This window comes from Salvelinus namaycush, chromosome 8 (assembly GCF_016432855.1).
Source record: "Salvelinus namaycush isolate Seneca chromosome 8, SaNama_1.0, whole genome shotgun sequence".
NCBI classification, from domain to species: Eukaryota; Metazoa; Chordata; class Actinopteri; order Salmoniformes; family Salmonidae; genus Salvelinus; species Salvelinus namaycush.
This window is the reverse complement of record NC_052314.1, coordinates 38,585,144-38,713,305: the sequence shown is the minus strand read 5'-3', so window position 1 is coordinate 38,713,305 and position 128,162 is coordinate 38,585,144. Positions and strand designations below refer to the sequence as shown.

At 43.1% G+C, this 128,162-nt stretch overlaps 1 protein-coding gene and 1 pseudogene across 1 annotated transcript; both read left to right on the top strand.

Annotated features, from left to right (window-relative positions):
- The first annotated feature begins 23,404 nt into the window (after window positions 1–23,404).
- Window positions 23,405–43,922, top strand: LOC120052119 (annotated as a pseudogene).
- Window positions 43,923–45,261: 1,339 nt separating this feature from the next.
- LOC120052659 (phosphoglucomutase-1-like) lies at window positions 45,262–56,181 on the top strand. Its single transcript, XM_038999705.1, has 11 exons — window positions 45,262–45,574; window positions 48,038–48,200; window positions 48,741–48,884; window positions 49,153–49,278; window positions 51,337–51,527; window positions 51,746–51,900; window positions 52,635–52,750; window positions 52,956–53,091; window positions 53,410–53,593; window positions 53,908–54,042; window positions 55,921–56,181. The coding sequence occupies exons 1-11, from the start codon at window positions 45,329–45,331 to the stop codon at window positions 56,008–56,010; spliced, it is 1,686 nt and encodes a 561-aa protein (XP_038855633.1). The 5' UTR covers window positions 45,262–45,328; the 3' UTR covers window positions 56,011–56,181.
- The last annotated feature ends 71,981 nt before the right edge of the window (window positions 56,182–128,162 follow it).

Below are 128,162 nucleotides of genomic sequence, written 5' to 3'. Positions count from 1 at the left end.
ACACTTGAGTAAACAATGGATTCAATGTTATGTGGTGGGGTGCATTTTCCTGGCATGGTTTAGGTCCACTTGAATAATCTATGCCAAGGTGCATTGAAGCTGTTCTGGCAGCTCATGGTGGCCCAACACTCTTTTAACACATTTTATGTTGGTGTTTCCTTTATTTTGGCAGATACCTGTATGCGCTTGCGATAAAACTTAGTCCACAGTTATTTTTTTATAAACTATTGATCCTCTGTGGCTAAATTATGTTCTCTGGTGTATTTTGAACATTGGAAGCAGGCTCCTATTGTTAGATAAACAATTATAATGAATAAAAAACGTTATTTATTTATTTAACATTTTGCCTCAAGAGCCCACCCCCTGACTAACAGAATTGACCAGTCACATTTATTTATTTTGCTTTTTTTTTTTTTATGAATCAGTTCCCCAATCAAGACAGGGCCCCCCCAGTTACCCATGTGGGCCCTCTACCTCCTCTCCTCCCCCCATCTGATGATTAGCAGAGTGGCAGCAGGCAGCAGCAGGCTGTCTACACTCATTGAGAGAGGGCTCCTGAGTAAAAAAAATATATATATATACTACATATACTGATATATTGTATATATAATATATACCGTATATATTTAATTAATTTTGCATTTTTTAACATTTATTATATTTTATTACACTGAACAAAAATATAAAAGCAACATGTAAAGTGTTTCATGAGCTGAGATAAAAAATCCCAGAAATGTTCCATATGCACAAAAAGCTTATTTTTTTATAATTTTGTGCACAAATGTGTTTACATCCCTGTTAGTAAACATTTCTCCTTTGCCAAGATAATCCATCCACCTGACAGGTGTGGTATATCAAGAAGCTGACTAAACAGCACGATTATTACACAGGTGCTCAATGTGCTGGGGACAGTAAAAAGCCCCTCTAAAATGTGCAGTTTTGTCACATAACACCATGCCAAACATGTCAAGAGTGTGCAATTGGCATGCTGACTGCAGGAATATCCACCAGAGTCCACCATAAGCTGCCTCCAAAGTCGTTTTAGATAATTTGGCAGTACGTCCAACCTTTACATTTTTATTCAGTATGTTATTTTTTTTGTATATACACTGCTCAAAAAAATAAAGGGAACACTTAAACAGCACAATGTAACTCCAAGTCAATCACACTTCTGTGAAATCAAACTGTCCACTTAGGAAGCAACACTGATTGACAATAAATTTCACATACTGTTGTGCAAATGGAATAGACAACAGGTGGAAATTATAGGCAATTAGCAAGACACCCCCAATAAAGGAGTGGTTCTGCAGGTGCTGACCACAGACCACTTCTCAGTTCCTATGCTTCCTGGCTGATGTTTTGGTCACTTTTGAATGCTGGCGGTGCTTTCACTCTAGTGGTAGCATGAGACGGAGTCTACAACCCACACAAGTGGCTCAGGTAGTGCAGCTCATCCAGGATGGCACATCAATGCGAGCTGTGGCAAGAAGGTTTGCTGTGTCTGTCAGCGTAGTGTCCAGAGCATGGAGGCGCTACCAGGAGACAGGCCAGTACATCAGGAGACGTGGAGGAGGCCGTAGGAGGGCAACAACCCAGCAGCAGGACCGCTACCTCCGCCTTTGTGCAAGGAGGAGCAGGAGGAGCACTGCCAGAGCCATGCAAAATGACCTCCAGCAGGCCACAAATGTGCATGTGTCTGCTCAAACGGTCAGAAACAGACTCCATGAGGGTGGTATGAGGGCCCGACGTCCACAGGTGGGGATTGTGCTTACAGCCCAACACCGTGCAGGACGTTTGGCATTTGCCAGAGAACACCAAGATTGGCAAATTCGCCACTGGCGCCCTGTGCTCTTCACAGATGAAAGCAAGTTCACACTGAGCACATGTGACAGACGTGACAGAGTCTGGAGACGCCGTGGAGAACATTCTGCTGCCTGCAACATCCTCCAGCATGACCGGTTTGGCGGTGGGTCAGTCATGGTGTGGGGTGGCATTTCTTTGGGGGGCCGCACAGCCCTCCATGTGCTCGCCAGAGGTAGCCTGACTGCCATTAGGTACCGAGATGAGATCCTCAGACCCCTTGTGAGACCATATGCTGGTGCGGTTGGCCCTGGGTTCCTCCTAATGCAAGACAATGCTAGACCTCATGTGGCTGGAGTGTGTCAGCAGTTCCTGCAAGAGGAAGGCATTGATGCTATGGACTGGCCCGCCCGTTCCCCAGACCTGAATCCAATTGAGCACATCTGGGACATCATGTCTCGCTCCATCCACCAACGCCACGTTGCACCACAGACTGTCCAGGAGTTGGCGGATGCTTTAGTCCAGGTCTGGGAGGAGATCCCTCAGGAGACCATCCGCCACCTCATCAGGAGCATGCCCAGGCGTTGTAGGGAGGTCATACAGGCACGTGGAGGCCACACACACTACTGAGCCTCATTTTGACTTGTTTTAATTTGATTTCCATTGATCATTTTTGTGTGATTTTGTTGTCAGCACATTCAACTATGTAAAGAAAAAAGTATTTAATAAGAATATTTCATTCATTCAGATCTAGGATGTGTTATTTTAGTGTTCCCTTTATTTTTTTGAGCAGTGTATATTTTTTGCTTCCTTTTGGGCCCAGGCCCAGGGGCTTCAGGCCCAGTAAGGCCCTGCATTAATGCGGCCCTGGGACCGACATTTTACATGTTGTATTTATATTTCTGTTCAGTGTAATATGCCGTGATGACAGAATGTCTAGTCTATCAAATACATCATGACCATGTTTAAAGGGTAATATTTATATAGATCCCTCTTAAATGACTGCACCATAAAATACAAAACTAATGCTTTTCTTGATTGATATAATTGACTCAAAAGGGGTATGCTTTGGGGAAGGAAATGGCTCTCGTCTGAAACTACCCTTATCCAAGTATTTTTAGTGCTATGTAAATCACTGATAATTCGGCCAGTGATGAATCCACTTCATTGCATGTCTCCTATCATTAAATTCAGATTTTTCATAATGACCATCAGCCAAGTGTGGCAATTGAAATATCCACGGATAATAAAGGGAGACCTCCCCTTCTTTCCCAGTATCAGAATAAATAGGTTTATTTTTTGGTTCACACAGACTCAGTTGAAATATTCAACAATTAGGACGTAAATTCTATTATACTATATATCGCTTCACCTACAGTAGGGGACCCCCAGACATTTCACCATTTTGTTTAAGCCCTGAACTAGCACACCTGATTCACCTAATCGAGGGCATGATGATTAGTTGACAAGTTGAAACACGTTCATGTGTTTGATACCATTCGTTTGATACCATTCCAGCCATTCTACTCCATTCTAGACATTACTACCATTTTCTCAACTGCCCCACCGTTAAGCGCTCATTTAACAACACACGCAACAACTGTAGTTTAGCTATTTTCAGTCAAATGAGAGTTAGGTTTTAGAGAACTCCTTGGTTCTAGTGGGTGGCAAGCCCAGAAACACACAACAGCGCCATCAGCTGGATGGGGGTTTACTATTGTGCAACACAGCCTACACAGGCCAGTAGTAAAGGGAAACGCAATAACTACATGTACAGTCGTGGCCAAAAGTTTTGAGAATGACACAAATATAAATTTTCACCAAGTTTGCTGCTTCAGTGTCTTTAGATATTTTTGTGAGATGTTACTATGGAATACTGAAGTATAATTACAAGCATTTCATAAGTGTCAAAGGCTTTTATTGACAATTACATGAAGTTGATGCAAAGAGTCAATATTTGCAGTGTTGACCCTTCTTTTTCAAGACCTCCCTGGCATGCTGTCAATTAACTTCTGGGCCACATCCTGACTGATGGCAGCCCATTCTTGCATAATCAATGCTTGGACTTTGTCAGAATTTGTGGGGTTTTGTTTGTCCACCTGGCTCTTGAGGATTGACCACAAGTTCACAATGGGATTAAGGTCTGGGGAGTTTCCTGGCTATGGACCCAAAATATCGATGTTAGTTATCACTTTTGCCTTATGGCAAGGTGCTCCATCATGCTTGAAAAGGCATTGTTCGTCACCCAACTGTTCCTGGATGGTTTGGAGAAGTTGCTCTCGGAGGATGTGTTGGTACCATTCTTTATTCATGGCTGTGTTCTTAGGCAAAATTGTGAGTTAGCACACTCCCTTGACTGAGAAGCAACCCCACACATGAATGGTCTCAGGATGCTTTACTGTTGGCATGACACAGGACTGATTGGTAGCGCTCACCTTGTCTTCTCCGGACAAGCTTTTTTCCGGATGCCCCAAACAATCAGAAAGGGGATTCATCAGAGAAAAAATGACTTTACCCCAGTCCTCAGCAGCCCAATCCCTGTACCTTTTGCAGAATATCAGTCTGTCCCTGATGTTTTTCCTGGAGAGAAGTGGCTTCTTTGCTGCCCTTCTTGACACCAGGCCATCCTCCAAAAGTCTTTGCCTCACTGTGCAGATGCACTCATACCTGCCTGCTGCCAATCCTGAGCAAGCTCTGTACTGGTGGTGCCCCGATCCCGCAGCTGAATTAACTTTAGGAGACGGTCCTGGCGCTTGCTGGACTTTCTTGGGCGCCCTGAAGCCTTCTTCACAACAATTGAGCCGCTCTCCTTGAAGTTCTTGATGATCCGATAAATGGTTGATTTAGGTGCAATCTTACTGGCAGCAATATCCTTGCCTGTGAAGCCCTTTTTGTGCAAAGCAATGATGACAGCACGTGTTTCCTTGCAGGTAACCATGGTTGACAGAGGAAGAACAATGATTCCAAGCACCACCCTCCTTTTGAAGCTTCCAGTCTGTTATTCAAACTCAATCAGCATGACTGAGTGATCTCCAGCCTTGTCCTCGTCAACACTCACACCTGTGTTAACGAGAGAATCATTTACATGATGTCAGCTGGTCCTTTTGTGGCAGGGCTGAAATGCAGTGGAAATGTTTTTGGGGGATTCAGTTCATTTGCATGGCAAAGAGGGACTTTGCAATTCATCTGATCACTCTTCATAACATTCTGGAGTATATGCAAATTGCCATCATACAAACTGAGGCAGCAGACTTTGTGAAAATGTATATTTGTGTCATTCTCAACTTTTGGCCACAACTAGATAAACAGTGGTTATCTTAAGTATAGGATGATCTGGGAGAATCAATTCTCAGGAGTTGACTGTATATCGTTACTCTATACAAATTTAAAACTAGAATCCTTAATTCCTACATCCATTTTTGGACTTAGAAATTAATAATATATACCAATTGATTCTTGAAGAATAACAACTTGTTTTACGCCAATAGCCTCAAAACATGGTTAAAACTATACATTTCGAAAATATGTATGGTCAGTCTTTGCATCCATTGCTCTGTCTATGAATTTAAGAGTGGTTACATTTCTCCGGGCCCATTCCTCAGCTTTTTAGCAAAACAGAGGCGGGGTGCCCGCTTTGTTATTGTTTCAATTAAGGATTATTGCTTTAAATTAATAACACGAATGAGCAGCATTATGTTAAAACTAATTTTAAAAACCCTTGGACATATGCAAGATTTTGTCTGGATTGTATATTATTAATGTATAAATAACATCAGTCTGACCATTCTCTCATCACCATGAGAGACATTTCAAAACAAACGACCACATATTCATGTTTGTAATGAGTGTAAACATCACCAGACTTTGAACCGCAAACCTGGGAGATTCCCATTATAATGTTTGACCATTACATCATCAATTGAAACGAGTCAAACTTTGTTTACATATTTTTTTTAATTAAACATAACTTGATCCAGAGTTGCTTTTCATTTCCTAAGAGTGTTGTCCACATGCTGCATTTGTATTCCAATCATCTGACTGTAGATCCTCTTTGTCCAAATGTAATTTCTTCTATCAGCTTTTTTCCTGATATCTTTCTTTATGGATTTTATCCACATGCCTCAGCAGATTAGTCTTATGAGTGAAACTTTTACCACAGACTGAGCAGTCATGTTGTTTACCTCCTGTGTGAGTCAGTATATGCTCGGTCAGAGTCTGCTTGCGACTGAAACTTTTCCCACAGTCCCTACAGCTAAATGGTTTCTCTCCTGTGTGAGTCCTTATATGTTCAGTTAGGTTCCATTTTTGAATGAAGCTTTTTCCACAGTCACCACAGTTAAATAGTTTCTCTCCTGTGTGAGTCCGTATATGTTCGGTTAGGGTACCCTTGTATCTGAAGGTTTTATCGCAAACATTACAGCTAAATGGTTTCTCTCCGGTGTGAGCCAGTATATGCAAGTTCAGGTGCACCTTCTGCTTGAAACCTTTCCCGCAGTCACCACAACTAAATGGTTTCTCTCCTGTGTGAGTCAGTACGTGCACGTTCAGATGCCCCTTCTGATTGAAACTTTTCCCACAGTCACCACAGCTAAATGATTTCTCTCCTGTGTGAGTGACTTTATGTTTGATTAGGTTATTCTTGAGACTGAAGCTTTTGCCACAGTCACCACAGCTGAAAGGTTTCTCTCCGGTGTGGGTCAATGTATGCCTGGTTAGCGTCTCCTTGCGATTAAAGCTTTTCCTACAGTCACCACAGCTAAATAGTTTCTCTCTGGTGTGAGTCTGTGTATGTTCAGTTAGGGTCTTCTTGTGTCTGAAGCTTTTATCGCAAAGATTACAAGTAAATGGTTTATCCTTTGTGTGAGTCAGTTTATGCATGGTTAGGTTATTCTTAAGACTGAAGCTTTTCGCTCAGTCACCAAAGCTAAATGATTTCTCTCCTGTGTGAGTCAATTTATGCCTGATTAGGTTACCTTTGAGACTGAAGCTTTTCCCACAGTCACCACAGCTAAATGGTTTCTCACCTTTGTGAATCCTCATATGCCTGGACAGATCTCCTTTGTATTTGATGATCTTGCCACAAACAGGGCAGGTGCAGGGTTTCCCACCGTGACAGAGTTGGACATGGGCCTTCAGTTTACAGTTGGAGTTACAGCGATTTTTGCAGAAGCAGCATTCACTGAGTCTCTTTTTGGCCTGAGTCACATGCCTCTGATGATCAGCTTTCAGAGGAAAAGTTTCACCACAGTCACAGCAGCGGTGAGTCTTTCTAGACATGATGCTGGGTTTGGAACCGTGTTTCCCCATTGATCGGTTGAGATCTGATGTTGGGTTGGGATCCAGTGGTGGCCTGCTGTCAAGTCCTACTGGGTGGCTGCTCATGGCTGAGCTGTGGCTGTAGGCATTGGTTTGATTATCTGGAGGGACACAGGGAATGTCAAAACCCTTGAGCTGGGTCACAGTGCCAAAAGGTGTGAGATCCATTGGTTTAGGGTCCTTTTCTCTGTGCTCCACAGTCTGAGTTTGGGGAAGAGTCAAGGACCGAAGTGGGTCTTCCTGATCACATTCACTTTTCACACATAAAGGAGTGAGCCCTTGAAGCTGCTCTTCCACCTGACTGGTCCTGAGTTCCTCCTGTTCCTCTTTAATCTGTGTGGGCTCTGGGTCCTCTTGCCCCAGCCTGGGGCTCCACTCCTGCTCACAGTGCTGCTGCTCAGGGGAAACCTCATCTTCAAAGACAGTGAGAGAGAGCTGCAGAGAGTCTGGAGGGGATGAGAGAGGAGTTGTATAGAGTTATCTATACAGCCTTAATACATAGGTTACCTATAGAGCCTTGAAACAGAGGTTATCTATACAGCCTTTATACACAAGTTATCAATACAGCCTTGACACAGAGGTTATCTACTGTATACAGCCTTGAAAAGCATCAGGGTTGGGGTCAACTCGACTGATTTAAGTCATTCAATTAACCCTTCGCTAAGCCACGCCCCCTGGTTACTGTTGCAACCTTGGAGAACATTTGCCCGGGAAGCCCAATTCCCCCTTCCAACCACTGGCGAAATCCCCTCACAATGTTCTTAAACTGTGTTTTTAATACACAATGATATGAAACCCAGACTACCCCTTGCTAATCAGGAAACTCTTGGGTATGTTGTGATGGACTGTCATTACACTTTCTTCCCGTGAACCTGGTAAAATTATGTTTGTAGTGTGGCTAGCCACTTTAATGGTTCTGAATTCACTGTCAGCATGCAGTCAAAGCTACTAACCACTTTTGGAGTTAAAGATGCAGTCCGGGACCTTAAAGAGCAACTGAACATGCCGATTAGCATGTGTGTTTTTCTGTTGCTCATTACAAAAATGAGATTTCCGTCTGGGAGGTGCGTTTCCTGATCAATTCCGCGTCTGGTTAATGATTGTCCCCAATGAGACACTGTAGACACGGAAGCCTATTTCACTTCCTCAAAATTCCCAGAATAAAGAAATCTATAATACGAGGATGTTTTAGTTAAGCAATTTTACATCTAACTAAGGTGTTTGGTGCAGTATTTCTCAAGTACAAAAATGCACAACGTGTTGTCATATGTAAACAAAGTCGGAACTGTTGGGCAGGTCTGTCTCACTGAGTATGGTTACATGCACACAATAATGTGATTATTGTGGATAATCAGATTGATATAGTTTGATTAAAACATTCACATGCTTTGAAAGAAAAACGATTTCCCTAATAATCCTCTTTACATGGACACATCTGAAATCAGGCTACCTGATGGCACTCTGATAAATGCAGAATATCGGCAATAAAAATGACCGTTCTACCACAGCGACCATGTTATTTTTGGTTACATGGTCGCTGTAGTAGAATGTTAATTTTAATTTATTTAGATTTCTTTTATTATGAGTTCGGACTTGTAAAGTTTGTATGTGAACACTAGACCCATACATTGTTGTTCCGGACTCACTTCACTCGCGCTAAAGAGGGAGGCTCGCTCGGCTGGTGCTAGCACATGCACAGATCAAATGCAGATTTTTATTTATTTAACCTTTATTTAACTAGGCAAGTCAGTTAAGAACAAATTCTTATTTACAATGACACCTTGTTCAGAGGCAGAACGTGTCACGTTCTGACCTTAGTTCCTTTGTTATGTCTTTATTTTAGTTTGGTCAGGGCGTGAGTTGGGGTGGGCATTCTATGTTTTGTTCTGTGTGTTATATTTCTATGTGTTTGCCCTAGTATGGTTCTCAATCAGAGGCATGTATCGATCGTTGTCTCTGATTGAGAATCATACTTAGGTAGCCTGTTTTCCCACTATGGGTTGTGGGTAGTTATTTTCTGTGTCTGTGTTTCACCATACAGAACTGTTTCAGTTGTTTGTGGGGTTTTTTGTTCCGTGTTCATGTTGATTTAATAAATATCTAATTATGGACACTTACAACGCTGCACATTGGTCCGACTTTTCCTACTCCTCCTCAGACGAAGAGGAGAATCGTTACAGAACGACAGATTTTTACCTTGTCAGCTCGGGGATTCGATCTAACAACCTTTCGGTTACTGGCCCAACGCTCTAACCACTAGGCCACCTGCCGCCCCAATTAAGGTCTTTTACATGTCCTAAAGATTCGAAAAATTGCTCAGAAAACCAGATGTTTTAATCGGCGTATGCTTACTTGGATATTGACATTACTTTAACGTCTGCTTCCAACTCACACCCTCAAACACGTAGATCCCCTGAACGCAGCTGACTTTCCAGCCCACTTTCTAGCTCACACTCTCAAACACCTAGATCCCCTGAACGCAGCTCACACTCCAGATTCCAATCACCTGAATTCGAATCACCTGTTCACACACCTGTATGTCATTATCACACACTATTTAGTTCAGTTCAGTCCTTTGCACCCCATCACTGTGAGGTTTTGTGACACACGGCTTTCAGAGCGCTGGGTTTCCCGTGATTTACTCATCCCGTGTATAATAGTTTTTGCCTATTCCTTGCCTGTACTTTAGCCTATCGGATTTCCTGTTATCTACCCATTGCCTGATCTCCCAGACTACGTTACTAGCCTTTTCCCTGCCTGTACTGTTGCCCTTTTGGACCCCCTGTGTATGACCTTGTGCCTGCCCCTGTGGTCCTTTGCAATAAACACCTGCTGCGCCCTGCGCTTGAAACCAGCTCTCTGTCTCCCCTTGTGTCCATTACAATTACGCCGCTTAAGATAAGCAGAGTAAGGCATTTACATGACTATTACATAATCTGCCTACTGCCATAATCAGTTTAATATCAAATTATTACTGTGCATGTAAACATACACACTGTCTTTGCTATTGGATAGAGAGCAATCACCATAGCTGTAAGGATGGACTGTCATCTCTCTTTGCTTATTTGAGCTGTTCTTGCCATAATAGAGACTTGGTCTTTTACCAAATAGGGCTAACGTCTGTACACCACCCCTACCTTGTCACAACACAACTGATTGGCTCAAACGCAATAAGGAAAGAAATTCCACAAATTAACTTTTAACAAGGCACACCTGTTAATTGAAATGCATTCCAGATGACTACCTCATGAAGCTGGTTAAGAGAATACCAAGAGTGTGCAAAGCTGTCATCAAGGCAAAGGTTGGCTACTTTGAAGAATCTGAAATCTATTTTGATTTGTTTAATACTTTTTTGGTTACTACATGATTCCATGTGTTATTTCATCATTTTGATGTCTTCACTATTATTCTACAATGTAGAAAATAGTAAAAATAAATAAAAACCCTTGAATGAGTAGGTATGTCCAAACTTTTGAACAGTACTGTATATATAACATTTTGGGGGGCAGGATGTAAACATATCATACGAAATGGATGACATAGTACACAATTGGATGATGTAGTACACAAAAACTGGGTCCAATTTTGACTGGTGAGCACCACTTTCAAAACTACTGGCTGAAATTATACAAAAGTTCCCAGAGCATTTAACTAGCGCTCTTAAATCAGATCTTGATGTCAATAGCAGATGGGAGTTGTATTAATAACATGGCTTAGCTAGCTAACATACATTTAGAGAAAACAAGTTATATTAAGTGGCTAGCTCCTAGTTAGCGTTAGCATCATTGGCGGTCAATAAGATTGAGAGGTTGCTAACCAGCTGAGCTAGCAAACAATGTATCAATAGTATAATTTCAGATTTGAAAATAATACTCCAACAGGTTCTGCATTTCAGGAATCACAGTAGCAAGTACCCCTCCCTGGTGCATAGTTCAAATATTTTGTCATTTAGACAATATATTTTTCTAAGAAAACTGTGTTTTTCCCACTGGCTTTCATGTGTTTCAAACGTGAGCTTTTCCAAGGTCGGACTCGATGACAGTTGCTATCCATTGGAGCGCTGAGATTGGTTGCACTAAATTCTGGGGCGGGACTTAGGGTCAATGCAAGAAGTCAATAGGAATTTTAGTATAATAATTGAATAGTTTTTCAATTATTAAACTCAAATTTCTGTTGGCTTCTTGAATTGACCCTTCGCTAAGCCCCGCCCCAGATTTTTGTGCAACCTATCGCAGTGCTTCAATGGATAGCAACTGTGGTCGAGTCCAACACCTCGGACAAGCTCAAGTTTGAAACAAGAAAGCCAGTGGGAAAAACTAAATGGCTAAATGGGCACATGCTACTGTGATTCCTGAAATGCAGAGCCTGTTGATGGATTTCATTTACAAAATCCCAAACTATCCTTTACAAACCTATTCTACATAGTTTTATCTCAGATGTGATCTGCAGCAGTCTCCGTAGCCAATCATTCTCCGTCTGGTACTCTGCTACTGTTTTCTCAAATGCCCCAGATATCTCCACAGCAGCAGATGCCGTTAAACGCTCATTTAAAAATGTACGAAACAAATGTAGTTTACACATTTTCAGTTGACTGAGAGTTGGGTATTCAGCTAGTATGGCTTCTTGAAGTGGGTCCTCCAGATCACATTCATTTTTCACACAAAGAGGAGTGAATATGAACTTTATGATATCAGCCTCCAGCCCTTGAAGCTGTTCTGCCTGACTGGTCCTGAGTTCCGCCTGTTCCTCTTTGATCTGTGTGGGCTCTGGGTCCTCCTGCCCCAGACTGGGGCTCCACTCCTGCTCACATTGAAACTACTGATGGGGGACCTCCTCTTTAGAGACAGCGAGAGAGAGCTGCAGGGAGTCTGGAGGGAAGGAGAGGAGGTGCAGAGGTTACCTATACAGACTGTAGACATCAGGGTAGAGGTTTAAAAACAACATCTTAAAATGGATGACATGGTGATCAGTTAACAGTTTATCAATAAAGAAGAACTATAGCTTGCTCTCAGTAGACCTACCAATGACTGTATACATGAACAGACAAAGCCATCGATCACATGACACCATTCATTCCTATGTGAAGACTCAAAAGAGCTCGCCAGCTTGTAGTTCTAAAAACTGGAAATTAGTTACCTCTGCTTTGTTCAGCCCTTCCTATGGGGAACATTTCAGAATAAAAGCTGAAAATAAGGTCTGAAGTTAACCGAGGCTTAGGAGATCTTATACGTTTTGTTCTATGAGATATCAGTCAGTTAACATGACCTCAATGAATTATGAACCCTTATGGGCTTTTTTTAATTACATAAATGCTTCAATATTCACAAAAAGTGTCGTTAGCTGATGAAGATTATATCATAGAACAAAACGTATGAGATCTCCTAAGCCTGAGTTTAACGCTGACCTTATTTTCTGCATTTATCCAAAAACCCTACAAAAACTTTCCCCATAGGCTTTGTCCAACGAACCATGGCGGAGTTAGTGCCTACAAAAAGACGCCATTACTATAGACAGGTTTGCTGACAACGTCACGAAAATGATGCGCATTCATCGATGGCAGCGGAAGCCGTGCTTTGTTCAATTCTGAATGGTCAGATATCTAGCAACAATGACAAGAAACTATGTGGGGAATTACAGGTGGCTCGTTTCAGCAAGTTTTATCTTGTTCTTGATACCATGTCTTGTTTTGAGGTGTTTTGACTGATTTAATGTCAAATCTAATATGGCAAAATTTCTCTAGCTACCCAACCAACAACTGTAACAATGTATTTGAGAGACAAGTGCTTAATGTGCAAATGTATTTGTTTCAATAAACATTGAGACGAAATATAGTTTACATGTTGTCAACAATCTAAGCCAACCCTGTCTATTTTGCCCCATAGTTGCACACGCGTTAGTTTTGCTGCTAAACAACCAACCCGTCTATTGCGCAATAAAGCCGGTTAAAATGGCATCATAACATGTTTGAGCTACTCCAGGAAGTGACCTTAGAGGCTAGCTCAGTGCTGCCATCTCTCATTAGAACCCCACACAGGCATGCATTTTAAGCCCATGCCCTCGCGATGTTCAGGCCCAATTGCTTCTGCCAAATTTAATTAAGGCCGGCCCGAAAACAGAAATAACTCCCTCTGTTAGTAAATCTAGTAGCTGCTCCTCTCTGTCTGTCACTCGCTCCCTGCAGCAGCTCGCCTGCTCATATCTGAGTCCGAGTATCCATAGCAACGGCACAGCTTGGGCTGCTCTGTTATGGTGTCAAATCTGATTTAAAAAAATCGAACATGCACAAGATTGCGCAAGCAAACACAAATTCGAGAAAGAAGAAATGTGGTCGAGCGAGCAGAACACCATTGTCACAGATCAAAAACTTTCTTAAACAGTACATATAGAACTATAAGCAAAGAAACGTGATTCTAACGTGTACAAAAATGTTTTAACGCATTAAGTTGCCCACCAACTTGCCATTGTCAAGTTTTCGCTCTCAATTTCTCAAATTGCTCTCAAGTCTTGGCACCTTTAGGTTTGGATTTCAGGCTGATGGGGGGCAGGTTTAAAAGAGTCAGGAAATCTTAGATTGGTCACTTTTTTAAATGGATAAACTAATACATTTTTGCCATTGGACAGTTCATTGTTGTAATTGGCTATTACGAGCCTTCTGTTTAGCTAGCTAGCTTTAGCAGTAAACACCGAACGACTTGGGAAACCAAGCAGATTGATAACCAAATTAACTGGGAAATAAATTCTAATAGGTATACTATACTTTGAGTTAAGTGGAATGTACTTGCTAAAATTAGTTAGCTAATTACTTGTGGCCAGAAATGTCCGTCTAAAATGAAAAGCAGTCATCTCTAGCAAACACCATTAAACGAGTCCACTAATTGCAGGCAGGGTCCAATATTTAGGGTATTAAACCCAAGGGGACACACACAGCACATTGCGATTTTGAATTATTGTATATGAAGACACAAAGGGGTGAATCTGCTACAGTTCATAACCAGTCCCAAATAATAGAATGGAAACTGATGTATGATAAACCAGCTAAACTCAGATTAACATGTGCATGTACAGGAATTTGACTCTGAAATGGTGCTGCCACAAACAGAATATACAGACAAAAATATATATATAGATACAGAATTTCCACAGATCCACATACAGTATGAACAATATAAGCTACATTATAAATGATGCATGTAAGAGATGTGCAGAGTGCAAAGAGCAATGTGCCATTCTGGGATGATGGTGCATAGTCTGGATGTGCTGTACATTTTTTGGGGGTGGGGGCTGGACAAATATTTTTGCTTGTGCTGCAGACAGATATAGCCGCTAATATAGGATTATTATTATTTTTAAATTTTACCCCCTTTTCTCCCCAATTTCGTGGTATCCAATTGCTAGTAATTACTATCTTGTCTCATCGCTACAACTCGCGTACGGGCTCGGGAGAGACGAAGATCGAAAGCCATGCGTCCTCCGAAGCACAACCCAACCAAGCCGCACTGCTTCTTAACACAGCGCGCCTCCAACCCGGAAGCCAGCCGCACCAATGTGTCGGAGGAAACACCATGCACCTGGCCCCCTTGGTTAGCGCGCACTGCGCCCGGCCCGCCACAGGAGTCGCTGGTGCGCGATGAGACAAGGATATCCCTGCCCTAGACCACTGCGCCACCCGGGAGGCCAATATAGGATTATTAAAAGGCCCAGGGCACTAATTTATTTATTTATTTATTTTTATTTATTTATTTATTTTCTTCTTTTTTTTTCTTTCAGGGGGTGCTGGAGCACCCTCAGCACACCTACTTCCCACAGCTATGACCGTTTGCCAAAGGGGAGTCTTTGGAGGAGGGGTTGGAAAGGGTCACGATGATCTATCATGCATGCTTTCTTGACCTGGAATCGTGTAGGACCTCGATGGAGGGCAGGTGGCAGCCAATGACCCTCTCAGCAGACCGGACAATCAGTTGCAGTGATGGAGGAAATGAGGATGGACTTGATGATGGTCGTTTAGAACTACACAGTACACACAGCATTCAAAGGAGGATTGAGGACAACAACAACACCATGCATTCACCAAATATTACACTCAAGAAATTGTTTTGATTGTCTGATTGGGAACTACCATTGTCTATCAATTACAGAATCTCAAATTATTTCAATTTGGCATTGGAAGTTTTATTGAATACAGTCAGTAATACAGCAGTCAAATCGCATAGGGAGTCTCATCAGATCAGATGCTGTCAGCAAGCCAGAGTAATCTGTGGAAAGAGCACAAGTAGAACAAAGATATTAATGCAATGATATTAATGCAAAAATAATAAATGTATCTTTCAACATAAGATTCCACCTAAAACAATGACATGTGCTCTGTCCCAATTAATCTCTGATCAACTCCTCACTTCCTCTCTACTCGCATCCTTGTCAAAACCCATTGGAGGAGGTCTGAGGTGAGGAACCTTCGGTCATCTCCTCCAATGGGGTTTTAGAAGGAGGCTTGATGGTCAGTCCTTGCATCCATAGCTCTATGAATTTGAGAGTGGTTACATTTCTCCAGCCCCATCCCTCAACTTTTTACCGAAACAGGGGTGGCGAGTTCGCTTTGTTATTGTTTAAACTGCTGATTGCCACTTTAAGAAACACATAAATGAGCATATGAGTACAGTATGTTTAAGCATACATGACTGTTGGGAGTGCGGTGCCATACCTTTAGCTCCCAGGTGCAGCAGAGCTGACACACTAAAAATGAAGTTGCAGCAGATGTCTTGACCACCCTCTGGCTGTTCTCCAGACAGCGGTAGCACTGGAAGGTGGCCCAGGCACTGTTTGTGGCCACATCACCTCCCTCAGAACTAGTGACGAGCTCCAGGTTCTGAATGTGGGGAATCAGCATAATCTATAGAGGGCAGAACAATACAAGAGATGGAATTAGATTTAGCATGGAGTTGAAGTCCAAATTTAAAATCCTTGTACAATCCAGACATTGGTAAAAAATATTTTTTTTCAAAAAGGTAGGGCAATGAAGTTAGAGGTGGAGCGAGACATTTGCTGAGTTTTGTAAGGCATAAGATGAGTTGGTGACCCACTGTTCTAAACTTGGCATCCTCTGCCTCGTTGGTGTAGTGTTCCAGGGCGATGAAGTAGAAGCCTGACCCCAGCTGGTCACACGTGTTCGCTCTACAAAACACTGACCGGTCTCCTGAGAACAACTGGAGTGAGAGAGAAAGGAAAATAATATGTCAGGAAATGTTACAGACAGAGTTAATTTGGAGTTTAAATGTTTTAACATCTTAATATTGCATTCAAGGTAACAGTCCATTTTAAGACTGCTGAGGTTATCAAAACAGTCAAATATGGATCACAATTTTGTCAAATAAGCGATAACACATGATGTGGGACTGGACTGAGCTGAGCTGTAGGGCAAATCCATGGTACAGGGTGATGATGACACTGTAAAATGTATGTCAAACTAAAAACAAAGATATCAAAGTGAAACAAGCCATACAACTCTATGCAGGATTACTTTTAACAATTTTCAATCATTGGTTTGCTTGACATACATTTTTTTGTCAACAAGCCAGCATGGTGCATCGTTCAGAAACATCGTTCTCTTTTTCATAAAATATATGTTTGAATTTTCAAACTAGTTTTCAATTGGAAGGCAGATTAAGTGTTTTTTTTATCAAAAGCAATCCCTTTTGCATGTGAAAACCCAGAATTCTACTCATAAAGGCGTCCCACACACATACACACATACATACATAAACTCAGCAAAAAAAGAAACGTCCTCTCACTGTCAAGTGCGTTTATTTTCAGCAAAATTAACATCTGTAAATATTTGTATGAACATAACAAGATTCAAAAACTGAAACATAAACTGAACAAGTTCCACAGACATGTGACTAACAGAAATTGAATAATGTGTCCCTGAACAAAGGGGGGGTTGTCATACTGGAGGGTCATGTCAGGATGAGCCTGCGGGAAGGGTACCACATGAGGGAGGAGGATGTCGTCCCTGTAACGCACAGCGTTGAGATTGCCTGCAATGACGACAAGCTCAGTCCGATGATGCTGTGACACACCGCCCCAGACCATGACGAACCCTCCAACTCCAAATCGATCCCGCTCCAGAGTACAGGCCTCGGTGTAACGCTCATTCCTTCGACGATAAACGTGAATCTGACCATCACCCCTGGTGAGACAAAACCGCAACTCGTCAGTGAAGAGCACTTTTTGCCTGTCCTGTCTGGTCCAGCGACGGTGGGTTTGTGCCCATAGACGACGTTGTTGCCGGTGATGTCTGGTGAGGACCTGCCTTATAGGTCTACAAGCCCTCAGTCCAGCCTCTCTCAGCCTATTACGGACAGTCTGAGCACTGATGAAGGGATTGTGCGTTCCTGGTGTAACTTGGACAGTTGTCCTGTACCTGTCCCGCAGGTGTGATGTTCGGATGTACCGATCCTGGGCAGGTGTTGTTACACGTGGTCTGCCACTGCGAGGACGATCAGCTGTCCGTCCTGTCTCCCTGTAGCTCTATCTTAGGCGTTTCACAGTACGGACATTGCAATTTATTGCCCTGGCCACATCTGCAGTCTTCATGCCTCCTTGCAGCATGCATAAGGCACGTTCACGCAGATGAGGAGGGACCCTTGGCATCTTTCTTTTGGTGTTTTTCAGAGTCCGTAGAAAGGCCTCTTTAGTGTCCTAAGTTTTCATAACTGTGACCTTAATTGCCTACCGTCTGTAAGCTGTTAGTGTCTTAACGACCGTTCCACAGGTGCCTATTCATTAATTGTTTATTGTTCATTGAACAAGCATGGGAAACCGTGTTTAAACCCTTTACAATGAAGATCTGTGAAGTTATTTGGATTTTTACGAATGATCTTTGATAGACAGGGTCCTGAAAAAGAGATGTTTATTTTTTTGCTGAGTTTACATACATACATACATACATACATACATACATACATACATACATACATACATACATACATACATACATACATACCATACATACATACAGGGCATTCGGAAAAATGTCAGACCCCTTGAGTTTTTCCACATTTTGTTACAGCCTTGTTCTAAAATTATTTAAATAGTTTTTCCCAGTCATCAATCTGCACACTACCCCATAATGACAAAGCAAAAACAGGTTTTTAGATGTCTTTGCAAATGTATTCAAAATAAAAAACATATACCTTATTTACATAAGTATTCAGACCCTTTGCTATGAGACTCGAAATTGAGCTCAGGTGCATCCTGTTTCCATTGATCATCCTTTAGATGTTTCTACAACTTGATTGAACTCCACCTGTGGTAAATTCAATTGATTGGACATGATTTGGAAAGGCACACACCTGTCTATATAAAGTCTCACAATTAACAGTGCATGTCAGCGCAAAAACCAAGCAATGAGGTTGAAGGAATTGGTGGTAGAACCCCGAGATAGGATTGTGTCGAGGCACAGATCTGGGGAAGGGTACAAAAAAATTCTGCAGCATTGAAGGTCCCCAAGAACACAGTGGCCTCCATCATTCTTAAATGGAAGAAGTTTGGAACTACCAAGACTCTTCCTAGAGCTGAGCAAACTGAGCAATCGGAGAAGGGCCTTGGTCAGAGAGGTGACCAAGAACCCGATGGTCACTCTGCCAGAGCTCTAAAGTACCTCTGTGGAGATGGGAGAACCTTCCATAAGGACATCCATCTCTGCAGCACTCCACCAATCAGACCTTTATGGTAGAGTGGCCAGACGGAAGCCACTCTTCAGTGAAAGGCACATGACAGCCCACTTGGAGTTTGCCAAAAGGCACCTAAAGACTCTCAGACCATGAGAAACAAGATTCTCTGGTCTGATGAAACCAAGATTGAACTCTTTGCCCTGAATGCCAAGCGCCACGTCTGGAGGAAACCAGGCACCATCCCTATGGTGAAGCATGGTAGTGGTGGCAGCATCATGCTGTGGGGATGTTTTCCAGCGGCAGGGACTGAGAGATATACAGAGAGATCCTTGATGAAAACCTGCTCCAGAGCGCTCAGGATTTGGCGAAGGTTCACCTTCCAACAGGACAATGACCCTAACGGTACAACCAAGGCAACGCAGGAGTGGCTTCGGGACAAATCTCTGAATGTCCTTGAGTGCCGAGCCGGAGCCCAGACTTGAACCTGATCAAACATCTCTGGAGAGACCTGAGAATAGCTGTGCAGCAATGTTCCCCATCCAACCTGATAGAGCTTGAAAGGATCTACAGAGAAGAATGGGATAAACTCACCTAACACAGATGTGCCAAGCTTGTAGCATCATACCCAAGAAGACTCGAGGCTGTAATCGCTGCCAAAGGTGATGCAACAAAGTACTGAGTAAAGGGTCTGAGTACCTATGTAAATGTGATATTTCAGTTTTTCATTTTTACTAGATTTGCAAAAATGTCTAAAACAGTTTTTGCTTTGTCATTATGGGGTACTGTGTGTAGATTGATGGGGACATTTTTTTAAATCCATTTTAGAATAAGGCTGTAATGTGAAAAAAACTCAAGGGGTCTGAATACTTTGCGAATGCAAATTAGCTTCGGCTTGCTCCTAGCAGAGCTCGGCTAGGCAAAGTGAACGTCTGCACAAAGATTTTTATAACTAACCCAAGATAGACTGTGGTCTATCACAAGCATTTCGCTACACCCGCAATAACATCTGCTAAACACGTATGTGACCAATAAAATTTGAGTCTGTCTTTTCGAATGGAAAAAAAATAGTCATAGTGGGCAGAACAAGCAAGCAGGGGTGCAAAACCAGGCACGAGCTAGCGAGATCCTATTGGCGCGTTCTAGCATGTATTTGCATATTTCCGTTAGGGAACGCCTAATCTGAAGTGTGCAATAACTCAGTTTGCTCTTACACTCCTTCTAAACAACATATAATTTTTTTCTTCTAAGGTAAAGTGTAAAATCTAGTTTTAGGAACAGAAAACTGTACTGAGATCAAATGTTTCATCAATGAGAAAATTTGCATAATGTCGACCAAAACCCATCTTCTTGCACTGTCAGCCACTGGGCTTCCTCTCATCACCATATTTGGTAGTGGAAACGCCAAACGAATGCTTCACACATCTGGGGAAATATGTGGTTCATTGTTCTATCTGTGGTCGGCACTCGCATACCTTTGCTTGAAAAAATTGTAAAATATTACTGTCTGTCCCTCTTGAGTAGCCAGTACACATCCTCAAATTTTTCCAAACTAATAACTCAAGAAATCTGTAATTAATTTGGACGACTGCGAAGGTCTTAGTCGCGCAAATTTACATCGAACTAAGATGTTAGGTGCAGTATTTCTCAAGTAAAAAAATGTACATGAAAACTAGTTGTCTGTCTAATTGAAGAATCCCTACTGTTTACACAGTGCCCTGTCATCAATACACATTAGATCCTTGACAAATACCTTGATAGTGGAACCATTTAACTTGTATGTTAGCCATCGTATCACATACAGTGAGGGAAAAAAGTATTTGATCCCCTGCCTGATTTTGTACGTTTGCCCACTGACAAAGAAATGATCAGTCTATAATTTTAATGGTAGGTTTATTTGAACAGTGAGAGACAGAATAACAACAACAAAAAATCCAGAAAACCGCATGTCAAAAATGTTATAAATTGATTTGCATTTTAATATTGAGGGAAATGAGTATTTAACCCCCTCTCAATCAGAAAGATTTCTGGCTCCCAGGTGTCTTTTATACAGGTAATGAGCTGAGATTAGGAGCCCACTCTTAAAGGGGGTGCTCCTAATCTCAGTTTGTTACCTGTATAAAAGACACCTGCCCACAGAAGCAATCAATCAATCAGATTCCAAACTCTACACCATGGCCAAGACCAAAGAGCTCTCCAAGGATGTCAGGGACAAGATTGTAGACCTACACAAGGCTGGAATGGGCTAGAAGACCATTGCCAAACAGCGAGAAGGTGACAACAGTTGGTGCGATTATTGGCAAATGGAAGAAACACAAAAGAACTGTCAATCTCCCTCGGCCTGGGGCTCCATGCAAGATCTCACCTCGTGGAGTTGCAATGATCATGAGAACGGTGAGGAATCAGCCCAGAACTGCACGGGAGGATCTTGTCAATGATCTCAAGGCAGCTGGGACCATAGTCACCAAGAAAACAATTGGTAACACACTACGCCGTGAAGGACTGAAATCCTGCAGCGCCCCCAAGGTCCCCCTGCTCAAGAAAGCACATATACATGCCCGTCTGAAGTTTGCCAATGAACATCTGAATGATTCAGAGGACAACTGGGTGAAAGTGTTGTGGTCAGATGAGACCAAAATGGAGCTCTTTGGCATCAACTCAACTCGCCGTGTTTGGAGGAGGAGGAATGCTGCCTATGACCCCAAGAACACCATCCCCACCGTCAAACATGGAGGTGGAAACATTATGCTTAGGGGGTGTTTTTCTGCTAAGGGGACAGGACAACTTCACTGCATCAAAGGGACGATGGATGGGGCCATGTACCGTCAAATCTTGGGTGAGAACCTCCTTCCCTCAACCAGGGCATTGAAAATGGATCGTGGTTGGGTATTCCAGCATGACAATGACACTAAACACACGGCCAAGGCAACAAAGGAGTGGCTCAAGAAGAAGCACATTAAGGTCCTGGAGTGGCCTAGCCAGTCTCCAGACCTTAATCCCATAGAAAATCTGTGGAGGGAGCTGAAGGTTCGAGTTGCCAAACGTCAGCCTCGAAACCTTAATGACTTGGAGAAGATCTGCAAAGAGGAGTGGGACAAAATCGCTCCTGAGATGTGTGCAAACCTGGTGGCCAACTACAAGAAACGTCTGACCTCTGTGATTGCCAACAAGGGTTTTGCCACCAAGTACTAAGTCATGTTTTGCAGAGGGGTCAAATACTTATTTCCCTCATTAAAATGCAAATCAATTTATAACATTTTTGACAAGCGTTTTTCCGGATTTTTTTGTTATTCTGTCTCTCTCTGTTCAAATAAACCTACCATTAAAATTATAGACTGATCATTTCTTTGTCAGTGGGCAAATGTACAAAATCAGCAGGGGATCAAATACTTTTTTCCCTCACTGTATCTTTGCATCTCTCTTCTGTGGTCTGAAAAACAATCAAGCCCTTCATTATTGAATTGATATTTTTTGGTTGCAATTAGCAGTCCAGGGAAAGTTGTACAAGATAATGGATTAGAAGGAGATTGCGCCACTTGTAATTTAGAATGCCTCGACAAATTAATTAAAGCGTTTGAACCTGAGATCACACATTTTAATAATGGTGCATATCTAGGCCCATCTCCTTTGTTTTGGAGGGGTATCCTGTTTCTTCTGTCTTTGTTTTGTGCAGATGTTGTTTTTTTGGTGCTGGTTTTAACTGATGTTCCCCTGTGTGTGCGAGTGTGTGCGTCTCTCTCTCTCTCTCTCTGACAGCATATCGTCGTCCCCTCCTCCTAAGCTCGTAGTAGACGGTCGTCACTGTCTAACACCATCCCCATGGCAGCCAGCAACACCAAGAGACTTCGAGCTGGCAGAGCCCACATCTATACAGGTACTAAAGAACTGGAACATTCTGGACTCACATGTACATCATACATTACACACTGGTGTTTGGTTAACCTGTCCATTCTCTCTGACAGAAATAATATGGCTTAATGGTTAAATGTCCACAGCACGGTTGGGACAATGTATGTATGTATGTAACTGCAACTAGACGAAGAGCAGGGTCTTTTGTCTTTGAGTTCTACTCCTGAGTTCCTCCTTGTGCACCCATTAGGCCTACCCACTCCTAATATCACAGCAGAGCAAGGCTCCACCATAAGTCCCTTCATTAACAGCACTGAAGTCTGTTAATGTGTGCTACCATGGTAAACTAGAAGATATCAGGGCCTGGGGGCCATGCAGCACTGTTAGTTAGTTGTTGTTGCAGGGAGGCCTTTTGGGGGCAAATTTACTCTGGGTCAGTCGATAATCATAGTGTTGTTATCGATCCCATTCTCTTTGTTTGTACTCTTTTTGACTTCACCTCGCCTCGTTTTCTTTACTGCAACAATACAAAAGAGAGAAAAAACAATAGCTGTGTGCTCCCTCTCTGGTCAGAGCAGTGTGATTGGAAAGAGCCAGACGGAGGAGGAGGGTAAACAATGTGTGTCTGGAGATTATCTGCTGGAAGGTCCTTACTGTATGTTGCTGTAGTGCCGGGGCCTTGGCCCGGTTGGGAATGGGTAAGGCTTTGCCCTGAGACATGTCTGTAGAGTCCTAGGATGTGTCTAGAGCCAAGTCCATAGGAGTCTAGAGCCATGTCTCAGGGCAAGGTAAAGCTGTGTTTTGAAGGGAGCCAAGGAGCCTTGTGGCCCTCAACATCAGCCAGAGATCTGTTAAGTCTACCTCACCATCAGACCCCTCAGGCTTGATACTCTATAGTCTAGTCTGAGCTTGATTGAGAGTGATTTTATTTCCTCATGGCGATAAAGTTGTTTGTGCTAATGCATTGACATTTTATAAATGGGGATTGCACAGGGAGATTGGCATGTGACCCATTAGGTTGATATATTTGTTTTAACATGTTTTTCTATTATAATTTTTTTATTTAAAAAAACCTCATGGACGTCGGTGGACGCATTTGTGTTTGCTGTGTCAGGAAAATAAACTAAAGAGGACTCCACCCAGATGTGTTTCACTAAGTCAAGAGACAAAGAGGTCAGTCAGTCCTGTCACATTTAATTTAGACTCATTTACCTTAGCTGCTGTATGTGTCATTCATGAACAAGGAGTTTAAGCAACCCTCTCTAACCCTCAAACTCAACTCTGGACCTCGAAACCAGTTCCACTGCATTGTTTTCATTGTTCCCCTCTAATCAGGGACTGCTTTAGACCTGGGACACCAGGTGTGTGCAATTAATTATTAGGTAGAACAGAAAGCCAGCAGGCTCCGGACCTCGTAGGGTAAGACTTGAGTACCCCTGCTCTATAGCATGCTACAGAGAGATGGAGGTTATTTTCATTGTCAATAGCCTCTCATAGAGAACTAGCTTGCTATACCTGAGTGATGTTTTCTGACCCCTAGTGGCCAGCTGTGTCAGTGCTCCTCTCCTATGTGACTGCATTTGTAAAATTCCTAATAAGCAGATTCTTCCAAAAACAGATAGTGTTGCTGGAAGGGGGAGCTGAGTGCTGGTATCTACTACCTCCTGCCCTTCACCATGGGCTGTAGGCTGAGGAAGAGGACGAGCTGTCTAAACCGGTCACGCTGGTCAACAGGACAGACACTGGGTAGCTGGACCTCATCAGGGAGTTCAATTGAGTTATACACCTGGTAGAAACAGTGGCGCAAAGTACTTAAGTAAAAATACTTTAAAGTACTACTTAAGTAGTTTTTTTTACTATTTATATTTTTACTATTTATATTTTTACTTTACTTCACTACATTCCTAAAGAAAATAATGTACTTTTTACTCCATACATTTTCTTTGACACCCAAAAGTAGTCGTTACATTTTGAATGCTTAGCAGAACAGGATAATTGTCAAATTCACGCACTTTGCAAAAGAACATCCCTGGTCATCCCTACTTTCTCTGATCTGGCGAACTCACTAAACAGAAATGCTAAATTTGTAAAGATGTCTGAGTGTTGGAGTGTACCCGTGGCTATCCATAAATAAATAAATAAATGGTTTGCTTAATATAAGGAAATTTAAATGATTTATACATTCACTTTAGATATATATATATTTTTCCTCCCCAATTTCAATCTTGTCTCATCGCTGCAACACCCCAACGGGCTCGGGAGAGGCGAAGGTAGAGTCATGCGTCCTGACGCATCAGTACAGATTACTAACGTGAGCAGCAGCTACGTTTGGCTACATACGGGCCGTTAGTGGAATTCCCGCGAGAGAGTAACGGTTAATGTGATTGGATGTTAATTATTTGACTTGGCTTCCTGTATTTGACATTGTGTTGTTATTTCGCTGAACACTAAATGGTTTCGTTTTATTTTTGGCAGTGAAACGAGGCTACTCAGGCGAGAAAAAAACCTCACCCAAATGTATAGCCCCGTTGGAAAATATACATGGACTGTTTGAAAATGCGAATGCCCATTTTTATTTGGCGTTCCCGGACGGTTTGGGAATACCTGCTCTATAACAATGGGGATTTGAGTTCCAACCCCACCGTTGTCTAATTAAGCAATAAGACCCGAGGGGGTTTGGTACAGTATATGACCAATATACCACAGCTAAGGGCTGTTCTTATGCTGCGGAGTGCCTGGATACAGCCACTAGCTGTGGTATATTGGCCGTACACCACAAACCCCCTAGGTGCCTTATTGGGATTATAAACTGGTTACCAACATAATTAGGGCAGTAAAAATAAATGTTTTGTCATAACTGTGGTGTATACAGGTCTGAGTAACCACAGCTGCCAGCCAATCAGCATTTAGAGCTTGAACCACCCAGTTTAAACATTAGTATTTTTACATCTCAATAAGTAAGGCTGTTGGCCGGCCGCCCATGGAAATCAAATGCTGCCCAACTGATTTGTTCTGGCGCCGGGCCTGATGTCACTGTTTTTAGTTCTTGCAGTAATAAAGGCTTTAAATGTTTTAGTTAGAACAGATTCTCTGGTACACATAATTTATTTAGTGTTGTTTACACTGTTCCAAACTGTCAGAATTTGTTTTATATTGTAAGCTTCCACAACTAACTCAAATGTCTTCCACACATCGGACTTGCTTGAAATGCACTCAGAAGCAACATGTAAATAGAGGCTTTTTTTTGCTGTCGTTCTATAAGAACTCCCCATTGTTCTGCCACCAACTTGAGAGCATCACCCTAGTGCGGCAATGTTTGCAAACACAGAATGGGGTCTATAGGCTTAGATGTCCACTGTATGATATAAATATATAGCCTATATAAAGGAGAAGAAGCTTAGGCCTAAACTTTTGAATGAAACATTCAAATTACAAGGCTTTTGCGCCGTTATTCAAATTACATTTTCACTGCAACCTAGAGTAGAACTTTGTAGTTGCTTGAAAACTATAATGAAGTATTCTATGCATTGTGATGTTGTAGGCTAGGATAATTGTATTGTCCTTAAACAAGATCAGTAGTGGAGCTTTTTGACACACAGAGTGTCATGTCTTCACTGTTCTTTCATGCACCTGGCCTTTCCGCTGCCTATCAGCTATTCCTATTTGTTCTTGTGGATTCATATTGGAATGCTTTTATGTGTGGTTTGATTCCTAGTTAGCCTATTATAGATCTGGACAAACGATCCACCCAGCACTATTGTCACTATGAATGGTGGATAGAGAGCAGGATAGAACACTAGACAGGTAGACTATATGGACTGTGGCATAGTAAAAGTTAGCACCTAGAAAAGCATAGTGCATAATGGAAGTACCAAAACACCTTGATATAAGGGAGGCGCATGCAAGCAGATTATGAAATGTGTCTAGGATGGAAGAAATTATACAGTAAAACCTGCAACTAGCTAATGTAAAGTAGGGGAAAAAATGCACTACCCTCCCCTGTGCCCAATAAAAAAATCACACAACCCTCCCAAAAGCAATTTTGTTGTTGAAACCAAAGATAAATTGAGCAGAGGAGGCTCTGGCAGCGTGGTAAAAAAAACACCATACAGCACATATTCTGCTTTTCTATCTTGCATGCAATGATGTCAAAGAAAAAAATGACTGTGTTTGTTGTTTGCAGTATCTTCTTTGTTGTTGTAATATCCTTACGGACATGTTTCACCAATGAAGGATTCCAGCTTGAAGATGAATGCACTAGCTGTAAGCCACTCTGGATAAGAGCGTCTGCTAAATGACTCAAATGTAAATAAAAAATGGCTCCTGTGCTGACTGCTGTGCTCCTGTTGCACCACCAGGGTGCGCTGTCATATCTTTGAGGTGATAGACCTAGGGAACGGCCTGCTCAGTCTGGAGGAATACAACTTCTTTGGGGAGAAGTGTGACAGGGATGCCTGGGCTGCAGTGTTGTAGTCCGGTCTCGAGACCACATCGAGTGGTCTTGTCTCAGTGTCGGATACATTTTTACTTGGTCTTAACTCGATCTTGGACAATGAGGACTTGTAATTTCTTCCCGGGACCAGCGGAGTAAAAAACTAATAATTATCAGCTCCCATTAAGTAAGGGCACAAAACCGCTTCGCCAGGCCAAATATCCACACTCCTTTCATGACACGTGAATATCGTATCCCTATTGACACCTGGACGTCCTACTTCACTTGCAGTAGCGGTGCATGGGTAAAATCACAGAAAAAACACACCTTTGTTTCATCACAAAACCGGAGAGTAACCTCTGTCCGGTAAAGTCCACAAAGCATATTGCATGTTTCAAACCGTTACGTGACCTACAGCATCAATCAAGTTAATGTTTCCGACATTTTCAGACTACTAAACAACTATTGATTTGGAGCCACAGAGAGTTACAGCAAGTCACAAAGAAAACAGGAGCTGCCTCTATTATTCCTACACCATTTCAACTTCAACATTTCAACATCGAATCATCTATGCTTAGTCTAATACAGTGACAACTAAAACCCCAAATAATTTAGTCTATTCAACTTAAACTAAATGATGTGGCTGTCCATGTTTCTGATTTCTATGTGTGTGTGTGTAAGTAGAAAAAACATGTTACATCACCATCGCCATCATTGTAGAGAAACGCCAATGACATCCTTCTCTCTTTAATGTTGACGAAACGGTCTATAACTCTGTCATACAGTACACGCTTTTATTTTTTGTTGTCCTAGGCTACCTGGCTAAAATGCTTACTCGCTAGCCTAATTTCCCTTCATGGGCAACGATGAGCCAGCAAGTTAACATTAGCATACTACATCTAGCTACATATTGAACTTCCATCCTCTCAGGCCAGGGGCACAATATATTAATTCATGGTTGGATCAGAATCACCGTTATAATCATTGGCCAGTACGGAGAATTAAGTAAAACCACAAGCCAAAATCCCTATCTCCATCCATGGCTCATTTAGGAAAGGGCCTATTTTAGCTAGCTACCAGAAGACAACACAACGAGATGCAACAATTCAAATTGTTTCAGTCAATGATGTATTCTCTCGATGCGATTTGAGAGGAGTGACGCCAAATCCAAACTGGGTTACCTTGACACTTTTTTTTCACAGTTGAGCTCACTCAGTTTAGCTCAATGCTGATTAGCTATTATTTTATACTTTTTTTATCAAGGGAGGCCAAATGCTCGCTGGCTTCATTTGCATTCAATGCTACGGGCGAGAACAATGTCATACTCTTTTGGATCAGAAAGCATCAGATAGATGGCCTGAACATAGAGACAGAGGGGCGCTGTTTCGCTTGCTCGGATGCTTTCTCCAGTGAGATACATTCAGCCTCTTGCGAACTGAAGGAAAATTATGTAACGAAAGATCATTATTATTATTTATTTTTTCTTGGGTCAATTTTTTGGGGAAGCCTGGCTTCCCTTGGCATCCATGAATACACACCACTATTTACTTGTAACATTATTTTCCTTTACTTTCGTTGAAAAATATCCTCAAACTTTGCTCGTCTTTGATTCGCTGTTAGGGAAGAGTGGGGGAAATTGTTCAGTAGGGTCTGGTTCCAGTAGATACCTTCTCACGTCACAAATGCTGTGAAACAATGAGACAGGATGTCAAATGGTACCAGATAGGATGGTACGTTACTGCCACCAACAGCACATTTAAAATTTGAAGCTAGCTAGTGTGTACTCTACAGACTATCAGTAACATTTCAACTAACTATCTAATAACCATAGCCCTAACCTTAACCATTATCCTAACCCTGAGCTTAACCCTAGCCCAAGCCCTAACTCTAACCTTAACCCTAATTCTATACATAATTGTAACCTTAGCAAGCAGTTGCTTATAGTTTGTTGATAGTATGACCATCTGTAGAGCGTCTATAGATGGACTATCCAAGTAAAGTGTGACTTTAGTGTGTACTAGTTAGCTAGCCTAGCTATTGTCTTCTAGCTAGAAGCACACCCAACAGTGGTTAACATAATCCCCTAGACCAGAGCTAGCAGTGTGCCGACTGGTATGAGGGTAGCTTACTTACGCCCTGGAACAAAGCTACTGACTCACACTGATACACGAGACCAATAAACGTCTACAGGTTGCACTCAAAAATACCATCTGAGAAGCACCTGCATGCACGTTGTGGTTCGCAGACCACATAGTGTCAGTGCACGTAATCTGCAGCTGGATGCTTCTCAAATTGTTTGAAGCTTGAGCATTCACTATTAGTAAGGAGAGATCGGGGGAAATTGTAACAACATTATTTTGTTGTTACAGTGATCTCAAAGACGGTACCATATGAAGATAGGCAGAAACTGCTTCTCCAATAGAAACCCTCGATCACATTTGTAGGCAATGTCATGGCGACGTTGTCTAGATAAGCTCATGCGTAGAAACATGTCATCGGGTTTAACGGTTTTCTCGAGCCAAATCCGCATGTGCAGGCTCAAATCAAAGACACACTGATCACACTTAAAGTAATTTTTGACAAATGAAAATGTGTCAGTTTGTCACTTTTTCACAAGGTTGGAGGTAATAACATGTAAGACATTGCCTCCAATCTAGGTTGTGCCTTTAGATTGATAAAATTAACAACTAAGGAATTATTTTTTGCTTCTCTCATTGACTTCTCAAAACCCGGCCTGGTCTGTTTTGCAAGCGTTCCCAGAAGTCTCACAATGTTGCGCCTCTGGGTTTAGAAACTCTGTGGTGATACTTTGTAGAGCGGCTCACTATTTGCCCTCAGAATGCATTTTTTCACCATTCTGAATGTGTTATTATGGTGGGGATTGGACAATATTGCAATCCTGGTCTGGAATTGGATTTGCATTTTTTCTGGTCTTGTGTTGACTCAGTCTCGGATCCCTCGCCCCCCTCCCGGTCTCGGCCTTGACTCGGTCTCGCCCCCCCCCCCCCCTCTGGCCTTGGTCCTGACTCGGACTTGATTTTCTCTGGTCTTGGTCTCAAACACTGCTGGGCAGTCTGCAAAGGTGAGATATACTGAATGCATTTAATGTAATTTATCAAAAATGCAAATATGAGTCTGAACTTACCTAATTCAGAACACCTGGTTTATGAGATATGGTTAGATTGATTCTTCAAGTGGTTCATGACTCTTTACGTGGTTCATGATTCCTCAGTGTGACTACCTTCCAGAGAACTTTGACACCAGGAAGAACCAGCTGTCATCAGGGCTTCATGGAGCTCAACCTGATGGAGGCCAGTGAGAGGGAGGGAGAACCCACAGACCTCTGGGTAACGCTGGAGGCCTTGGGATACAACTGCAACCACACACACACACACTGCTCCTTTGTGTGTGTGTCACTGGTAGTAGCACACACTACACTCTAGGCAAAAGTACACACAGAGTAGTATCCCACAGCAGTATCATAGCACATGATATATCAGACTAATACAAACTGAAATTGAATCATCACAAATTGCTAATTGCCTTACATGTACCGTATACATTCACAAATCCTTCTCCTACACCTCTAGACGTGTCCATTCCTGATAGATGTGTACTGTCAGGATGGCCGGTGTACTTTGGAGCCGGTCAGTCTGGAGTCAAGCCACAGGATGCTGAACACGGCCCTGCAGAGGCCCATCACGGCCAGGTCATAGGTCAAAACTCTCAGGGATCAGGAGAACGTCCTGGTCTACACCTACAGAGGAGAACACAGGATCTCAACGGTCAATTCCAACTAGGTGAAGGACTAGAATCAATACTATTTAGAGGTTTATTGAACCAACAAGATGATCTTCCACTAGAGCAGGGTTTCCCAAACTCGGTCCTGGGGCCCTCCTTTGGTGCACGTTTTGGTTTTTGCCCAAGTACTACACAGCTGATTCAAATAATAAAGGCTTGATGAAGAGTTGGTTATTTGAATCAGCTGTGTAGTGCTAGGGAAAAAAACTAAACGTGCACCAAAGGGGGGCACCAGGAAAGAGTATGGAAAACTCTAGAGACCTCAAACTTAACTCTGGACCTCAAAGCCAGTTCCACTGCTTTGTTTCATTGTTCCCCTCTAATCAAGGACTGATTTAGACCTGTGACACCAGGTGGGTGCAATTAATTATCAGCTAGAACAGAAAACCAGCAGGCTACGGATCTCATAGGGCAAGAGTTGAATACCCCTGCACTAATGAGTGTAATACCTTCTAAGTATTTTTGATACACACTAGCTGCTGTTGAGAAACAAACATGGATGTTTCTTCATGTATCTGATCCACGTTAAACCAACTCTGTTTTCACATATTTTTTATGTGTGTGTGTATGTTAGACCTCCAAAGTAACACATTACTGCACGTTTAGAACTAGTGAGTGTCTATCACATGATGCTGTCATTGATATGCAGCTATCGCCTCCATTCACATGGCAACAGGATCCCCCTGTGAGAATGCCCTGGTCACATGACAGTGGGCATAATAGTACATTGTGGTGCATCAAGATCACAAGTGTGCTGCAGTTTCTTTCCTATTTAGTACACAGTTTTTCTCCATGCCCCTGGTAACACTGTACTGTAGGCGTGTGAGTTATACTTTTTCAACTGATCAAAATAGTGGAAGTAGCTAACAGTGAAATGGCCTGGGGCAGGTTTTAGTGAAGGAATACGGCAAGATTAGCAAGCTTTGCACCATGAAGCTCGTAAAGGAAATGTAGCAACCCTGCAGCATGGTGAAATGAACTGTTTTGAGTTGTCCACCCATATAGGTTACCACCAGTACAACTTCCCTAATAACTGGGCCATAGTGTTTCGTACTGTACACACAAGTTACTATAACATAGCACTGTAACATAACCTACTGTATGTAGCATTTGATGTATTATTTCTCTCCTTCCTACTGTTTTAGACCAACCAAAAGGTGACAGTGTACATGAACTATGAACAGAGTAGGAACTGCAGCAAAGGTATGAGTGTGTTTGCTGTGGAGGTCCTTGTTGGACCAAGATGGTGAGATACTATACTCATACAACACACTGTCACATTGGAATGATGTTCTTTCTTTGGTTCATCAAAATGTTGAAAAAACGTTTTAAAAAAAAGTTGTTAAATAGTCAGATTTGACCTCAATTGAGCTAGTTTTGACCTGACTCGTTTCATGCTCTACTTCTCCCATTGTGAAGATCTGATGATGAGACTGAATGAGAGTAAATCAACCAGACTTCCTCTCTCTCAAGAGGCAACAAAAGTAACGCATTGCTTCAAGAAGCATTCAAGTTTCTCCATGGGGCAAGTGTTGTTATTCACTTTGTATGATACAGTTGAAGTCAGAAGTTTACATACACCTCAGCCAAATACATTTAAAATCAGTTTTTCACAACTCCTGACATTTAATCCTAGTAAAAATTCACTGTCTTAGGTCAGGTAGGATCACCACTTCATTTTAAGAATGTGAAATGTCAGAATAATAGAGAGAATTATTTATTTCAGCTTTTATTTCTTTCATCACATTCCCAGTGGGTCAGAAGTTTACATACACTCAATTAGTATTTGGTAGTATTGCCTTTAAATTGTTTAACCTGGGTCAAATGTTCCGGGTAGCCTTTCACGAGCTTCCCATAATAAGTTTGGTGAATTTTGGCCCATTCCTCCTGCAGGTCTCCCCGACCTTGCTACGAATGTTGGTAAGAAAAAACATCAGCACTCATTTTAGAAAATATACAGTGCATTCGGAAAGTATTCAGACCCTTTGACTTTTTCCACATTTTGTTACATTACAGCTGATGGATTCTGGGTATTAACTCCTAAACTTGGGATAGGGTTAATTATCAGGTATCCTATTGAAATATGGAGTGCTTAGGTTTAGAGGGTCTACACCAGAAGTTAATGGTTATCTGTAAGAGGAAGGTATATAGTGTGTGCAATTAAGCTTGGAATGTACTGAGTGTAGGGAAAGTGATCACATGTAACAGGCATTGATAAGAGGAGTGAGCACTTTGGGGCAGAGGTCAGGTCAGATGAAGTAAGGAAGAACAGATATCACTAAGGTTCTATCTAGCAACAGAGATGCATTGGCTCTTCAGATGTGTAGGAGGAGACTCAGCCTAGGAGGAAGGGTTAAATATCAGTGCTTGTGTGAAATGTCGTTGTCTAATGCTGCTGTATTGATCCTCTGGGAAGAATCAAATTGGTTTAAACGTTCATAGTGTCCGTTGAGTTTCTACTCTAAGAATTAGAACCTAACACAGCCTTATTCTAAAATGGATCAAATTAATTATTTTCCTCAATCTACAGACAATAACCCATAATGGCAAAGTGAAAACAGTTTTTTAGAAATTTTTGCTAATTTATAATTTAAAAAAAGGTGAAATATCACATTTGCATAAATATTCAGACCCTTTACTCAGAACTTTGTTGAAGCACCTTTGGCAGCTATTACAGCATCGAGTCCTGTTGGGTATGACGCTATAAGCTTGGCACACAAGTATTTAGGGAGTTTCTCCCATTCTTCTCTGCAGATCCTCTCAAGCTCTGTCAAGTTGAATGGGGAGCGTTGCTGCACAGCTATTTTCAGGTCTTTCCAGAGATGTTCGATCGGGTTCAAGTCTGTGCTCTGGCTGGACCACTTAAGCACATTCAGAGACTTGTCCCGAAGCCACTCCTGCGTTGTCTCGACTGTGTGGTTAGGGTTGTTGTCCTGTTGGAAGGTTAACCTTCATCCCAGTCTGAGGTCCTGAGCGCTCTGGAGCAGGTTTTCATCAAGGATCTCTCTGTACTTTGCTCCGTTCATCTTTGCCTCGATCCTGACTAGTCTCACAGTCCCTGCCACTGAAAAACTTCCCCACAGCATGATACTGCCACCACCATGCTTTACCGTCATGGCCTGAGAGTCTTTAGGTGCCTTTTGGCAAACTCCAAGCAGGCTGTCACGGAAGGAGTGGCTTCCGTCTGGCCACTGCCATAAAGGCCTGATTGGTGGAGTGCTGCAGAGATGGTTGTCCTTCTGGAAGGTTCTCCCATTTCCACGGAGGAACTCTGGAGCCCTGTCAGAGTGACCCTCAGGTTCTTGGTCTCCTCCCTGACTAAGGCCCTTCTCCACCAAATTCTCAGTTTGGCCGGGCGGCCAGCTCTAGGAAGAGTCTTGGTGGTTCCAAACATCTTCCATTTAAGAATGATGGAGGCCACTGTGTTATTGGGGACCTTCAATGCTGCAGGAATGTTTTGGTACCCTTCCCCAGATCTGTGCCTCGACACAATTCTGTCTCGGCGCTCTACCCACAGTTCCTTCAAAGCCCTCATGGCTTGGTTTTTGCTCCCCCGACATGCACTGTCAACTGTGGGTCCTTTATATAGATAGGTGTGTGCCTTTCCAAATCATGTCCAATCAATTGAATTTACCACAGCTGGACTCCAATCAAGTTGTAGAAACATCTCAAGGATGATCAATGGAAACAGGATACACCTCAGCTCAATTTCGGGTCTCATAGCAAAGGGGCTGAATACTTGTGTAAATAAGGTATTTCGGTTTTTTTATTTGTAAAGAATTTGCAAAATTTCAAAAAATCTGTTTTTGTTTTGTCATTATGGGGTATTGTGTGTAGATTGCTGAGGAAAACATGTTTAATACATTTTAGAATAAGGCTGTAACGTAACAAAATGTGGAAAAAGTCAAGGGGCTGAATACTTTCCGAAGGCACTGTATATAACCCATTGGCGATATACCCTTTAGTCTCTCCAGGATTTGGGACTTTCTTTGGGACCTTCGTTCACAGACAGGGTTTAGCAGCTTTCATAGGTTTCTGTATTTGAGATTAGGAAATATAGAAATTAGACCAGGACTTGCTTCATTATTCTTACGTGATATAACATTTGATATTTCGTTGTTATTGAGTTTTTGTGTTGTCATAGTTCTCTCTTTGGGACTGGAAATATGTTCATTACCTAGTTAGCTTAAATAGCTAGGTAGCTAAATTGTCATTTTTACCAAATCAAGCTAAGGTCTCTGCCATTAAAAACTATTATTGGATGGCTGTCTATCCTATTTTATGTAGATAGCTAGGTACCTGCCATTACCTAGAATACTGTTAACTTGATAAACAACTTAGCCACATGTGCTACATATCATCCTAGCGGCGCCACCTCCTGCTGCTGCTAACGCTACTATTCATGCAGGCAATGCATCTTTGAGAAATCTAGCTATAAACGTACATTTTCCCAGGACCATCCCACCCATGAATACTATGATCCAAAATGTTAATTTTGAACTTGAGAAAACAACTAGACTAAGTTAGCTTAGCTAGCTAGCTGTTCACAGCTGCCAAAGAACAGCTGTTTACAAATGCACCAGAAGTTATTTGGGGTTCCAGGGTTCACAAACCGCTCCTCCTAAAAATATGTTAAAATGGTCTATAGGGAATTATAAACCGGGTGGTTCGAGCCCTGAATGCTGATTGGGTATGACAAATTACTTTTACTATTCTAATTATGTTGGTAACCAGTTTATAATATAAATAAGGCACCTCTGGGGTTTGTGGTATATGGCTGTTTCCAGGCACTCCGCGTTGCATTGTGCATAAGAACAGCCCTTAGCCGTGGTATATCGGCCATATACCACACCCCCCCGGGCCTTGTTGCTTAATTATAAAATGGGTTCAGAGAAATCTGCAATCATATTGACTTAAATTGGGTTCTAAACCTTTGACAATTCCCTGTTATCAACACTATCTGCAGTAGCCTTATCACTCACTGAAATACTACAGTATGTAATGAGTGCGCTGAGAGTCCAGAAGCAAGTTCAGGGAGTGAACTTTAATAAATGTTTTAATAAATAATAGAAACAATGAACACGAAACACAAACAACGCGCCGACATGAAAACAGAGTCAATAACAAGGAAAATAACAGGGAAGATAAGATAATCAAGGAGGTGATGGAGTCCAGGTGTGTGTCATGAGGCGCAGGTGCGCGAGACAACTGTGACAGTTGTGCGGGATAATCAGCAGCCTGATGACCTAGAGGCCGGAAAGGGAGTATACGTGACAGTATGTGACGTCAAAGTATCAATACGCCAACTCCAAGCCTTGACCAAAACAAAAAATATGGCGGACAATTTAATCTCACCTCAGATCCGTAACCAGTAGTAACCGCAAACTTCAATGAAGGTTATCTTAAAAGTAAAATACTATTCTAACATTCCCACACCCCAATAACGAGGTGGACTTGCTAGCCAGCTACAGGATTTGAGTTCACAGGTTTTTTCTAATAAAACAACTCAGGTAGCGAAATAATTTGCGACGCTAACTTACGTAGCATCTCAACGCAAGAGGCATCACTATAGTACCTGGTTCGAATCCAGGCTGTATCACATCTGGCTGTGATTGGTAGTCCCATAGGGCGGCGCACAATTGGCCCAGCGTCATCTGGGTTTGGCCGTAGTAGGCCGTCATTGTAAATAAGAATTTGTTCTTAACTGACTTGCCTAGTTATAAAAAAAAAATGAAATACAGTTACCTAACTCAGTTGCCAGAGAGGAAGGAAACCACTGAGGGATTTCACCAGAGTTAAATGGCTGTGTACTTTAAAAAAAAATGTGTCAAAGAAATGTATGTCCTGAATACAAAACATTATATTTGGTGCAAATCCAACACATCACTGAGTGCAACTCTTCATATTTTCAAACATGGTGGTGGCTGTATCATGTTATTGGTATGTTTGTCATGGGCAAGGCCTAAGGAGTTTTCCAGCAGGACAATAACCTAAAACATAATTCCAAATATACACATGAGTTGCTTACCAAGATGACATTTAATGTTCCTGAGTGGCCTAGTTACAGTTTGGATTTAAATCAGCTTGAAAATCTACAGCAAGACTTGAAAATGGCTGTTTAGCAATGATCAACAACCAACTTGAAAGAGATTGAATAATATAAAAAATAATAATGTGGAAATATTGTACATTCCATGTGTGCAAAACTCTTAGAGAAAGACTCACAGCTGTAATCTCTGCCAAAGGTGATTCTAACATGTATTAACTCAGGGGTGTTAATACTTATGTAAATGAGATATTTCTGTATTTCATTTTCAATATGGGGTATTGTTTGTAGATGAGTGAGGAAAATATATATTTAATCCATTTTGAATTCAGGCTGTAACACAAAAAAATGTGGAATAAGCCAAGGGGAATGAACATGTTCTGAAGGCACTGTATACGAGGCTTCGCGTCTTCCCCTATGCTGAAATGTAGCTAGCTAGCTATCATGCTAGTCCACTGTTCAATAGAAGTCCAACATGAATGGATACTTTTTTTCCGGGAGCTTTATGGGCAAGTAAGGTGCTACAGGAACCAGAGCGCAGCTGTTTATGAATCTTTGAACATGTTCAGTAATATTATCAATTTTGCCAAATGTGTATCTAAAACTTGATGCTTTGGATTTCCCTTGTTTTCAATGTCTGTCTAAGCGTGAATGTAACTAGGTGTACATTCCATGTTTTCAACTTGTTCTAGAACCCAGGATAAAAAAAGTAGCATATCAGAAAGACTTTACTAACTACCTACTAACTTATTCTCGTGAATTGAACACATATTTAAATCAGATGACGGTAATTAGTATAACTAACTGACATTCAATAGCAACACATCAAAGAGACAGAAACATTTAGGATTTTGTGATAAATGTTGATTCATATGGGGGCCTCACCCCCATAAGCAACAGTTGTTGAGGAAAGACCAAAGATAAAGAACAGGCATGTCCAGCTATCAGCATGTCAACTGGACCAGATTGAGAGCGAAAAGGTTACTAGTTGGTCCTTGACCGTTTTCACCGATAGGGCTGTGCACGCAGGGGTGACTTAAATTGGGAGACTGATGGAGAAGAAGATGAACAAAACCTGCACCGGTTCTACGCTGAGGTGAGGACGTCTACAGATGACAAGTACCCCATCAGCAGCTACGTGGGGCTGGGAGCCGGCCTAAACAGGCATCTTAACTCACCTGCAGCGGGACGAACACACCATCAGTATCATAACAAACAGGAGATTTAAATCGTCAAACAATGTTTTCACATCGGTGCCTTAAACTTACAGACGCAATCAGGAGGACAGGTCACAACATCATCCTGCCATTTCCCCAGCTGACATGCAGAAGCTGAAGGCATCACCTGTCCTCTCTCCGATGATAACAACAGGTCTGGTGCACTAAGTGTGGCTAGACATCCAGCTCACTATGGCAAGGCGGGGTAGAGAGGGCCTGAGGGACCTGAAACCCAACTCCTTTGTGGTCAGGGAGGATGAGAACGGTTTGGAGTATGTGTCCCTGTTCTTCAATGAGGCAACAAAAAATCCTAACTCCAAAACAGAGGCAGACAAGAAGCAGCTGAAGTGTTTTATGTATGCCACACCTAGAGATCCTAATTGTCCTGTGGCATCATTTAAGAGCTACAGTACATAGACAGACTACGCCCCGGAGCCCCTGTATTCTACAAGAACCCAAAGCACAGGACTGGAACTGAGCCTGAAAAATACCTGGTACTCCATGGAGCCAATGGGGGTCCAGCATGATGGCCAGGATCAGCAAAGAGGCTGGTACGGAGCCAAACATTTCTGTTGGTGTGTTGACAATTTGTGAACAATTATGCATCATGTCATTTCAAGTCTCTCCCAGAAATACACAAACCACTCGGTGATGTCAACAGCAGCACAATTACTCACTAATCACTCCAGCACCATCATCATGTTTGCTGACGACACGACGGTGGTAGGTCTGATCACCGGCAACAATGAGACAGCCTACATGGAGGAGGTCAGTGACCTGGCAGTGTGGTGCCGAGACAACAACCTTTGCCTCGACGTCAGGAGCTGATCGTGAACTAAAGGAAACGTGTGGCGAGCATGCCCCCATTCACATTGATGGGGCTGCAGTGGAGCGGGTCGAGAGCTTCAAGTTCCTCGGTGTCCAAATCACTAAGGACTTAAAAATGGTCCACACACTCAGAGTCGTGAAGAAGGCACAACAGCCCTTTTTCCCCCTTAGGAGATTGAAAAGGTTTGGCATGGCCCCTCAAATCCTCAAAACATTCTACAGCTGCACCATTGAGAGCATCTTGACTGGCTGCTTCACTGCTTGGTAGGCAACAGCACCGCCCTCGATCGCATGGCGCTACAGAGGGTGGTGCACAGAGGGTGGTGCGGACAGCTCAGTACATCACTGGGGCCGAGCTCCCTGCCATCCAGAACCTCTATATCAGGCGGTGTGAAAGGAAGGCCCGGAAAATCGTGAGACTCCAGCCACCCAAGCCATAGACTGTTTTCTCTGCTTCCACACAGCAAGGGGTACCGGTTCATCAAGTCTGACACCAACAGGCTCCTGAACAGCTTCTATCCCCAAACCATAAGACTGCTAAATAGCTAACAAAATGGCTACACGGATTATCTGAGTTGACCCTTGTATTTTATTTTTGCACTGACTCTACACACTCACACACACTGACACTCCAACACACTCACTTAATTTGGAATGGACCTTGTATATAGCTTACTAAATTCTCGTGTTCTTTATTTCTTTATTATTTTTCTCTTTTTTATTTCTTTATTACTACATTGATATTGATTACTGCATTGTTGGGCTTAGAGCTTGCAAGAAAGGCATTTCACTGTACTTGTGCACATGACTTAAAAACCTTAAACTTAAAGCTGGCAAGGAGACACGGGAGGTGATGGCGGTGTCTGGCCACAGTAACAAGACCAGTGTGCGTCACTATTGGGCTCCATCTTCTACCGATCTCAGAATATGGAGCCACATCCTTTCAGGTGCCTCTGCCACTGCCGGAGATGTTGGAGATAGCCCGGCCTCTGCTGGAGTGGAGGAGTTATTGTTGTCTTTATCCACTTTATATCACAACACTTTTTATACTTACGGTAGTTCAAGCTACTTTGCAAATTGTAGCCATTAATACTGAGCTTGTTAAGGCTTCCGGATTTCGGCTGCATATTTTCCGCCATTTTCTTCAAATCTGAAAATGTTGTGAAGCCACACCCATTTGCTGAAGAATTGCATTATGGGCACTAAAACCCCAGAAATAGTGTCCCCTGCTTGTATACTTCGTATTTTGGCAAATGTAGTACGACATTCGGGAACTTTTGGCATACAAACAATATCCATACTATGACCAATAAGCATACTACATACTCAATTTACATCACAAATAGAATGGTTAGTGCTGTTAGTATGAGTATTTGAACACAGTTTATGTGTTAATGCTTACATAATGTGTGCTCTAGAGTTCCCTACAAGCCAATCAGAAATGAGTATGCAACAATACCATGGTATAAAATGTGTCAACTAGTGTGCTCAGGCCTCATATTTGCTATAGTGCTATATCTCTAACAATATTGCATCATTACATATGTCTTTCAAAACTCAAAAAAATACATCTCTAATTTAAAATAATAGATTAACCAATAGACACAGTGATACACCTATTCACCACACTGCTTTAGACCCTTATTCTGTTACCTGTTTCACACTACTGAGGTGCAGTGGTTTCGCATCTACCATAGTTGCTGGAACCGTGTTTGAAAGGACAATGTGAAAAGAAAATAGCACAGAATGGTTCAGGTTGGCTTGTGTGAAAAGGGTATGAGGGTGGCCGTGAAAGCCCTGTGAGAGCTGCCTGGCAGTCAGACACACTCCTGTGCGCTTCCTTCAGGCCTACATTTTGTACACTACTGAGCCGAGCTGTACTGCTCTGACCTGGTTATGCATCGACCATAGATGCTGTAATCATGCTGCAAAGGCCTGCACAGTATGGTTTAGGTTGGGACGATTGTGTCAAAAAATGGTATGAGTGAGAGCCCTGCAGCTGCAGCCTGGCAGTCAGCTACATTCCTGTGCTCTCCATTAAGGCCTGTACTTAATTTGCCCTTGGCCTTTAGCGCTGAGAACAGTCTTGACCCCCTATTAATATCCTCCAGGCCATTATTTTGCCCTTTGACTTTCAATACTGTAACCGTAGAACCCGCTGGTAAATGTCACATGACATGTGAGCTGTATTTAGTCTGCGGAACCCCATTCCACTCTTCCTTTCTCACTACAACAAGATTGGCAACGCTTTACTTGTTGGAGTGCTGGAGCTGTGATAGCACCAGTGCTGGAGCAGTGATAGCACCAGTGCTGGAGCAATGATAGCACCAGTGCTGGAGCAGTGATAGCACCAGTGCTGGAGCAGTGATAGCACCAGTGTTGGAGCAGTGATAGCACCAGTGTTGGAGCAGTGAATTACATATAGTTAGTAATTGAACTACATTTTGCAGTAGCTTGGTGGCAGTTGAACTAAATTAAAATCTTGGTGGTGTTTTTTTCAGTAGTTAATTTATTTTTCGCCATGTAGAGGTGTAGCTAACTAGTGGAACTACACACTACTCTTTTCGCTAAAAGAAAAGAGTATGGGTGAAGTAGGCAAGAATTCCCTTTCTTTTTTTCACAATCAGACCTGCCTAATTCTTACTTGAAACAGTTTTTTTGTTTAATATGTTAAATGACACATTCTGTTAACATCTGACTTGCAGGTTGTAGTCCATGACATTTCGGGTCTAGATATGATAATTTATCACAAAGTAGTTGAGGTTGTGAACTACTTTTTCAAAGTAACTAGTTAAGTAAACTACTCTTAAGGGAGTTAATACCAGTTTAATAGTGGACTGTGAAATAAAGAGCCACCAAATTTAGCAACAACTCTTTGATCAGATACATTTAGCTTTTCCTAATACCACAATGGAATGTCTAATTCCTTCTACATCCATGTCCGTTTAGCCATGTTTCAATGATTGATTCCATTTTGATGACCTCATCGCTGCCCTCTTGCATGTTATTATTCTATTCATCAAATAAGGGCGTAGCCTCACGATGACGGGCAGACCCTGTTGATAAACTCTGCACTGCTTTGGGTTTGGGGGCGGTATTCAAACAGAGAATGATGCAATAGACAAACTAGACTGTGACCCTGCCTGGTCTCTGTCACAATGGCAGCATACCCATGTGGCTCAGATTTTTGGGCTTGAAGTTGTTGTAAACATTCCCTCAAGAATCTTAGTAGCTTTCTGGTTGTCTTTCTGAACCTGCTGTATGGTTGCTGTATGGTTCTTGTGCATGGTCTCTTGTTGGACTTACTGAAGCACCTTGGCTTCTTTACTCATTGCCTTATTTCCAGGTTAAAGTGATGGTTCACCACAAAATCTAAGTTTGTCAGATGTTTTCAAAGTGAGTAGATATTTTTTGTACGTACATGTCATATACATTTGGTGAAATCTGTAGACCTGAATCTGAAATGGATGGGAATGTTTGAGTGTATTATCCCATATAACGAAATAGTGCCACACAGAATAAACAATATATTCTGAGAGAACATAGTCAGTTGTAAAGGTAAATAAATACAGTGCATGGTGTATGCAAGGTGTACATTGAACAATGAACTCTTCAACCTATGTTCTGTAGATTCAGCTGAAGGGTCCTACAAGGGAGACTGAGAGTATCAAACCTTGCTCTTTATTCATTTACAGAGCTAGCTGGGTCCTGATGTTGACATGATGGCAGGGTTGGGGCACAAATACAGTGCCTTCAGAAAGTATTCACACCCCTGGACATTTTCCAAATATTCTTGTGTCACAGCCTGAATTTTAAGTTGATTAAATGTAGTTTTTTTTTGTCACTGGCCTTCACACAATACCCCTTAATGTCAATGTCAAATTATGTTTTTAGAATTTTTTTATTTATTTTGATCTTTTCATTAATTACAATTTAAGAGCTTAAAATGTCTTGAGTCAAGAAGTATTCAACCCCTTTGTTATGGCAAGCCTATATAAGTTCATGAGGAAAAATGTGCTTAACAAGTCACATAAGTTGCATGGTGTCCAACCCTGATCTGTTTCACCTGTCTTTTTCCCCATAATCTCCTGTGTATTTATACCTGCATTTTTTGTTTGTCTGTTGCCAGTTCGTCTTGTTTTGTCAGGTCTTACCAGCATTTTTCTAGTTTCTCCTGTTCTCAAGTTTTGTTTTCTAGTCTTCCCGCTTCTGACCTTCCTGCCTGTCCTTAGTTGACTCTGCCTTGGATTATGATTGACTCTGCCTTGGATTATGAACCTCTGCCTGCTCTTGATCTGACCTTTGCCTGCCCCTTTGTTATAATAAATATTCTGAGAATTATACTATCCGCCTCCTGTGTCTGCATCTAGGTCATATACTGAGTCGTGATAGTACGAACTGGCCATGACTGACCGAGCAGACTCAGACCAGCTCTGCAACACTGTCTCCTCCCAAGGAGCCACCATTGAAAGACACGAGGAGTTACTACATAACCTTATGGAAGGATTCCATACCTTGGCGGAACACCATGACCATGCCGTCAGTGCATTGTTGGAACAATTCCGCTGACTATCTATTAGGCAGCCAGCCTGTCCTCCGGATTTCATCCTCAATCTAACGGCCAGCCGGAGCGTGCCAATCAGGACGTAGAGACAACTCTTCGGTGCCTCGTCTCGGCCAACCCCACCACCTGGAGCTAGCAACTTGTGTGGGGTGGAGTACGCCCAGAACACCCTTCCCTGCTCGGCCACTGGTCTCTCGTCCTTCGGGTGCTCCGTGGGTTATCAGCCCCCACTCTTCCGTGGGTTATCAGCCCCCGCTCTTCCGTGGGTTATGAGCCCCCGCTCTTCCCTAAGCAAGAGGTAGAGATCAACATACTCTCGACCCAGATGTTCGTCCGCCGCCGTCGGCATACCTGGAAGAGAGCCCGGTCCACTCTTCTTAAGACCACCTCCAGGTATCGTTGACAAGCGGACAGCCACCGGACCCCGGCTCCCCGCTATCGTCTCGGGCAGAGGGTATGGCTCTCCACTCGGGATCTGCCCCTCCGGGTGGAGTCCCGTAAACCTTCCGCCCGCTTTATCGGCCCTTTCCACATCTACCACTGCTGTTTGTCTTCTGTTGCCCCGCACCCTCCGTATACATCCCACTTTCCATGTGTCTAGGATTAAACCTCTGTCTCACAGCCCTTTGTCTCTTGTTTCCATCTGGATCATATCCTGAGTCGTGATACATGGACTCACTGTGTGTGCAATAATAGTGTGTTAACATGACTTTTGAATGACTACCTCATCTCTGTAGCCCACACGTACAATTATTTGTAAGGTCCCTCAGTCGAGCAGTGCATTTCCAACACAGATTCAACCACAAAAACCAGGGAGGGTATCCAATGCCCTGCAAAGAAGGGCACTTATTGGGAGATGGGTAAACATTTTAATAAAAGAAAGCAGAGATTGAATATCCCTTTGAGCATGGTGGTTATTACACTTTGGATGGTGTATCAATACACCCAGTCACTACAAAGATACAGGCCTCCTTCCTAACTCAAGTTGCCAGAGAGGAATGGTGACTGGTGAGGCCAATGGTGACTTTAAAACAGTGAGTTTAATAGCTGTGATAGGAAAACTGAGGATGGATCAACAACACTAGTTGAAGAATTGTAAAAAGAATAATGTGCAAATATTGTACAATCCAGGTGTGCAAAGCTCTTAGAGACTTACCCAGAAAGACTCACAGCTGTAATTGCTGCCAAAGGTGATTCTAACATGTATTGACTAAGGGGTGTGAATACTTATCTAAATGAGATATTTCTCTATTTCATTTTCAATACATTTGCAAAAAATTCTAAAAACATGTTTTCACTTAGTCATTATGGGGTATTGTATGTAGATAAGTGTGAAAAAAAATATTTCATCCATTTTGAATTCAGGCTGTAACACACATTCAAACTAATTCCATGGAAAGCCTAGTTTCTAAATTCATGAATTACGGTCACTAATTAGTAACGAACTCCCTTCACCTGGTTGTCTAGGTCTTAATTGAAATGAAAATAAAAAACCTGCAGACACTCGCCCCTCTGTGGAATGAGTTTGACAGCCCTGTTGTAAAACAACCAAATGTGGAATAAGTCAACGGGTATGAATACTTTCTGAAGGCACTGTACACTGTGGCGTCCAACATCTTGCATCCTTACTTACAAAGCGAAATATGGTTTCCTTCATGCACTGACAGGCCTAAATTCAAATTGGAGTACTGTCGTTTTAAATGTAAAAGTGGGCGGGATCCGATCAAGGGGGACTTGTGGCAGGCTGTGGGGTGCATTCGCCTCCATTGAATCAGCGGATCACACGGGCTGTCAACTTTATTTGGGAAAATGACGAAAATCACAGTAGTCAAAACCAAGGCATATCCCGACCAGAAGCCTGGTACGAGTGGCCTGAGGAAAAGGGTGACAGTCTTTCAAACGAATGAGCACTATGCAGAGAACTTCATTCAAAGCATTATTTCTTGCATCGACCCAGCGGAGCGTCAGCCTGGACTGCTCGTAGTGGGAGGAGATGGAAGGTTTTTCATGAAAGATGCCATTCAGTTGATCATCCAGATCGCCGCTGCTAATGGGGTCAGTAATAATTCTGTCATAGTCCAGCTGTAATTCCTAAAACATGACTTTTAAACCTAGGCCTCACCCTCAAACGTGCATAGCATCAGCAGCTAGCCTAGCATCTTTGACAGCTCCCGGTATTGACCAGTGGCAGCTCCAATCGTTTATACATTGTAACGCTTCTGTGATTGTGTTGAAGTTGGCGGATACATTCATTTCAATTGCTGTCATGTAGACTAAAATAACTATCAGCCTGAGCCTACATTTGCTTAAACTATATTAATTTGGAATATATAGGCCTAGATGACAATTCTCTCTCATATCAAATCACATGCATAGGATAATTTTCAAGAAAGTATTGGATCCTCATTGACTTTGAAGTTCACTGACGTGCAAGCCCCCATGTATCGGAACGTGATAGGGGTCAGTGGAGTTCTTAGACTGTCTCTGGTGCTAAATGACCCCTCTGATCTTTCGATGAAGTGCACGGAGATGGCATGTTAAATGGTAGGATACCCTTGCCCTTTCCCCAGGTGACGCAAAACAACACAACACCATCCGGTTCCCCTTATGTAGCATATCCAGTCAGTGAGCACTCTTCCTTGCCATGAATGTTTAGTATACAAACAAAGATAATGGTTATCTGCAAGTTTGTAATAATCGGGAAAAAGTGCAACACCGAGGGGTTATTTTATTAGGAGAGACTGTTTTTGGATGTCAGTGTCACGCACAGCCGTTCGTTCTGTTCGTTCCCTCTGCGACTTTAGAGGAAGGCGTGGTGGTGTGCTGTCACGTAGCCCTGCGGTTTGCATTACAGAGAGATGGGCATTTGGGTACACAGGCACATCTTGTTAAACTAGACACACAATGACCTCCTGGCTGAACACGATGTACAGACAGACCAACGTCATTATCACACCATATAGCTCCAATCGGATCTGTCCCATTATGATCCTACACAAAATTAACATCATGATCATCAACTCCACTCTGTCTGCATCATATTCACGATGAATAATGTATTGCTGCGTTTCATTTGCTACCCGTGTCATCTTAACTTTTGATGTAGGCCTATTAGGTAAGTTAAAGGGGATGTTACCCGAATGTAGTCACAGACCGACAATACACTGATGATGAAAATAATAATTTGGGGAGGGTTTATATTTGTCCTGTTACGGGAAATGTGTTTCTTGCATATCCCAACTCCCCCTGAGAGACTTCCCTTGTCAGCTCCAGGATTTGAACCAATGACCTTTCAGTTACTGGCCAAACGCTCTAACCTCGAGGCTATATGCTGCCCAGTAGATTTCGCAATATTGTAAACACACTATCCTACCAACCCCCGAACATGGTTTACTTTCCATACTATCCCGTGTTGCTCAGTTGCTTGTTGAGCTCCCACATAGCAGCCTGACCTCACCACTGGCATGTTGAATCAGTATACTCCTCTCGTATTTTCATCCTCACACTGTGTGTAGACTGAATGGGTGAATGTAATGAAAATAAATAGGATGTACAGTGTGTAAAGGAGTCTACAGTGCATTCACTAAATGTTGCTAGTCATACAAAAGCTGGCCTCAATCTTCGGTAAGAAAGATGTCCAGTTAAGTTTAAGATGTTTACTGGAAATATATTCACAGGGGTTTCAAAATGTGTGTGTGTGTGTGTGTGTGGTTTTCTGAAAGTACAGAGTAAAGAAATGGTAATTAGTATGCAATATTGGTACAATATCTGATTTTAGCATCAAAACAATATCACAGCGGTAAAATAATAAGCAACTATTAGAACAGTAAGGCATAATGACAATATGACAGTTATATTGCACCATTGATTAACATAGGCAAAACCTAATTAAAAAGCTCCACAAGGGGGCAGGGCAGAGCTATACAATGAACAGGCCAAAGGGCCATGATGACCACTTCAAGGGAGTAAAAGAAGCTAGCGATTCTCTGACGCCATAGTAGCTACAGAATGCAGAACTAATGGAGAAATGGACTTCAACAACATGAACAGAAAATTATACCATAAAGGCTATGAAATGAGTACCTCTCGTGTCTGCGGTTATAATTAAAGAAGACGGGCTACACATTCTCTATACATGTACCAATTATTGGGCATGAGGCCGCCACGTGCAAATCAATTCAATTAGCTAGCAATGGAAAATAACTTAACTCTGTGTGCTTGGGTAGAAACAACAGCATAATTACAACAAGGAAATGTTGATAAAAATTATAAGGTACTTACTGTTGCAGGTATGCACACATGTACAAAGTTATTATCAGTAATGAAACAACAAAAGACCAGGGGGGAAATGCGCTGCTCCACTCAACAGGTTCTGACCAGAGAATATGCAAATGTGGCACGCGCAGAATGGCAGGGAATATTCTACACAGTATAACATATATTAAAAAATGACATCAGAGAAAGCTGATTAGCCCATTGTTCTCCCCGTCCCTCGCTTTCTCTCCTGTCTCCATGTAGATCGGCCACCTGATCATCGGTCAGGATGGCATCATGTCCACCCCTGCTGTGTCCTGTGTGATCCGCAAGCTCAAAGCTGTGGGAGGAATCATCCTCACGGCCAGCCACAACCCCGGTGGCCCCAACGGAGACTTTGGCATCAAGTACAACATAGCCTCCGGAGGTGAGATGGGAGAGGGATAGGAAGGAGAGCGATGAAATGGAGAGAGATGAAATGGAGAGGTAGGAAGACAGGAAGGGGATGGTAAGGGAGGAGAGAGACTGGAAAGAGAGACACAGGAGGGAGAAAGGGAAAACCCACAGAGGAAAGAGACCGGTGTGAGATAGGAACAGGGGATGAGACTGTGCTGGAGGGTAACGTTTAAACTTCACTGACCTTTGATGAAGATTTACATTTACAATTTAGCCATTTAGCAGACACTCTTATCCAATGCATTCATCTTAAGATGGCTAGATGGGACAACCACATATCACACAGTAAGTCATTTTTTTCCCTTCATAGTCGGCAAAGTCAGCTAGTAAGGTGGAGCACGTTTCAGGATAGGGTGCGCAGAGCAATGCTGATATACTTCAATCGATAATTTGAAGACAAAGTTTAGTATACATAGTGGTGGAGTATGGCTGTTTTACTGTATTGCATTGCATAGCATTTCTCTAACCTCTTCCTTATCCTCCTCACCCTACTGTATGTCTCTGCCCCCAGGTCCTGCTCCAGAGGGAATCACAGACAAAATCTTCCAGATCAGCAAGAGCCTAACAGAGTACCACATCTGCCCTGACCTCAAAGTGGACATCTCCAAGATCGGCAAGCAGACTTTCGATGTGGACACGTTCAAGCCCATGACAGGTATTGTATGATTGGACCGGATTAGCTGGGTGTCAGATCTCAACTGACTGGGATGGGTTAGCTTGGAGACCAAATCTGTGAGAAGCTCACTGGTACAAATCCTTGGGCAAGGCACTGAAGTTCAGGTGTTATTGCAATCAGTAAAGCACTGTGAAATAAAGTATGTGCATATGCAATATAGTTTTATAATTTGTCTGTTTTATCCTGAGTCTACAAAAATGCTACAGTAAGTCTTATCAATCCCAACTCTGCTGTTTATCCTCTACAGTGGAGATTGTGGACTCTGTGGAGGCCTACGCTGAGATGCTGAGGGGAATCTTCGACTTCCATGCCTTGAAGGGGCTGGTGTCTGGAGCCAATCACATTAAAGTCCGCCTGGACGCCATGCATGGAGGTATGGATCACATACTGTAGCCTACCTCTCTGGTGCTGGCTGCTGTATGACACCTCCACCATCTCCCATGTTTTGTATTGAATTGGCTTTTATTTATTTACATGCATATATACATGCATACATACAGTTGAAGTCAGAAGTTTACATACACCTTAGCCAAATACATTTAAACTCAGTTATTCACAATTCCTGTAAAAAATTCCCTGTTTTAGGTCAGTTAGGATCACCACTTTATTTTAAGAATGTGAAATGTCAGAATAATAGTAGAGAGAATGATTTATTTCAGCTTTTATTTCTTTCATCACATTCCCAGTGGGTCAGAAGTTTACATACACTCAATTAGTATTTGGTAGCATTGCCTTTAAATTGCTTAACTTGGGTCAAATGTTTTGGGTAGCCTCCCACAAGCTTCCCACAATAAGTTGGGTGAATTTTGGCCCATTCCTCCTGACAGAGCTGGTGTAACTCAGTCAGGTTAGTAGGCCTCCTTGCTCGCACACGCTTTTTCAGTTCTGCCCACATATTTTGAGGTCAGGGCTTTGTGATGGTCACTCCAATACCTTGACTTTGTTGTCCTTAAGCCAATTTGCCACAACTTTAACTTCCTGACTGATGTCTTGAGATGTTGCTTCAATTTATCAACATAATTGTCCTGCCTCATGATGCCATCTATTTTGTGAAGTGCAACAGTCCCTCCTGCAGCAAAGCACCCCCACAACATGATGCTGCCACCCCCGTGCTTCATGGTTGGGATGGTGTTCTTCGGCTTGCAAGCGTCCCCATTTTTCCTCCCAACATAACGGTGGTCATTATGGCCAAACAGTTCTATTTTTGTTTCATCAGACCAGAGGACATTTCTCCAAAAAGTACGATCTTTGTCCCCATGTGCAGTTGCAAACCGTAGTCTGGCTTTTTTATGGCGGTTTTGGAGCAGTGGCTTCTTCCTTGCTGAGTGGCCTTTCAGGTTATGTCGATATAGGACTCGTTTTACTGTAGATATAGATACTTTTGTACCTGTTTCCTCCAGCATCTTCACAAATTCAAATGTATTTATATAGCCCTTCTTACATCAGCTGATATCTCAAAGTGCTGTACAGAAACCCAGCCTAAAACCCCAAACCGCAAGCAATGCAGCTGTAGAAGCACGGCACAAGGTCCTTTGCTGTTGTTCTGGGATTTATTTACACTTTTTGCACAAAAGTATGTTCATCTCTAGGACACAGAACGCGTCTCCTTCTTGAGCGGTATGATGGCTGCGTGGTCCCATGGTGTTAAAACTTGCGTACTATTGTTTGTACAGATGAATGTGGTACCTTCAGGTGTTTGGAAATTGCTCACAAGGATGAACCAGACTTGTGGAGGTCTACAATTTTTTCTCTGAGGTCTTGGCTGGTTTCTTTTGATTTTCCCATGATATCAAGCAAAGAGGCACTGAGTTTGAAGGTAGGCCTTGAAATACATCCACAGGTACACCTCCAATTGACTCAAATTATGTCAATAAGCCTATCAGAAGCTTGAAAAGCCATGACATAATTTTCTGGAATTTTCCAAGCTGTTTAAAGGCACAGTCAACTTAGTGTATGTAAACTTCTAACCCACTGGAATTGTGATACAGTGAATTATAAGTGAAAATAATCTGTCTGTAAACAATTGTTGGAAAAATTACTTGTGTCATGCACAAAGTAGATGTCCTTTCTGACTTGCCAAAACTATAGTTTGTTTAACAAGAAATTTGTAGAGTGGTTGAAAAATTAGTTTTAATGACTCCAACCTAAGTGTATGTAAACTTCCGACTTCAACTGTATGTATGTATATACATACATACATATTTCTTTTTTAAATTATGTCCAAGCAAGGTAGATGAACTAGATTCCTGCTCTCAGTACTGTTTGTATCCCCAGGACAAACACCATTTTGTCTTTAGGACTGTGACATGTTGTCCAAATGAGTCTAATCTCTTAAATGCTGTTTTTAGTTCAGTTAGATTCTCAGCACACACACAATGCACATCCACACCCCTATACATAATAACCTTTACCCTCTCGCCCCCCTCCACAGTGGTTGGACCCTATGTGAAGAAGATCGTTTGTGAGGAGTTGGGCGCTGCCGCCGATGGTGCTTTCAACTGTGTCCCCAAGGAGGACTTTGGTGGTCACCACCCAGACCCCAATCTGACCTACGCTTCTGACCTGGTCAACGCCATGAAGGGAGGAGAGTACGACCTTGGAGCCGCCTTCGACGGGGATGGTGTAAGTAGACAGTCGGGGGGGCTGTAGGAAGCCTGTAATTGAAACTATTCCTTGCATAACTGGTGTTCCCTAGTGTCAGTAGAACCCGTCCTTGAGTCAGCCCACAATCCATCCAAACGTCTTCTTTACCTAGTCTCTGCTGCAGTCTGTTCAGATGCTGATCCTCTCCTCCCCTCCCCTCTTCTTCCCTTTCCTACCCTCTCCTTTCTGCTCCACAGGATCGTAACATGGTCCTGGGAAAGCATGGCTTCTTCGTCAACCCATCGGACTCTGTGGCCGTCATCGCAGCCAACATCACCTGCATCCCCTACTTCCAGAAGACTGGGGTCAAAGGTCTGGCCCGCAGCATGCCCACAAGCGGAGCTCTGGACAAGTGAGCCTAACGTCCACACACAGTCCGTTCATAGCTTCTTCTTGGTTGTGCATTAAATATTTATTTATTAATGTATCAAATTCTATTGGTCACGTACACATGGTTAGCAGATGTTAATGCGAGTGTAGCGAAATGCTTGTGCTTCTAGTTCCGACAGTTATCTAACGATTTCCCAACAACTACCTAATACACACAAAGCTAAAGGGGTGGATGAGATTATGTACATATAAATATATGGATGAGCGATAGCCGAGCGGCATAGGTAAGGTGCAATAGATGGTCCCAGCTTTGATGCACCTGTACTAACCTCGCCTTCTGGATGGAAGCGGTGTGAACAGGCAATGGCTTGGGTGGTTGTTGTCCTTGATGATCTTTTTGGCCTTCCTGTGACATCAGTAGCTGTAGGTGTCATGGAGGGCAGGTAGTTTGCCCCCGGGACAGTGTACTTTAATCAGCATTTAAAAAATATATATATTTAACTATGCAAGTCAGTTAAGAACAAATTCTTATTTACAATGACGGCCTACCGGGGAACAGTGGGTTAACTGCCTTATTCAGGGGCAGATCGAACAATTTTTACCTTGTCAGCTCGGGATGCGATCCAGCAACCTTTCGGTTACTGGCCCAATGCTCTAACCACTAGGCTACTTGCCGCTCCTAGTTTCCTCATCAGTGTTTAAGTGCAGGAGTTAGGACATGAAAATTACTTCTTTTGCTCTCTCTCTGTCCCTCAGTGTGGCTAAAGCCCTGAAAATGAATCTGTATGAGACACCTACTGGCTGGAAGTTCTTCGGCAACCTTATGGACGCTGGCAAGCTGTCTCTGTGCGGAGAGGAGAGCTTCGGCACTGGTGAGTGAGGGATCCACATTTTCAAGTAATATAACATCCAGATCTAGCCTGTTTACTATGGCCCATCAGCTCAAACATTTTGATAAATCGAATTGATGGTATTACTTCATTCCAGTCAGTTGGGCAAGGCATTCTGGTGAGAGGTGCTAGCACATGTCTTAACCACCACCCTTCTTCCCCTCCTCTCTTCGTTGTTTACCCCCAGGCTCTGATCACATCCGTGAGAAGGACGGCTTGTGGGCGGTGCTGGCCTGGATGTCCATCCTAGCCCACAGGAAACAGAGTGTGGAGGAGATCATGAAAGACCACTGGAACAAATTTGGCAGGAACTTCTTCACCAGGTAAGTCTGGGATGGACTCTGCTACTCTGTTACCCTCCAGTGGTGAGCTAGAGAACTACAGTCTATCTGGATCAGGGCCACATTCTGTAGGCCTTTGTTTCTCATAGAGTATTGGAGTGCTTATAGAACTATTTGTTAGGCTTTCTTTTATATCAAGTTCTTCGATGATAGCCTCCATAAATGTACACATTTGTTAAGGTGGTCCATTTGACTGTTTTAACGCCACTCATCTCGTGGAGTATGCACACATTGACAGTTGAGAGCGCTTATTTAGTCTTCCTATTAAGACCATTCCCCAACCCATCCAATCTACACCAGGTATGACTATGAAGAGGTGGACTCAGACAAAGCCAACACCATGATCAAGGAGCTGGAGGCCACGATGTTTGACAAGTCCTTTGTGGGCCAGAAGTTCTCGTCGGGAGATAAAAGTTATGAGGTGGCAGTCTCTGACAACTTTGCCTACACCGACCCCGTGGACGGCAGCGTCTCCAAGAACCAGGTTAGAAACAGGACCCTGGGGGGCGTCTAGGCAGAGCCATTGCAACATGCAATGTGGGTGATCTATTTAGTCAGTATAGTTTGATGATAACGAGTGATGGATATTTATAATAATTTTGTTAATCGAAAGATGACCATCACATTGGATGATTGATCCTCCCTATTTAGGGACTTGAAGTATCACCAGAGGCACTTGCATATTGCACCTTGAAAAATGCCATTGTTGTTGCTCCGTATTTCCAGTAAATTGACTTCCATAAGTCATTTCACCATAGTCATCATATAGTCAGGTTTAACTCTCTCTCTGTCTCTCAGGGTCTGAGGATCGTCTTCTCCGACGGCTCCAGGATCATCTTCCGTCTCAGTGGGACAGGCAGCGCCGGGGCAACCGTCAGGCTCTACATAGACAGCTATGAGAAAGACCCCGCCAAGATCTACGGCGACGCACAGGTGAGACCTGAGGGCTGAGGAGCAGCTGGGGTCTTCTGATTTGGATGATGGAATGTGACAGGGCACAGTGGGGGAGCCCTTGCACTTGTCATGGCGGCTCGACGGGAGATGAAGTATTTACACACACACTTCCAAGGTTTGTTACGTTGTCAGAGGGAATAGCCCTCAAAAGGCTTCCCCTCAGCCCGGAGGGGGAGGCCTGGAATCTGGACCTAGCAGACAGCTTGTTTAGAGTTTTATTTAACCAGATTAGTAGTGTTGCGATTTTTAAATAAATATTTTTCAAGAGAAACCTGGACCAAGACAGCAGCATGAACGCATCAGTTTCAGACAAACAGGCGGACCAAAGATGCATCAAACCAGATGAAGGCGCACCATGATAGAAAAAGCAGCATGTCAGTAAAGAACATGTACACGACACGAGTCCGGAAAGAAACAAGTGCAATACGTCAAGTTCCAGAATCAAAAAAGGTTCAAGGTAAACAATATGCATAAGGCAACGCCAAGTAGTTACTTCGGGTGACAACTAGGAACAAATACATGTCTCAACAACCTGTTAATCTGGTTGTCCTTGGAGGGAATTCCAAGACCAGGGGGCTGAGTAATGAAAATACTTTTTTCCACCCCATGCTCTGTTCTAATGTTCGGCACTGTCAGTATAAAACAAGATTGGGATCTGAGCTTTTATCTGTTTTTATTTTCGAGCTAGAAGAGAGGATGGATAAAATGGCCTTTTAAGTAATAATGTACCGGTGCTTGAGTCTTGTTGTTGCTATGTCCAGCCGACAGCACTGTAGAGATCACAGTGAGGAGTTAGACATCTGGTTAGTGACTAAATGAAGGGCTGCCTGATATACAGAGTCAAGAACCTTCAGTGAAGAGCTTGAGGATTGCACATATAGTATCATCATAGTCCAACACGGAGAGAAAAGTACAACGAATCAACTTTGGTGGCAAAGGGAAAGAAAACAAGCTTTGTGCCGCTAATAAAATTCTATACACAGCTTGAGTTTCCTGACAAGGTTTTCTACAAGGGTGGTGAAGCTCAACTTCTCGTCCACCCAAACGCCCAGATATTTGTAGGCTTTAACTTGCTCTATGGACTGCCCTGCCAAGGTAGTCATGACATGGTTTTCAAAGTGTTTAGCATTGGAAAATACCATTCATTTTGTTTTTAGAGGAATGCAGCACAAGCTTCAAATCGTACAGATTCTGTTGAATGATGTTTAAAAGCTGTTTTGAGCTTTTTCAAAAGCCAGTCAGGCTGCTGCCACTTGAAAAGAGAACAGTGTCATCTGCATAAAAATGTACATCAGCTGTCTCAATCAATGTTGTTGATTTATAGACCATAAACTAAAATTGATCCTTGAAGCACATCTCTGAGTGCATCTCTGATGTCAGACTTAACAACCATTTGCCTTGACACGTTGGGTCGTCAGGTCCAACAACCGTGCCTTCCAGAATTCCTAGTTGACTTGAGAGGGAATGTTTGGCTAAGAGTTTAGTCATGGTTGATATCAGGGCCAGGAAGAAGTGGGGGAAAAGGAACCATGGAAAAAAATTAAATTAAAATAAGTACAGATTTGACACTTCATCAAGTGTTCTAGGCAGGAGGGAGAATGATAGAGTAAGAAAGGCAGACTGGCAGAAGGGGAAGAAACTCCCTGATAATCATTTTGGATAAAGAGGCCCTCTGAAACGGATTAATTCCGGCTCCTTCACCTTGCTCACATATCTGAAAGGTTTGGATTAATGAAAGCAATATTGCAGATGCTCGGCTTGGCCTACTCGAGGGCCAGGTGGAGTTCTTTGTTAAGACTGTAACGGGGAAGGGGTTATGGTAAGGGGCTGTTGTCTAAGGTTAACTGTCTTCCTCAGGTCATGCTGAAACCTCTGGTGGAGATTGCACTGAAGATCTCTGGGCTCCACGAGAAGACCGGCCGCACGGGCCCCACTGTGATCACATAGACTGACATGCTCTGCCACACCCTTCAAGGTACCTCAGTCCTTTCAACCGTTCAACTTGTGCCTACCCTCTGACTTCCAGAAGAACAATCTCACCTCTACCCAAATGTCCCAACAAAGCCTTCAAAGCTAACACTTTCATTCACCATGAATAAAAAGTCTGTACAAAAAAACTATTGTTGCACTCGTGTATTTATTTTGGAGATATCAATATGTTTTTCATTACAAACTGGGTGGTTAGAGCCCTGAATGCTGATTGGCTGACAGCTGTGGTATATCAGACCGTATACCTTGAGTATGACAAAACATGCATTTTTACTGATCTAATTACATTGATAACCAGTTTATAATAGCAATAAGGCACCGTGGTATATTGGCCATATACCACACCCCCCTCGTGCATTATGGCTTAAATATACAGTGCATTTAGAAAGCATTCACACCCCTTGACTTTTTACACATTTTGTTGTTACTGCCGAATTTAAAATGGATTCAATTGTTTGTCTTTGTCACTGGCCTACACACAATAGCTTAATGTCAAATGGGAATTGTGTTTTTCAACAAAAAAATATTTTATCTAGTCAAGTTAGCGTTTTAATTTTCATAAATTCTTTACTAATGTTAATTTGTCTTACACTTTGACCTTAGAGAATTGTGTGGATCGTTGACAAAAAATGTGTTTTAAATCAATTTCAATCCCACTCTAACACAACAAATTGTGGAAAAAGTCAAGGGGCGTGAATACTTTTTGAATGTTGATAAATATATTTAAGGATTATTTGCATTTCTTATTGAACATGCAAAGGCAGTATGAGTGTTAACTCGAAATGACACAACGACAAGGTTCCAGTTTAACAAAGTTTACTATACTATATGAACACACTACAAGTAGCCATTACACTCAAGGCCAGGTCCATCAACAAACTATTTTCATGCGCAGGCGCACTCTTGATTCAGTGATAGCCCCGTAATAACAGAAGTATAGGGATACTTAAAACATGAACTTAACAATCTCCCCCTTTTCTTTAAAGACAAATAAAACATCAACAACATAATTAAAGGTCCAAGTATTATTCAAGATCCCCATTACAAATGGGTTGTGACAGTTTTTATTTGTATTACTCAAGCTGCCACTTTCCGTTACTGAGAGCCTGTAGGAGCACAAGACTGGATGCTCCTTTTTTAGTCAGACATTCAGCAAGCTGTTCCTTTGTGGTCGACCACAGAATCCGCTGGATTCTCTGTGCTTGAATAAGTTCCTTGATGCTGCTAATCTCAAGACGAAGTCTTTTCTCTGTGACAGACTTGGTTGACTTCACAGCATCAACTGAGTAGTTGTCAGTGACACAAACTACAGGTAGAATGTGCTGTTTTGTCTCACCAGTGGTAAGCTCTGAGAACAGAGTTGCAAGAAAGATCGCATTGTCAATTCCATCCGCAAGAGCAAGTGTTTCTCCAGCAAGTGTGCTTCGGACAACCCTTCTGATCCTTTTTGACTGCCAACAGATAGGTGAGAATCTTCCTCCTTCACCCATTAACACGATTAGATGTCCACCTTGTGTGCCTCCATCTGTAAGGTTCCCTAGCGAAGCATCACTGAAGACAACTAGTTTCAAAGAGTCATCTTTTCCAACATGCTGAAACTTTAAAGTCACTTGTTGTGATTTCAGATTACGAACAACTTTGTTTGCCTCATGAATGGTTTGTACAGTGGCGTGTTTTGTGTTAGATGCCAAGTTGCAAACATCAAACATCACATCAGGTCTACTCTGTCTAGCAACCCATAGAATTTGACCTATCTTCGACCTCAATTGATCAGCTTCAATTCCACATAGAGGGGAATTCCTTTGTACGGCTCTTGAAGAATCCATGTGGATGGGTTGAAGATTCTTGATATAGCTCTCCTGTTGCATCAGTATTGTTCCATCAACTGTAATAAACTCTATGCCAACATAACAAAAATTATCATGCTCTTCACGGCCGACCTGGAAAACAGCTTTGAGGTTTGGAATCACAGTTGTAGCAAAGGTCTGTGAGCCACCCCAGATAAAGTCATCAACATGACAGGCAAGTACTCCAGTCACATTGCAGTCTTGATCAAGCCAATAGAAGACTGCAGGGTCCACTTGTGACATTTTTCCACCTGTATTCAGCATTGTTGCCTTGACTTTGTTGTACCAGTAGAGTGATGCATCTGCCAGTCCATACACACACTTTTTTAGTTTCCACAGTGTTCCTTCGCTTTTAGCTTCGGGCGGAGGTCGGATGTGAATGTCCCTTGACAGCTCTGTTCCCTGCAAAAATGCAGATTTGATGTCTATGGAATTAAGTTTCCATTTTTTCTGGCAGATCACTGACATCAGCAATCTGAGTGACTCTGAGGCGCATGTCGGTGAGTCTTTTGGGAGTTCTTTAGCAGCCAGCTCCTCAAAACCTCTAGCCACTAGACGTGCTTTAGGCACTATTCCAGTTAAGGATTCTTTAAGGGTACACACCCACCTTGTTGAGACACATTTTTGACCAATGTCTTTGACTTCCTCAAACACTCAATTTTTTCTCCAATTACTGAGCTCATCTAGCTTAGCTGAGTCAAATGACACGTCCTTTGTTTCAAGTACATCATCATTTTGAATGTCATTGTTTTTCTCGATTTTCCATTGGTTCAATTCTGAGATTATCTACAAGTGACAGGTCAGCTGACCCTGTTGTACCAGAAATTGTAGCTGGTTCAGAGTACTGCAAGTTGTACCAGTTCTGGTGTTTACCTTTGGCTTTTCCTGCTCGTCCAATGACGGTTGCTGTGTGTGGAATACCACTTTCTCTGTCCATGTATTTAACAGTTTGTCCAGTTTTCAGATTGGAACAACCATGTTCTCTTAACACATGTGCCTGTTGTTGAATGTTTTCCTCATTTGAACCCTCAACAGTATTACCTGCGGCATGGTTGAAGGTCTCTGCTCCATTTCCTGTGTCAGTTTCAGTGTCCATATCATTGGATGCGACATCTGGTAGGTTTGTGTCTGTTACTGTGTCCTTTTTGTCATTTTCATTAGGAGACTGATTCTCAGCAACAGCCCCTCTATCTTGTTGATCATTTACTTTCCACAATCTTGAGTGATGCACCCTGACAAAGATGCCTCCGTGTCTCACAAATATCACCACACCATCTTGGCCAATGACTACTCCCGGTCCTTTCCACTCTTGACAGTCAACTCGTTTGTAGTACACTCTGTTTCCAGTCTCGTACTTCTCATCGGTGGGTCGTAGCTGTTTCCGCAGAGCCCTGCGAATTCTTTCTGAGCACTCTGCTTCAGTGAATGCTTTTCTCGCTGCATGTAGTGCTGAAAGGTGCTGTCCCACCCATGCACTCACACTGGTCCCTTCTAGTGCTGGTGGCTTGTCAACCAGTACTGAGGGAAGATTAGGGTTCTGCCCGAACACTAGTTGATATGGGCTGTAACCATGAACATTGTGCATTGAGTTTTTTGCCATCAAAGCCCAATCTAGGGCTGTGTTCCAGTCACATCCATTGTCTTGCTTCACTTTCAGCATGATCTCTGTGAGTGTTTGATTGTGTCTCTCCAGAAGTCCATTGCTCCATGGACTGTATGCAGCAGTTGTCTTTACTTCCATGTTGAAGTTCTCTGCCATTTCTCTTATTTCATTATTATTGAATTCTCCTCCATTGTCACTACAATTTCTGTGGCGGGCCATGCACACATATCCAGGAATGAATGAAGTGCTTGACGATTTCACTGGGTTTCTTTGTATTCACAATGCTTCCAGCACTAAAGCGTGTGAAGTGGTCGATTATGTGAAGGTACCACACACTTGGTCCTAACTCATGTAGATCTACAGCCACTGTTTCATTGTACATGGAAGCCAGTGGCAATTTAACACCTGGTCTGGGCTTTGGTTTGCTGTATTTTTGACATGTCTCACAATTCTTAACTATCTGCTGTAGAATGGAAATACTCTCATCATCATTATTCCCTGCACTCCTGAGTAACTTCTGAAGTCTGTCAACTGTAGCATGTCCAAACTGTTTGTGAAGCTTAAACAATACTTTGTGTTTTTCTTTTGTGTTCATGTTCTCTGTGACTGTCAGAATCTCCATGTGCTTCGTGTCAGTCAGAATCTCATTTTTGCATGGACTCTGTGTGATGTCTTTATCCAAAATGTTTACACAATAGTGGCCTGAGGTAGTAAGTTCAAGAGTCACTGGTTGTTTAAACATCACTGCCTTGTCATTTTTTATGTCTAATACAGCCTCTGCCTTCTTGAGGGAAGCTTTGCTTAATAGTAAGGGGATATCTGTAGGGACCACCTCTGTTTCAATGTGACACTTAGTCTGAACAATTTTTGCTGGTATCTTAACTCTCTTGGTAGAATGGACAATTCTCCCATCTCCAAATTTGAAAGCTCTGTTGCTTGGTGTGTCAATCATATTTTGTACTTCCTTCATATTTAGTTCACTGACATAGCTATCAAGCCATTTTTCACCACACACTGTCCGTGTACATGCAGTATCAATCACAGCAGATCCTAAGGATTCAACTATAAAAATCTCATTATCAGATTCATTTGAAAACAGTGTAATGTTACACTGCTCTACCTCTGTGTTTACATTTTCCTCTGTTAGTTTAACTTGTTAATTTTTATGAGGACAGTCTTTAACCCAATGGTAAGTGCTTTGACAAATAGCACATTTCGATCTCCTTCCATATTTGTCCAGTGGATTTGTGCCGGGAAATGGCGCCCTCTTCTGGTTATCTTGAGAACGTGACTTTTTGGCGCCTTTTCTGTGCTGCTCGGTGTAATATGCTGCGTCACTCACTTGCATTCCATCTGTTATTGGCGCGACAGACGTCTTTTCACCAAATATTATTTTGAGTGCCGACTTCATATTTGCAAAAGTCAGCACAGTACAAGCAGTCAAAGCCAACTTTCTCCCTACCATCTAGACGGGCAGTATCTAGTAACTTGAACGCTAACACTGCATCTGGGAGAACCATGACGTACTTGCGCATCCTATTGTACCTCTGTTCGAAATCAATGATGTAGTCCGTCATTGCAACCGAAATACCTCCCGTAACACTGTCAAAGTTTGAATATGCCTCGTAGGCACGGTCTTTCTCTTCTTTAAGAAATACAGAATCCAGTGCTGTGATCAAAGTTCCCATACCGTCATCCTTGTTCAAATCCTCAACGGATATTTCCAGTGCTGTATCTCTCGCTCTTCCCTCGAGCGATAATACCACCTCAAGTGCTTGCTTTTTCGCGTCCAGATTAGTAACGCGTGTCCAGATTCCCAGTTCATTTTTCCAACTTTCGTACGACCTCTTCTCGTCGAAGCGAGGGGGCACGTTGTAGTTAGAAACCATCCTCTGCTACCAATGTTAACTCGAAATGACACAACGACAAGGTTCCAGTTTAACAAAGTTTACTATACTATATGAACACACTACAAGTAGCCATTACACTCAAGGCCAGGTCCATCAACAAACTATTTTCATGCGCAGGCGCACTCTTGATTCAGTGATAGCCCCGTAATAACAGAAGTATAGGGATACTTAAAACATGAACTTAACATGAGTGTAACACTAACTTTCGTCCGTCCCCTCGCCCCTACCCGGGCTCGAACCAGGGATCCTCTGCACACATCAACAACAGTCACCACGAAGCATCGTTACCCATCGCGCCACAAAAGTGTCGGCCCTTGCAGATCAAGGGGAACAACTACTTCAGGTCTGAGTGAGTGACGTCACTGATTAAAATGCTATAAGCGCGCACCACCGCTAACTAGCTAGCCATTTCACATCGGTTACATGAGCAGTATGTTTTGTTGTCCGTAGCGGCACGCACAAACAAACACACACCCTACTACCACCACGCTCGGATTCGGTGAGAGATATCGATCACTCCCAGAATGCCTGATTTAGCCAATCATCTGAGAGATCAGTGCTGGGATGTGGTTATGGTGGTGAGATCACAGCCAACCAGCCTTGGGACCTGCATAGTCAACAAGACTCCCCCTCTATATTTTCTCTCTTTTATCACTGTCATGGTCCAAATTATATTGATTCAATTGTTGTAAAGAACGAGAGAGGTCTGTCCGTGATAAAGAGCTGCTCTGCTTTTTTTTGACACCACCCTCCACAAAGCAAGTCCTGCAGCCTCTATTTTTATCCTATCTTGATTATTGTCCAGCCATATGGTTAAGTGCTGCAAAGAATGCCCTAGTTAAGCTGCAGCTGGCCCAGGACAGAGCGGCTAATATCAATGCTATGCATGCCAGACTCTTGGCTAAAAGTTGAGGAAAGACTGACTGCATTGGTTCTTGTTTTTATATTCATGTGTTGGAAATTCCAGATTGTTTGCATAGTCAACACACGCACTTACCCCACCAGACATGCCACCAGGGGTCTTTTCACAGTCCCCAGGTCCAGAACAAATTCAATGCAATGTACAGTGTTATTCAGAGCCATACCTACATGGAACTCCCATCTCATATAGCGCAAGTGAACAGCGAACCTGGTTTATAAATACAAATAAAGCAGCACCTCACGGCACAACGCCTCTCTCCCATGTGACCTACTTGTGTATGTACTGACATGTATGTGTAATTGATAGTTGAACAAACACACTACATGTTAATGTTTGTCAAATCTTTTGTCGAATGTTTCTTTGGGTTATGTGTTGGACCCCAGTAAGACTAGCTGTTGCTAATGAGGATCCTAATAAAATACAAATCTCCCCTCTCACTCTCATATATTCATGCCCACTTCCCACCACAAATACCAGGCCAGGGCTGTCTATTTGAACTGATGAGAATTAGCTCTGGTAGACCCAGACCATAATCCCCCTCAGCAGACAGTCTGTGAGAGAGAGCTCTGAGGTAGACAGAACTAGCCACTAGCCAGCCCTTCACAGGGCCTGGGGAGATGAGTGGGTGGGGTGATAATGTTAATGATGACGGCCTCTAAGAGGAGACAATGTTCTGGATATTAACATCGTGAGTTATTCTATCCTCTATCAACAAACAAGCCAAGAAGTTTAGGATGGATCAAGACTGGTTCTGTCCAGAGTCAATATAGGAGAAATGGGAGGGTTTCCAAAAGGTAATGTCTCCAAAGACATTCCTGGGTTATGTCCCAAATGGCATCCCATTCCTTATGTAGTGTGCTACTTTTGACCAGAGCCCTATGGGCCCTAGTCAAAAAGTAGTGCACGACATGGGGAATAGGGTGCCATTTGGGACACAGTCCTTGTCCTGAAGCCAGCCTGGAGGGTAATTAGACCCAATGAATCTACTCTTCCTGTTCTCTGCTGGGAAATGTACTCACCATTATCTTGAGTAATATGTGTGTGTGTGTGTGCGTGTGAGAGTCTCCTAAGATGATCTTCTAGCCAAATGGCAGAGAGCTGAGTATAACAGACTTCTAGAGTCCAGGGGATAAAGCAAAACAAAAATCCCATGACTGAAACTTAAGTTGATCTCAGGTTGATTGACTGGGGCCAAGTTAACCTCCCCTTTCATGTACGAAAGTCATGACAATCATGCTTTTAGGGAATGATAATCATTGTATCCAGAATTGTTATGTGGAAGGATTGAGAAGCTTAATTCTGGTTACTTTTTTAATGGACATTCTACCCTCCCGAAATGGGCCCAATAACATATCGGTAAAAGTTGTTGAAATTATTTTCACATATTGGACCATGCATGGTCTATATTATCAGATGTGTTGTCAGCAATATACAGTGCCTTGCAAAAGTATTCACCCCCCTTGGTGTTTTTCCTATTTTGTTGCATTACAACCTGTAATTTAAATAGATGTTTTATTTGGATTTCATGTAATGGACATACACAAAATAGTCCAAATTGGTGAAGTGAAATGAAAAAAATTACTTGTTTAAAAAATGTCTTACAAATTAAAAATGGAAAATTGGTGTGTGCATATGTATTCACCCCCTTTGCTAAGAAGCCCCTAAATAAGATCTGGCGCAACCAATTACCTTCAGAAGTTACATAATTAGTTAAATAAAGTCCACCTGTGTGCATTCTAAGTGTCACATGATCTGTCACATGATCTCAGTATATGTACACCTGTTCTGAAAGGCCCGAGAGTCTGCAACACCACTAAGCAAATGCCACCACCAAGCAAGCGGCACCATGAAGACCAAGGAGCTCTCCAAACAGGTCATGGACAAAGTTGTGGAGAAGTACAGATCAGGGTTGGGTTATAAAGAAATATCCAAAACTTTGAACATCCCACGGAGCACCATTATATCCATTATTAAAACATGGAAAGAATGTGGCATCACAACAAACCTGCCAAGAGAGGGCCGCCCACCAAAACTCACGGACCAGGCAAGGAGGGCATTAATCAGAGAGGCAACAAAGAGACCAAAGATAACCCTGAAGGAGCTGCAAAGTTCCACAGCGGAGATTGGAGTATCTGTCCATAGGACCACTTTAAGCCGTACACTCCACAGAGCTGGCCTTTACGGAAGAGTGGCCAGAAAAAAGCCATTGCTTAATAAAGGAAAAAAATAAGCAAACACATTTTGGTGGTCACCAAAAGGCATGTTGGAGACTCCCCAAACATATGGAAGAAGGTACTCTGGTCAGATGAGACTAAAATTGAGCTTTTTGGCCATCAAGGAAAATACTATGTCTGGCGCAAACCCAACACCTCTCATCCCCACAGTGAAGCATGGTGGTGGCAGCATCATGTGGGGATGTTTTTCATCGGCAGGGACTGGGAAACTGGTCAGAATTGCAGGAATGATGGATGGTGCTAAATACAGTGAAAATCTTGAGGGAAACCTGTTTCAATGACTTTATTATAAATAATTATTTTTCACTCAAATGTAGATGTTGTTTCTATAACAAAGTACTGTATGTCATTGCCCTTTTAAGAAGACATTGCCCATTTAAGAGCTCTGTTGCTTGAAACTCCGGTTGTAAAACAATGCTGCTGATTGATGTACAACCACATTTCGAAGTTGCACCTAGTGTTTTCTACTATTCTAACTCGCAACAGTAAGTTGAGACCCAGACTGAGTTCCCAAGAAAGGGCAATACTACTAATTGACCATCACTGACTTATCCAGCTATGAAAAAACTGTCTAAATGGATATACTGTAAGCTGATTGAAAATGAAATCTATATCAACAAAGTTTTAAACACACTGGCTTTTTAGGGAAATACCTGTTAATGTCATCAGACAGACATTGAAATGTTTCAACAGTTTCACAGTAGAAATGAGCTTGAAATGATGTGAACAGATTTGAGTCAGATGCTATAAGATGTGAGATGATGTTTTTAGTTTCATTTTCTAATTACACATTATATCATAAAAGGACTACGATTAAAAAAATTGAATACAATTTTAACAGTGGCTAAGTAGGCTACTGTGGCTATTTGATCATAATGTAGTCCTACCAGAGTGGCCTACCATAAAAAACAAAGGAGAAAACGCCTCCATAAAATGTAACTTGGAAATAGCTGTTCTATCATTCAGTCTACAGTAGCAGCCAATGTGTTGTGTTCAATGTAGGCCTACATTTCATGAGACTTTTGAAGAAAAAAAAACATGCAGGGTTTGACAATAACCTGTTCATCCACTTGTCCTTCAGACAAGGAGGTGACTGAATATGTTGTGTTGTTCGATGCAAGAAACTACTTTACAAAATAAAATGCATTATTATTATTCCCATACCAGAAAATCAGACAAATTATTCTACCCTCTGCCTATTGGCTACTTAGCTCATTCAAGCCTGTCTCAAAATACAACACTGTGCTGCAAAACACCAGTCTCAACGTCAACAGTGAAGAGGCGACTCCGGGATGCTGGCCTTCTAGGCAGAGTTACAAAGAAAAAGCCATATCTCAGACTGGCCAATAAAATAAAAGATTAAGATGGGCAAAAGAACACAGACACTGGACAGAGGAACTCTGCCTAGAAGGCCAGCATCCCGGAGTCGCTGATTCACTGTTGACGTTGAGACTGGTGTTTTGCGGGTACTATTTAATGAAGCTGCCAGTTGAGTACTTGTGAGGCGTCTGTTTCTCAAACTAGACACTCTAATGTACTTGTCCACTTGCTCAGTTGTGCGACGGGGCCTCCCACTCCTCTTTCTATTCTGGTTAGAGCCAATTTGCGCTCTTCTGTGAAGGGAGTAGTACACAACGTTGTACGAGATCTTCAGTTTCTTGGCAATTTCTCGCATGGAATAGCCATCATTTCTCAGAACAAGAATAGACTGACGAGTTTCAGAAGAAAGTTCTTTGTTTCTGGCCATTTTGAGCCTGTAATCGAACCCACAAATGCTGATGCTCCAGAAACTCAACTAGTCTAAAGAAAGCCCGTTTTTATTGCTTCTTTAATCAGTACAACCGTTTTCAGCTGTGCTAACATAATTGCAAAATGGTTTTCTAATGATCAATTAGCCTTTTAAAATGATAAACTTGGATTAGCTAACACATTGTGCCATTGGAACACAGGAGTGATGGTTGCTGATAATAGGCCTCTGTATGCCTATGTAGATATTCCATAAGAACATCAGCCATTTCCAGCTACAATAGTCATTTACAACATTAACAATGTCTACACTGTATTTCTGATCAATTTAATGTTATTTTAATGGACAAAAAATGTGCTTTTCTTTCAAAAACAAGGACATTTCTAAGTGACCCCAAACTTTTGAACGGTAGTGTATGTTTTCTCCACTTCAGGCCCGCCTTAATTAAGGCCTTTTCGAATTATGGCTTTGTCAGCTGATGGTCTTGTTCTTTGTTGTAAGGGACTAGTTCCCCCTACAGAGTATTCTAGGGGCAACTGTAAAAACACTGATGCCTCACCAACCACAGAGAACATCTAGCCATCTAATAGCTCCAGACCAAAAGCGTCTTAATGCAAGCCTTATTGTGATTACCTGACGTAATGACAGCCAATCAAAATCCAACCTGGGATCCATTACCGGCCGAACAGGGAAACACATTATGCGTCACACCATGTCGGAATCACAGCCCTGGCCCCAACAATGTAGGTTCAGGAACAAACGGTCCGCCCTATTATTAATTCCCCCCATGGACCCCAAAGAGGAACCATTTAGGTTTGTTACACATCCCGCTGTCACAGTCTGTACCTTTTGATGGGGTGGTGGCTCAGTTTAGGGTTAAACCCCTCTATGGTACAGAGATGCTCCACAAATAAGGGGCCGGGGGTTATTGTATTTGAGTTGTTGTCAACGTGAATGACATTGATATAGGCGTACATGACAGGACAGGCATTGGTGGAATCAAATCTGTGCTCCCCAAAGTACTTATATTTTCCCTTTCCACATGTCCAGAGAGAGAGAGAGATTTCTCTGCTTATGTGCACCTGATTTTCCAGAACCTCAAAGATTAGACTTAGGAGACTGGATTATGAAAAAAAGGTGACGTCAATCCACTACCAGTAAATGAGGTTGGAAGAGGACAAGTGTCTGCTTTTCTCCTATACCGTACATCAATCTCTTCTCTTCATTATCCTCGACCTGAAAGTTCTGGAACTGTATTTTCCCCAGGAGTTAAAGTTCTCCCTCACTGCGACGGATATCCATCATATTGATCCTGGAGAGGTCGTTTTTTGAGATCAGCAATTCAAATCTCCGGAGGAGGGGAGGGGGAGGGGGCTTGTTTGGAGATGACAGAAGCATGTCTGTTCTACGAAATATATTCCCAAATGTTTTATTTTCTCTGTGTACACTGATCTGACGTTAATGAAGGTTGATGACACTCGGATGTTCAGGTGAAGGGAGTGAAATAGTCTGTAATGAGCACCACAGCAGCAGCGCCCAACTCAGACGGTGGTGTGTAGCCCAGCACTTCTGTAGATGCTGGAAAAGTAATTCAAAGCCTATACTTTATCACTCAGGATGTAACTTTCCAGTGCTACTATTTTTGCCATGTAATGTTGTTACTAAAACAAAAACATGTATTCTGACAAGCACTCAATGCACAACAATTCTTAATGCAATCGCAGGAAAACAGTTTTGAAAGCAATTTTGGCCTTTGTTAAAAAGAAAGAGTGGGATCCCAGATTTGCATTGCTACCAATGCGCAGTAGCTCCCCGGCAGTCCCCTGCATTGCATAATCAATATTAGCCCACAGAGGGAAGCATAAGATTGAACTTCACTCAAACCTTGTGTTCCTATTTTTTGTTGTTGTTGTCTCTTGCTGTTGGTGGTAGGTACACCCGATTCAGCTGCGCTACATGCCGGGTAGGAAACTGTTGCCATTTTGAACCATTTCAAGTGTCCGAAGGTACAACTCCGCCTTCCCGGCGGGCCAGGAGAGCAAATCAAGTGCACTGCTGGCCAATCGGATGGCTCAGATTACCGTGTCTGCAGTAATGTAGCAGCCATAAAATATAGCTACACCAAAGTTCATACTGTGAGATTTGCACTTGTTTTGAGATCAAGTGGGCTCCTGAGTGGCGCAGCGGCCTAGGCACTGCATCTCAGTGCAAGAGGCGTCACTACAGTCCCTGGTTCGAATCCAGGCTGTATCACATCCGGACGTGTTTGGGAGTCCCATAGGGCGGCGCACAATTGGCCCAGCGTCGTCCGGGTTTGGCCGGGGTAGGCCGTCATTGAAAATAAGAATTTGTTCTTAACTGACTTGCCTAGTTAAATAAAGGTTAAATAAAATCAAAGCAATAGCTGCATGTAGCCACGTGTGCACATTTTGTTCATATCCTTTGCAAGGGTAGCATAATTTGTCTGATTCTCTGTAATAATGGTATGGGAATAATAATGCATTTTACTTTGTAAAGTCGTTTCTTGCGTCAAACAACACAACAATATGTTCAGTCACCTCTTTGTCTGAATAAAAGCGGATATAAAGGTTAATGTCAAGCCCTGCATGTTTTTTTTCTAAATTCTCATGGAAATTAGGCCTACATTGAACACAGCATATTGTCTGCTACTGTAGGCTGAATGATAGAACAGCTATTTCCATGTTAAAATGTTATGGGATGCATTTTCTCCATTGTTTTTGATTGTAGACCATTCTGGTAGGCCTCCATTATGATCAAATAGCTACAGTAGCTTACTTGGCCACTGTTAAAATCGTAACTTAAAGTGGGTACAGCCTCAGTGTTCACAGTAAACGCACGCTAGAAGTTGCACAGAATTTTCACAACTGTGCAAATTTGCGCTCAGCAGACCTGTTTTATCGTAGTCCTTTTATGATATAATAATGTGTAATTAGAAAATGAAACTAAAAACATAATCTTACATCTTATAACATCTGACTCGAATCTGTTCACATCATTTCAAACCCATTTGCACTGTAAAGTTATTGTACTGTGGCCTCTCTAGTGGTGCAGCAGTCTAAGGCACTGCAGTGCTTGAAATATCACTACAGATCAAGGTTTAATCCCGGGCTGTGTCGCAGTCAGCCGTGACCGGGAGACCCATGAGGCGACGTACAATTGGCCCAACGTCGTCCGGGTTAGGGGGGGTTTGTCCGGCCGGGTTGTCCTTGTCCCATCGTGCTCTAGTGATCAAATGTTATTAGTCACATGCGCCGAATACAACAGGTGTAGACCTTACATTGAAATTCTTACTTACAAGCACCTAACCAACAATACAGTTAAAAAAAAATATGAATAAGAAATAAAAGTAACAAGTAGTTAAAGAGCAGAAGTAAAATAACAATAACGAGACTATATACAGGGGGAACCGGTACAGAGTCAAGGTAATTGAGGTAATATGTACATGTAGGTAGAGTTAAAGTGACTATATATAGATAATAAACAGACAATAGCAGCAGCGTAAAAGGGGGGGCAATGCAAATGGATAGCCATTTAATTAGCTGTTCAGGAGTCTTATGGCTTGGGGGTCGAAGCTGTTGAGAAGCCTTTTGGATCTAGACTTGGCGCTCCGGTACCGCTTGCCGTGCGGTAGCAGAGAGAACAGTCGATGACTAGGGTGTCTGGAGTCTTTGACAATTTTTTGGGCCTTCCTCTGACACCGCCTGGTATAGAGGTCCTGGATGGCAGGAAGCTTGGCCCCATTGATGTACTGGGCTGTACGCACTACCCTCTGTAGTGTCTTGCGGTCGGAGGCCGAGCAGTTGCCATACCAGGCAGTGATGCAACCAGTCAGGATGCTCTCAATGGTGCAGCTGTGGAACTTTTTGAGGATCTGAGGACCCATGCCAAATCTTTTTAGTCTCCTAAGGGGGAATAGGTTTTGTCCTGCCCTCTTCACGACTGTCTTGGTGTGCTTGGACCATGATAGTTTGTTGGTGATGTGGACACCAAGGAACTTGAAGCTCTCAACCCAACCTGCTCCACTACAGCCCCGTCGATGAGAATAGGGGCGTGCTCGGTCCTCCTTTTCCTGTAGTCCACAATCATCTCCTTTGTCTTGATCACGTTGAGGGAGAGGTTGTTGTTCTGGCACCACACGGCCAGGTCTCTTACCTCCTGCCTATAGGCTGCCTCATTGTTGTCGGTGACCAGTTCTACCACTGTTGTGTCATCAGCAAACTTAATGATGGTGTTGGAGTCGTGCCTGGCCATGCAGTCATGAGTGAACAGGGAGTACAGGAGGGGGCTGAGCACGCACCCCTGAGGGGTCCCCGTGTTGAGGATCAGCGTGGCGGATGTGTTGTTACCTACCCTTACCGCCTGGGGGCGGCCCGTCAGGAAGTCCAGGATTCAGTTGCAGTTGCAGAGGGAGGTGTTTAGTCTCAGGGTCCTTGGTGTTGAATGCTGAGCTGTAGTCAATGAATAGCATTCTCACATAGGTGTTCTTTTTGTACGTGTGGGTAAGGGCAGTGTGGAGTGGAATAGAGATTGCTTCATCTGGGGATCTGTTGGGGCGATATGCAAATTGGAGTAGGTCTAGGGTTTCTAGGATAATGGTGTTGATGTGGGCCATGACCAGCCGTTCAAAGCACTTCATGGCTACAGATGTGAGTGCTATGGGTCGGTAGTTATTTAGGCAGGTTAACTTAGTGTTCTTGGGCACAGGGACAATGGTGGTCTGCTTGAAACATGTTGGTATTATAGACAGACAGGGAGAGGTTGAAAATGTAATTGAAGACACTTGCCAGTTGGTCAGCGCATGCTCGGAGTACACGTCCTGGTAATCTGTCTGAATGTCGGCCTGTTTAAAGGTCTTACTCACATCGGCTATGGAGACCGTGATCACACAGTGATCCTTGAAAGCGGCAGCTCTACCCTTTAGCTCAGTGCTGATGTTGCCTGTAATCCATGGCTTCTGGTTGGGGTATGTACATACGGTCGGTCACTGTGGGGACAACGTCATCGATGCTAGCAAAACAGTGCTGCAGCTTAGCATCTGCTTCATCTGACCACTTTTTTATTGACTGAGTCACTGGTGCTTCCTGCATTAGTTTTTTCTTGTAAGCAAGAATCAGGAGGATAGAAGTATGGTCAGATTTGCCAAATGGAGGGTGAGGGAGAGCTTGTATGCGTCTCTGTGTGTGGAATTAAGGTGGTCTTGAGTTTTTTTCCCCCTCTGGTTGTACATTTAACATGCTGGTAAAAATGAGGTAGAACAGATTTAAGTTTCCCTGCATTAAAGTCCCCGGCCGCTAGGAATGCTGCCTCTGGATGAGTGTTTTCCTGTTTGCTTATGGCCGTATACAGCTCATTGAGTGCGGTCTTAGTGCCAGCATCGGTTTGTGGTGGTAAATAGACCGCTACGAAGAATATAGATGAAAGCCCTCTTGGTAAATAGTGTGTTCTACAGCTTATCATGAGATACTCTACCCCTGGCGAGCAAAACCTTGAGACTTCCTTAGATATCGTGCACCAGCTGTTGTTTACAAATATAATATGTGGGGGCGTTGGAGCGTTGGACTAGTAACCGAAAGGTTGCAAGATCGAATCCCCGAGCCGACAAGATACAAATCTGTGGTTCTGCCCCTGAACAAGGCCGTCATTGAAAATAATAATTTGTTCTTAGCTGACTTGCCTAGTTAAATAAAGGTAAAATAATAATATACATAGACTGCCACCCCTTGTCTTACCAGAGACTACTGTTCTATCCTACCTATACAGTGTATAACATGCCAGCTGTATGTTATTCATGTTGCCGTTCAGCTACGACTCGGTGAAACATGATATTACAGTTTTAATGTCCCGTTGGTAGGATATACGTGCTTGTAGTTTGTCTATTGTACTTTGGCTAATAGGACCGATGGTAAATGCAAATTACCCACTCGCCGATGGATCCTTACAAGGCACCCTGACCTTCGTGACAGCTCAGGTATTTGAACCAGCGACCTTTCGGTTACTGGCCCAATGCTCTAACCACTAGTGTTGTGGTTGCAGGTTCACCTGGGACATCTAAAGCCTTGTCTTTTGGGGTGTTGCTATAGGCCACAAAGTGCTAACAGTCAGTATTTTAATTATATGTGTGAAATGCTTGATAGTGTATGTGATGTAAAGGGAACCTGTGGATCTTTTCATCAAGCTGTCCGCTCAAGAGGAAGCTTCTCACTGTAACCAGTGCCTGTAATCTGGTTCAGGTTATTAATCAACCTACCAGGAGGGTGTTTACAAACACTACAAGAACAAGATCATCCATATGTATTGATCACATTTTTACTAATAAAACTTTGTTCTAAAGCTGTACCCATTGGATGCAGTGATCACAATATAGTGGCCATTGTATTTCCAGAAATGCCTAAATTCAAAAAGCTGGGCCTATAATACAAAATATTTTTTTGTGACTCTTATGTGGGAAATATTTATTAGTCTGATGTGATTAATAAGGAGCATTCAGATGTTGCACTTGATGAATTTATAAAAATTCTTCCAATTATTGATAAACATTCACCTGTTAAGAAACTGACTGTTAGAACTGTTAAGGCTCAATGGATTGACGAGGAATTGAACAACTGTATGGTAGAAAGAGATGGGGCAAAAGGAGTCACTAATAAATCTGGCTTGCATATCTGACTGGCTGACTTACTGCAAATTAAGAAATAATGTAACAAAACTCAACAAAAAGCAGAACAAACTGTATTATGGAGCCAAGATCAATGATATGAAGAATGATGGGGGAAAAAACTTGAGTACTTTAAATGATGTTATTGGCAGAAAGACAAATTCAACTCCCCTCTTTCATCGAATCAGATGGCTTATTCATCACAAAACCATTTGATGTTGCCAATTATTATTTTAACGATTACTTCATTGGCAAAGTGGGCAAACTTAGGCAGGAAACGCCAACAACGAACTGTGAGCCATAGCAGTCATGTACCAAAAAGCTAATAATGAAAAAAAGCATTGCAAGTTGGAATTTTGTAAAGTTAAAGTGTGGGAGAGGTGGACAAAGTATTCTTAGCGATCAATAATGACAAGCCTGCTGACATTGACAACTTAGATTATTTTATTGGTGCGTGACTGTTATTGAAAGTTGTATTGTCAATCTTGTTTTGTATTTAACGCCACTTTAAATGTGTACATGACACTGCAACAAAATTTCCCCATGGGGACAATAAAGTAAGTAAGTAAGTAAGTAGATAGAAAGCTACTGGGGATGGTAGCTGACTCTGTAGCCACTCCTATCTGTCATATCTTTAATCTGAGCCTAGAGGAAATTCTTTGTCCTCAGGCCTGGAGGGAAGCCAAAGTCATTCCGCTACCCAAGAGTGGTAAAACAGCCTTCACTGGTTCTAACAGCAGACCTATCAGCTTGCTGCCAACTCTTAGCAAACAATTGGAAAAATATGTTTTTTGACCAAATACAATGCTACTTCTTTGTAAACAAATTAACAACAGACTTTCAGCATGCTTATAGAGAAGGGCACTCAACATGTACTCCATTGAGACAAATGACTGATGATTGGTTGAAATAAATTGATATAGGACTTGTTTTACTGTGGATATAGATACTTTTGTACCTGTTTCCTCCAGCATCTTCACAAGGTCCTTTGCTGTTGTTCTGGGATTGATTTGCACTTTTTGCACCAAAGTACATTCATCTCTAGGAGACAGAACGCGTCTCCTTCCTGAGTGGTATGACTGCTGCGTGGTCCCATAGTGTTTATACTTGCGTACTATTGTTTGTACAGATGAACGTTTGGAAATTGCTCCCAAGGATGAACCAGACTTTGAACCAAATTTTTTTCTGAGGTCTTGGCTAATTTCTTTTGATTTTCCCCTGATGTCAAGCAAAGAGGCACTGAGTTTGAAGGTAGGCCTTGAAATACATCCACAGGTACACCTCCAATTTACTCAAATTATGTCAATTGGCCTATCAGAACCTTCTAAAGCCATGACATAATTTTCTGGAATTTTCCAAGCTGTTTAAAGGCGCAGTCAACTAAGTGTATGTACACTTCTGACCCACCGGAATTGTGATACAGTGAATTATAAGTGAAGTAATCTGTCTGTAAACAATTGTTGGAAAAATGACTTGTGTCATGCACAAAGTAGATGTCCTAACCAACTTGCAAAAACTCTAGTTTGTTAACAAGAAATTTGTAGAGTTGTTGAAAAACAAGTTTTAATGACTCCAACCTAAGTGTATGTAAACTTCCGACTTCAACTGTAAATTGAACTTGAATTGCTCAGTGTATTCTTTAATTTTTTACTGAAACCCTTCGGAATTGTCATGTTTTGATCAGGAAGGACAATAAGACAATACTGACATTCAACCACTTACATAGACCATTCGTCATGATTATTCTGTGGAGCAGACCCACTGTCCCTACGTGTGACTCATGTCCCTGGCTTACTGAACATAGGAGCAGACTTGTTCAGAGGGAATCCCCATCAAGGGGACTGGAGACGCCATCCCCAACTGGTGAAACAAACCTGGGAGAGATACAGTCAAGCATCTGTCCAGGCACTGCCCATTGTTCTTCGCAATAGCAGGAAACGCACCACTGGCGGTGGACGTGCTGGCACACACTTGGCCAAGCGGGTTCCATTATGCTTTCCCTCCCCTCAGCCTCATACTTCCCACACTCTAGCCAGAGTGAGGGAAGAAGGCTTATCCCTCATCTTGGTAGCCCCATGGCATGGCAAGCTCTGGATAGCTATGAGCCTTGACAACTCCCGTTTCACAGGGATCTGCTGACCCAAGCGAACTGAGAGATTTTCCAAACTCTCCTAGGTGCCATGACCCTATGCGCCTGGCCCGTGAGAGGTTAAATCTGGATGCAACAGGCCTGCCTCTCGGAGTCATTGAGACTATCCAGAGGGCTAGGGGTCCTCCTACACTCACTGTATGGAAACAAGTGGTGCATTCTCTGAGAAGTGGTGTTGGGCATCCCCTCATACTTTTATGAGATTTATGACGTCACTGCACCTTCATTGGTGCATACTGTACTCAGTGTCAGGGCCTCTGAGGGTTGATATGTGAGACTGCCTGGCTTCAGAGAGCATGTGCAATACAGCAGCTGGGCATATTCCACTGTGAGTTATTATCGAAAGGAATAATTGGAAGATAACTTCAGTAAGACCGGTTCTCTGATATATTCTCTGATGTATCACCACATTCCCCTACTCTAAGAGTGTGAGGAAGTTCGGCATGCTCGAGAATGATCCAGAGGGCGGGCGAATGGCTCTTTAGTATGAAGGGAGGGGCTCCCTCATTCGCCAATCGACCTGTCTGTCTTCAACAGATGTGTCTGATTTTGATTCTTCGAGCTACTTAGAGATTATGATGAATCCCACAGTGAGATATCTCATTCATAATATCAGAGAACCGGGGTTACGCAAGTAACCTTAAGTTTCAGTTAACAGTGGTCATAATATGCCTTTGTCTTGTGTGTGTGTGTGTGAGAGAGAGTGTCAATTCAATGGTGTGTCATTATTGTAACCATGGATTTCACCATATTATCCTAACATCTCTCCCTGTTCATCAAACAACCATCCTTTCTTTTGTTAGAGGCATGCCAAGGGACTGGGGTTTATATAGGAATGCTGAAACCACTCCAGAAGATCCACTGACAATCCCTATCTGTCTTATATTATATCAGAACCAAACTACCTTACCAATGAACACTGTCTGGGGGAGTGGGAAGGTTTTGATCAGGTTCTATAGGCTGACATGGGTCCCAGCCAGCAAGCCAGGGCTGACAAGTAGTGGGGAAATGGGACGTGAAACGGTGGGCTTGTGAGTCATCCCAGCCCTGTCACTTCAAACGTTGGAGCGCTCAACCCGCTCCCCGCCTCGCTACTCTGCCGCCAGATGGCCTATCGAGCAGGAGCAGGCAGGATGTGGGACCCGGAGACGCTAAATTGCTACCATTCACTTTTCTCTCCCCCTCAGTATCTAGAAACACGACTTTGACACTGATAAAGTGTGTGTCTGAAGCGTGAAGTGTGTATGGTCAAATTTAACCGGGTGTTTAGTTGGGAGATGGTGATGGGATTTGATAAAGGTTTGGAATAGATTATAACCGCATTACTTTCAGTTAGTTGGAGGCCTGGATTGTACAGGGTTGGTGTGTGTTGTAAAATAACTTTAATTATTTGTTCCTCTCCCTTCATTCCTCTTTTCCCCTCTCGTTCCCTTAATCTACCTTCCCCTGTTTAGAAAAAAATTAATAACCTCTAGTCTAGCCTGTAAGCTCTACAATATTTGGCCCTGGGTGGATTTAGTGTGTGATGTCTCATTCCATGCGTTACAAATTTCAACCTCTTAGTTGTGCTCCAACATTGTGTATACACAACAACAAAAAATGCTGGGTTGAAAACAACCCAGCGCTGGCTAAGTAGTGGACAGAACACACGTTGGGTTATTGAGCGGTGATCCACTGGGTCAGACCAGAAGACTGGAGGTGTGGTTTACAGAGAATTATTTTTGGCCACCCATGAGAGTAAATTTAATTCTGATTCATCTGTTCTGTTGTATTGTCAACACATGTGAAGGTTTAGTACTGAAAATGTTGTACATTAGTGAGGAATACACAAGTTGAGTGCCTCAAGCACCTATGTGTATCCCAATGTTGGGATATTTACCACTTTATTATGATATTTAAATATTCATGTAAATAAATGTATATTAAAATATCTGAAAGCTATGCCCCCAATAGGCCACGCCTCCTGAAAATAACCTATGGATTACATTACAAAAGACCCATCTGCTGTGTCACCCTAGCATGAAAAGTGAATAAAAACCTGACTTAGGTTAAATTAACCTATGTTTGGGTAATCCAAAGGCATGGCCTATTGGGAGCGTGGCTTTCAGATAGTTATTTTTGGCCACCCATGAGAGGGAATGTAATTCATGTTCATCATGTTAAGTTTGTACACTGCAATTTTTTTTTCTCCTTTAAAATATATAATTCGCAAATATAGTAATATAAAATGAATAACTTTATTTAATATTATAAGAAAGTAGTAGCAACTATCCCAAAATTGGGACTTCTTTCACAAGTGTTTCCCAAACTCGGACCTCAGGACCCCAAGCGGTGCACGTTTTGGTTTTTGCCCTAATACTACACAGCTGATTCAAATTATCAACGCTTGATGATTAGATGAATCAGCTGTGCTAGGGCAAAACCAAAACATGCACCCCTTGGGGCCACAAGGACTGAGCTTGGGAAACCCTGGCTTGGCGCTTAAAGAACTCATATTCTTGTATAAGCCTTATTAAACCTACAAAAGTGTCAGTGCTCCACCTTAACATTGTTAACAATACAACAGAACAGATTTAAGTGAATTGACATGTACTCTCACAAGTGACCAAAAACAACTATCAGTTGGGTCACCTCCAGTCTTCTGATCTGACCTGGTGAATCATAGCGCAATAACCCAGCATCAACAATCCAACTTAAATAAAACAATGGATTGTTTGTGACCCAACTGGCTGGGTCAAAATAACCCAACATGTGTTCTGTCCAATATCTACCCAAATTGGGTTGTTTTTCACCCAGCATTTTTTTTGTGAGTGTACTGGAGTAATTTATTTCACCCAAATCAACATACTTGTATCTGTCTTGTGTTAAAAATATGTTTGAGGTAAGGTATCACATTGCAGTAGTGTAGTCTTTTGTAGGCAAATTAAAACTGTTGATACGATTTTGTAGTATGATTAATTTATTTACACACACTTTTGCAATAGCTGAAGTAGGCCTACTTTTGATCCAGCTTTGCTCCATAATACAGCCTCACATTTATTTTTACTGCTTTAATTACGTTGGTAACCAGTTTATAATAGAAATAAGCACCTCGGGGGTTTGTGATATTTGGCTAATATACCAAGGCTAAGGGTCGTGCATAAGGACAGACCTAGCCGTGGTGTATTGGCCATATACCACACCTCCTCGCGTCTTATTGCTTAAATATAGTCCTATGTGAATGAATAAGTTGGAATAAACTGTATGCTCAATGAATAAGTCATAAACGGTATGTGAAAAATACAGTTGGCGCGATCTGAAGACTCTTGCACAAAGAAATATGTATTTTCAACACACGGTGGCGACACATCCAACCCTAATCAGAGCCAGATGGCTCGTGCAAGGCAAGCCGCACACGGCATAGAAGTTTTGGAAGCGTGCGCTGAGAGCTCGAAGGAAAGTAGTGGGACTCCGGAGGAGAGAGAGAAGGAGAGAGGGAAAGAGAGAGAACTTCGTGCTTTACATTACACACAGACACGGGAAAAAGGACGACTGCGTGGACAGTTGTTATATACATTTTGTGTCTTTTAATTTTTAAATCAACGTTTACACGTGCGCTTACGGTTGTAGTGGATGTAAAGGGATTAGAATAGATTCGGGGGAATGTATCCTGATCGGGCAACAGTGACCGACCGTCTTCCGAGATGTCAACTCAACATTCTCCGGGCCATCATGCTACTCCAAGCCGTTCTAGAGATGACTGCAACCAGTAAGAATGTGACTTTTTATTACGGTGCTACAATGTAATGTCGCATCATCAGAAAAACACGAAACGTTTTATGGCATTAATGTTAATATTTTAAGCCATTAATATGGTGATATAAATCTAGCCTATTGGTCCCTAGCCTATATCAATTTATTCGATTGACGTGTCTGCAGCAATTTTCATTTCCTCTTTGTATTTGTAATTTTTTCGTGTATTTTTTGGGGGTGATTTTCAAATTTATATGGACATTAAATTCGTGGTTTTCTTGGGCTTCAAAATAGACTACTTGTTTAAACAAACGTGTTATAATTTATTAGGCTTCATTAATAATAACATATCTTACTTTATACAACAAGAGCTAAATTATCTGTGGAAGGCGCTACATAATCGGCGTTCAAGTATTGTTCACCGCCAAGTCTTTTATATTTGAAACAAAGCCAATTTAAACATTGATTTATAATCTCCAGTATTGAAAGACAAAGGGACTTCTCTTCTCAGGTGATGATGGAGGGGGTAACCATCTCACTCCCAGCTGGAGGTCCATTGTGTGGGTCCCTCCATTTGTAATTAAATGTAATCTAAAATGTAATCTATGTAATACCAAAAGTAATTATTTATCACGAGAGTGCCTTAAACAACTACTAGTAATTATGCATAGTTCTAGAAAGGTCTGGAACTCACCTTTCTGGTAAAACATTGTTAGAAATTGCTGAGGTGTACTCACTTTTGAGGCACAAGCTCAAGTACATGTACAAATATTATGAAAATATAAAAAAAATCAAAAGAGAGGCAATAGGGCTTTCTAAATATATTAACAATCAAATTATAAACAACTATAAGATTTCACCTTTATTCTGTAAAATAAAGATAATGACAGTACAAAATTGGCACCATTTCACATAACTGATGACAGAGAATGTACGTCTGTTACATGTATTTGATATAGGTATTTCAATATTATCAATACCTATTTTGTCATTTGTATTTCACTGTCCCGAACTACAATTAACGTTGCCTATTTTGTAACAGTTTAATTAGAATACATGTATTTTCTAATACAAATATATACTAGCAAGTATCCCGCTTAACTACAGCATTCTCACTAATGGTAGCATCATATTTTTACTTGCTATGACTGGTATGTTCTTGTTTGCCTTAGTTTAATACATTGACATTGTTGACATTGTCGCTCTGGATATGAGCGTCTGCTAAATTACCAAAATGTAAATGTGAAAATGATCACTTCCAAAGCACTCTGCTGGATATTATTCTATTGACCTCCGCCCCCAAACAAGGCCACATTTGATCAAAATACAAATAGTTTGAAGGTGGAGCTCATTAGAATAATACCCAGCAGTGGTGCTTTGCAAATGCACATTTTTAACGTCCACATGTTGGTCATTTAGCAGACGCTCTTGTCCAGAGCGACTTACAGTCAGTGCATTCATCTAAGGTTGTTAAAAAATAAACACATATCACAGAGATAGCAAGTAAAACGTTTCTGTAACCGTTACTGGGAATGTTGTTGTAGTTAAGGATGTATTGGTCTTCAACATTTCCTTCATTTGTTGCAACAGACTTTTTTGATATATCTGTGCCTGTGTCTGGCTAGTGCAACATAGTGATGTTATGTTTGATACTGGGTCTCTGATGCATGTGTTGAAATCGCTAAGCAGTATGCTGATGCCTGTATGACTTTATCAGAAGTTTTGTTGAACAACCACCTGATTGCTTTGGTGTTGGTTTGGTAGAAGACAAAAAGGCTACTGTATGCTGTGCACGTGCAAAGGGGTGTGGGACGTCATCTATAATGATGATGTTGCTCTAAATTATTGTGACTAGCAGGTGCCAGTAGTGTACACTATGTGTATCAAAGCCTCAAGTAGTGAACCTATTTTCTACACAATTGGCTGGAAAACCTCAATGCTTCAGGAAGCTTTATTTCCCCATCATTAGTGCAAAGTACGTTACAGTAATATTGATGGTAACGTGCTTCCTGTAAGTTACTGTAAAAGGCAGAGCAATGACACAGTACAATACTGTAAGAAAGTAAATGCTACTGTAATTATGATATCTTACAGTATTTTACTGTAAATACATGAGATTAGTGCAAGCAGTTTGGCTGTTAAGTATTTGTATATTACAGCATATTTATGAATATTTGGTGTTTCGTATCACTTGCAGAGGAATTAACAAAGGCTCCCAAACGGGCTGTGATTACAGGGCAAAACACATCAAAAGGACACAGTTTAATAGTCAATCATCAACAGTTTAAGACCTGGTATCACTTTCTGTCCCCTAAATAATACATTTTTTTAGTGCACTACAACCACATATCAGTTCAATGGGTACAGTATTCTCACGAACGAGTGCAACAAATATTGCCAATTACAAGGCACATCTCAAAATGTGTTAATGAGCCACCAATTCTTCCCCTCCCACAAAATGTCTAAAAAACATTATTTACAGAATGCTGCAGTAAATATACAGCAAAACAGCACTTTATTGTTAAATTGTAGTAAAATTACAGCAATTGCTTGCAGTGAATATGTAATTATATATTGCAGCACACCAATTAATATTTAGCATTTTATGTCACTTGCACCTGTAGAGGGTTTAACAAAGGCTTCTAAACCGGCAGTGACTACAGGGCAAAATAAATCAAAAGGACATGGCTAAACACTCAACCATTAAAGGGTTGATACTTGATACCCTTCTGATCTGTTCCCAATATACACATAATAGTTAGGAAACTACTACCACATATCACTTAAATTGGTACAACACTCTCACTGATGGGTTCAACAAGTATAGCCTCGCACAAGGCAGTATAGCCTCGCACAAGACATGCCTCAAAATGTGTTAATGACCACAGCAATACCATGCAGCCACAAAAGGTTTTTGGCGTTCCAAAATTACATTATGGTAATGTTTTCTGTGGGGGCGGTACTGAATTACAGTGAATTACTGGCAGCACAGTAGCCAGTAAATCACTGTAGATTTACAGGAAAAGGTTTTTAGATTCCAAAAATACAGTATGGTAGTGATGTTACGTTTGATACCAGATATCCAAAGCATGTGTTGACATCTTAAAGCAGTTTATTTCGAAGCAGTGTGCCAATGTTTGTATCTCTTTATCAGAAGCACGTGATCAGTGATGTCCGAAGCTTCGTTTCGTCGAACAACCACCTGATTTGGTTTGGTATTTGTTTCAGTAGAAGAGAAAAAGGCCACACTGTGCACACACTACGGCATGTGAGACGTCATCTATAATAATATGGCTGTTCTAAATTCTTTTGACCAGCAGGTGCCGCTAGTATACCCTTTGTTGATCAAAGCCTCGAGTAATGAATCTATTTTCAACACGATCGGCTGGAAATGCTCAATGGTTCAGGAAGCTTCATTTCCCCATCACTACAGTATGGTACTGTATTCTATGGGGTGGTACTGACTTACAGTAAATTACTGGCAGCACAGTAGCCAGTAAGTTACTGTAGATTTACAGGAAGATTATATTTTTAAATGGTATGGTACTGTATTCTGTGGGGTACATCATTCTCACTAATGGGTGCAACAAATATAGCCTCTTACAAGGCATGCATCCAAATGTGTTAATGAGACAGATATAAAAAAAATACAGCAAAACAGGTTATACAGTACTTTACTGTATAATTGTACAACAGTGTAGCAGAATGCCATTGAACCCCCATAATGCATTGCTATTTACAGTTCTCTAATATAGAATTACAGTAGCTAACTTGGAAAGGTTTGCTGTAAATTTACAGCAATTTGTTACAGTGCTGCATTCCCTAGGCCCTCCCTTTTGATATGCCATACCCCATGCAGGGCTCTGAGCTTCACAATCAGAAGAAACCGAGCCTTTGTCTGGATAGGCAAAAAAATTTGACATGTCACTCCCTATGCAAATGAGGTGTCAGATTTCACATTCTCCATCTCAGCTCCTCGTAGGCAGGTTCAGCTGAAAGGGGAGACTGCTATTTAGCTGAGTATACAGAAATTGATGTTGCACCGTTCACAGAGCTCCCTGTACAAAAAAAGACTGTTGGAACTGTTCTAGAACCACTACTAGTCCCCTATTTACATCAAATAGGTTTTAAAGCAAACTCAGTGATACAGTACTGACTGATTTTGAGAGTAATGACTTCAAATGAAATCCTGAGTTCAAGAACATTGGGAAATGGCGGCACTCCAATTGTTGTATATTTTAAGACAAAAAGACCACCTCATTTCACCTTTTTATTTTCGTCAGGGCAGTCTAACGCGTTTCGAGTTACTCAAACTCAAAACCCAACAATGCAATAATTAATTAATAACAATGTAATACTAGAAAGGAAAAAAAATCCACGAGAAATAATAAATATGAAGAACACAATAAGTAAGTAAGCATACTATATACAAGGTCAGTTCCAATACCATATTTACAATGTGCAGGGATACTGGAGTGATGGAGGTAGATATGTATAGGGGTAATGTGACTAGGCAACAGGATTTAAGATTAACAGAGTAGCAGCAGCTTGTATGCGAGTGGGTAGAGTCAGCATAAATGTATGTGCATGTTATATGTGAGTGAGTGTGCATAGACAGTGCAAAACTGTCAAAAAGGTCAATAAAGATACAAGGTTAACTCAAATAGTCTGTGTAGCTATTTTGTTAGCTATTTATCAGTCTTATTGATTGGGGATAGAAGCTGTTCAAGAGCCTGTTGTTGCCAGACTTGATGCACCGGTACCGCTTGCCGTGCGGAAGTAGAGAGAATAGTCTATGGCTTGGGTGGTTGGAGTCTTTAACGATTTTCCGCGGCTTCCTACCTCACCGCCTGTTATAGATGTTCTGGATTGCAGGGAGCTCGGCCCCAGTGATGTACTGGGCTGTCCACACCACCCTCTGTAGCGCCATGTGATCGATGCAGCCAGTGATTGATGCAGCCAGTCAAAATGCTCTCAATGGTACAGCTGTAAAACTTTTCCAAACTTCTGAGGGGGAAGAGGTGCTGTCACGCCTTCTTCACGACTGGGCGCATGTGTTTGGCGCATTTTAAGACTTTAGGGATTTGGACACAGAGGAACTTGAAGCTCTCGACCTGCTCCACTGCGGCCCCGTCGATGTGCTCGCCCTCCTGTTTCCTGTAGTCCCCGATCAGCTCCTTGGTCTTACTGACGTTGAGGTTGTTGTTCTGGCACCACACTGCCAGGTCACTGACCTCCTCCCTGTAGACCGACTCATCGTCGCCGGTGATCAGGCCTACCACCGTCGTGTCGTCAGCAAACTTAAAGATGGTGTTGGAGTCGTGCATGGCCACACAGTCGTGGGTGAACAGGGAGTACAGTAGGGGACTAAGCACACACCCATGTGGGGCCTCTGTGTTTAGGGTCAGCGTGGCGGACGTGATGTTGCCTACCATCACCATCTGGGATCAGTCCATCAGGAAGTCCAGGATCCAGTTGCAGATGGAAGTGTTCAGACTCAGATTCCTAAGCTTGGTGACGAGCTTTAGAGGGGACAATGGTGTTGAACGCTGCCCTGTAGTCAATGAACAGCATTCTCACATAGGCATTCCTCTTATCTAGGTGGGTGAGGGCAGTGTGGAGTGCAATTAAGATTGCGTCATTTATGGATCTGTTGGGACGTTATGCAGATTGAGGTGGGTCTAAGGAAGCCTGGAAGAGCTTCCAGGCTTCCTTCATAAAGGTCAATTGTGAATGAGGAAAGAAAATTATTACAGGGGCAGTTTGGTCAAACTAATCCTGTTCGAATCGTCCACTGGAAAGACGGACATGCTGGGGTAATAATTACATAACCGATGTTCTATAGTAATACTAGTCCCGTGCGAATAGGACATAAGCATCCTATGACTCTATATAACCTTTTTAACTGCTGTGTATAACCTTCATAACTGCTGTCTATAGGAGGAAGGTGCCCAGATGGTGTCTGTGGCCTTATGTGAAGTATTGAATAGTTTGGAACGGAGGGGCTGCCGTTGGACATTCATTTCCAATTTTGGTTTGCCCTGTTGTGAATCAAATAGGATTTTCACTTGTTACCCAGTTTGTCTATGTGTGATTGATCTCCAGCTAGAGGATGTGTCTGGGTTTGTTTTGATTAAACCAGTCCTCCCTATTGGTTTTGGATATTATTTACAACGGTTGGAGGAGTCAGAGCTTTCTAAAGCCATATTCTGGAATGCCACTCTCTCTCAGAGTAGAGTCAGGAGCCCAGAATGTTAATCCAAGATACTTGACTGGCTGAGTTATAACTTCTTCACATGGGGTTTTATAATGGAACAGGAATAGAGGAGGAGGAAAACTCACCCCCTCGTAACCATTTCACATCTCAACCAGCAGACTGGAAAAGAGGAGTGGAAAGAAACCGCTATTCTGAATCGGCCATGATACAGTCTCATTCTCTTACTCTTTCATAACAGTCAAAGGGCTATAAATCATTTGGGTGGAACTACCTCGACGGCAGATTTTAACGGGACAGAATGTTGACATTAAAGGCACTTTACCTTTGAAAAAACTCACCCCGTGGACTCTGTCTCTGTCTCTTTCAGGGAGACTCTGAAAAGTCCTCACCCTCCTCAGCTCTGATAGCTGAGCTCTTATACCCCTTTCTCAGCTCTTCTCCTAATGCATGGTACAGTAACTCAGCCATCCACTAGTGCATCTTTAAAAGCCTTCTCAGACGTCCAGGAATGTGGAGGATTAACTATATGTGTGAAACAGATGTAGTGTGTGTGTGTGCGTGCATTGTGTATGTGTGTTTTGGGACAATTTGGGTCCAGTTTGAAGCATCTGGAAAGAAAAGAAAGTCACACACCTATTAATCAGCACTAAGTCATAAATCATACACTCCGCGCCCCTTGTTACTTCCAAACAACAGTGTGTAAAGTATGTCATGCAATAGCAATTACCTATTTCCCTTTTGTTAATAACCTCAGATGTTTGCCAAGTTTATATGGCAGTATTGCTCAATGTTTGGAAGATGATGTCTTGTCTTGGCTTATTGTTTAATTGATGGTTACTTACAGTAATTGATGGTTATACAATTCTTGTGTAATGTTACATAAAACTGATGGATGTGGATTAGATGAACAAATTTCATACGACCACTATAAGGCATCCATTTTTTATTTAATTTGTTTACCCTCAGTCTCTTTCCTCAAGTTATGGTTGTTGTATGTTTGGGCTTGTAGTGATTGTAGTGAAGCAACTGGCAGTAGTATTAGAGCTACACTGTTACAGGAAACTTTAAATTATATAATATTTTGTATTATCAACAATAAACTACTCTGAAACGTTTCATACTGTAAATTATAGTGCATTGTGGGAAAATGTTGTGGGCGGGGAAAGAATTGCTTTATTTCGAATGGTACTGTAGTTCCACCCTACAGAATACATTACAGTATTTTTGGTAGGGAGGTTACGTTTGATACTGGAGTGCCAAGGCATGTGTCAAAATCGCTAAGCAGTTTACTTTGAAGGAATATGCCGATGCCTGTATCACTTTATTAGAACCACATGATCAATGGCGTCCGAAGCTTTGTTTTGTCGAACAACCACCTGATTTGGTTTGGTTTTGGTTTTGGTTTTGGTAGAAGACAAAAAGGCTACTATGTGCACACGCTACAGCGTGTGGGACGTCATCTATAATAATCTCACTGCTCTAAATTGTTTTGACCAGCAGGTGCCACTAGTGTACGCTGTGTTGATCAAAGCCTCATTTAATGAACCTGTTTTCAACATAATTGGCTGGAAAACCTCAAACCTTAAGGTTAGTTTCCCATCACTACTTTTTGGAGCACCAAAAACCTTTTGATCACTATAGTTGGTATTTTTTATTACTTGCAATTCTAGAGGCTTTAAAACTGTCAGTGTCTACAGGGTAATTAGACCAAAAGGACACAGCAAAACTATCATCCAGTTAAGGTTTAAGATTTGCTGCCACTCCAATCTGTCTCCTAGACATATTATATTGGTAGGGCATTATAACCACATAAGAGTTAAATTGGTACCGCATTCTTACTCACGGGTGTAACAAATATAACCTATTACAAGGCATGCCTCAAAATATGTTAATGAGCCAGAAAGAACAATACCATGCACCCACTAGTGGTCCATTTTTTTTGCCGCTCTAAAGATACAGTACGGTACTGTATTCTGTGGGGTGGAATTACAGTACCATTCGAAATACAGCAATTTCCCACAATGCACCATCTTTTACAGTATGCTGCAGTAAAAGGTTTCCAAGTGCTTCACTGATGATAATGCCTAAAATGACTGTATAAATGACAGTTTTCCGTGACAGTGTATGTCACTCTCCCCTTGCGACCTCATGTTATTTAAGCATACGTATTCACTTTCCTTTGTCATCTAAAATCCTTCTGAGAAACACCATCTCCCCAGAAAGCTTCGTTTCTTTTTTGGGGGGGGGGGGGGGGGGGGACTGGGAGTTTTAGTGTTGGGAATATGATTTGAGGCTAAACATTGTCCACTCTCATGTCATATCCTAATTTTGTCTCTGCCCTCTCTGTGCTACAGAGAGGGTTTCATAAAGTTTCTCCATTACAAACTGAAGCCAAGCATGGAGAACCCCTTCCTGTAATTACTGACTCTACATTGCACAGTGGAGGTGAGGGCATGGCAGAGAGAAAAACCTCCTATCTAGGGGCTCAAGAGTTTAACAGATAAGAAAAAGAGAGGTTGGCTCTTTGCTGTAGATACTGTAGATCTGACTTATCCTTTAAAACTCCTATTGTAGCTAAAGGCCTCATTCCCTTGACTCAGTATCAAAAATGTGCCTAAATGATCAGTTATTTGATAGAAAAACAAATTTGATTATTTAAGAAGATACGTAAAATGTGCCGTTATTAGACATGCATCAATGCACCCCATGGGTTGTATAGGCTATGTAATAATGTAGGCATTATGTCAATGTAGTACAAATATATGTAAATTTCACTGAAATGTATAACATTAAAATTTTCCAGGTTTAGTAGTGTTTGTCCGAATTAATGCGTGGGGACCATGCTACCGTTCATTTAACAGGAGAGTGGATGAAACAAGGCTTTTTAAATTCCGCTGTAAATTTGTCCGTGTACATTTCTTAAGCCTGTTTGCATTGCATTAAGGACTTAAGGCTCTCAAACATTGCACCGGATGTGTGTCTAGCATTTGGGGAATCTAGCGTTCGTCTGCCGATCATTCAGCGTGCTGTGTGTTAGGGATCACCCGCTGTTGACGTCTGACTGCCAACATTTTTCAAGCAGTTCGACATGTAAAATCGGTGCGCACCCGGTTCACAAATTACGTTCAGAGCTGCTAAGTAATCTCGCCCAATAAACGCTATTGGTGTGTCTGAGCCCTTAAGGAACGCGTTGCATGCAGACTGGCAAATCTCTTGTCGCCTAAAGTTAGGCCTTTGTACGTTGCCACGCTCTCTCAGAGCTGGAAAAAAAAAACTTAACAGGATTCTTAGCCAACGATTAATATTTATTTAAAAAATGAAAATATATATGCAATTTATCAGTCATCAGAGGCATTCTTTCATTTCTCTTTGCTCTGTCCTTAAGTTAAAAAAAAAAATTATCCCAAAGATGTGACAGGCAGCATCAGGTTTCTCTCCATGAAGAAGGGCTTTTATGCATTCATAATTTCCCACAGCATCAAGTTCATCTAGGAACAGACTCATAAATGCCTCCCCAGAGCAGAGCAGAGCTAGAGTAGCAGTGGTTGTGGTGACTGGTGATGGGGCTAATGTTGAATCACACATTAGGCTTGGCTGGCTGGCTCGTATATCTGAGAAACGGTCTGTCTGAGGAAGGGTAACCTCCTTGCCTTCTCCCTGCCACCCATGACATCAGGGCTTTGGATGGGGATGCCTTGGCACTTGGCAGGCCCACGCTGCTGCCACTCCTAGCTCTTAAACTAAAATCACCCCAAGGATCACTCTCCTTCTCTCTCTTGCTCTCTCTTTTTTTCTTCTCTCCCTCTTTCTTTCTCCCTCTTCAAATTTTTTTCCCCAAACTCATCCCAGGATCACTCTCTTGCTGTCTCTCTCTTTTCTTTCTCTTTCTCCCACTTGCTAGCTCGTTCTCCTTTTTTTCTTCCATTTCTGTCCCACTCCCTCACCATCATGGTGTAGCATCTCTACTGTACCTGGCTCGTGTACTGTTCGGTTTGGCTGTGGATCCACACTTGGCTGCTGTTATCCGAGTTGACTGGCATGCTATTTTTGGCATGGCTGTGTGTGTTTACTCACTGTGTTCTGAGTGAGAGGGAAAAGGCAGAAAGGAATGGATGTGCAACGGGTTTGAGCTTTCGAAATCCAGCTTCTGTTCTGTTCTCTCCCCCACCTCAAACATTCTGCTTGCGCTGTGAAAACCACTGGACCATCAGTTTAGTACCAGGAATCAGAAATGTGTTAGTTCACATCACTTGATTAGTAGAATACGGTGCCTTCAGAAAGTATTCACACCACTTGACTTGTTCCACATTTAGTTGTGTTACAGCCTGAATTTAAAATGGATCATGTCAAAGTGTAATTATGTTTTTAGAAATGTTTACAAATTAATAAAAAATGAAAAGCTGAAATGTCTTGAGTCGATAAGTATTCAACCCCTTTGTTATGGCAAGCCTAAATAAGTTCAGGAGTAAACATTTGCGTAACAAGTAAATTAATAAGGTTCATTGACTCACTCTCTATGCAATAATAGTGTTTAACATGACTTTTGAATGACTACCTCATCTCTGTACCCCACACATACAATTAGCTGTAAGATCCCTCAGTCGAGCAGTGAATTTCAAACACAGATTCAACCACAAAGACCAGGGAGGTTTTCCAATGCCCCGCAAAGAGCACCTATTGGTAGATGGGGTAAAAAAACTGATATTGAATATCCCTTTGAGCATGGTGAAGTTATTAATTACACTTTGGATGGTGTATCAATAAACCCAGTCACTACAAAGATACAGGCGTCCTTCCTAACTCAGTTGCCGGAGAGGAGGGAAACCACTCTGGGATTTCGCGCCGCAAAATCAATGATGTAAATTTAACTCTGAAAGTTAAATGTCACTCATTTTCAGTCGACATATGAGTCCCACTGTACTGGTGTTAAAATAATCTCCTCACAATTATCCCTCTGGGAAAGCAACATAATGCTGGTCTCGCTCTGGGTAAAGATGCCATTTAGAGCTCAGTGGCAGAGAGCTCAGTGGCAGAGAGCTCAGTGGCAGAGAGCTCAGTGGCAGAGAGCTCAGTGGCAGAGAGCTCAGTGACAGAGAGCTCAGTGGCAGAGAGCTCAGTGACAGAGAGCTCAGTGGCAGAGAGCTCAGTGGCAGAGAGCTCAGTGACAGAGAGCTCAGTGACAGAGAGCTCAGTGGCAGAGAGCTCAGTGGCAGAGAGCTCAGTGACAGAGAGCTCAGTGACAGAGAGCTCAGTGGCAGAGAGCTCAGTGGCAGAGAGCTCAGTGACAGAGAGCTCAGTGACAGAGAGCTCAGTGGCAGAGAGCTCAGTGACAGAGAGCTGTGACAGAGAGCTCAGTGGCAGAGAGCTCAGTGGCAGAGAGCTCAGTGGCAGAGAGCTCAGTGGCAGAGAGCTCAGTGGCAGAGAGCTCAGTGCAGTGGCAGAGACGAACTCGGTGAGATAAACTCCTCAATTGATAGTGCTATTTGTTTAGGCGATTTTACAGCAAGCTAGCTAATTCACATGCTGATATTGATTTTGGTATTATTGTGTGTAGCTATGTTTTCTAGCTAGCTACCTAGCTAGCCAACTAGTCAGCCCAGGGAGAGAGAGAACTTGGATTGTGGGTTTTGTTATAGACTTGAGCTGAAACAGATTTCCCCCCCAAAAAATCACAGTACTACCAATCTTCTTATTACAACAAAATGAAACATTTGTTCACAGAAAATATTGTTTTCACATATTAGTGTTATTTAACAGTGTTAATAATAGGAATTAGGGATGGATTATCCCTTTAAACATTGAGCATTTCCATCCAATTGTGTCAAAAATAGGTTCATTACTCGAGGCTTTGATCAACACGTTTTAATGTTACACTAGTGGCACCTGCTGGTCAAAATAATTTAAAACACTCAAATGACACGCTGTAGCATGTTTCTACCGAAACCAATACCAAAGATTCTGGTTATACTGACAAGATGCATGTCTCTCCGCCTTAACAATGGGAGTCGTTGTCCACAAAGCGACACGGCGGGCTGTCTTGCTACCTCCTATCCTTTCTTTGGATTGGTGGATACATCTCATTATTGTAATCCTTTTTGAATATTCGATGAGGGTTTTTGACGTCAACCGCCTGTATTCAATGGAAAGAAAGGCTATGCTACTAAGCCTCTCGAGGCCTCCCTCTTCCTCTCTGCCAATACCAAACCGGGTGGTTGTTCGACAAAGTGAAGCTTCGGACATCATTTATCACGTTCTTCAGATAAAAGTGATAGAAGAATCAGCACACTGCTTGGAAGTAAACTGCTTAGTGATTTTGACGCATGCGTCAGCGCTCCGGTATCAAACGTAACACCACTACTTGCAAGGTGATGTGTAATTCCTCTTGGAATCCAGCCAGAGTTAGGATAGCCAACTGTCAGGGTTAGGAAACTCACCTAAAACACGACTAAAACCATTTTAAACCTGAACAACCATTTCAGTAACAGGTGCAATAAATCTAACTAACTCATTGGATTAGTTTAGAAAAATGTATGTTATTTATCTTAGATGCAGTAGAGCATGCTGGGAAATATGATAATGATGGGTGTGGTATGGTTTAACTGTTTTACTCTCCACAGTGTAGAACAATAACTCTAATTATTAACACCAACACTGGGGGTTCTTTTACACCACTGAGTGTTCATTTCACTCGTAAAGAGTGAATTTAACGCCTGAATCAACACTAGAAATTTTACACTGAAAAAGCAACACTGGACAATTTGCTGTGCACAGTGAGGCCAATGGTGACTTTAAAAAAGTTACAGAGTTCATTGGCTGTGATAGGAGAAAACTGAGGATGGATCAACAACATTGTAGTTACTCCACAATACTAAACTAAATGACAGAGTGAAAAGAAGGAAGGCCTGTGCAGAATAAAAATATTCCAAAACATGCATCCTGTTTGCAATAAGGCACTGAAGTAAAACTGAAATATTTTTAGCAAATAAATGAACTTTATGTCCTGAATACAAAGTGTGGTGGTGGCTGCATCATGTTATGGGTATGCTTGTCATCGTCAAGGAGTAGGGAATTTTTTAGGATAAAAAGAAACAGAATAGAGTTAAGCACCAGGAAAACCTGGTTCAGTCTGCTTTCCAACAGACACTGGGAGACAAATTCACCTTTCAGCAGGACAATAACCTAAAACACTGGAGTTGCTTACCAAGAAGACGTATGTTCCTGAGTGGCCTAATTACAGTTTGACTTAAATTGGCTTGAAAATCTATGGCAAACTTGAAAATGTCTAGCAATGATCAACAACCAACTTGACAGAGCTTGAATATTGTTTTTAAAGAATAACGTGCAAATATTGTACAATCCAGGTGTGCAAAGCTCTTAGAGACTCACCCAGAAAGACTCACAGCTGTAATCGCTGCCAAAGGTGATTCTAACATGTATTGACTCAGGGGTGTGAATACTTATGTAAATGAGAGATTTTTTGCAAAAATGTCTAAATACATGTTTTCACTTTGTCATTATGAAGTATTGTATGTAGATGGGCGCGAGGAAAAACAAATATTTAATCCATTTTGAATTCAGGGTGTAACACAACAAAATGTGGAATAAGTCAAGGGGTATGAATACTTTTTGAAGGCACCAAAATACCATGTTTATTTCCCTTGTGACAGTCACTCTTTCTCTTTCACTGTTTCTCTCTCTCTCCCCCATCTGTTTCTCTCTCTCTCCCCCGTCTCTCTCTCTCTCTCTCTCGCTCTCTCCTGGTGAGTTGTTCAGTTGAGGTAGCACTCTCGTCTCTACAGGTGTTTCTGGTGAGAATAACGTCTGGCTAACTAGCACCCTGAGTGCTAAAACAGGCCAGTTTGGATTGCAGGAAATTTCATTTTACGGGCCTCTAATGATTTGTGTTCATTACGGAGCTATGTTAAGGCAACAAAAAAAAAACGCTTCCTTATTACCATGGTTCCTTATTACCACAGTCTATGTGAGTAGAGGGAGGGACATAGGCTTAAGAGGGCAAAGTTGATTTGGAGGTACCACCGTACTATATATTTGTGTGTGCTTTTTTGTACTGAACCTTGCTTGGCCTCCACACTAAGCTTTTTAGCAATTCTCCGCCTCTATTTTACCCTGTTTGTTTTAACATACAAACGTCTGTTTAACTCTTCTTTCCTTTTATTGGTTGGTAATTACTTTCAGTAGCCATACAAACTTTAATCCTGTTGTAGTCTGAAGGTTAGGAAATCTACTCTCTTTGAAGATTAGTTCCTTTTAAAGAGGGTTAGGTCTAAGCCCGTGGTCGGACAATCCGACTCTGGCCACCGAATGCACCATGTATGTTGTAGCAGATCAACGAGAGGCGTTTATAACAGGATTGGGAAAGTCTAGGCCGTTTTCATCCCATTGTTGTAGGGAGGATAATTGAGGCTTGGTCGATTGGTGTTGCTTCTGTGCATCAAAGAAAGGACGACCAAAGTTGGGTCGTGAGTAATCTGCCTCTTGAGGCGCCTGGAAATGTTTGTGTAATTGGAGAAAGAGGAACCGTGATGTTTATTCTCTGCTGTAGACTTATATGCCGTCAAAATGACATTGTTTGGAAGAGGACAGATGATTTTTCTGTCGTTTTTTTGGAACCATACATTTTACGATGGATTCAAAGTCACTGACAGCAACTTTTTGTCAGGAATTCACTCCCTTCATGGTCTCCTGTGTTGCCTCCTGACGCTATTTCCCCCGTTCCCTTTCTACTCTCCAAAGGGATTCAGTTAGTAAAGTAATACTTTGTATTTAAGACTGCTGAGGGATTAGGCCTATGGTTTCCAGGGGTCTCCACTGCCCTGACTGTTCACAGAGCCACAGCCTCTGAGCTTCAGTCAAACAGAAACGAGCAGGACACAGCCTGTTTGTATAGGCTCAGCCTTTGTCACATTGTTCCCATCAGTGGCTGACAATTAAACAGCAGTCCTTGTTTGCTCAGCCACTCCATTCAGGAACAAAGGGCTTGAGGACTGAGGAGCCCTTACTACTACTGCGTGAGTGGGGTGTAGACTGACTGGGGTGGTTATGGCATTTTGACCCTGCCTGTGTGTGTAGCAGGAGTCTCCAAGAGGCTAGCGCAGGCAAGGGCCACCTACCACCCTGGCATCAATAGAAGCAATTTAGCTCACTCCCTCTTCACTGGCTCTAATTCTTCTGTGAAGGGAAAGCTATTAGCCTCTTTCTCTGTCACTCTTTCTCTGTCACTGTTTTTCTCTCACTCCCACTCTCTCTCTCTATACTCCCCTCTATCTGTCTCTATCTATCTCTCTCGCTCTCTCTCTTTCTCTGTCTGTCTGTCTATCTATCTCTCTCTCGCGCTCTCTCGCTCTCTCGCTCTCTCTCTCTCCCCTTTTCTCCCCCTGTCCTCTACTCTGTGAGCACGCCGACCAAGGAATCCAGAAATAAAAGGCTTCATTTGGTTCATTCTGAGTGATCATTAGCCAAGGACCCAGCCGCGGCCCATGAGGACTCTGCCCAAGTATGTGCCGACAGAGGGGAACCAATGGTGATGTACACTGTGGTGCCAGGACAGGACTTGGGCCGGCTGGGACCAGGCTGAGACCCAGAGACCTTAGGGAGTTGGAGCTCTCTCTGCAGCCCCTCAACCCCCTTTGAAACCCCCTCAAACCTGGGAAAGAGATCTCCCCCACCTCCCCCAGCATATTCACAGAGGCATTACAAAGGATGGAAGCCACTTAGAGCTCTGCAGGCTTGATGCGCTAACCAGTGGGTGAACCTTTTGAAGAGGAGCCCTGATTTCTCAATTTGTCTGCCCGTTGTCGAGGTTTTACTTGAGACGATAGCCACTTAAGAGCCCTACTGGCTAGATGTGTTAACCAGAAATCAGTAGGCCCTTTGAAGGAGGACCTTAGACTTCTGTTTGATGTCTCAGTGTTTGTGGGCAAGGTGGAATATGTCGGAATGGTAATGGACGGAGTAGTCCAATTCCGTATTGGAGCTTCTGGCCTGAAGCTTCTGCATTGTGAGTAGACAGAGACTCTCCCACAATCGGAGTATCAAACCGATCCTCTATCTCAGAGGTGTGTTTGCGTGTGTGAATGTGTAGATGTGAGCCAGACCAGAGCATGATGAATACACACTATAGAGACTCTCCCACAAACTAGAGTTCAGCAGAGCTCTCTCTTACTTATACGGGTGAAGGAGGGTAACAGGGCACCGCTCATGTGGGGAACCTCTGTATTTACCCCCGGCCAGCGGAAGGGAATCTCTGCTCGGCAAGGTCGGTCCGGGAACGCTGCAGATCGACCAGGAATTCATACGTTTATCCTGCGGGATGCGGAATGCCGCTTGGCCTCCGCGGAATCTCTCAGAGGTGGATTTTAAAAAATCTGTGGGAGCGTTGAAGGGAACATTTTGTTTACCTGTTGGAGAGGCCTTTTTTTCATATTTCCACTTTTAACAGTTATTTCATTTCCCGTTTGATGTTTACCAAGTCTGGCACCAGGGTTTGGTCCAGGTTCACCCTTTGGTGCCTCTCTCTGTACCCCCAGTGCTGAGGCTTCTCTTTCTGAGAGCATCAATTTCAACAGCGCCGGAAATGAAACTGCATCGTCTCCTCAGAGACAGAGGGAGGGAAGGAGGCACTGTCTACAATGATTAAATGTATTCTCCCGCCGGCTTGGTTTCACCGAACTGGATTAGTTTTCCTATGCATGAGAGAGACTAAAGAGACCACTTACATGTACAGTAAGAGGGGAAAAGGAGAGTTAAGATGGTGGGTGGGAGAGGGAGAGGGAGCGAGAGCGAGAGAGAGAGCCCCGTCCCTGCTTCCCTATTATGGTCATTGTGGATTATTATTTCTGACATGCACCGTTGGCCCGCTGATTTGGTATGGCCGCCCGGTGCGGCCCACCAAGTGGAGTAGAGCACAGTAACACTGACTGGTTGTGATTCATGACTGTTTGAGTGGGCAGTCCAAACACTGGACCTATCAAGACAAGCTTGCTGTTATTGTTTGCCTTCAGTGTGTATGTGTGTTCCAGAGAGCTGTGGCTGTGTGAGAGCTTGGCAGGCCGTGTCGCTTGTCCGTTTGTGCTCCCCGTCCACACACAAATACACGCAGGCACCAATCCTCGGAAGGTTGGGTAAGTTGATGGTTGCCCTATGACCGGAGAGAGTTATAGTGACTTAAATGAATTAGCCTCAGCGTTAATGGTCCCTGCAATGGCTCCAACAGCCTGGACACACACTCTCTCGCTTTGTTTAGCCTACCGACTCTCTCTGCAAGCCCACAGTCACATGAACCACTGACTACAGGGTTGTGATGAGTTTTTATGAGATTTTATTCTCGGTGAAACTGATATCCAGTATATCTACTAGCTACATGTATACTAGTACGGATTCGTTGATAGGCCATAAAGGCCTACTAACAGTATGAGAGTTCTTTGGTGAAACCTTCTGATGATGTACAGTTTTACATTTCTTTCGGTATGTTTCGAGGTATGATTCAATTAGCAGGTCCAGATGAAAATAATCAACATCCACGTCTTCGGCGCCCGGGAAACAGTGGGTTAACCGCCTTGCTCAGAACGACAGATTTTTACCTTGTCAGCTCGGGGATTCGATCCAGCAACCTTTCGGTTTACGGGCCCAACGCTCGAACCACTAGGCTACCTACAGTGTGTGCGTGCGTGTGCCGTGTGTGCTGTGTGAGAGCTCGGCGGGCCGTGTCGCTTGTCTGTCCGTCAGGATGTCTGTCTCTTTGCGCTCCCCATCCATCCCTGGAACATTGGGGTGGCGGCGTAGCCTAGTGGTTAGAGCGTTGGACTAGTAACCGAAAGGTTGCAAGATCGAATCCCCGAGCCGACAAGGTACAAAATCTGTCGTTCTGCCCCTGAACAACGCAGTAAACCCAATGTTCCTAGGCCGTCATTGAAAATAAGAATTTGTTCTTAACTGACTTGCCTAGTTAAATAAAAATTCTGTCATTATTTTTGTTGTAGATTTTTGAATTGATTATTGGATTCCTTCCTACAGCACGGTGTATCATAGCCGATGTCATGGTTGTGGTTTGGTCCCTGGACAGTCACAGTGACATGCAGATGTGACCCGCTGTCTGTCCTTTCCCGATGCACTCTAGTTTTATTAGTTAATCAATTTACTCTCAAACCGGATTTCGAGAAGGGAGTGTGTGCAGGGGGTCTGTATTGGCACGTGCTAATAATTCTCTGTGTGTGTCCAATTCCTTTGCTGCGTCCACACACCCTTCAAACGACAAATTATTAATCTCCCTCTCATTACTAAAACTGTCGTGCCACACACGCGCGCACATGTGCACACACAGACACACACACACATACACCACCAGCCTGCCCCCCCACACACACACAAATACACGCAAACACCAATCCTCGGAAGGTTGGGTAAGTTGATGGTTGCCCTATGACCGGAGAGAGTTACAGTGACTTAAATGAATTAGCCTCAGAGTTAATGGCACCTGCGATGGCTCCAACAGCCTGGACACACACTCTCTCGCTTTGGTTAGCCTACCGACTCTCTCTGCAAGCCCACAGTCACATGAACCACAGACTACAGGGTTGTGATTAATTTTTATTATATTTTTATCTACCAGCTACATGTCTACTTGTACTGATTCTTCAATAGACATATAGGCCTACTAACAGTATGATCATTATTTAGTGAAACCTTCAGATGATGTACAATTTTATATATTATTACTGAACAAAAATGTAAATGCAACATGCAACAATTTCAAAGATTTTACTGAGTTACAGTAAATAAATTCATTAGGCCCTAATCTATGGATTTCACATGACTGGGCAGGGGCTCAGGCCTGGGAGGGCATAGGCCCACCCACTGGGGAGCCAAGGCCAGCCTCCCCCTCCTCAAACGATCCCGCAGGTGAAGAAGCCGGATGTGGAGGTCCTGGGCTGGCGTGGTTACACGTGGTCTGCGGTTGGAGGGGGCTTATGGTAGAGAAATTAACATTCAATTTTGTGCGTTATGGGACCGACACTTTAAATGATGCGTTTATATTTTTGTTCAATATATTTGTATGTTTTGAGGTATGATTTAATTAGCAGGTCCAGATGAAAATAAACCACGTGTGTGTGTGTGTGTGTGTGTGTGTGTGTGTGTGTGTGTGTGTGTGTGTGTGTGTTTCTGAGAGCTGTGGCTCTGTGAGAGCAAATCTAATATATTCTTTCTTTTTCAAAACTCTAGAAAAGTTCAAAGCAATTACGCTACGGTGGGTTTATAGCGTTCGGTGTCACAGAGGTGGTCTTGGAATGCCACCAAGATGGCCTGGTTGCTTAGTAATGTGAAAGCAATTAGCTGTGGTGCAGAGATATGTGGAATAATACAGAGAATGCAGGTTGGCTGCTGCCGGTGTATGTGTGTGTGTATTTACTGTGTGTGTGTGTATTTACTCTCTAGTAGAAGGTGTATGCCCCCTGTCCCATCTGGATGACTGTGGGTTTTTCATTGCCTGGTAACTGAGGGGGAAAATACTTCCAGCTGCTCTCCGGTTCTCACTACCTCACCTGGGACAGGGCAATACTTCATTCTTTCTTTATTTCTTTCTTTCTTTCTATATCCCTCCCTCCCTCTTCTCTACTTCTCGTTCTCTCCTTTACATTTTCTTTCACTTTTCCCCAACTCCATCTTCCAGCTCTCTCGCTCTCGCTCTCTTTCGCTTTCTCTCTCTCGCTTTCTCTCTCTCGCTTTCTCTCTCTCGCTTTCTCTCTCGCTTTCTCTCTCTCGCTCTCTCGCTTTCTCTCTCTCGCTTTCTCTCGCTCGCTTTCTCTCTCGCGCTTTCTCTCTCTCGCTTTCTCTCTCTCTGCTACAGTACTATACCAGAGAGTCCACCTGAGTTTCCAGCCTCCAAGCTTACTCCAGTGAGTAAACACACAGTCCATCCCTGCTGTGCACACTGTACCGTGTCCTCTCTCTTAACCTCAACATTATCCAGGGTCCAGAGCCAGGGCCTTTCTAGGGCCAGCCAAGCTCAGCTCCATGCTCTCTCTGTGGGGAGATTCCTCCACGGACCTGGCCCGTTCTGAAAAATAATCGCCAGAATTACATTGAGCCAGAAAGAGATAAAGATAACAATGTAGAACAGTTTGTCAGCTAGGGGCCGTCCGGGCCAGCAGGCAGCATAGCAGCATAGCTCTATCCCCCAGAAGGTAACCTCTTCCCTCGGAAGCCGAGCCAAGAGCAATCCCCCAGCAGCATATTTCACCTCTCTACTGAGACCAGAGGAGATATCAGCCTCCAGAACAGAAAAGCAGCTTTTGTCTCACCGACCGCACTGTCAGGTAGAGGCAAGTATCAGAATATCATAAACTAATGCACAACTGTTTTTCAAAAGCGAAAGTGGGGGAAATCCCTGAACCAGGCGTAATGAAAGAAAGAGAGAGAGGGAAAGTGGAAACACAGGCCAGTAAAGCAGGTAGCCTAGCAGTTAAGAGCGTTGGGCCTGTAATTGAAAGGTCGCTGGTTTGAATCCCTGAGCCGGCAAGGTGGGAAAAATCTGCCGTTCTGCCCTTGAGCAAAACAGTTAAGCCCCAACAACAACTGCCCCCTGGGCGCGGATGACGTCGATTTAGGCAGCCCCCGCACCTCTCTGATTCAGAGGGGTTGGGTTAAATGCGGAAGACACATTTTGGTTGAATCCATTCAGTTGAGCAACTGACTAGGTATCCCCTTCTCCATTCCCTTCTCTGTTGTTGTTTTGTTGTGTCCAGTCAGCAGCCATGCAGGACCAAGACCATCCCATCCCATCCATCCCCCCATAGGATCACCCATCAACACCCCTAACTCTCCTTTCTCTGACACCTAAAAATAGTACTACCCACTCTCAAGAGTTTTCTATCTGCCAATGCTTCCCTGGTCAGTTCTCTAGCTACTCATTTCCCTCTGTCACTCTCTCCCTTTTCCCCTCATTTCCTTCAATTCCCCTGTCTTTCTTTCCCTGCCACTCTCCATTTCCCTCTTTCCCTCCCTTCCTCTCTCTCCCGGTCTCCCTCCTCTGGGCAGGAAGAGGGCACCGTGGTGGGTGTTATTTTAGGATCCCTGTCTATCAAAGCAGGGATCAGGGGGAGATTTGGGAGCCTTTTGCGCCTTTTCCTCTCGCCCTCGGTCACAGGATATCAGTGTTTCACACCAGTTGGCCGGTGAATAAACAACGTAGTCGTGGTTACGGCCAATCTCGCTCATCTTACACCGCTAAAGTACCACCTGGCTGTCAGTCAAACCTGTCTCCCGGTAACCACTCTTACATCATCAGAGTTGTGGGGAAACGGAGAGCATACCGAAATGAGTGCTTCAGTTCTTGCGAATCGCTCGATTAAGTTGCTAAAACACAGGATGTGTTTAAATATTTCCCAAAATGTTATTATAATATGATATTATTTGGTAGAGGTACTTAACCCTTTACACCTGTGGGAATTAGCCTATATGGATAGGGCTAAATTGAAATGTTTCTTACAGAAGAAATATGAAAAGCATATGCATAAGCATGTTAGAAATTGAAAGGGAACAGTTTGGAGATCATGGGAATATTATTAGACCAAAGTTGAGGACACAACAGTTCACCTCACACAAGACTGAACCAATCATTACACCGTTGATTTGATGTGCATTTTATATTTACTGTACTTTTCGCGGCATTTGTTAATAACCAAATCTGAAAAAAACTCTGAATACATTCAGTAACGTGATAAGAATATTCCTGGAAAATGTGGGGTAGGTGCAACATAAGACTAAAACATGACAAGGGTTTGAGTGAGAGGACTAACTGGTGTCTCCAAGTGGACACACACCTCTCCAAACTGTGCACAGTTCCTAAATAATTAAGTCTTCAACTTGTATTTTTTAATCTCTCCTAGCTGTGCCATTGAGGGACTGAAGCAAGCACCCTCGTAGTTGTTTTGTTTGGAACACAACCCTGCATCCCCGCCCTCACACAATTACTGGTGTTTACGCAATCCAAAAACTGAGTCAGGCGGGCATCATTTGAAAGCTTGTTCTATTGCCAACATGAATAGTTAAGTTATAAAATACGATGTTGCATGTAGGCTTTCACAGGGTAAGTCAGAGAAACAGATCGTAACTCTGGTGCGCATAGAAAGGAGTCATTCAGATGCGTGTTTTGTGGCAAATTTTCTTCACAATAGACAAACAGGCTCATTCTGTTCAGAACAACCCAGGGATGTAACGCCATGTCATCTTGTAACTGTACATCAAACATAGTGATCATAAACGTTGACACTGTATATGACATGCAGTTGAAGTCGGAAGTTTCCATACACTTAGGTTGGAGTCATTAAAACTTGTTTTTCAACCACTCCACAAATGTCTTGTTAACAAACTATAGTTCTGGCAAGTCGGTTAGGACATCAACTTTGTGCATGACACAAGTTATTTTTCCAACAATTGTTTACAGACAGATTATTTCACTTATAATTCACTGTATCACATTTCCAGTGGGCCAGAAGTTTACGTACACTAAGTTGACTGTGCCTTTAAACAGCTTGGAAAATTCCAGAAAATGATGTCATGGCTTTAGAAGCTTCTGATAGGCTAATTGACATCATTTGAGTCAATTGGAGGTGTACCTGTGGATGTATTTCAAGGCCTACCTTCAAACTCAGTGCCTCTTTGCTTGACATCATGGGAAAATCAAAAGAAATCAGCCAAGACCGCAGAAAGAAATTGTAGACCTCCACAAGCCTGGTTCATCCTTGGGAGCAATTTCAAAACGTTCATCTGTACAAACAATAGTACACAAGTATAAACACCATGGGACCACGCAGCCGTCATACCGCTCAGGAAGGAGACGTATTCTGTCTCCTAGAGATGAAAGTACTTTGGTGCAAAAAGTGCAAATCAATCCAAGAACAACAGCAAAGGACCTTTTGAAGATGCTGGAGGAAACAGGTACAAAAGTATCTATATCCACAGTAAAACGAGTCCTATATCGCCATAATCTGAAAGGCTGCTCCAAAACCGCCATAAAAAAAGACAGACTATGGTTTGCAACTGCACATGGAGACAAAGATAGTACATTTTGGAGAAATGTCCTCTGGTCTGATGAAACAAAAATAGATCTGTTTGGCCATAATGACCATCGTTATGTTTGGAGGAAAAAGGGGGAGGTTTGCAAGCCGAAGAACACCATCCCAACTGTGAAGCACGAGGGTGGCAGCATCATGTTGTGGGGGTGCTTTGCTGCAGGAGGGACTGGTGCACTTCACAAAATGGATGGCATCATGAGGATGGGAAATTATGTGGATATATTGAAGCAACATCTCAAGACATCAGTCAGGAAGTTAAAGCTTGGTTGCAAATGTGTCTTCCAAATGGACAATGACCCCAAGCATACTTCCAAAGTTGTGGCAAAATGGCTTAAGGACATCGAAGTCAAGGAATTTGAGTGGCCATCACAAAGCCCTGACCACAAAGCCAAAATTCACCCAACTTATTGTGGGAAGCTTGTGGAAGACTACCCAAAACGTTTGACCCAAGTTAAACAATTTAAAGGCAATGCTACCGAATACTAATTGAGTGTATGCAAACTTCTGACCCACTGGGAATGTGATGAAAGAAATAAAAGCTGAAATCATTCTGCTCTACTATTATTCTGACATATGACATTCTTAAAATAAAGTGGTGATCCTAACTGACCTAAGACAGGGAATTTTTACTAGGATTAAATGTCAGGAATTGTGGAAAACTGAGTTTAAATGTATTTGGCTAAGGTGTATGTAAACTTCCGACTTCAACTGTAGGTTTATGCTATGGAAATGTGAAGTGCACGTTAAGGACTCACGGGTGTTTGGCTTGCTTGAATGCCGTTAAAGCGGTATTTATTACAATCTACAACGTATCGTCTTTCAAAATACATAGAGTCCTCTTAACTTACAGCATTTCCCTCACTCAGACAACTTATTGGTGTGCAAAAGCTGCCCAATTAACAGGAGGGATGTGAGCAACTTTTTGATGCGTGCCGTGCTCAAGTTCTGAACGGCTGTCAGTCAAAACCCACACAGCGCTGTGAAGCACAGAACCAGAACTTTGCCATAATTTATAGCATGTTATTGTACAGCCAATGTGTTCTCAATTTAGGCACTTGTCGGTGCCCAAATCTGCCATTGTCAACCCTTACATGCTGACCAGACCGGACACGTCGCGTGCGCGAGCGTCGCAAAATAAATTTTGAATTCCATGTTATTCAATTATTGCACCCACACTGCTTGCGCGCGCCAAAGAGCGTCTGCGTTGCCAAGGGCTAAAATAGAAGTCATTCCTATTTCTGACGCAGATCGCGCTGAAAGTCCTACATTTACATTACATTTACATTTACGTCATTTAGCAGATGCTCTTATCCAGAGCGACTTACAGTAGAGTGCATACATTTTATTACATTTTTTACATACTGAGACAAGGATACCCCTACCGGCCAAACCCTCCCTAACCCGGACGACGCTATGCCAATTGTGCGTCGCCCCACGGACCTCCCGGTTGCGGCCGGCTGCGACAGAGCCTGGGCGCGAACCCAGCCCAGCCTGGGCGCGAACCCAGAGACTCTGGTGGCGCAGCTAGCACTGCGATGCAGTGCCCTAGACCACTGCGCCACCCGGGAGGCTTACCTCTCCCATCTCCTCATTGGTTTATAGAAGCAGGTACCCACGTGCCATCTCCTCATTGGTTATACCCATGTGGGTGATTGAAAGACAAAGTCGTGGTAATACTATGAAAGTGTAGATGCGATCACCATATAAGTTCAACGATGAAAAGGCCTGGAAGGGGAGAGATGACTAGAAACGATTCAGTTGACCGTTTTATGTGTGGATTAATTTGTCGGAGTAGAGGACATTATGCAGTTCAGGTAAAATAACAACTCAATGTTTATATCCCAGGACAAATTAGCTAGCAACAGCAAGCTAACTAGCTAAATTGCCATGCATGTTTAATGCTTTTCGACCTGTCCCCAAATTAATGTAATTGGTTCAGAGTTTGTTTTGATATTTTAACCTGCGTGTCGTGATCGCGTTTGGTGTAGGGGGACAAAATAAATGTATGCACGATAGCGCACGATGGCGCACGCGCACAGCCGGTTTGGATTCCGTGTTAGGCCTATACGGGTACGAGTGTAAAATGGATAAAGGCTCTGTAGCCCTTTTTCTACAGTCAAATTACATAGTGGCCTCATGGGAGGGATGTTATTCATCGTTTTAATCATTTCATAATTAATAAACAAACAAACAAAAAAGTCAAATGGTTTTGTTATATTTCAGTTTTCCGTGATGTATACAAAATGTAACATTGGTATGCAAAACTGAATACATTTCAACTCTATACCTGACATGGTACAGGTGTCTTCTTTTGTTTAAGCCCATAACCATGTGTGTGAGGTGTATACTTTTGTTTCAAAGTAGATTTGTTTAAGACTACCAAGAAACACTCTGTATGGCCCTGACTTAACCCACTGCAGTAAAAGGTTAAGGAGTTCTGAGGAAGTTGTGAATTCTTTGGCATTGAACAGTTGAACGTTGAAGAATGTTCATAGTACTGAGTGACTACTGTAGTGTAACTGTGTAACTCGCTCCAACGAAAAGCTCCTGAATCAGCCAGATCACTGTGCGTTGCTATTTCTCAAACTGCCGGTAAGAGAATAAAGCTGTTCCGTTTCGTTTTACTTAGCACCTACTCTTTGACAATACTGGTTATGTTTCAACTAAAACTGCATTCTTTGTGTTTTTCAAGTATTTTTTTCAAGGAAAGGGAATAGAGATTCTCAGAACATTGGAAGCAGCTGGAGTCGAGAGAGAGAGAGAGAGACAGAGACAGAGACAGAGACACAGAGAGAGAGACACAGAGAGAGAGACACAGAGAGAGAGAGCCCAATGGGGACTGTCTGTCAGCTGTAATACAGCCTCTTCTCCGGCTCAGACACCATATTAAACAAACCTAGTGATGAGAACTACCACACACAGTTTAGGGACAGCCACCCCAGAGAAGCCATTACCAGGGACAGGGGGCGGTGCCTAATGTAGACATGGGTAATCAGAGTAATTGGACCAGGGAACACTGCAGCTATGGTTCATGGTCAAAGGGAAAGAGGATAGGGGCCAGGGGAGAAGAGAAAAAGAGGGGGAAAGGAAAGCGAGTTTAGGGGATCAGGGATTTGGGGGCGAAGAGGGAGAGTCAGGGCGAGAGGAAGGGGGTGAGGAGAGGGGCCAGTCTTTTACGAGGCGTGGGGAAAGGGGGGCCTTGCCTGTGGTGGGTCCTGAATAGAGGAACCCCATGTCCTCTAATGTGATGTGAATAACTCTTGACCTAACAGACGCCCTTGATTGGCATCACGATCAGTTGGGCTGGGGTTGGGGATGATGTATGTGTGGGTGTTGGTGTTGTGCATTGGTGTTTGTGGGTATTTGTGTGTGTGTGTATTTCTGCCCCAGTCTTTGCCAATGTATGATGGGGGATTGGACTAGCGTGACATGAATGCAGATGGTGGCTGACTGGCTGTGAGAGTTTTGGGGTGGCTGCCTCAGTCTCAGCCCCATCCCCAGGGCCAACCCCAGTCCTAAAGGCCCCCAACTGGCCTGGTGTTTGGGAAGGAGAGGGACAGAGGCCCCTGTGCCTGCGGGACGCCCCATGCATGAATGGGGGCAGAACGGGGACCGGAGAGAGAGGGCTGAAAGAGGCAGCTCAAGCAGAACGCCTGAGAGGGGTTAAGTGGAGGCAGGTGTTCCATAACAGACCTTACACACCCCCTTCCCCCTCCTCAACCCCCCCCCCCCCCCCCCCCCCACCACCACCACCACAGTGAGAGGGTCAAAAGACACCAGTGTTCCGTCACAAGCTCTTTCGCTCCGTCTATCTCTCTCTCCCTCTCTTTGTCATACTTTCTAATACACTATTGTTATTTCTCCAACTTTCTCACTACTCTCTCTTACACACCCTCTCGCTCTCTCTCCCTCTCTCCTTCTCTCCCTCCTTCTTCCTCTCTCTCCCTCCCTCCCTCTCTCTTATACGGTCTCTATTTTGCTTGGGCGGTATACCGTATATCGTATGCTGGGGTATTTGGAAAAAGCCATGGTATGGTTTTTCAATATCGTTTAAACTATTTTAAGTTTTTTAGTAGATTTTGAATAATTGTAGCTACTTTTTAAGTACATACCTGCAGTCAACTTGTGCAATACGTTAGGAGATAAAGAGCATTTTTGTGTTCTTCATTTCGTCTGTCACATTATTATGTTGCTTATGGTAACCCTCAGTGTCGTGTCATGTGGTGTTTGTTTACAAGCACACAACGACCAGAGACCGGAGCCTTGTCAGTCACTCACTGTCAGGCAGCATGTAGCAGGTGATCTTGCTACAGAATGAAATTCACAGCTAAATGTCTTGAAACTGTTACGTTAACTGTCTAAAACGTGCTAAATGCTCTGCGGTTGTGCGTTTGGTTTGCTAATTTAGTAGCTAGTTAGCTATCTAGCTAAGTGGTTAGCTTCGTAAAAAAGTTAAGCATTCACCTGCAAACAGCAGAGAGTCCCCTCCTGGATCAAGAGCCTTGCTGGCTAATATTTGTTTTGTGAGTGCAGCAAACTGTGAGTAGCATTTTTTTATTTACTTGTATAGTTTAGGTCAGAAACTGTACAAAGTTAAGTTTTTGGGGTTTTTTTTTTTTTACATCAAACAATGTGCCACTATATTATTCAATTATTGCACCCACACTGCTCGCGTGCGCCAACGAGCTTCTGCGTTGCCAAGGGCTAAAATAGAAGTCAGTTCTATTTCTGACGCAGATCGCGCTGCAAGTACTGACTCTCCCATCTCCTCATTGGTGTATAAAAGCAGGTACCCACGTGCCATCTCCTCATTGGTTATACCCACGTGGGTGACTGAAAGACGAACGAGGTCGGTGGCGGTAATGCACCTAATTTATGAAAGTTGCCAATCGCAATATAAAGTCCAGAGAAGAAAAGGCCTAGAAGGAGGAGAGATGACTAGAAACGATTTGGTTGACCATTTTATGTGTGGATTAATTGTCGGAGTAGAGGACCTTGTGCATTTCAGGTAAAATAACAACTCAATGTTTATATCCCAGGACAAATTAGCTAGCAACAGCAAGCTAGCTAAATAGGACAAATTAGCTAGCAAGTGCAAGCTAGCTAGCTAAATTGCCATGAAGGTTTAATGCTTTTAGACCTGTCCCCAAATGAATGTAATTGGTTCAGAGTTTGTTTTGATATTTTAACCTGCGTGTCGTGATCGCGTTTGGTGTGGGGGGGCAAAATACATTTATGCACTATGGAGCACGATGGCGCACGCGCACAGCCGGTTTGGGTTCCGTGTAACTCTCCTGTGTGTTTTCTTCATCGTAGAAGGAACCGCCACCTGGACGGCTGATTTAAAGTGAGAAGCTCTCTTCTAAGTGTTGTATTAAGCAGATTGGGGAAATTTGACCCCTTCACCCCTTTACACCAGCTGATAAATGAATTTAGATTGCATGGAGGTGTAGAGAAATGGCCACCAGACTATACTGTATGCTCCCAAAAGCATAGTTTACGCTCCTAGCTAAACTGTACCAAGACCAAGAGAACCTCAACCTTGAGTTATAAGATGATGAAAGTGATGGAACTACCCTAAAAAGAATAGGTCTTCTGTTTATTGTATCTACCGACAGTACTTTCCTCCATACAAATGTGGTGGATTCAGCGTTGTAAAAACGGACAGAGAACGATGTCTGTCACTGTCTCGGTCATAGCCGTCAGTCAGTCAACCACTACCCTGTAGAGTTACAAAAACTTTACTGCCATCTATAACTGTCTCTGGACAAGCGTTTCAGAGAGGACCTCTTTGTTGCGCAACCAATTTGTTTAAATGTTTTCACTGCTCTCTTTCTCCCATGAGTGGTTCACAAAGCTCCTTTTGTGATATCACCCCCCCCCCCCCTCTCTCTCTCTGACTCTGTCAGTTGGTCAGTGAGATTAACAACAACACGCACCACACACGTAGGCCATCACACACGTCATGTCAAATTTTTTTACAAATATTTTATGGTCAATTGTGGCTCAGTTGGGAGGGCATGGTGCTTGCAATGCCAGGATTCTGGGTTTGATTCCCGGGACCACCCATATGAAAAATGTATGCACCCATGACTGTAAGTCGCTTTGGATAAAGGCGTCTGCTAAATGGCATAGTTATTTGTATTTACAAGGCACACATTCCATTATAGAACTAGAATTTCTAAAATTATACAGTACCAGTCAAAAGTTTGGACACACCTACTCATTCAAGGGTTTTTCTTTGTTTTTACTATTTTCTACATTTTAGAATAATAGTGAAGACATCAAAACTATAAAATAACATATGGAATCATGTAGTAACCAAAAAAGTGTTAAACAAATCAAAATATATAAAAGAAATTAGATTCTTCAAAGTAGCCACCCTTTGCCTTGATGTCAGCTTTGCACACTCTTGGCATTCTCTCAACCAGCTTTACCTGAAATGCTTTTCCAACAGTCTTGAAGGAGTTCCCACATATGCTGAGCACTTGTTGGCTGCTTTTCCTTCACTCTGCGGTCCAACTCATCCCAAAGATCTTAACTGGGTTGAAGTCGGGTGATTCTGGATGCCAGGTCATCTAATGCAGCACTCTCCTTCTTGGTCAAATAGCACTTACACAGCCTGGAGGTGAGTTGGGTCATTGTCCTGTTGAAAACAAATGATAGTCCCACTAAGCGCAAACCAGATGGGATGGCTGCAGAATGCTGTGGTAGCCATGCTGGTTAAGTGTGCCTTGAATTCTAAATAAATCACAGACAGTGTCACCAGCAAATCACCCCCACACCACCTCCTCCATGCTTCATGGTGGGAATCACACATGCAGAGATGATCCGTTCACCTACTCTGCGTCTCACAAAGACACAGAGGTTGGAAAGAAAAATCTAAAATTTGGTCTTCCTTTCCTGTGGCAGTCCTCATGAGAGCCAGTTTCAACCTAGCGCTGAATGGTTTTTGGATTGACTAATCTTCATGTCTTAAAGTAATGATGGACTATCATTTCTCTTTGCTTATTTGAGCTGTTCTTGACAAAATATGGACTTGGCCTTTTAGCAAGTAGGGCTATCTTCTGTATACCACCCCTACCTTGTCGCTACACAACTGATTGGCTCAAACGCATTAAGAAGGACAGAAATTCCACAAATTAGGCACACTTGTTAATTGAAATGCATTCCCGGTGACTACCTCATGAAGCTGGTTGAGAGAATGCCAAGAGTGTGCAAAGCTGTCATCAAGGCAAAGGTTTAACACTTTTTTGGTTACTACATGATTCCATATGTGTTATTTCATAGTATTGATGTCTTCACTATTATTCTACAATGTAGAAATAGTAAAAATAAAGAAAACCCCTGAAATGAGTAGGTTTAACTTTGACTGGTACTGTATATATAATAGCTGTATATATAAATTAGTCGTAAACATAGAAATAGTGGGGTGGCAGGTACCCTAGCGGTTAAGCGCGTTAGGCTGGTTTGGATCCCTGAGCTGACTAGGTGAAACATCTGTCAATGTGCCCTTGAGCAAGTCACTCAACCCCAATTGCTCCTGTAAGTCGCTCAGGATAAGAGCGTCTGCTAAATGACTAAAATGTAGTGATTCTTATTCTATGGTTCCAACATCCTTTCACAGCAACAGGTAGTGCCTACGAAATGTTAACTGCGGCTGAGGGGGGGTTCCTGTAATAAATGATAGATGTGTCGGTGTTATTTCTGAGATGTAAAAGAGCTCTGCTTTTCATTAGCAAGGGCTCTGGCTGGAGAGAGAAGCTAATGGTATGCTTTCTGGAGCGCTCAGACAGGCAGGCAGGCGGGCCGGCCGGCTCTCCTCCTCTCTCACTTTCTCCCTCTCCTCTCCCCCCCACCTCTCTGCCTCTCCTCTCCTCCACTATGAAACACCAGAAATCAGACACGATGATAACAAGACTGCCCTGGCGGCTGTGCTTCCTGGCAGAGACCTGGGAAACACAGTCCAAAACTGTGTGTGTGTGTGTGTGTGTGTGTCTGTGTGTGTGTGTGTGTGTGTGTGTGTGTGTGTGTGTGTGTGTGTGTGTGTGTGTGTGTGTGTGTGTGTGTGTGTGTGTGTGTGTGTGTGTGTGTGTGTGTGTGTGCGTGCCATAGGAATGAGGCCTTATCGGTACCTTATCAGCCAGGTGAAGACAGACAACGTTTCGAACAGTAGTAGCAAGGCAGGAGACCGAGAGAATGGGACGGAGGGGACTGAGACGAGAGAGAGTTTAGAGATGCGATCGTCTGTATCAGACATAAAGACAGAGGGCGAGTGTAAGTAAAGCTCATTACCCAGTGTCCCCGGCATGTTCTCTCCACTGGGAGTATAGGTAACGCAGGACTAGCAAAACAGCCCAGAGAGTCTAACCAGGACCGTAGTGCACAGAGTGCACATACACACGTACACCTCACACACCCCCCACACACACATGCACTAGACAACAGGCAGGGTCCTGAGTTATGTCTTTCCTCCTCCTAGGCAGTGCTGGATCTGGGGTTTAGAGGTCTGGGTAAGCCCCCTGTGTTTGGGAAGGGTCTGGGTCTGTCTGCTCATTCATCCGTTAGTCTGACTCTGAGTCTCTGACACACGGACACGTGAGAAATGGGATGTTTGTTGCTCTCCCTTCTACTCTGGCACCCACAGGATTCAATCTTAGAACATTGAATCTGATTGGTTTGGTGGTAGTGTGGGTTGGTGTGTGTTTGTGTGCATGCATGCATACGTGTATTCTCTCATGTATGCGTGAGTATGAGAACCCCTATAGTTTCCTAAGGTAGGTCAGCGGTGTGTTCTTACACTGCTGGAATAATGGTCTTAACCACGAACCAGGATTATGAGTAGGGGAGAGCTGGGACGAAAGTAACATGCCCATTTTCTCAGATAGAATGACGCAGTGAAGTCAGCATGTTCCTAATGAGGAGGACAAGCTCCCTGCAATTTTTTAATTTTTTTTCGCAGAGTGATCAACAGAAAGAGGTTTTGAGCGATGTAAGTACAACAACAAAAATCGACCCGGAAGTGTTTTTCAGTTGTAGAGTTGTGTTTAATTGTTTAAGGTTCCACATTTTCTTAACCCGTCTAGTGACTAAATGACAGCATCATTTTCAAGTATCATGCTAGCTAGTCTTTGGCGTTAGCCTGGGAGAAGTTACAGGAGAGACGGGTAGGACAAAAGTAACACAATGTTAACTGATGACCTGGAATAAAATAAATTAGAAGTTTACGCACAGGCCATTGCCTCCTCTAGTTCATATTGCTTTTGTAGTGTTAGCAAAATATCAACAAGTGACTGAATGTTTGAAAATGATATATGACATTAGAATGCCTTAATCAATTGACTTTATGGATCAACTTCTGACACACTGTAAGCTTTTATCGACAGGTTAGTGGTAAAAAAAATACATATCTTTATGATTCTGGGGGTCAATTACCTTGTGTCAAGCCATGGAAATGTGAAATGCATGATGAGTTTTCCGTTTGAGAAGAGAATTCAAATGTTTATTCTCTCAAGACACAAGGATCACGCGGGGGATACCTAGTCAGTTGTACAACTGAATGCCTTCAACTGAAATATGTGTCTTCCGCATTTAACCCAACCCCTCTGAATCAGAGAGGTGCGGGGGGCTGCCGTAATCAACATCCACTTCTTCGTGGCCCGGGGAACAGTGAGTTAACTGCCTTGCTCAGGGGCAGAACGACAGATTTTTACCTTGTCAGCTCGGGGATTCAATCCAGCAACCTTTCGGGTTACTGGCCCAACGCTCGAACCAGATTGGTAGGGCTAAGCATGAATAGTCAGTGAAAATGGTGAACAGCATCTCTTACTACATTCCCATTGAAGAGAGATGAGACAATTATCGTTATTATAGCTATTATGTGATCTATTTTAATCCAATTTTAATATTAAAGGCAAAATATTGTGGTTGCGCAACATTTGCGATGTTGATGTGTGGTTCATTTTCATAAATTCTGAACCTATGGCATGAATTATTCAAATCAACACAAACATGAAATCGTGGCTGATAGTACATTTGTTGAAAGTAACGAGCATTACAAACCTGAAACATGGATAAAAGACAGATATTGTGCCCTTCTCGCCAGCTGTTACTTCTGTCCCAAGGCTGTGTTACTCACACCCCACCAGCAGGTACAAAAGTAACGTTGCAGTAGTTCTGTTCTCTGTCTATTTAATATCAACTAATTTACCCTAGAAATGAAATTACAGTTGCTAATAGTAGAGGACATATATACGTTGTTAGTCATAAAATATGGTGTCTCTAGCTCTATCAATCTCTGTGTAATTAGAAAAAAAGTGTTACTTTCATCCTGGTTGTCCCCTACTCCAGTAGAGAGAGTGTGAGACGAGCAGGGGGTAGAGGCTAGGAGGCTAGAGGCCAGGAGGGATTTGGGTCTCAAGGTCAGGTTCACTAAATTACTTTTCCATGACTACTGGTATCTGAGCCACTCTGAGCCCAATGATATCCTCTGTTTATGCTCAAGTAAAGACCTGCAGATTAGGTTGCCTGGCATTCGCCTGATTAAAATGACCTTCTTGTGTAAACTAAGCCTGAGAGGCTGAGAGCGGGGTGAAGCACAGAGGGACCTTTCGGCTCGCCGCTTTCTGTCTAAGCCCCATCTGGCTAATTCACCAGGTACATCCTGCAGTCGCACGGCACACACACATGCACACACACAACCTTTCTATTGGCGTTCCATACTGCGCTAAGGCCACAGAGCAGTGGGAGAGCAGCAGCAAAGCCCCATGGGAGAATCAGAGGTGCTAATAAAGAACTTATCTCCTCCAAGAATCAAGGACAGCAGGGACCACTACACTGAACCGCCTTTGTCTGGCAATATTTCTGTGTGTGGGTGTGTGTGGGTGTGTGGGTGTGTGTGTGTGTGTGTTGGACAGGCCAGGTGGGGGATTAGTGTCAGAAAGATCCCAAGGGCACCGCTCTGTACTCATTTGTTTGGGATATGAACTTTTCTATCCGTCATCTCCCCCTACTCCCACACTTCTCCCAGTTCTCAAACTGAACTGTCCTCCCTTTGTTTCTCCTCCATCCTCTCTTTCCCCACACTAGATTAGAGCTGAAATTTAGCATAGCTCTCTCTCGCTCTCTCTGCCTTTTGTCTCTCTCTCGCTCTCGCTCTCGCTCTCGCGCTCTTCAAATGAAACATGTGCTTCTCATGCAGTTCAGCTTGAATATGAATGTAAGTCATTCCTGACATCTGTCCTGAGGTTATATTACCCCACTTTGGCAGAGCTCTTACCTGGGCTTCCCTGGGCTCTGCCACACTAAATCCTACCCGACCACGCCTCCCTTCCTAACCAATAATATTACATTGCGGGGCTGATGGAGGCCACAGTAGCTTGATACAACCAACTGTGCTTTATGGGCTGTATACAGTTGAAGTCGGAAGTTTACATACACTTAGGTCGGAGTCATTCAAACTCGTTTTTCAACCACTCCACAGATTTCTTGTTAACAAACTATAGTTTTGGCAAGTCGGTTAGGACATCTACTTTGTGCATGACACAATTCATTATTCCAACAATTGTTTACTAACCAGATTATTTCACTTATAATTCACTATCACAATTCCAGTGGGTCAGAAGTTTACATACACTAAGTTGACTGGGACTTTAAACAGCTTGGAAAATTCCAGAAGATAATGTCATGGCTTTAGAAGCTTCTGATTGGCTAACTGACATCATTTGAGTCAATAGGAGGTGTACCTGTGAATGTATTTCAAGGCCTACCTTCAAACTCAGTGCCTCTTTGCTTGACATCATGGGAAAATCAAAAGAAATCAGCCAAGACCTTAGAAAATAAATTGTAGACCTCCACAAGTCTGGTTCATCCTTGGGAGCAATTTCCAAACGCCTGAAGGTACAAAAAAAAGGCGAAAAGTGCAAATCAATCCCAGAACAACAGCAAAGGACCTTGTGAAGATGCTGGAGGAAACAGGTACAACAGTATATATCCAGAGTAAAACAAGTCCTATATCGACATAACCTGAAGGGCAGCTCAGCAAGGAAGAAGCCACTGCTCCAAAACCGCCATAAAAAAGCCAGACTACGGTTTGCAACTGTACATGGGGACAAAGATGGTACTTTTTAGAGAAATGTCCTCTGGTCTGATGAAACATGAAACATAACTTTTTGGCCATAATGACCACCGTTATGTTTGGAGGAAAAAGGGGGAGGCTTGCAAGCCAAAGAACACCATCCCAACCGTGAAGCACGGGGGTGGCAGCATCATGTTGTGGGGGTGCTTTGCTGCAGAAGGGACTGGTGCACTTCACAAAATGGATGGCATCATGAGGGAGAAAATTATGTTGATATATTGAAGCAACATCTCAAGATATCAGTCAGGAAGTTAAAGCTTGGTCGCAAATGGGTCTTCCAAATGGACAATGACCCCGAGCATACTTCCAAAGTTGTGGCAAAATGGCTTAAGGACAACAAAGTCAAGGTATTGGAGTGGCCATCACAAAGCCCTGACCTCAATCCTACAGAACATTTGTGGGCAGAACTGAAAAAGCGTGTGCGAGCAAGGAGGCCTACAAAACTGACTCAGTTAAACCAGCTCTGTCAGGAGGAATGGGCCAAAATTCACCCAACTTATTGTGGGAAGCTTGTGGAAGGCTACCCGAAACGTTTGACCACAATTTAAAGGCAATGCTACCAAATACTAATTGAGTGTATGTAAACTTCTGACCCACTGGGAATGTGATGAAAGAAATAAAAGCTGAAATAAATCATTCTCTCTACTATTATTCTGACATTTCACATTCTTAAAATAAAGTGGTGATCCTAACTGACCTAAGACAGGGAATTCTTACTAGGATTAAATGCCAGGAATTGTGAAAAACTGAGTTTAAATGTATTTGGCTAAGATGTATGTAAACTTCCCACTTCAACTGTATATACAGTACAGTATATCCTTGTCCTTAGTATGAAGCCCTCAGAAGCTTACTGAATGTTCCCCGGTTACCTCAGAAGGATTCTGCTCATAGAGGTTTGTGAAGGGTAGGGCTGCACGATATGGGAGAAAAATCGAATTGCGATTGCGATTTGACAATAAAGATGTAACACTTGTGTGAAATGTTGTAATCATCGAAATGGAATGACTTATATTAAGAAGCAACGTGGAAAGCAGCATCATTTTTGTTTGGAGCAATCGTCTGACTGCATTGACCTAACAGAAAAGCATGAAAACTTCTAGTGAATCTAATAGCCAGGAGGTGGAACTCTGCTGCTTGAGTGACGGGCGGCACTTGGCGTGTGTGTGGGGAGAGTAAACGATAAAAACAGACGTTACACGCGTCTGAGATGCGTTTCAGAATATTGCATGCGATGTGGATCTCTTGGAATATGGCTATTGCACATGTAAATATTGCGATTTCGATGTGAATTCGATGATTTGGGCAGCCCTCGTGAAGGTGGCTAGTGACTATCTCTCCCTAGTTGATTAGGAATTGTGTTGAGTAGCCTGGCTTCATTGGGTGACCGGTATGATAAGAGCCCTAGCCCCAGCTGCATGCACTTCTGGTTGGACAGCACTTTTTAATTTTGGAATGAAACTGTTCTCGATCTTTACCTTTCTTTCCATACACACTGGACCACGTGCGGTACCGCTTCACTCTTACAAACACATACTCTGCTTTACCCACTTACACACACGTTTCCCTCCGCGTCTGTGGGCCACCTCTGACCCCAGTGCTGTAGTCTTTGAACAGGGTGGAGGTTGAAGGTTTAGTGGATGTGACACCAGTGCCGTAGCGTCCCTCTCGGAATGTCGAACCCGATCGTGAGGCTGGCCGCTGGGGCAGAGAGGCTGCTGGGAGCAGTGTGAGTGTCACACAAAGAGAGAGAGAGTGACGGAAAGCTGGCTTCCTGCTAGGCTAATCCCACGGGGAAGAAAGGAAGGAGAGAGGGAAGCTGGGAGAAAAGAGGGAAGAGTGGAAAAGAGAGAGGCGAAACGGAAGATGGAGACGGGAGAGGACCGTTAACACCCACTGTATCCTGTGCACGTGACGAATAAACTTTGATTTGTAGTGTTTGCCTCTGTGTGTGTGTGTGTGTGTGTGTGTTAGAGGTCTCCACAGGTTAAAAACGGACCCGAGAACAATTAGACCAGACCCGATTGGACCAGAGTGGCAAAACAATGATGTTTATCAGCCTAGTTGCTCTTCTGGTTAACATATATGTCTTTATATGTTGGCTATGCCTTCCATAAGTCAATCAATTCACCTTGTTAGCATAAAGTAAATGTGCTGTAGACTATACAGAGCCATGGTCCGGTCCATTTGGGTCCACCCGATGACAAGCAGGACCCGACAGGGACCTGAGGGACAAGTTAAGAATTTCCGATCCGGACCCGTGAAGACCTCTAGTGTGTGTGTTTGTGCCGTCTATGATTTCAGACGTAGCTTAAAAGTCTTATTCGGAATGTTTGCATTATTCACCTCCAGAGGGGGGATCTACCAGACCAAGGTCACGCAATAGTCCAATCAGAAGTGCTTCCTGTCACATATCTTTGAACATACCTTAGACCCAAATAGGATCTGTTTCCTTTCAAATACTTAATCTGTGCTTAATTGAGTTGGCCTGGCACATTGGAATAAATTGAGTAGTCCCAAAAAGTTCAAACCCCACCCATCGGGCACTCCAGGTAGCCTCGGTCGAAAACACAAATTATTTGAAAGAAAACAACTACTATTTGAACTCCAGGTCTGAATCTGGACCAAGCTTGACCCCATGCAGCCCCCCCAGGAGGAATCACCTTCCTGCTCTACTCAGGCTCATTCCTCACAACACCCGCCGCCTCTTCAAGGTGTTGACAAAGACATTAAACACAAAGCCATCCGTCATCGACAGCATACTTTACTGACAGGGAGTTAATGAGAGTTGGAGACGAGGAGAAAAAAAAGAGTCAATACTCAACGTGAATGTTGGAAAGCAGAAACTCTCCCGCTTGAATGCACGAGTCTGAGAGAAGCGCAAACAGTCCGATCTCTACCTAGGCGAGGAAGAGGAGGAGGAGAAGAGGAGGAGGCGAAATGGTTTGAGTTAAAAATGATTTCTCTCCAGTTGTTTGCCGTGGTCTCTATGGTTAGGAAAGACATGCATAATGGATGAACAACAGAGGAGAAGCATCATTGGCATTTCATAACCTCCTCCTCACTCCTCGAGCCCCCTTCTCACAAAAACATTCTGCTTTCCTGTAAACACTCTGCTTTGGATGCTTGTTATGAAAAGCCTGAGCTGAAGCCCGAATCAAAACGTGGTTCTCTCTCTTGTTCTCCTTAACCCAACTCCTCCGAGTCTGCAGAGAGAGAGAGAGAGAGCGAGAGGAGAGTGAGAGAACAAGAGAGTGAGAGTGAGAGAGAGAGGATGAGAGAGAGAACAAGAGGGCGAGAGAGAGAGAGAGAGAGAATAAGAGCGAGCGAGAGGGAGAGAGACTCAATAAGAATCTTCCTTTGTTCTCCTCCCTGATATCCAGTGATTGGAAATAAATGGGTCCTTGAAGGACGAACGATAGCGATGGAGGAAATATGTCAGGAGGACTGTGGGCTGAGGGAGGAAAGGAGGGGAGAGGGAGGTGTGTGTGTGTGTGTGTGTGTGTGTGTGTGTGTGTGTGTGTGTGTGTGTGTGTGTGTGTGTGTGTGTGTGTGTGTGTGTGTGTGTGTGTGTGTGTGTGTGTGTGTGTGTGTGTGTGTGTGAGAGAGCGAGGGTGAGAGAGCGAGGGTGAGTTGTGAAAGGCCTGGGGAGGGAGACGGGGATTTCATTAGAAGTGTCTGTGAACGGTCCTCCATGGCTGGCTGCAGGAGGGGGACATTGTTCTCATCCTGCCCCAGCTCGGGGCTGCCGGCATGGGCTCGGCTTGTTAGGTAGACACCCTCCCATGGAGGCTGGGGCAGGCTATCAAAGTGACAAAGGAGCCTTTGATGTGCTGACAGGCAGGCAGGTCAGAGGCTTGTGTGTGTGTGTGTGTGTGTGTGTGTGTGTGTGTGTGTGTGTGTGTGTGTGTGTGTGTGTGTGTGTGTGTGTGTGTGTGTGTGTGTGTGTGTGTGTGTGTGTGTGTGTGTGTGTGAGCGAGTGTGTGTGTGAGCGAGTGTGTGTGTGAGCGAGTGTGTGTGTGAGCGAGTGTGTGTGTGTGTGTGAGCGAGTGTGAGTCAAAAGTCAGCTTGATGAGCAGCTATAGGGGCTTAATGTGGAATACGGGCGTGATAAGAGGTAATGTATGACATGGTTGAGAGAAGGGTCTGTGATATATGACAGTATACTACGTTAGGCCGTTATCGCTCATCTTCCCTGTTCTAGCTGAGCAGTACAGTAGGCTGAAGGGCTATGCACACAGTATATAGCTCCAAAATGTCTTAAGTGATATTAAAAGAGGGTAACTTCCTGCTTTACATTCCCGCTCTCTATGTTGTCTGCCTCCCCCTCCTCTCTCCATCTTTCTACACCCCTTTTCTCTCTCCTCCAAACACTCCAGACATTGTCACGTTTTAATCAGCCAGGAATAACAGTCCACTTGTGTGTTTTCTCGCTGCTCCCCGTCACACTGTTCTGGTATTGATAGTATAGGACTGGAATTCCGGAATACCACTTGGACCCGGATCATCCCAGCACGGCACACATAACAAACTACTCCTACACACACACACACACACACACACAATGTCGGACCCTTCGGGGCAGGACAACCGCATCCCAGGGAAGACATGCCTGGCTTTTAAGAGGTCTCCTTTGTTTTAATGAAAGGAAAGGAAAACAATATTATTTTGATTAATTTGTGGGTTATGTAAACCCCAGCGTAATTTAGCCTGGAGTGTGCTGTGTGTGGGTGTCACAGGAGGTTGGTGGCACCTTAATTGGGGAGGACGGGCTCGTGGTAATGGCTGGGGCGGAATAGCTGGAATGGTATCAAATACATCAAACAGATTCCATGTGTTTGATGCCGTTCCATTTACTCCGTTCCAGCCATTATTATGAGCCGTCCTCCCCTCAGCAGCCTCCACTGGTGTGTCTGTGTGTGTGTGTACATGTTTTACTATACTTGTGAGTACCAGAAGTCCTCACAAGAATGGTAAACCAACAAAGAGGTTAGGTTTAGCATTAGAACTGGGGTTAGGGTTAGAACAAGGGTAAGAGTTAAGAGTTACGGTTAGGTTTAGGGTTAGGAGTTAAGGTTAGGGTTAGGGAAAATATGATTTTGAATGGGAGTAAATTGTTGGTCCCCAAAACGTATAGTAAGACGTGTGTGTGCGCGCATGTGCGTTTGTGTTTGTGTTTATGCTGTAAGTTCTGTAAGCAAATCTTTGGGACTATAGCCACTAAAGTTTGCATTGTATGAAAATTGGGTAATGGCTGAAGTGAATTATCTCATTGATGGTTAAATTATTGTTAGAACTGCTGTATAATTGCATTAGCCCTCTGTAATCTAACCTGTGGTAATCTTGTCGCTAGCTATCATTAGCGCTGTGCTGCGTAGCCTCAGAGAGAAAGCCCATGTTATTCATTATCTACCTGTGAATGCTAACAGTGGTGGCCGGGCCATGTCGCGCTCCCTCAGTGGTGCAAGCTGTTGCACTCTAAAGGATATGTTATTGGGGTAGACATGGGGGTGTTTCACCCCACTCGTGTCCTGTATGTGTGTGTGTCCATTGTGGTTTGTAAGTTAAAGGGCAAAGGCTCACGTCCGGGACCCCCTGATATACAGTTGGAAGTTTACATATACTCAATTAGTATTTGGTAGCATTGCCTTTAAATTGTTTAACTTGGGTCAAACGTTTCGGGTAGCCTTCCACAAGCTTCCCACAATACGCTGGGTGAATTTTGGCCCATTCCTCCTGACAGAGCTGGTGTAACTGAGTCAGGTTTGTAGGCCTGCTTGTTCGCACACGCTTTTTCAGTTCTGCCAACAAATGTTATATCGGTCATCAAAAAGAAAGGAGGACCAAGGCACTCTTCATATAATTAATTAAAATGCCTTTATTAGTATGGCATGTTCAATAGAAACAAAGTTTTTTAAAAACCGACACGTTTCGGCTGGGAGTACAAAAAAAAGGAACACAATGTCCCCTTTTGAACAGCTTTTCCAATTAGCCCTAATTGGAAGAGGGAGTTACAAAATTGATTGGACAAGAATAAGAAAGCAATATATTCCATAGTACATCCATAGCACATCCATAGTACATTTTCTATAGGATTGAGGTCAGGGCTTTGTGCTGGCCACTCCAATACCTTGACTTTGTTGTCCTTAAGCCATTTTGCCACAACTTTGGAAGTATGCTTGGGGTCATTGTCCATTTGGAAGACCCATTTGCGACCAAGCTTTAACTTCCTGACTGATGTCTTGAGATGTTGCTTCAATATATCCACATAATATTCCACCCTCATGATTCCATCTATTTTGTGAAGTGCACCAGTCCCTCCTGCTGCAAAGCACCCCCACAACATGATGCTGCCACCCCCGTGCTTCACGGTTGGGATGGTGTTCTTCGGCTTGCAAGCGTCCCAATTTTTCCTCCAAACACAACGATGGTCATTATGGCCAAACAGTTCTATTTTTGTTTCATCAGACCAGAGGACATTTTCCCAAAAAGTACGATTTTTGTCACCGTGTGCAGTTGCAAACCGTAGTCTGGCTTTTTTAAGGCGGTTTTGGAGCAGTGGCTTCTTCCTTTGCTGAGCGGCTTTTCAGGTTATGTCAATATAGGACTCGTTTTACTGTGGATAGAGATACTTTTGTACCTGTTTCCTCCAGCATCTTCACAGGGTCCTTTGCTGTTGTTCTGGGATTGATTTCTATTTTTTGCACCAAAGTACGTTCAACTCTAGGAGACAGAACGCGTCTCCTTCCTGAGTGGTATGACAGCTACGTGGTCCCATGGTGTTTATACTTGCGTACTATTGGTTGTACAGATGAACATGGTACCTTCAGGTGTTTGGAAATTGCTCCCAAGGATGAACCAGACTTGTTGAGGTCTACAATTGAGGTCTTGGCTGATTTCTTTTGATTTTCCCATGATGTCAAGCAAAGAGGCACTGAGTTTGAAGGTAGGCCTTGAAATACATCCACAGGTACACCTCCAGTTGACTCAAATGATGTCAATTAGCCTATCAGAAGCTTGTAAAGCCATTACATAATTTTCAGGAATTTTCCAAGCTATTTAAAGGCAGAGTCAACTTAGTTTATGTAAACTTCTGACCCACTGGAATTGTGATACAGTGAATTATAAGTGAAATAATCTGGTCTGTAAACAATTGTTGTAAAAATTACTTGTGTCATGCACAAAGTAGATGTCCTAACCGACTTGCCAAAACTATAGTTTGTTAACAAGAAATTTGTGGAGTGGTTGAAAAACGAGTTTTAATGAATCCAACCTAAGTGTATGTAAACTTCCGACTTCAACTGTAGCTAGAACCAGAAATGTCCTGATTTTTGTCTCCATCTCTGTCTAGAAACCTTTTCTACTCTCCTTCTTTAACACACAAACCCGTACGCCGACCCAGACAGATATGAGCACCCAAGAGCCATGAAACGTTTCCTAGTCAAAAAAGAAAAACACTGACTATAGCCTGAACGTTAGGCCTATGAACCAGGGCCAGGTTGGTTGAGGAAAGGTTACCGTAAGCTAAGCTGTCGCGAGCTCATTAGAGAGCTGCTCGTTTTTTTATACAGGACCGTTTGTTCATCTTTTCAGGAAAACCGCAGTAAAGCCAAGCAGAGTGCCAGAGGACTGGAGTCTTTTCTTCTGTTTTCAGATAAAGGTCTTTTCAGGCTATATGATGCTAACAGACATGAAGCAGCCCCCAGGGCTGGCTCTGTGGTTCCCCTTTAAAAATGTTAGCATTGGGAACAAAAAGGCTAAGACACCCACAAGTGTGTTTTGGCATTTGAGAGAAGACAGCGAGAGAGACGGAGTTGGTTAAGAGCTTGGTCTGTTTGCAGATGTTTTGTTCGAGGGAGAGTGTTTGTGGAGGGTTACTGAACCCTAGTCGGGGGTTCACATGTTGTTTGGTGCAGCTTTTGTGTGTTTCCCTCCTCAGAGACTGACTACATATGGAGGGAGATGGAGGTCTGAACATGAGCATGGCATAAACACACAGACACACTGTATATCTTAGTCAAACCGACAACATGACACCATACCAAGGATTTTCACAATGGATTTTCAAAACACACATACCTGAACACACTTTGATATGTGTAAAAGGAACACAGAGACCAAAGACTATTAACACATGTTACGTGTCACGTCACACGTACAGTGCCACATTGACTTCCCAGACTGTGTGTGGAACTGAACCAGGGGATGGCGGTGGGTGTCCTGTCTGTTTATAACCCCGTAGAGACAGTCAGTCCAGCTGCAGACATCTGGACATCAGATCTGGGTTCAAATAATATTTGAAATCTTTCAAATACTTTGCTGTAGCCTGTCTGGAGTACCAGATGAGAGTGGATTTGCAGATTTGGGACCATTTGGATTGGTCCGTTAAGGCCAGGCCAGATTTTGAATTGTATTTGAACCTGTGTCCGCTGGCCATTCAGGACCCGGAGATGACCTTCTAACTCCTCCCCCCCTCACTCTGGTATTGATCACAGTGGGATAACCATGATGCAACAGTCCTGTTCATGGGGTGGCAGTAAGGCCTCTCAGCTCCCCCCACTGGTCCCCACTCTATGCCAGGAGTGATGCCACCGATCATAACCGCGTACTCTTCACCTCATCCACATGGCTTTTCTCTCGTGCCTACGGACTACCCTTTTCTCCCTCTCCAGTACTGCTAACCAGTTTCTCCTCCCATACTCCTACCCCTTTTAACCATTCCCATGCATTCCCCTTTCCCTTCCTCCCATACCCTCCCCCCCTTTCAAGTTTTTCTCCCTTCCTCTCCATTGTGTTGACATGATCCCCTAGCCAAAGATGTTCAAGTTTGTTGAACACTGCCAGAGCGAGCGCAAGGCCCGTGCATGCTCTACTGTCTTTCAGGCGCAGGAATATGATGCAGCAACAACAACAACAAAGGAAAACAAAGCTGGAGAAAGAGAGAGAGAGAGAGAGAGAGAGAGAGAGAGAGAGAGAGAGAGAGAGTGGGGCTCCACTCCTCACCCTACTACCCCTCCTCTGCTTTTTTTAACCTTTTTGTTTTGAATTATTAAACAATCTCTCGGTGTAAGAATTGATTTAGAGATATGCGTCTTCATCCACTTTTTCTCCTCTCTTCCTCTCCTCTCTCTCTCTCTCCTCGTCTCCTCTTTCCCCGTTCCCATGTCTCCGTGGAAGACATACTAGAATGCCTCAGTTTTGTAAAACTATCACAGTGTGTTCAGGGGTAAACACAACACATGTGGGCCGCACATGAACGCTCACGTACACACGCACACTGCGGCCTGGGCTCGGAGACCAGAGTCATAATAACTTATGCTTCCTTTTCCCTTAACGGCTTTTTCTCCACAAGGGCTCTTTGAGAGTGTTTTTCAAAACAGGCCTTGGTTATTGCCATCAAGGTCTAATCGGACACAGACGGTCCACGTTAACGGAAACAGAGAGAGAGAGAGAGAGAGAGAGAGAGAGAGAGAGAGAGAGAGAGAGAGAGAGAGAGAGAGAGAGAGAGAGAGAGAGAGAGAGAGAGAGAGAGAGAGAGAGAGAGAGAGAGAGAGAGAGAGAGAGAGAGAGAGAGAGAGAGAGAGAGAGAGAGAGAGAGAGAGAGAGAGAGAGAGAGAGAGAGAGAGAGAGAGAGAGAGAGAGAGAGAGAGAGAGAGAGAGAGAGAGAGAGAGAGAGAGACTGAGACTGAGAATGAGACTGAGACTGAGAAACTGAGAGACTGAGAGACTGAGAGACTGAGAATGAGACAGACTGAGACTCAGAGAGAGAGACTGAGACTGAGACTTCGTTGGGCATGTGTGAGTAGGCACCTATACCAGCCTCTGCCCTCTTTCAAGAACCCTAGTACCGCCGTGCTGTAACTAAGTCCGCAGTATGTTACAGCCTTCAGTTAGGTCATGGCCCTAGACGTTGCTCTGAGGGTGGTAAATGCCTTAGATGCAATCATAGCTTTCTTTGTTTGGTTTCACATAGTCGCCCAGTTTATTGACATTATAGTGTGTAGGCTTTACACAGAGCAGTGTGTTTCTGTGCAGCAGTTCTACGCACCCAAGTTCCATGGCTTTAATCTAGTGTTGTTATTAGGCCTCAGTGTCTGTAACCTGCGCAGTGTCACTATGACTGTTCCACTGTGGAAAGAGACCAGGTGCATCTTGTCCTGCCGTGTGTGTGTGTGTGTGTGTGTGTGTGTGTGTGTGTGCGCATGTGTGGATGCATGAGTTGCAATACTTTCCCAACTTGGAAAATATGTATTTCGGGGGAAAGAACAAACCTTGTCTTAAGATGCCTGCAGACTAGGTTCTGTTTGCTCCTAGCAGAACTCGGCTAGGCGAAAAGCGAACGACTGTGCTTGTATACTCCCTTAATAGACCTTTGCTTGAAATTAAAAAGTGGTTATACTGTTGTTTGTCCCTCTTGAGAAACCATAGCAACAACACTTCCTCAAAATAGTCAGAATTAATCTAAGATAAATCAAGAAATCTGTCATCTGCGGGGCGGCAGGGTAGCCTGGTGGTTAGAGCGTTGAACCAGTAAAACCGAAAGGTTGCTAGATCGAATCCCTGAGCTGACAATGTAAAAATCTGTCGTTCTGCCCCTGAACAAGGCAGTTAACTCACTGTTCCTAGTCTGTCATTGTAAATAAGAATTTGTTCTTTAACTGACTTGACTAGTTAAATAAAATAAATCAAAATCAGGAAGGTTGCTGGTTCGAATTTCCCAGCCAGCAAGGCCCCAACAACAACTGCTCCCCGGGCGCTGAAGACGTGGACGTCGATTAAGAATTCAGAGGGGTTGGATTAAACGCAGAAGACCCATTTCGGGTGAATGCATTCAGTTGGGCAACTGACTAACCCCTTTCCCTACATACGCTCACACGCACAAAACACACACTTGCATATTGACGCCACGCAAAACACACACACACACACACACACACACACACACACACACACACACACACACACACACACACACACACACACACACACACACACACATGCATATTGACGCCACACACACTGCTGCTACTCTGTTTATTATCTATCCCGATTGCCTAGTCACTTTTATCCCTACCTACATGTACATATTACCTCAACTACCTCGTACCCCTGCACATTGACCCGTACCCCATGTATATAGTCTCGTTATTGTTATATTATTGTGTTACTATTTCCTTTTATATTTTTAGCCAATTTGTCTTACCGCGTTGTTGGGAAAGGGCTCATAAGTAAGCATTTCACAGTAACGTCTACACCTGTTGTATTCGGTGTATGTGACAAATACAATTAGATTTGATTTGATCTAGGTAAGGTGTTGGGTGCAGTATTTCTCAAGTAACCTTTTTTTTACAGCATGTTGTCTTATGTTAACAAAGCCAGATCCTCTGCGCTGATAGGCAGGTCTGTCTCACTGTCTCTGTGTTCTGCGGTATGATTGGCTAGAGCGCAATCACTGCAGCTGTGTATCCTGTATTAGTGGGCAAGTGAGCAATGTCGAAATCAAAACCCAGCCCTCAAGTAAGTCATGACGAACTCACTAACAAAACTCAGATTTGGACAGTTTTATAAACAAGATTATCCTATTTACACTTTGTCGTACATTTTGATACTAGAATAAATGTTTCTGACTCACATCGATGCCACATAGGACTGCTTTCTACCAGAGAAGTTGTTTATTGCCTTCAGTGGCGCTTTAATCCCAAATGACCACATTCACAGCCAAGAACAGAAAAAAACGTGATTTCTCTTCACAAACCACTTCTTTTCAACTTAATTCATGAACAAGCCGTTCTTTCCCTTCGAAATCCACTACTTTCCCTCTACGTTGTTGTCGGTGGCGTGAGTGGCTGAAAATGTAAGCGTGCGAGTGTGTGCAAGGGTTTGTAACAGCAGGGTAAGGGTTAATGGCAGGGTGTCGGTCTGGGCTTTCGGTGGACAGGGAGATGGGTGTGTTTCTAATGAGAGGAGAAGGAGGAGAACAGTGCAGCGCTGGGGAATCTACTGACCTCTAATATACTATACAGCACCTCACATCAGTGCCCGTGCGCCCAGCCTATAGCATTCCAGCCTCGCTCCGGCCGTGGGAATCAGGAAGCAAAACCAATGGTACATTCCTCAATGTAATTTGTTTACTTCTTATTTTCTTCTTCTATTCTGTGAATGATGGCTACTGCAGCAAAATAGGGAAGACGGCAATAAGTTACATATGAATAGTGTTTCTATTTTTGCGTTGCATTTCGTTGATTACAGGGAAAGACTAGTAATAGAAAAGCCAAAGCAATATCATGCAGAGCCTGGGCTGTGGTTCAGCCAGTCAAGCTACGCTACAGGATATTATGGAATCCGCCATTTGTCCTTTATATTATGCCTGCCCTCTTGATAGGTCTCTTTGTATTCAACTACCATATATGGTGGGAACCAATATGTAGGGCTCGCACCAAGTTAGTCAGCAATCTTATTGAGAGAATTGTTTTTTTTACACAGCTATACCATACAGTCAGTGTCCTCTTTCACAAAAAGGCACTTAGACTATATAAAAGTCTTAGTGGCTCGAGAGAAGGCTGACTGTGGTTAGAATTGACCTTCTGCTTTTAGACGGGGGAGAGTGAACATCACACACACATTGCCCGCCGGGTTTAAATTCAAAACGACACAATTATCAGTTCATCTGAGGTCTTCTTTCTTGGTTGTGTTGCTTTTTTCGAGGCCAGATCGAGGGCCTAGGCCATGCCCAGCTATGTGGAGCGAGCGGCAGGGCCAGGCAGAGCAGAGCAATAGCAGGAAGTCAAGGGGAAAATCACAGGATGCGTCCGAAATGGCACCCTATACCCTATATAGGGCACTACTTTTGACCATCGCCCTGTGAGCCTTGGTCAAAAGTAGTGCACTACGTAGGGAATAGGGACGCATTTGGGACGCAGTGGCAGACTAGTGCTACGGAGAAGAAACAGACTCATGGTTAGGCGGAGACCAGCTCCGGAACATAAAACAGCCATTATTGCCTTGTGGGAAGTAGTTCCTTGGTTTCCTCAGTTTGCGGTGTGTGTGTGTGTGTGTGTGTGTGTGTGTGTGTGTGTGTGTGTGTGTGTGTGTGTGTGTGTGTGTGTGTGTGTGTGTGTGTGTGTGTGTGTGTGTGTGTGTGTGTGTGCATGATTGCCTTCTGCAGTCTGGCTCACTCTCACACACACAAACACACGCACACACACACGGATGCAAATGCACACTGGCATCATTCAAATCAACAGATTAATCTTATTATCTTAAAATAGGATATTTATGTGACTCACTGAAGTCACTGCCCTCAATAACAAGGTCATATGAAAGACTCTTGTGTTTCTGTATCAAAGATGTTTGTCTTTACCAAAGATGTTTGTGTGGTTCTGGACCAAGTGGTCATACACTACACGCTTGAGGAGATGCCCTTATCCCCATTTGTCTCCATCCATTCTCCATGTTCTGTTCTCCACAGGGCTATTACTGATAAGGCATGTGGCACTGATTTCTGGAACAAATTCCCCCTCATTGAGTTATTGGAAATCATAAACCAGGGCCATCGCAATTAAATGTTTCTACTCTGAAGTGGAAAATAAAGCAATGAAAATAAAACAATGGCACTGGTTCCAGATTGGTCCCCTGTGGGAATCGACGGCAGGGTCGTGTATTCAGTCGCCACTGTAAGTCGCTCTGGATACGAGCTTCTGCTAAATGACTCAAATGTAAATAGCTCTGGGTTGGTTGGGAGTTGCTGCTGTGCCGTAGCCCTGTGCACACAGTGTTACAATACACATGTTACACAGCGCTGTTGTCTGTATGCGGTTGTTGTCATGGTGATTTGTGGTACAGGTGTTGAC

Bases quoted from the DNA above. Each gene is read 5' to 3' on its own strand.
- LOC120052659 (XM_038999705.1), top strand. From the start codon at position 45,329: ATGACGAAAATCACAGTAGTCAAAACCAAGGCATATCCCGACCAGAAG. The intron at 48,885-49,152 runs GTATTGTATGAT...TATCCTCTACAG, and splicing joins CACGTTCAAGCCCATGACAG to TGGAGATTGTGGACTCTGTG. The intron at 51,901-52,634 runs GTGAGCCTAACG...TCTGTCCCTCAG, and splicing joins ACAAGCGGAGCTCTGGACAA to TGTGGCTAAAGCCCTGAAAA.